General features: G+C 45.4%; 2 protein-coding genes and 2 long non-coding RNA genes across 12 annotated transcripts; 2 read left to right on the top strand and 2 right to left on the bottom strand.

Moving 5' to 3' along the window:
• Positions 1-11,428: 11,428 nt before the first annotated feature.
• SLC22A4 (solute carrier family 22 member 4) lies at positions 11,429-53,989 on the top strand. 8 transcript variants are annotated; one of them, XR_014310319.1, is made up of 11 exons: positions 11,432-12,618; positions 27,493-27,596; positions 28,975-29,129; positions 37,968-38,139; positions 42,412-42,538; positions 45,681-45,781; positions 47,101-47,315; positions 48,332-48,514; positions 50,343-50,461; positions 51,029-51,164; positions 53,565-53,989. XR_014310319.1 is itself a non-coding variant. In XM_082725711.1 (11 exons), the coding sequence occupies exons 1-11, from the start codon at positions 12,226-12,228 to the stop codon at positions 53,624-53,626; spliced, it is 1,830 nt and encodes a 609-aa protein (XP_082581837.1). In that variant the 5' UTR covers positions 11,432-12,225; the 3' UTR covers positions 53,627-53,989. The 8 variants fall into 8 exon arrangements, 6 of the variants coding, with proteins under 6 accessions (XP_082581839.1, XP_082581837.1, XP_082581838.1 ...); XR_014310320.1 differs by having other exon boundaries at positions 48,332-48,684; XM_082725711.1 differs by lacking the exon at positions 50,343-50,461 and adding an exon at positions 52,523-52,704.
• A 15,473-nt stretch (positions 53,990-69,462) lies between these two features.
• SLC22A5 (solute carrier family 22 member 5) lies at positions 69,463-94,041 on the top strand. Of its 2 annotated transcripts, XM_082725742.1 has the most exons (10): positions 69,463-70,087; positions 77,299-77,402; positions 82,226-82,380; positions 83,582-83,753; positions 85,090-85,216; positions 86,861-86,961; positions 88,651-88,865; positions 90,318-90,500; positions 91,724-91,859; positions 92,645-94,041. In XM_082725742.1, exons 1-10 carry the CDS (start codon positions 69,695-69,697, stop codon positions 92,730-92,732), a joined length of 1,674 nt encoding a protein of 557 aa, XP_082581868.1. In that variant the 5' UTR covers positions 69,463-69,694; the 3' UTR covers positions 92,733-94,041. The 2 variants fall into 2 exon arrangements, with proteins under 2 accessions (XP_082581868.1, XP_082581869.1); XM_082725743.1 differs by lacking the exons at positions 69,463-70,087; positions 77,299-77,402; positions 82,226-82,380; ... (1 more) ...; positions 85,090-85,216; positions 86,861-86,961 and adding an exon at positions 86,976-87,943.
• Positions 81,095-85,163, bottom strand: LOC309862186. The gene is made up of 4 exons (XR_014310340.1): positions 85,022-85,163; positions 84,008-84,273; positions 83,218-83,834; positions 81,095-83,009 (listed from the first exon to the last, which is right to left on the bottom strand). It is a non-coding gene; the product is annotated as an uncharacterized lncRNA (long non-coding RNA).
• Positions 92,172-111,767, bottom strand: LOC309862173. The gene is made up of 2 exons (XR_014310326.1): positions 111,279-111,767; positions 92,172-93,010 (listed from the first exon to the last, which is right to left on the bottom strand). It is a non-coding gene; the product is annotated as an uncharacterized lncRNA (long non-coding RNA).
• Between the last annotated feature and the right edge of the window lie 2,159 nt (positions 111,768-113,926).

Genomic DNA, 113,926 nt, shown 5'->3' with positions numbered 1-113,926 from the left:
TGCCCCTCTCTCAGGTTCTTACCTCAGAGACCTTCAAACGAGATTTGGGTATCATCTGCACCCTACCCATCACTGTGTCTGGGGTACTGCTTCCTAACCATTTCTGGGATCTATTTCAGGGCAGCTGGAGCATTCTCCCACTCCCTTGTTTTGGGGACCTCTTCAAGGCCCCCACAGCCCTCAGGATAGAGTCCCTGATCTATCAGTTGTAGGCCTAGCCTTTCAAGCCTCTCTGACTCATGTTGCTGACTGCTTGGTCTCATTTCCTCTGCTACATCATACCATCCTGCCTTTTCATACCTCTCAGATCTTCCCTCAAACTCAAAATGTCTTTATTCTTTCTCCTCCATCCAGCAAACTTCTACTCACTCTCCAAGGCCCAACTCCACTGCCCCCATCATCCACTTCCTTAGAACAAAGCCTTGGTCCACACACCCCCAGGCATCCACACCCTTCCATACCTACCCCATGCTTCTGGGCACAACCTATTACCTCCTTTGTCAGAGCTTGGATCAGACCTGCGTCTGTCCTACCCGGACCTAGGCTGCGAAGAGCAGCACCCCACACCCTTTCCCCTATACACACACGTTCTAGGCCTCCATGCCTCCCATCATCTTCCTCCTGACTTTGCTGTACTTGTTTCTGCTGGCATACTTCCTAAAACTCGCTGGGAAGGCAAGGTCTAGAGGACAACTATATCCCTCTTATATCCTCAGCCTCCCTCTGGCATCCTTAGTCTCAACTCATTCATTCAACTAATTATTTGCTAAGAATCTACTATGTTTCAGGCATTGTGCTTCATCTGTGGAAAACATTTTGAGCAAATATAAAGTAAGTACAGATTATAAGCACTGCCATAAAAAAAATAAATCAGATATTACAGTAAAGAATTAGTGATCCCTTTGTATAGATAATTGAGAAAGACTGCACAGTTAAGGTGACGTTTAAGCAAAGACCTGAGGTGATAAGGGAGCATCTGTGTGGGTATCCAGGGAAATTGCATTGTAGGCAGAGGGAGCAGGAAATACTGCTGCGTGGGGGCAGGGGGAGGAGGTGTGTGCTTGCCATGTCCTAAGAACAGTGAAGAAATGGCTGGATTAGTGTGAGTGATATGCCTAGGAGGGGTAGATGAGGCCAAACAGATGTAGGGGCAGTAAAACTGACTGTGGTTGACCCTGTAAGCCATAGGAAGGACTTCGGCTCTTACTCTGAGATGAGAAGCCAGAGGAGTGGCCTGACCTGGACTTTTATGTTTTAACCAGGATCACTCTGGCTACTCTATGAAGAATAGACTGTAAGGGGCAAAGGTGGAAGCAGGGAGACCAGTTAGTAGGCATGACTGCGTTCATCTCTAACTAATCCCTAACTAGCCCATTTCCCTCTGCCTTCATAGCTCCAGCTACTGTCCAGGCCCCCAAATTCTCTTGCCTGGGTGCTGTAATAGCCTCCTGCTTAACCTTTCTGTCTTTTGTCTGGTTCCTCAATCCTTTCTCCACACAACAGCAAAGGGAGCTTTTTTTAAAATACAATTTTGATTACATCACTCTTGTCTATTAAAGCTTCCATAGCTCTCCATTGGTCTTTGGACACAGTCTAAACTCCCAATCCCAGCACACAAGGTCACACGAGGTGCAGCCCCTGCCTATCCCTGCTGACATCCCTGCCTCGTGTCTTGACTGCAGTCATGCTGACCTCTAAGTTTAATTAGAGCTCATCAAGCTCTCCTCCAGCCTCCTACAGCCTTCCTGGACCCTCCAAGGAGCTTGAGATGAAAATGGAGTCCTTCGTTTTAGTTCTCTGTGTAACAAGCTTTGTTTGCCCCACCTTTATCCTTGAGATCCAAAGAAAGGGCTAAGGGCAAGAGAAATGTCACTTCATGCCAGCTCTCCCTTCCAGTCTAAGGACTGAGCCACTCCAGGGGGCACAATAGTCTGACTCTGAGCTCATAGCCAATGAACAACTAAGTTGGGGGATGTTGTGACCAGCACTGTGATGCCCAGATGATTAGGCTGGGGGCCCAGAGTCCCTCTGCCCACCTGGGGAGCACCCTGCTCCCTCCTTGGCCTCTGGGTCTCCCTGCCTAGCTTACCTACACTCTGGATCCATCTTGGGCTGTGCACTCTTACCCAGGGTAACAGCTTCTTGCCATTGGACCCCAGCTATCCCCTGACTTGTCTCCACAACTTTGGATAATTTCCTGATTTATCATTTTCCCACATAATATTCAGTATTTTTTCATACACTATTCTTCGGCACCTCTCAGTGGAGGTGGAAGTCTAAATAGGATTGAGGGTAATAAAGGGGCCTCTCTAACAAGCAAGGGCTATCCTCCTGTGCCTTCTCTATCACGACTGGGAAATTCTATTTGAGTCCCCACAGAAATCAAATTTCTTCTTTGCTCCTATCTAACAAATGATTTGCAACCACTTGTGGAGAGGCTGCTAGAAGCCTCACCTAATTCCTTAGGGTCTGGAGTCGGCCCTAGCCATGCAGGCTCCGAAACCTGACTGACCAGGTTGAGGGGTCTGTGTCTGCAATTGGACCTGGTAGCCAAGCTCAGAGGTTGACGTACTTCTGCCCACACACATCTGCACCAAGAAAGGCAGCAGTAGAGGACACTCAGCGGTTGTCCAGGGCACTGTTGGCCTACAGGCATGTTTTCATGGGCATTTAGAGCACAGCCACAGACTTAGAGAAAGATAAGTGGGCTGGATAATAGCTCTCACAAGAACTGATGTGTCCCAGGCCTTCATCCCGGAGTCCTTGGTGAACTGATATTACTCTTTCTTAATCCATATTCACATCAGTCTGAAAGGAAGTTATTCTCCACATTTTATGGATGAGCTGAGAAATGTTGAGAAACTTGCCAGTGTCACATACTGACTAGTTAATCTTGATGACAAGGGCACATAGGACAACTGCAAGTACTCATCTGCCCTGGAGAACATTGCCTGCCCTACTAATCTCGTGACTCCAACTAGGTTACTTCTGAAGGGTGCTAATCTGTCTCTGCTTGGTAGGTCTCCAGAAGGCCAGAGTGCAGTCTTCAGACTCATCTTCTCCTCACCCAGGGCTAAGCTTCCAACCCTCCATGGAGCATGAAATGATATAAGTTGGGTTGAACCAAGGTGACCCCTGAAGTTTTGGGTCTGAGTGTAGACGAGGCTGGTGTCCACAACATCTCATCATAAATTGTGGCATGCATGAACCCAACCCCATGCCTCTTTCTGGGGTCAGGTCATGATTTATGCTAAACAGCTGTTGGCTACTCACCAGCTCCTCAGTGGTTCTTGGCATTACTGAGAGAGGAGCTGGGAATGGCCCCCTCCAGCTCCCAGGGCTCTTGCTGTGACCGCTGGAGCCACCCTCATCACTCACAGAGATTCCTGGGTGGGGAGAAGTCTCTTGCCCCCAGGCCCTCAGGCCATGCTTCCTCATCCTATGTTCCTGTCCCTCTCCTGACTGTCCCTGAGGCACCCACTACCACAAGGCTCTGGCCCAACTCTACCCGTCCTCTCCAGAAGCTCATTCTCTACAATGGCTTGGGTTGTTTGGGCTGTGTAATAGCTAGACCCCTTCCAAACTGCCCCTGCCATCCTTTTGTAGTCCCACCTCGAGCACAGCGTTTGGTCTGGGATGACAGAGAACAAAGGACAGCCTAGCCCAGGCAAGGGGGAGTTCTTCCTCTAGGATTGATCTGAAAGCGACTATCCTGCTCGGACTCCATTTAGGTTTGTTTACTTCCCAGCACCCAGAGCCACCTCCATGGCAGATTTCCACTTATCCCTGCCAGATGCCCAGCTCTCCCATCAATTCTCTGAGTCTGCTTGCAGCCAGGCACAAGTCCCTTGTGATGGGACCTCTGCCATCATGACCACTCCCAAGTAGGTATCTCCAGCCCAGACCTCTGACTGGCTGTACATGTCTACCCCGACATCCCAAGGACACCTCAAACTCAAAACATCCCAAACCCATCTCACCATCTTCTCTCAATCCTACTTTGACTCCTATGCTTCCATTTTAGACAGAGACAACACCCCAGATCAGGCATGTTCCCTTCCTCCTCTCCCTCCTTATACCCACATCCAGCGGGTCGTCAAGACCTGTCCTGCCACCACCTTCAGAGTTCCAGAATCCATCTCTCCCTTGGCCACCACCCCCATCACCCTCTCCAACCCCTGAAACAGTCTCCCTGGGGTTTTCTGCTTACATCCTAGCTCCCTTCCCTGCATTCTCAATTTGGCCACCAGAGGGAACTTTCTAAAACACAAATCTCATTAGGTTTTCCTTGGACTCTCCTTGGCCTCAGAATTAAATCTAACACCAAGTAACAAGAATGTTTAAGGTCAAGCACAGTGTAGCCTTTGCCAACCTTTCCAAACTCATTCCCCTGCCTTCCTCCACTCCTGGTGAGTGCTCACAGGGGAAGGGTCTGAGCTGGATCGGATTGTTCCGGTGCCCAGAGGTAACCCATGAAGCCACATTTGTCCACTGCAGACCCTCTTGGCCAGAAGGAGCAGAAGCAGGAGTTCATCTTATCAGCGAGGCTGCCGGGGGCCTGCCTCCCTCACACTCCCAAGCAGCACCCAGTGAAGGGCAGCACAGGCTGTGTCCTCCCGGCTCATACACAACTTGGATGATGGAATATGACACCTCCCCCTCGCTGCTTCAGTCTGTCCGGGCCTAACGGCAGCCGCAGATGTCCAGACTGGCCTAGTCTCAATGTGCTGCTCACTTCCCACTTGCTGCTCCTGGGCGTCTCGGAGGCTGAGTCATGGAATACATTCAGAAACCTGCTCAACACTCAAACGTGTGCCATCTGAAAGTGTGGGGAAGTTAACACCCAAAGCAGCACCCCTGAGCCCAGGAGGGATCGAAACCTATGGATAAATGTTGCCTACTTCTGAGGCTGAGATGGATATTTCTGAGACACTGTCCTTCAGTCTCCCACAACTGGGACAACGCTATGCTGCACCCTGTAGCTTTTCTTCTCTGTTTCACTCTCTTCAGTCCCTTACTCTTGTTACCGTATGTCCATTCCCAGATGGAAGACTGATTTTGAAGGGAGGGATTCTACAGCTGGAACACTCTCCTTTCAAACAGGGTTAAGGAGCCCATTACCGTTAGTAAGTAGGCTGGTAGTGATCCCTGGTACTACTGGGTGGCAAAACTCCCATTCATGGAAGATAAGAATGAGAGATAAGTGGAAAGTGAATCATTGACTGGCATCAGTGTTTTTGAACCAGGGGTAATATAACCCTCCCCCCCTCCAGTGGACTTTTCTGATGCCTAGAGATATTTTTTAAAAATATTTTATTTATTTATTTGAGAGACAGAGAAAGAACACAAGCAGAGAGAGGGACAGAGGGAAAAGGAGAAGCAGACTCCTCGCTAAGCAGGGAACCCGACAAAGGGCTCCAACCACAGAGATCATGACCTGAGCAGAGGGCAGACATTTAGGGTGCCTGAGTGACTCAGTTGATTAAGCAACTGCTTTCAGCTCAGGGTCATGATCCTGGAGTCCCAGGATCGAGTCCCACATCAGGCTCCCTGCTCAGCAGGGAGTCTGCTTCTCCCACTGACCTTTCTCCTCTCATGCTCTCTCTCTCTCTCAAATAAATAAATCTTAAAAAAAAAAAAAAAAAAGAAGGCAGACACTTAGCCAACTGAGCCACCCAGTTGCCCCCAAATATCTGCTTTTCAAAAGAAAAATAGCTCTCTGCTACAGAAGACAGGACCTTGCTCTGGAACTCTAGAGATCTATACTGAAATTCTTTTATTACCGCTTATCAGAGACCACCCGGCATTCTTATCACCAGGCACAACTGATTTTGCTGGATCATGTGAACCAAATGGCAGGGAACCTTGTACTATAGTTGAACACAGTGTAAAGCTCTCTCTTGCTCCGGACTTCACCCACAACTGGGAGCCTTCCAAGGCACCCAATAAATGTGTCAGAGTAGTATTCTCATCAAGCCCTATGACTTTATTACTAGTGGAGAGGACAGAGTAAAACGACTTGACTTTCTCTTACAGGGAATCGCGTGGCATACTCCACACTACTGGTCCTCTGGTAACTTGCCATATTATTTAGAAACAAATTGCTAAAGCTATTAGCATGTGTATGTCTTACTAGGACATCTAGAGCACTTGCTTCTTCTTGCTTGTTAAGTCATATTAGCATTATGTCATCAATACAGTGGCTATCATGATGTTTTAGGGCATATCAAGGTAGCCAGTCACTAAGTACTATATTGTGACAGAGAATAGGAGAATTGACATAGCCCAGGGGCAAGAAAGTGAATATGGGAGTGCCTGGGTAGGTCAGTTGGTTAAGCCTCTGCCTTTGGCTCAGGTCATGATCCCAGGGTCCTAAGATTGAGCTCTACATCAGGCTCCCTGCTCAGTGGGGTATCGGCTTCTCCCTCTGCCTCTGCTGCTCCCCCTACTTGTACTCTCTCTCTTTCTCTCTCAAATAAATAAATACATAAATAAATAAATAATTTGGAAAAGTGAATATGTACTGTTATCCATCCCACAGAAAAGCAAATCACTTTTGATTCTCCTTACTAAAGGATTTTGAAGAGAAAATCCATGATGTTGGTGCTACTCTCACAATTCCTCCCAGGATATGGTATTACTTCTCACTTAATAAAATGGTAAAAAATGTGGGCATGTTAGAGGCTTCTATTTGTCCCTACCTACCATAATGGCTCTTATTTAATAGGGCAGAGAGTAAATATTAAGTTCTTGATAGAACCTAGCTATCCCAGCTATTATGGACCAGGTATACACTTAGGGACTGCTACAATATGGATCTTTACATCCATTAGACCTGTTTGAATGAGAACTCCATTAACTACCTGGCTTTCATGAGCCTCCAGTCTAACTGGGGGACCATGATGGGGTTTCCCAAACCCTGGGAGCAAGGCTGGCTCATACTCTGAATCCAACAGCTCCAGAAAGGTCTAGGACTTCCCTTTTTCCAGGCCAGAGTTGTTCTGGTAAAGGATCACCACTATAGACTGAACTGTGTCTCCCCCAAATTCATATGTGGAAGCCCTAACCCTCAATCATATTTGGAGATGAGGTTTTGGGGGACTAATTATGTTTAGAGGAGATCATGAGAGTGGGGCCCTTATGATAAGATTAGTGCCTTTAGAAGAAGACACATGAGGGAGCCTATTAGAAGGTAGCTGTCTATAAACCAGGAAGAAGACTCATGAGAAACTGAATCTGCCAGCCGCTTGATCTCGGACTTTCCAGCCTCCAGACACGAGAAATAAATTTCTGTTGTTTAAGCCTACCAGTCTGTGGTATGTTGTTATGGCAGCTTGAGCAGACTATGATAGCCACAGATCCCTTGTGGGAAGAGATTAGAGAAATAATTGTCGTATATACTTTTGGCAGTATAGGAAACTTGGCCTCCTTTTCAATCAATAGGCTCTGAGCCTATGAACTGGCCTACATCTGGGAAATTAATGAGAAAATACTCCTTCCCATTGTGGTAGTATCCATCAGCCTTCTGCTTCTTAGTTTTCTGCTTTTGGAGGTGAGTTTGTTATACAAGTCAAGTAACACTTGGTCATCTGCCCATTCACTTAACTCCTAGGAACACTGTGGTCGATTAGCCCTCACCATCATATGGCTATAGGACCAACCATGCTGGTTGCTACTTTGGTCTTGTAACAACCTCCACCCTGCCTCTGATGATTGTGTCACCATCTAGCCTCTGCTATTCTAGAATCTTATCCTCACTGACACTAGGAATCCTCACCTGTGTATTTTGTATTGCCTTAGAGAAGGGAGTATCTTCAGGACGTGCCTTGGGAATGCAATATGGTGATATGTTCTCTGGTCTGGCATAATAAATACAATCTAACACTCTCACTCCCCTGAGCCTTCCTACTCCTTTCATAATCGGTCAAGAAAGTTCTGGCATCTCCAGCTTCTTTCAGTAGGCTATAATTGTGTCGAAAGAGCCATCTCGGAAGCAAATGGATATGTTTTTCTGTATTCTTGCTTCAATGTTAAACCAGCATTATGACAGAGTGTTCCTATGTTAATAAAGTCTCATGTTCCTACCAAAACATAGGGCTTGTTTTTTTTTTCTTTTCTTTCCTTTCCTTTCTTTTTCTTTTCTTTTCTTTTTCCCCAATAAGTATGCCACTTCCCTGTGGATCAGGGTCTATATTTCCCCATCTGAGCTGTGCTGAGACTTCACCACAGTTGTTGGTCTGGAGGCAGTGGTGGGGGGTGGGCAGGGGAGGATCTTAAAGAAGATAAGCATCATCTTTGGAGCCCCTTGCCTCTAGAGGAGTCTTAGCAGGGATTCCCATCAAGGAGAGGTTACTTTTATATAGGAAGGAGAAGAGAGCTGCTGCTGCACCTGCTGCTGAACTTGAAGGTTTAAGAGAATCCAGGAATTCAAAATGCCCACATTAATTGACCAAGTGTTTCTGTTCCATGTTTCAGGATTCTATGCATTTCCTATTAGGGGTATGACTTCGTCAGAGAACACCTATCAGGCCTGTGCATGCAGAGGTGTATGGGTGGACTCAGTTGGTTAAGCAACCAACTCCCCCTTTTTTAAAGATTTTATTTACTTATTTGACACAGAGAGAGACAGCGAGAGAGGGAACACAGGCGGGGGTAGTGGGAGAGGGAGAAGCAGGTTTCCCGCTGAGCAAGGAGTCCCACGCAGGGCTCGATCCTCAGGACCCTGAGATCATGACCTGAGGCAAAGGCAGGTGCCCCAGTAACCAACTGAGCAATTTCTGTTCAGATTATGATCTCAGGGTCACGAGATCCAGCAAACCCCCGTGTTGGGCTCCTTGCCAGGTGTGGAGCCTGCTTAAGATTCTCCCTCTCCCTTCCCCTCAGCCTCTCCCACCACCCCCCCAACTCATGCTATCATGCTCTCAAGCTCTCTCTCTTAAAAAAAAAAAAAAAAAAAAAGCTGTGCATGCAGTCTTTTTATGCAGCTGTACTACTCTTACAGTTAAATCAGTTAAATCCTGGATTTGATTTCCAGTACAATCTTCCCTGAGGCCGCAGGGAATTAGGGCCTTGTTAAGAGCAGCCATGGAGGTTTCCAGGCTTAACACAGTTAAGATGGCTGTTTATAGATGGCTGACCTGGGCCTATCATTTTCTGTGTGTGTGTGTGTGCGTGTGTGTGCTATCATTTTCTGTGTGTGTGTGTGTGTTTTAAGCTTTTATTTATTTATTTGAGGGAGAGAGAGAACACATATCTGAGAGAGAAAGAGAGCAGGTGGAGGGGCAGAGAAAGAGAGAGAGAGAATCCTGAGATTACAACCCGAGTTGAAGCCAAGAGTGGGTCACTTAGCCAAATGAGCTCCCCAGGCACCCTGGGACTATCATTTTCTTTCTTCAAGGCTCTAAAACACTTAACAAAAGCCATTCAACTCCATGATCCTTATAATCACCATACATTCTATGTGCCATCATTGGGGTTTCTTGACTTTGGCACTTTTGAAGTTTTGGGCCAAATCATTTTTGTTTGTTGTGGGGGGCTGTCCTGTGCATTTTAGGATGTTTCATAAATTGCTGGCCTCTGCCTACTGAATGCAAGTAACACTTTTCCTTCATTGCTGTAAAAAAAAAAGTATCTCTAGGGGCACCTGGGTGGCTCAGTCAGTTAAAGGTCTGTCTTTGGCTCAGGTCATGATTTCAGGGTCCTAAAAATCTATGAGTCTATATAAAAATCCATGATCAACAATATCAAAATTTGAAGTAAAGATAGGATCAATATTATTAATTTTTTCCTTTGGCTTTAGGATCTAATATATTTCAGCATAACATAATTACTGACCCAGGTTCCAATAACCTGCTCAGTTACACAGTCTTTGCTGGCCTTATCTTCTTCCCTGTTCACTCTTCCTAGCCCCTCACTTCCTTTTCCTGAGATCACTACTCGAAATTAGCTATCTCCGCATAACTTTTTATCTCAGACTTAGCATTTCTTTTGGGGGAAAAGGGAAGGATGAAATTCCAGGTAAGTAAGACAATTATGACATAGATTATTGTTTAAAGGAAAAATTTTTTTAAGATTTTTAATAAATTTATTTGACAGAGATCACAAGTAGGCAGAGAGGCAGGAAGAGAGAGAGGAGGAAGCAGGCTCCCTGCAGAGCAGAGAGCCCGAGATGCGGGACTCGATCCCCAGGACCCTGGGACCATGACCTGAACCGAAGGCAGAGGCGTTAAGCCACTGAGCCACCCAGGCGCCCCTTAAAGGAAATTTTTAAAAAAGATTTCTTTATTTATTTCTGCAGGGGAGTGGGGAGGGCAGGAGGAGAGAGAATCCCAAAACAAACTCCCCACTGAGTGTGAAGCTCTTGGGGGGTGGGGGAGTGTCTCATGCAATCCCAACACCCTGAGATCATTACCTGAGCTAAAATCAAGGGTTGTGTACCCAACCAACTGTGGCACCCAGGTGCCCCAAAAATACTTTTTAAAGTAAAGAGATGTGCTATTAATAATTTCACACAACTAACAGGCATAAATCAGACCTGTCCTGGCGCAGAATGACATATGGTCTTTTTCCTTTTTTTAAAAGATTTTATTTATTTATTTGACAGAGAGAGACAGGGCAAGAGAGGGAGCACATGCGGGGGAGTGGAAGAGGGAGAAGCAGGCATCCCCTTCCCTTCCCACCCTCCAGGAAGCCTGATGGGGTCTGGATCACAGGACCCAGGGATCATGACCCCAGACGCTTAAGGACTGAGCCACCCAGGCACCCCAGACATATGGTCTTATCACAGAAAAGAAAACAGGTTCCAAGGGAGTGAGAAGCCAGCTTAAGTGGAGGGGTCAGACTGCAAGCTATGAAAACCGAGGCAGAAATGTCCCTCAGTCTCCTAACCGGGGCCTGGAGAAGCAAACACCCTTGTACACAATCTCGAAACACCTGCCAATCTCATCTGATTGCCTCATGAACTCCAGGACCCACAGAGTACAGTCTCTGGCTAGCTCACGCAATAGCAGAGGGCCCAAAGCCTGGGCACCGAGCAATATGTGGTCCTGCTTTGGTTTCCCTGCCAGATCTAGCCAAACTGGACCTTCTCCTCCCCGCCACCCCCCTTCCCAGAGAGGGGGTAGTGCCTTTTGCAACCCAGAGGCCTTCCAGTCCAAGAAAACTCTGGCAGTCAGCCCCAGTAAAGAACCCTGGGGCATGGGGACAATGAAGAGATCCAAATCAGACCCCAGACGTGGTGAGAGGACAGCCACCTGACTGTGCTCTAACAGCCAGGCTCCGTGTGCAAGTCCTCTGTAGAGGCCCCGGCGGGAATCACGGGACGACCGGGTGGCCCCTGCCCCCACCTCCCTCCGTCAGAGCCTGTCACCGACGCCGCGTGACCTTGCTCATCCCTTCCGGGCTCTGGGCTTGTTTCCCCCTTTTCTAAAGGTGAGGCTCCTGGCTACCCCGAAGACGTTTTCCCGAGAGGCGCGGCTTGGGTGACTGAGCCCAGCCCTCCTCCAACTGTGCGGAGTGAGCGCCCTGGCGCCTGGCGCCTGGAGCCTGGCGCCGGCCACCTGAGCCGCGTGCGTGCCAGCGCAGAGGTCGCACTCGCGTCACCCCTGCGCCTGCAGAGGCTTCCCAGGAGCACCGACTCCACGGACCCGCCCGCCCGCGCTCCGCCGGAGGCCCCCTGAACTCAAACTTCAGACTGGAAGGGCCAGGGAGAGAACCCTGTCCCAGGCGAGGCCTGGGGCGACGCTCTCTCCTGTGGGACCCAAAAGCGCGGCTTGGGTCTGAGAGCTCAGCATTTGGGGTCGCGGGTGACGCGGGGTGCGCGGGAGCCGAGTTTCCATTGCCTCAGGCAGGCTACACCCCCGGCTGGGTCAGGCCCGGCAAAGGGTTCGCGGGGGCAGAGGGGCGGAGCACGAGGCGAAGCCCGCGGGGAGCCCCACCCCGGCCGCGCTGGCTCCCTCCCCTCCCCTCCCTTCTCTTCCCCGCCCCTGCGGGGATGGGGGTGTGGTCCCGAGAGACTGCTGTGGCTTCCAGCTTTGCGCCTCGCTCCCGGGAGCGTTCGAACGCCCGCAGCCTGTTTCCCCGGGACACTTACCTGGCTGTGCGCCCCAGTCTCCTGCAGGCAGTCTGGCCGCCGGGAACGCTCCGAGCAAGCCCTCGACTGCTCGACTCTGTCCGGGGGCCGCTCTCAGCACCCCTTGTTGCAGCCGCGGACCCGCGGTGGGCAGCATGCGGGACTACGACGAGGTGACCACCTTCCTGGGCGAGTGGGGGCCCTTCCAGCGCCTCATCTTCTTCCTGCTCAGCGCCAGCATCATCCCCAACGGCTTCAATGGAATGTCTGTCGTGTTCCTGGCCGCCGTCCCGGAGCACCGCTGCCGGGTGCCGGACACCGCGAACCTGAGTCGCGCGTGGCGCAACCACAGTATCCCGCTGCGGCTGCTGGACGGCCGCGAGGTGCCTCACAGCTGCCGGCGCTACCGGCTGGCGGCGATCGCCAACTTCTCGGCGCTCGGGCTGGAGCCGGGACGCGATGTGGACCTGGAGCAGCTGGAGCAGGAGAGCTGCGTGGATGGCTGGGAGTTCAGCCAGGACATCTACCTGTCCACCATCGTGACCGAGGTGGGTATGTGAACGACTCTCCATCTGCTTCAGACCCCTGGAGACGCCCTGGCAGTCTCTGGGTGAGCGTTCCCCGCTTTCCCTCAAACCTGAGTGGCTGGAGAGCAACCTGGGTGACCCGTCTAACATGTGTGGGCCACCCACAAGAGCAGGACTTCTGTGAGGCTTATTCATGATCGGTTGGAGGGGATGGCGCAGGGATTGTTGTCACCAACTGTCTTTTCCTTTACGAGTTTCACAACGGAGGAAATTGTTTCCCAAGAGGCCTGTCCCAACTGCTCAGATGTACAGTCCCTGTCAAGTTCCTGCTCCCCACGTGAGGAGGGGTCTAGGGATCTCTGCTGAGCCCAAGTGCAGACACAAAGAGCCTTGCTGCCCGGTGTGCCATAGGCAGGTCTGACCTGTTCCCTGGCCACAGACTTCTCCAAGCAGCAGGGGGTCTACTGTTCTGTCATCTTTTGGTGAGGCTTGAGGTCCTGTCTTGGGGCTCCAATTTCTTTGAAAAGGAGCAGAGGCCCTCCTGATGGTGACTGGGTTCAGGGGACCATAGGAGCCATAAACCCAGCCCCAATGTACTGATAAGCAGACCGACTCACTCAGACCCCTTTGAGCACAGGATCCAGTGGTGAACAGGGGTTTCAGGTTATGCCATTAGCCCCTTGGGATCCTAAGTGGTTTGGTGGGAAGTTTTCTAAGTTTCAGGAGTCAGGCTACACACACACTTCCTCCCCTATACTTCTTGCTTTGCATCTATCTGGTAAGGGCCATGAGATGCTGGGTCCATTTGAGGAGGGGTATACCTAATCTAGTTTCCTGCTTTTCCTTATCAGGAAGGTAGAATTTCCCAGTTTCTTTTCCCCCACTCTATGTTCCTCCCAAGAAAAACTTGAGTGTGGTCCTCTTAGCCCTTACTTCTTTTCCCAATGTGGCAATTGTCAGACACCACAACTGGCCTTGTGTGGGCACCAGGCTGTAGACATCTGGGGTTTGGTGCCTGCTCTCAAAGCTCAGATGCCCATGGGGCACACTGCCATGTTATAGAGGGGGGCTAACTTCCACCCTGCTTGCTAATCAAGTTCTGGAGCCTGAATTCAAATTCTGGCTGACTTGCTGTGTGACCTGGGACAATACATACAATTACTCCTCTCCGTAGGGATAACAGGGTGAGGAAATACTCCAAGAAGAAGAGATAAAATCTGACCTGAATCTTAATGCTGAAATACGAGTAGACCTTGTCCAAGCAAAGAACATGGCAGATTCTGTGGATGGAATTCCATAGATCCAGGTAGCTGGTGTTCAGGGAATGGCTAGAAATGCCTACAGAAATCATTTCACAGTGGGCATTGCAGGAATGTTGAGGAATTGATTTTACTCTGAGGAGAGTGAGGAAATAAGGAAATAATAAGGGTTCTAAGAAAGGGGTAACATGGCCATAGTTGGCAGAGGCTTACTCTAGTTGCTATGAAAAACAACAAGACCAGTGAGGAATCTGCAGGAGTTTCCTTGGCAAGAGCCTGGTGGCCAGCTAGGAGTGGTGACTACAGAGTCTATAGGACCTGTGAAAAGTGGGCTCAGCCTGTGGACCACCTCTGGATCCCCCCAGCATTGGCACCACAGCTACCTTGGGCTGTGAATTGACCCTGATTCTCTGGTGTTGATCCCCTAGCAGGGGCTTCTAGTGCGTGCCCATCCTTTGCCCACAGCCTATACCTCAGGCATCTAAGATTGGGGGCAACTCCCTCCAACTCAATTCCTGGAAGTCTCATCAGAGCTTGAACTGGAGCTAGCCCTAGTAGCCTCACCAACCCCCGACAACTGGTTTGACCTGTCTCTTTTCCCTTCTTTGCTGGTGAAGGGAAGGGTGAAGATTGGGGTAGCTGTTGGTCTCCAAGGCCATAGCTCTCCCTGTTGTGCTCTGCTCATAGTATCCTGTGAGTACCTCTGGGGCCGCGTATCATCACATGTTCACACTAATGCAAAATGGTTTGCTTTTTTCAGCAGCCTTTCCCTTCTTTGCTTCCTTTTTGGGTTGTGGGGTAAAATAAGAGACAAATGGGTGCTGCTGTTTGGGAGGAAGAAGGGGAGAAGCACCAGGGTAAGTAGGGGGAGGTGGCTCTCCCCAGAGAGATGGTGACCCAGGGAGAAGTTCTGGAGTCAGACTGGAGGGCCGGTTCTGACCCCATGCCTAGCCTCTTGGCTCATCACAGCAGGTTACATCACTGCTAAAAGCCTCTTTAAGTTTCCTTAACTGTAAGAGGAGATCCAAGTGTATGAAAATGGGCTCAACATGACTAATCATGAAGGAAATATAAATAAAAAACACAATGAGATGTCCCCTCACATCCATTAGGATGGCTCCTATCAAAAAAAAAAAAAAATACAGAGAATAACAAGTGTTGGCAAGGATGTAGAGAAATGGGACCCCCTGTGCACTACTGGTAGGAGTAAAAAGGTGTAGCCACTGTGAAAAACAGTATGGCAGTTCCTCAAGAATTTAGAAGAAAAATTACATTGAATCCAGCAATATCACTTCTAGGCATAGATACACAAGAATTGAAAGCAAAGTCTCAAATAAATATTTGTACATTTATGTTCATAGCAACATTATACTCAACAACCGAAAGGTAAAATCATCCCAGATGTCCATCAATGGATTAATAGATAAAGAAAATGTGGCATATAGATATATTGGAATATTATTCAGCCTTACAAAGGAGGGAAATTCTGACACGTGCTAAAATACAGATGAACTTTGAGGACATTATGCTAAGTGAAATAAGCCAGTAACAAAAAGACAAAAACTGTGTGATTTCATTTACATGAAATTTCACTTACATGAAATAATGAGAGTAGTCAAACTCATAGAAACAGAAAGAAGTAGTTACTAGGGGCAGGGGGGAATGGGAGTTACATAGGTCAATGATAGAGAGTTTAGATTTGCAAGATGAAAGGAGTTCTGGAGATTGAATAACAATATGGATATATTTAACTCTACTGAACTGTATACTTAAAAACCATTAATATAGTAAATACTGTGTCATGTTGTTTGGGTGGGTTTTTTGTTTTGTTTACTGTGTTATGTTGTTTGGGTGGGCTTTTTGTTTTGTTTTTTACCATTTTAAAAATGAGGATCACAAGCGTGCACAGCTTCTTTGAGTTGTTGGGAGGACTCGGTGAGGCCATGCTATAGTCCCCAGCACCAGCAAATGGGCAGCATCAGCCAGTGGGTGAGGAGAGGTAGGGCAGGACCCCATTACCTCTGGCTGTACACATGGGCATCATGGGAGCTGTGCTAAGGTCAAGTTGCAGCCAGTATCATGGGTGATGAGACTTGCCGCAGGCTGAGCCCCTTTCCCCCTGAGGAAGTTCCAGGGCCCACAGAATAAGACATAGTTCCAACCCCACACTGACCGACCAGTGCCCATGGGAGAAGTGGCCCTAGTTCAACCATAGGTTCAAGCCCAGGGGCCCTGAACAGGTGTCCCACCTGGCAAGACACAGGTAAAGGAACTGTTATCAAATTGTTTCTGCTTTACACCTCTGTGCAGGATCTCCCAGAGGACATACTCTCTGGGACAGCTGAACCAACACCTGACCCCCACAGGGATGGTTGTTTGTGAAGTCCAATTTACTATTCTTGTGTGGTCACTAAGAATTACATTTTTTTGTTGTTGTTTTTGTTTTGTTTTGTTTTTTGTTTTTTTAAGAATTACATTTTTAAAAACTTCATTTTGATTTAATTTTTGACAGAGAAATTTGTAAAAATAGTACAGAGAATTCATATATACCTTTCAACCACCTTCCCTTAATGTTAATAATTATATAACCATAATTCATGTATAAAAATCGGGAAATCAATGTTAGTTGAAGTACAATTAACCAAACTACAGACAGTATTTGAATTTCACTGGTTTTTCTAGTAATGTTCTTTTCCTGTGTTTGGATCCAAGCCAGAAGCCCATGTTGTATTTAGTTGACATGTCTCCTTAGTCTCCCCCAGTCTGTGACAGTGCTCCAGTCTTGCCTTATCTTTCATGACGTTAACAACTTCTGTAAGTCTATCGGTTATTTTGGTGAATGTCCCCTGGCGTGGATTTGCATGATTTCTCTCATGATAAGAGTGAGCTCATATACTGCTTGGTCAGAATATCGTAGAAGCCATATGTCCTCAGGGACATATACCGGTGTATATATGGTGTCAATACAGCTTGTTTGTCTGTTTCTAAGATTTTATTTATTTGTTTGTCAGAGAGCACAAGCAGGGGAAGTGGCACACAGAGGGAGAAGCAGTTTCCCTGCTGAACAAGGAGCCTGTTATGGGACTCAATCCCAGCACCCTGGGATCATGACCTAAGCTGAAGACAGCCACTTAGCCAACTGACGCACCTAGGTATCCCTCAGTACAGTACAGTTTGTTAATGGCAATGTCAACCTTGGTCACTTGGTTAAGATGGTGTCTGCTGGGTTTCTCCACCCTTAAGTCACTATTTTCCCTCTTCATAATTGATAAATATCTTAGGGGAGAGACTTTGAGACTCTTCAGGTATCCTGTTTATCCTCAAACATTTACCCACTGGTGTTAGCATCCATCTGAGAACCTTCACAGAAACAAGTAGCAGGTGGTGTTTGCCTAGTGGTGATTTTACATCTCCCACGTTCCTTCTACATTCCTTCCAATTTATTAATTGGAATTCTTCTCTGCATAAGAGATTCCCTCTCACTCCCACTTATTTATTTACAAAATTATTACTTTATATAAGTACAGACTCATGCACACTTATTTGATTCCATGAGTCACCATCTTATACCATCCTTATTTATCTTGTTGCTCCAGCTGGTCTATCTTGACCCAAATTATTTTTTACTTCAAGGATAGAGACAGTAAGAATCCAAGCAAAGGTCCTTCTTCTGTCTCTGGAGTCAGAGCTGGAGGAACCTGTATTTTCCCTTGCTGGGTGGAGTGCCAGGCACCTCTTTGCTACGTTGTCTGCAGGCTGGCAGCACAGGAATGGGAGCAGGGACTGGTGAGATCTGGCTCCATGGATTGGGACTGAAACTTCTGGTGAGGAAGGAAGGGACCCAAGCATCCCCAGTCTGTCTGATATGGAGTCCTTGTTGCTGAGACCTACTGCAGTGGCAAGACCAGTGTGGCTCTCCATATAGCCCTTCAATGCCACAGACCCCAAAGAGAAAGGGACTTCATGTGAGAAAACTCAAAGGCCTCCTGCCCTAAGGCTGAAGAAATAGAGAGGGCAGCACATGTCCTGCTCTCTAGGGGACCCAGATTTATCAAAAGGGTCACAGGGCAAGCAGTAGGGGTGAGCCTGGCTGGTGGCATGGGCTCTCCTTCCCCTCAAACATGCCCACTTTTCTCTTGGAGCATCATTAGGTAGACCTGACCCCCTTCAGTCCATAGGTGGGGAAAATGAGGCACTCACTTTTGAGCTGAGTACTGCTTCCCCTCAGCCCCATGAAAGCCTTTTTGTTAAGGACCAGCTTTCTGTGACAGGTTCCTAGTGGCGTGAGACAGGCATATTGCTTCATCACATGGATTTCTGTCCTCTCCAACAGGTGGCTGCCTCCTTTAGGAACCCATGGGTGGAGCTCCTGGTGGGTACACCCTTGAGCTTGATAGAGCCTTCAGCAAAGGGGCTGGACCTCTAGAGGCCTTGTACCATCTTTCCTGGGACCTGGGGTCAGGGCATGGACAGAGCAGGACACAATGATTCTCCACCCATAGCCCAAAGGTATGAGGTAGGAAAAAGGGGTTCTCCTCTGTTATCAGGGCACTTATGGGAGGCATTGGGAGTATCAAAGGAGGGATGATGAGACAGACCAAGGCCGGTATCTAGTTGGCCACTACATGGGACTGCATAAGGAAGCTTCCAGGGATGTGAATCCTCTGAGGCCTGGGTGGGCTCTGGCAAAGGTAAAAACTTTGAGTAGTAGGCAGGTTTAGACTGTATTCTTTCTGTCAGGCTTACAAGCTACCAGGAAATACTGCTGGCTGGCATGGGGACTGGCCGCTCAGCTGTCAGGACAGCCTGAATATTAACCACATTCATTCTCAGACTTAGCTCTCTGTCCGATTCCAAAGGGGAGAAGGTGTCGGGCCTCCACTCAGCCAAGAGAAGCAAGATTTTCAGAAAGGTCTTTCTAGAAAACAAGTAAAGGACACTCAAGGGTTTTCCCTAGCTCTGGTATGAATGCACTTCCCTGTTTGTTTATCATCTGCATCACCCCGAACCGTTTGCTTGTTGCCTCCCAGCTGTGTTCCTCTGACAAAGGCCACCAGGATCTGGGTGTGCTTTTGTCTGGAGGCTACTTCACCCACATCTCCTGCCAAGTTCCTGGGTAAACAGACTTTGTCCACCCCTCCTGATGGGCAGCAGAAGCCTCACCCAGAGTGCAAGAGGTAGGATGGTGTACTGACCAAAACAAAACTTTGGCAGTGTTGGTCAGAGGAGCTGAGGGTGCCTCAGGCCTCTGCATGGACAGGAATTTGTGGCAGGCTAAATTCAGTTCATGTTCAAGGCTAGCGCAGGGCTGCTGTCTTATCCAAAAGCTCGGTCTAGTTTTAAGCATGCCTGGGGAGCCCAAAAGAAAAGCAAGGATCCCCATTTGGAGTATAGTGACAGTGGAGAGAGAATGGAAAGGCTTGAGCCACATGCCCCAGCAATGGGCACAGACAGCCAGAGGCTTTTGCCGCGTATTTGCCAGAGGCTTTTGCCGTGTATTTGCAGGACTGGAGGGTGGATTCACAGCTGCACCTTCCGGAATTTCCTCTCCATGCCCTTTATTTATGTTCCCAGAGCGGAGCTCGGAGACCTGTGGCAGATCCAGCACCGAGATGCAAGGGGGAGAGCCCCATCTCTGCCTGCCCCTTCTCCTTACCTCAGGTCCCTTTGCTCCCATCCTCACCATCCCACTCAAACCCTCTGGGTCTTTTGCTTTGGTTCCGCCTCCAGTGACCACAGAGCTCTCCACCGAGGCCTCCCCACCTAGGCTGCTTTTTCTTTATCTCTAATCTGAGAAGAAAGGATATGAAAACATTTTAAGGATTTACCCACCTCTATCCCGTGAGCTCTGAGCAGTAGAGACTGGATTCCTGGCGAGTATAACCAATAGAATCTCTTTGTTCAGCTTGTCCCAGATTGTTTGTAAGGGAGATGTTCCACCCAGGAGAGACGATCCGAAAAGACAGAGGGTATCCACCCTCGTCCAGGATCCAAGCCATAAAGCAGGGTGTCTCTCCAAGGGCTACTTTGCCTACCACCAGCTCTGGGGCAATGGTTCAGAGATTTTGTCCAGGGGGACATGTAGTCCTTAAGAACAGAGAGTTCTGAAGCTGTCCCCACAGGAAATAATTTCCTTTGAAAGAGGTTGAAGAAGAAAAAAACTAATCTGTACAGCTCAGAAACTCAATGAATTTCAAGTAAAAGAAACAAAAAGAGTTCCACACACAGACACTTTATGGTACAACTGCTGAGAGCCAAAGACAAAGGGAAAGTTTCAAAAGCAGCAAGAAAAATATGACTTGTCACATACAAGGGAACCCTAATAAGTTTTACATTTGATTTCTCATTGGAAACAATGGAGGCCAAAAGGCAGTGGAATAATGTATTCAAAGTGCTGAAAGATAAAAAGATGTCAACCAAGAATCTTATTTCTAGCAAAATTATCTTTCACAAATGAAGTAAAGACCTTCCCAGATACAAAAACAAACAAAAAATATGGGGAGAAATTTTGATAGTTGTGCTGTCTTATAAGAAATACTTAAAGAAATTCTTCAGGAGTTAAGTTTTTTTGTTTTTAAAAGATTTTATTTATTTATTTGACAGAGAGAGAGATCACAAGTAGGGACAGAGGCAGGCAGAGAGAGACAGGGAAGCAAGCTCCCCGCTGAGCAGAGAGCCCAATGTGGGGCTCGATCCCAGGACCTGAGACCATGACCTGAGCCAAAGGCAGAGGCTTTAACTCACTGAGCCACCCAGGCACCCTAGGAGTTAAGTATTTTTTTTTTAATGCACAACTTAAGCTCTGAAAACTAAAAAACATCTTTGAAAGAAATTAAAGGAGGGACGCCTGGGTGGCTCAGTCAGTTCAGCATTTGCTTTCCGCTCAGGTCATGATCTCAGGGTCCTGGGATTGAGTTCCACCTTGGGCTCCTTGCTCAGCGGGGAGCCTGCCTCTCTCTCTGCCTGCTGTTCTCTCTACTTGTGCTCTTCCTCTCTCTCTCTGACAAATAAATAAATAAAATCTTTTTAAAAAAGAAATTAAAGGAGACCTAAATAAATGGAAAGACATGTCATGTTCTGTTCATGAAGCAGAAGGCATAATATTGGTAAGATGGCAGCATTCCTCAATTTGACCTGTAAGTTCAACAAAAAGGTGTTCAGCATCATTAGTTGTTAGGTAAATGAAAATTTAAACCACAATGAGATACTTCTTAACACCCGCTGGGTTGGTTAAAATTAAAATGACATACAATAACAAGTATCGGTAGGAATATGGAGAATTGAAACCCTCACTCAGTGCTGTTGGGATTATAAAACAGTGCAGCCACTTAACTGTTTAGAAAATAGTTAGGGAGTTTCTCCAAACTTAGCAGTTCCACTCCTACAGATATACCTCAAGAAAAATGAAAACATATATCCATGCAAAATCTTGTACGCAAAAGTTCATAAGATCATTATGCATAAGAGCTGAAAAGTAGAAACAACCCCATTGTCTAGCAACTGATGACCAGTTAAGTAAGATGTGGTCTACCCATACAATGGTATATTGTTCAACCATAAAAACTGCAAAGAAGCAGTGATACGTGCTAAAACAAGATGAATGAACCTTGAAAATATTATGCCAAATGAAAGAAATCAGTTACAAAAATACTACATATTGTATATGTTCCGCTTCTATTAAATGTCCAAAATAGGCAAATCCTTAGAGAGGGCCTGAAAGCACAGCTCCATGCTAGTGGGGAAGAGAGTAGGGAGGGACTGCTAATGGGTGTGGGGTTTCTTTCAGAGGTACTGAAAATGTTCTAAAATTAGATAGCGCTGATGGTTGCACAACTCCTTGAATATACCAAAAACCACTGAATTGTACACATTACAAGAATGAATTTTATGGCATATAAACTGTATTTCAATGAAGCTATTATAAACAAAAAGAATAAAAATGCTAGGTTCCCTTCCCCATTTGCCCCCTTGCCCGCCCTACCACCACAGTGGCCAGGAAATGTCTTGTTTGGTCACAACAAAGTTATGAAAAAGAGTGGACATGTGTTCTCTTATTAACTACTCCCTAGTGTTGCCCTGGAAAGAGAAAAACAGTGTAAGATGACACCATAGAAACTTATTTTTCATTCTTAAGTGGACTATTGCTAGCTTTTCCTTCACAGTCATCTTTGAGTTTAGTATCCATTTATAAAAGGAGTTTACACTTTGTGTCAAAAGTTTTTTCAGTTTTCAGTCATTGACCGGGAAGTTGTTATTTCTAAGAATTACTGTTTCTTAGTCAGGTTTAAGTGTAACAGGCTTCACTTACTTATTCATGCTGTTTATTCTAAGTCATGGTTTTGCTGTGAGGACAAAGGCAATAGCTCCGTGGAAAGGGAACTACCATTTCATGATGACTGAAATGTGTCAGACGCTGTGTTAAACACTCCTCTTATATTTCCTGTGCTGTGCTCACAACCCCAGAAGGGAGTATTTTTTTCTAAGGTTTTTTTTTAAAGATTTTATTTATTCATTTGTCAGAGAGAGAGAGAGAGAGAGCACGAGCACAGGCAGACAGAGTGGCAGGCAGAGTCAGAGGGAGAAGCAGGCTCCCCGCCGAGCAAGGAGCCCGATGCAGGACTTGATTCCACGATGCTGGGATCATGATCTGAACTGAAGGCAGCTGCTCAACCAACTGAGCCACCCAGGCATCCCTTTTTTTAAGATTTTATTTATGTATTTATTTGACAGAGAGAGAGAGAGCATAAGCAGGGGGAGTGGCAGGCAGAGAGAGAGGGTGAGGGAGAAGCAGGCTCCCCACGGAGCAGGAATTCTGATGTGGGGGCTCAATCCCAGGACCCTAGGATCATGACCTGAGCCACTGAGCCACCAAGGCGCCCCGCCCAGGAGGGAGTATTACTGTCCTGTCTCTGAAGATGAAAAAGGAGGCTGATCCAGGTGAATGAGTGCCTAAATTCACACAGCCAGAAAGAAAGTGCCAGCGCCCAAAAGAACCTGTGCTCTTCGTTCAGCATCAGACTGCCTTCTGGAGTTCTCAGTTCTACAGAGATCACAGGGATGATTTATCATTATGGTCCTTCAATGTCTTTGGTAAAGGCTAAAACCGCAGGACTAGCTAGTTGGAGAGTTCAAGGTTGAGGGTGGTTTCCAAAGGACAGTGTGTGATACCTCGCATTTCCCAAACTCATTTTCCATTACCCCAATCGTTCAGCATTCAGCACTCATGCATCAACAATTTATGAAGAATCCACCACCTGCCTAGCCTTGTGTAAGCATTAGTTATTGAAAATGAGTTCAGGTTTTAGAATTCTGTCCATGTAGAGGAGAATGAGGAGGGGGTGCCTCTTTTCCTGTCTAGCCAGAGAGCAAGGGCACAGTGGCCCAGAACAGAGCCTGCCCACCCAGGACAGCCGGGCTCATGCATGCACATATGCACACCTGATCTGTCCTGTAAAGTATGCTTGACCTTGAGCTTTGTGGAGGTAGCAACCATGTCTGTTTTGTGCCCCACACAGAGTCTGGCCCAGAGCACATGCTCAATGACAGGTGAATAAATAAGCAATTCATTTTACCATCCACTAGAACTTGGGCTAGTTGTTTCATTGCTCTCGGCCTTCATTTCCTCATTTGCAAAATAGGGATAAAGAGAGTACCCATTTCACATGGTGGCCTTGAGACCCCAAGAAATAATACAAGGCACACAGTGAGCACCCAACATACTATAGTTATCATTTCTGTTATTACTGCTAAGCAGCATGAGAGGCATACTCTTCAATGCTGAGAGTGACCTCCTGTCTTCTAGTACCTTGTGACCTGGGTTTTTGTTTCTTAAAGCAAGGCTGAAGGCCAGATGGCCCTTGTGCAATTTTGGTTGCACAAAGAGCTTTCTCTGCTGTGTTAAGGAATTGTTGGTCTAATACCCTGAGGATAAAACAGATACAGTAACCCTAGGAAGGCATATTCAGTGCGCTACCCTGCATAGCTTGGGGCAAGTGAGTTCCCACAATCCACTCTCTGTCCAGTGTGTGTGTGTGGGGGGGGTATTATATTTTAGAAATGTTGGCACTTGGTCTGAAAGCACAGCTCCAGAGCCATGCCAGCCAGCTCCTCCCTAGACTGTCCACCATGAGTCTCTGAGCAGACCACATGTATGTGTTTGTGTGCACATGTGTTTATGCATATATGCAGAGACCCAAGGGACAGCTCTGTCTTATTTAGGAAAAGACTGTCTTCCACTGAGTCTAACACTGTCATTGTTAGCCCCAGGGACTTCTCGGGGCTCTGGCTAGTGGGGCCCCCAAGACACACCCCTCAAATCCCAAGGGACTGGTCACAAGTAGCGCCTGGCCTTCACTAAAATAACCCCATGGAGAAAAGAGCCCTTTTTCAGGCTGGCAGCTGATTTGCCAGACTCCAGTCCCATGAGTTACAGCTGGAATTTGTATGCCACGCCTGTGTCCTATTCCTGTCCTTCGCAGCTTTCCAACAAGATTCTTGGGCATAGTAAGTCCTCAAGAGATGGCCCAACCTTGGAACCAACCATTAGTAGCCATGACATCAGTTGCCTTCCTCTGTTGGGTATGAGCAGGATTTCCAAAATCCAACAGCACCCACCTGGGGCAGGTGGCTGCACATGGCTATCTCCTGTGCCACGTGATGCTGATGGGGGCCTTCTGGGGCCCTTTCCAGGGAGGAAGAGGGACCTAGGGCCATGGTTGCATAGGATCCAGTAGGAGAGTGAGGGGGAGCTGGCCCATATCTCATTCTTCCCAGCACTCCACTTCAGAATTTGCCCTACTCCATTCCCACTCTATTCTCCACACGGGGGCATCTTTATGGGCGTGCAAACCATGCAGTCACAAGGACCTCACACTTGGTTGTAATGCCCTGCTACTGATGTCTTGAAATTCTTCATGATTTTTGAGCAAAGGGTCTTGCACTTTCACATGGCAGTGGGCCTGCAAATTAAGTAACCAGTCCCGCTCACTACCCAGGCCATCTAATCCCTGCTTCCCCATCTGACAGTTTTCTTTCCTTTCTGTCTTCAAGTCTTATTTATCCTACCCTAAGGCAAAATCCTGACAGAATAAATATTCAAAAAGCCTACAAAGGAAAACACATTCTCTTTGGAAGAGTTTTTCTGCTTGACTGCAGATGGAATGGTGACAGTGGATAATAGACGCATGGATACCCCTACCACATGTGAGATTTTCTCAGCTCTGCCCAGAGCTAAAGGCTGTGATAAAGGTTTTTCACCCCAGTCCTAGTATCTCCCTTGTAGTAGATAGTATTTAATAAGCTCATTTGTCTGTCCTTTGGAGATCTCACTCAAAGTATAACATGGATAAAGATTGAGTTCTGAGGGCTGATTTGGTACTTAGCAAGCCTATGTACTTGCTATGACATCAGAGCAACATTAGTCTCAGAGCCTGAGTTTACTCTTTTTTTTTTTTTTAAGTTATTTACTTATTTGAGAGAGAGAGAGCGCGTGAGCGCGGGGGCGGGGGGGAACAGAGGGGGAGAGAGAGAGAGAATCCCCAAGCAGGCTCCATGCCCAGCGCAGAGCCTGATGCAGGGCTCGATCCCACAACCCTGAGATCATGACTGAGCCGAAACCAAGAGTCCAGTGCTCAACCAACTGGGCCACCCAGGTGCCCGAGCCTGTTTACTCCAATATAAAACAGACAAAACAACATATTATGAAGCTTTGGAGTCTCAGTCCCTAATCTATCTGTTGGGGCAGATTCCAAGCTCTTTTCTGACACTTCGGCCTGTGATTTTTTGGAAGGGTGTGGCCATTACTTTAGGTGCATGTCCTGCCTATACCTTCTGACCCATGGTGCAGCAGGGTACCTGAATCCGGGCATACAGTTTTGGAGGGTTTGTGCCCTTTCCCCCGAGGCCCATTCAGGAACCTCAATTGAAGCAACCATACACCGGGCATGGTCTCAGGTGCGTCCTCCGGTTGTGCCTGTGGATTAGAGAGACAAGCGCCTGGCCCGCTGTGTTTTTCCCCTGCAGAGCTGTGCTTAGGCCTTCTGCCTGGAGCCAGCATTGTGGGTGCCAGGAGAGGTGGCCTCATGAATCTTGTTATTGTCTTTAGGACGGGGGTGTTCTCAAGGACATTATCCTCAATGTCATGACATGACCTCTTAGTGGAAGGAAGTATACAGGGGGAGACTTCTTTCAGGTCTGAGTACTTAGAAAAACTAGCTTTTGCAGAATGAGTTTAACACTTTGCATAAAATGGGGATCATGTGAGCTGAATGACTAGAGACTTCGGAGCCTGGCAAGCAGGCAGGCCCCTGGGCAGGACAACTGATTGTCAGTCTCACCCTTGGCTTGCTTATTTTACAGTCCCTCCTCCCCTGTGCTGCTTGCCCTCATTTCTTAACGTTTTGTTTTACACTTTTCTCTGGTCTGTGTCCTTCTAAACACCTCTCTCTGCTACAGAGTGAAGTGTGATATAAACATGCGAATTCATTTTTGAATCTATTATTTCAGGGGAGCTGTGAGGATTAAGAACTGAATTGCTTCACGAATGTCAGGGAAGCTGCACCCACCACCGAGGGCAGGTGGGACTGGGCAGGAGGAAGGGGCTTTTTCCACTAGAGGGAATCATCTTGCAACATACAGCAATCTCCTGATCCACAGCCCCAAGAATATTTCTTGGTACCTGTATGTATGTATGTATGTTTGTATGTGTATGTCTATGTATGTATGGATGGATGGACATATGGATATATGTATAATATAATGAAATATATATATATATAGAGAGAGAGAGAGAGTTCACTGAACACACTTGGAAATGTTTGCAGCCTCCCTTGAGATTCTGCTGACTTGGCTTAACTGAAGAGCTGAGAACTGAAGTTTGTGTTGAAGCCCTCATTTTACAGATCCACCAGCAGGGACTTATTAGGGCTACAACAGCCCACAGGCCCTGGGGAACGGAAGGAACCACCCTTCTAGGAAGGCTGGGTGGGAAGGAGTGTGGAGGAGTGTCGGGGGAGATAAAGAGCGCTGGAGAGGTGTAGCTACCCACCCTGATCCCCGCCACCTAGTGGGCCCTGAAGTCAGGTCCCAGGCTTGGCGTATGGTGTGAATGGAGCAGGGAGGAGCGGGTTTTCTACAGGAGTCAGCTCAGAAGATATCATCACAGACCACTTGCCCTTTTCACCAAGGCAGAGGAACTTCTCTGCCTGCACCAAGCGACCAGGCCTTCTGCCCTGCCCCTGGGGAGTTTCCAACACCTTCCGTCCAGGTTCAGATGCCTTCTGAGGCAGAAATACTACCTTGCTTCACACTGCTTCACAACTCAGGGGTCACCAGTCACAGCCATGGCCTCGCTAGCTTCTCGATATGGGAAGCAAGCAGAGATCTGAGGTATCACTCTCCCTTACCCTCAGAAGAGGAAGGTAGGTCCAAGAGAGGACAGTGACTTGCCCCAGTAAGTGGCAGAGTGAGGCGTCAAGGCCAGAGCCGTGAGGTCTCTGCTCTCAGCACAAAGTCAACAGCCTGTCTCAGGGAGGAGAGAGCCCGTTCCAGCGGGCCATGCAAATTCTCCCTCAGTTCTGGGCTGGGGCTGGACCGGCTGGACGGCTGGGCTCACACTTCATGTTGTCTTCCCTGGCAGTGGAGTCTAGTGTGTGAGGATGATTGGAAGACACCCCTCACCTCCTCCCTGTTCTTCGTGGGCGTGCTCCTTGGCTCCTTCGTGTCCGGGCAGCTATCTGACAGGTAAGGAGCCTGGGAGGGAGGAAAGGTGCAATAGGGCCCCTTGTCAATTCACTGCCTATCTTGGGGTTGGAATGAATTGATGGTATTTCTCCCCAGAGAAAGAGAGGACCCCAACAAGTCAGTAAAAGGAAGAGCCATGACGTCTCATGGTTTCCTGTCTCCCCGTCCCTTGCTTGAACCTCTTTTGTCTCTTTTTCCCAGACTCGCCCTGCCAGGGCTTTGGCCAATGGTCAGGAGAAGGCAACGGCCCCACTGCAAGCCAGTCCTTTTTGCACCAAACCTCTAAATAAATACAGTGCTGCCATCACCACTGCCTCCCCATCCCACCCCTAACTTTTTTAGATCACAAGGGATTTGTTCATTACAGAGTAAGGGCCAGATAGTGGGTACCCACATTGCTGCTGGGGGTCAGGCCCCTTCCAGGGCCCCAAGGCTGCAGAGCTGACCCAAGCTGGTTGTGGGCCTCCTGGAATGTGGAGTCTAGAGGAGACAGCACCACAGCTCCAAGAGAAGTACCCTGCTCGCCCCTGAATGTTCTAAGGGGACCAGAGCAGGAAGGTGGGAGTGCTAAATAGCCGTGTTGGGAAGGCTTCCCAGAGGACTGCCTGTCCCTTCTCCTGTTACAAAGTCCCAAGGGAACGCAAACCCAGCAGTCCGAGACCTGATTTTGGAAAATGAGGTAGGAGACTGTTCTGCTCACACCTGTGCTCCATTCTACCCACTGGTCACTATCTGAAAGTGAAATGAAGACTCAGGCCAACTCCCATATCATGAGTATAGTGTAGAGCTACACTCCCTGTAGAGTGTACATCTGGTTGTACATTAGACTCCCCTGAGTAAACTGTAAATCCCAATACCCAAATGGCATCCCAGAAAATGAGAATCTCGGGGGAGGGGTGCTGGCCCCAGCATTTTTTGGCACCAGGGAATTTTAAGTGCAGCTAAGATTGAATCCTACTGCCATAGAGGGGATCTTCATTCTGGATGGGCGGAATTCCCATATTGCTGATATTAGATGTCTCTGCAATCTGTACTTAGCCATTTTCTAGAATGGGCTGGCAGCTTCTACCTGTGGTTTGCTCTGAGGACCAGATTTCTATGGGGACTTTGCATGAGCTGCTTTGTGCTTTTGAGATACGGGGCATCTACAGAAGTTTTAGAATCTCTAAAGGCACCTCCTGGGCAGATGGATGCCTGAGACATCACCAGGGAAGAGCTCAGGAGGATGAGACAAGGAGAGAAGTCTGTCACAGCCCTGAAAACAAGACAGAATAAAAGGAACAAAGTCTGCTGCAATGTGTGACTCGGGGCTTGCCACGTGCGCAGAGTTACAGCTGCTGTGGGCTACGTGTGCCATGTGCTGTACTATGTTCTACAGGTTTGGCAGGAAGAGCATCCTCTTCGCAACCATGGCTGTGCAGACTGGCTTCAGCTTCCTGCAGATTTTCTCCATCAACTGGGAGATGTTCACTGTGTTATTTGTCATCGTCGGCATGGGCCAGATCTCCAACTATGTGGTGGCCTTCATTCTAGGTAGGAATGTTCTCTGACCCTCAGAGCTTCTCCTTCCAACCCTCTGAGAGGCCCAGAAAGAGGGGGGGCCCTGAAGAGGGCCTAGGGAGCACCTTAACTCGTGGGCTGTGTTTCTACAACAGGATTGGCCTTGGATATACATGTGTTGGGCAGGGGGCTGTGGTCTCAGGATCTTTGATCTGGTCACAGGCATGGCAGGCGCTCACAGGGAGCCTGCTCTGTGCTGCCCCTGAAATGTGGTGGTGAAGAGAAGCTGGAGCTGACCGGAACCACCCACACAATAATGGAGACACATTTCAGGAGCACAGGGCTTGGGAAAGACACAAAGTTGGGGTGCTGGGGGAGGAACCACCTAAAGAGGTCTTTGATCTGAGTTGTGAAAGCCTGGAACTTCTGCCTGGGCCAGGGCAAAAGTGTTTCTGACAGCTGTGCACAGCCCATCGAGGGACTTAGAGCAGCTGGTATGGCTGGTACACAGGTGGAGGAGGCAGGTGTGGACAGAAGTTCAGAGCCAGGTCCGCCATCACCGGGCAGGGCTAGTCTCCCCCTGAGTCACTGCGCACCCCAGAGCCCATCAGCTGTGTGCAGGATGACATGTTCTGTGGATAGGAGTCCTGTCTCCTCACTAATGCTTTGGTTCTGGAGTGTAAGGCAGCATGAAGGGGACGCACAAGCTCAAGGACATGAGGAGGCCCCCAGGGCCCTCACCAGAGCTTCCTGAGAGAAAGTGAGGTGCGCTCCAAGCAGCCTGACCAGGATCAGTCATAGGAGCAGGTGTCCCCCAACATGCTGTCTGTGCCGACCTGCTCTCTGACCAGCTGAGGGTGGGGGAAATGAGGGCCACCTCTGGGACAGCAGACACCTGTTCCCATAATCTCTTGTGTGATGGTATACCCCTGTTGGCTCAGTGGTGGCCCAGTTTGTCCTTACTGTCACAGTGTAATTATTAATAATGTCCTTTTATTGTCAGTCTAACAATTCTTCCTGTCTCAAAAGTCTAAATCTGTTAAGATGGATTCTGATTGCTTTTAGGATTCTGAAGGACTCATTAGCTTTGGAGATGCTGTGTCCTCTTAGTTGAGGAGGTGTACACTCTCCACGAGGTTGCCAATACGGGATTGCTCACATTCCGCTCCTGTAATCATTTGTGAAGAGCTCGTTGCCACAGCCAAGGTGTCTGAACAGGGGGAGGGGGAGGGGAGAACATGCTGAAACCACATGGGCCCAGCAGCTAACACCCTCTCTAGCAAGCCCCAGCAGGAAGAGGGCCTCTCTCTTCCCTGCGGGGAAGGAGGGGAACCAGATGTTCTTAAAGAAGGTCCTTTGTGTAGACGACACAGAACTTCAGGCCAGTGGCACTAGAAATTAGGGACTAGAGGAATTTGGGATGGAAACTCTAAGTTCCTCATGCCTGATGGCCCCGAGGACACAGGGCTCTTGAGTAAAGCCTATTTGTTCTCATTGGCAAAATCTCCAGGACTCCATCTTCCTAAATAAATCCAAATTTATTTTGCACAGTTAACTGCCTTCCTGTCTTGACCGATCCACTAATTCAGTATTTTCCTAATAATCCTCCCTAAACCCAAAAAGTCCGATTTGTGGCTCTGCCTCTGGACAGAGATATACCAACATACAGACATAGACACATAGGGGACTGTGCAGGCCTCCTCAAAACAGGATTCTGCCTGAGGCCAGCGGACCCCTTTAAGGAGGACCTGAAGGACTGTCTGAAATTCAAGGGCAGAAAAACATAGAGAAGCCTCATCATTAGGACTGGGATACAGAAAGGGTTTGTGCCAGGTATGACATCCCCCAGGTTCTACTGAATGGCCAAGATTGAGTTCTACCTTTGCAGGGGCAGGGGATGCTTGTGGGGGCCTTGGAACCTCCCCTCTGGTAATGGCTGAGGCTGGGAAAGCCCACCCAGGGTCTCCTGCAGGGAAGTCCTGCCCCCGCTGGCACTGGCAACCTGCTCCCCTCCCTGCTCCCTATGCCAAGGGGAAAGTAAGATCTTGTAAGACCCATCGGAGCCCAGATTTACAAGCCAGCCATCAGTGAACTGGATGCTGGGTGGAAGGGGCTCCCCATTAGTCTGCGTCCCGCCCTGGAGGTCGATTTACTCCACTGTGCTCTAGGAAAATTGCTCACTTTTTTGTTCTTGCATGAGACTCTTTGTGTTGGGTTCTCGGGTTTGGGCATTTAAGAATGTCACTGAAAACCTACCCGCCCCCCCCTACCGCCTCCGCTCCCACAGCAACAGACTCTGGAGTCAGGGCCTGGGGCGGGGCGGGGCGGGGCGGGGCGGGGCGAGGTTGGGGTGCGAAGTGCCAGCGCTGGGCGGTGCCCGGCTTCTCCGCAGCGCAGCAGTGCCCTCTGGCGTCCCAGGGCTAAAATAGTGAATTCTGGCTTCTGAGTAAAATAAACGAAACGCTTGGGGTCTGGGCCTTCTCTTTTGTCTTCTGACTCTAGCGCAGGGTTGGCAAGATTCAATGATAATAATCTCAATTTAAGGGACTTCCCATTAAATTGGGAAACTGAATTACTTCCATTCTCAAAACGATGTAGGAATGGATCCTTTCTTTCCTTGTTCTACTTTTTAAAAATTATAAAGCTTGCCAGAGTCATAGGAGACAAGAAAAGGGAGGGAAGAAACAGTACTAGCCAATGAAATATAAAGGGGATTCACCTGGTAGTAAGCACTCTGGCAAAAAGATGCTGATCTAGGAGGAAATGATCCCTCAGGACCAATGACACTGACCTTGCCTGCACTCCAGCTCCCCCTCACCATCTCCTACCGTTTCCCAGAAATAGTGCCTGGAAGCTGTCCACTGCCTTCTGGGTAAAATGCCAGGGGCTCCTCCTCTGGCCCTCGTAACTAGTTGCTCAAATTTATTTTGCACAGTTAACTGCCTTCCGGTCTTGACCGATCCACTAATTCCGTATTTTTCTAGTACTCCTAACATCAACCTCCTGTGCACTATTTGTGCCAGCATGCCGACCTGTTTCGAACTCTGCTTCCTCTGGTGAATAGATGCGTGCTTTCTTTCCAAAAGGATGTAACTGGTGGCATCCTCCTTTACAACTCTCCCCACCAGAAGACTGAGGCAAAATTGAAATTTAACTCTGTCACTTGTGCAGTTTTTCTCAGTCACGTATATATTTTTAAAGTACTTTTAAATTGAGATACAATTTGCATACCATACTATTCACTCTTTTAAAATGTGTAGTTTAGTGGTTATTAGTATATTCCAAAGTTGTACAACCATCAACTCTTTTTTTTTTTAAAGATTTTATTTATTTATTTGACAGAGAGAACTCACAAGTAGATGGAGAGGCAGGCAGAGAGAGAGAGAGAGAGAGAGGGAAGCAGGCTCCCTGCCGAGCAGAGAGAGAGCCCGATGCAGGACTCTCTCCCAGGACCCTGAGATCATGACCTGAGCCGAAGGCAGTGGCCCAACCCACTGAGCCACCCAGGCGCCCCCCATCAACTCTTTCTAACTCCAGAATATTTTCATCACCTCCCCATAAGCCCTGTATCCATTAGCAATGACTCTGCATTCTCCTCTTTTCTTAACCCCTGGCAACCACTAATCTACTTTTTGTCTGTATGGTTTTATCTATTCTGGAAATTTCAGATAAGTGGAAATATACAACCTGTGGCCTTTGTGACTGACTTCCTTCACTTGATGTTCCATGCTGTACTGTAGTGTGAACCACTATTCAATTGAATGTATTTACTTCATCTTCTTCATCCATACATCAGTTGATGGACATCTGGGGTGTCCCTACTTTTTAGCTATCAAAAATAATGTTACTCTCAACTATTGAGGACAGGTGTTTTTTGGATAAGTGTTTTCAGGTCTCTTGGACATGTACGTAGGAGTGGAGTTGCCGGGTCATATGTTAATTTTGTTTAACCATTTAAGGAACTGCCATACTGTTTTTCAAGGGGATCAGTTGCATAAATTTTCTTTCCTCCAAGGCAGAACTTTTGCCTTTCTTTGTATTTTACTTTAATGCTACTGTTACCTTATTGTGTTTGAATTATAAGGTACGTCAAAGACGTCAAGGGAATGAGACGTAATATAAATACATTAAGAGGATGTAGAAATTTCCTGGCACCCCTTGTTTGCACTGTACTGTATGAAGAAAGGCATTTTGGGAAACATGCAAAGACAACAAGGGTCACTTTTAACTAGAATGACCTCTAAGTTCATGAGAGGAGAGAGGAACGCCTGAGGAGAGGAGTGTCTGTTAATTTGGAGAGAGTTCTGAGTATTTCCAGGGAGCAAAGAGAGGTTCTACTGTCTTCCATTGGGTGTTTTGATCAAAAGCACTGTACTTTTTTCATTCCTCTGACATTCAGCACATTTCAGCTGTTGGACCAGGGAGAGAGAATTAGCTATTCCTGAACACCTGCCACATGCCAGATCCTCTACTAGGTTCGTTACACATGGTATCTCAGTCCTCGTAATAAAGACCTCCATGAAGTAGGACTTATCAAAGTCACTCTAGTAGCAAATGACCGTCGAAGAGGCTCTCAACAGATGCCTCTCTGCACATGGCCTTTCTACTCACAACCCATGGGTCCCTGGGTCCTGGCAACTGTACCATCTTCTTATTTCTTGAGCTGGGGTCTGGTGGGGTCTGCTGCAGGACTCTGTTGGTCATTCATGGCGATGCACGTCCTGCCTTGCTGTGGAATGGAACCAGTGGTTCCTGGGATGCCCATCAGAGAAGGGCCTCGATCAATGTTGATATTTTCTACAACATCTCTGTGTAGAGTGACCCTAGCCGTCTCTGAGTCACTCCATCTCAGAGAAAGTACTTGGATTGGGGTGGTAGTGACAGGCAATAGACAAACACTCCTGATCAGGACATGCCTGTCAGGCTTAGATGACAGAGTTCATTCCCAAGAGACACTCTGAGGCCCAGCCAAACCAAGACCTACTAGGAACAAAACCCTACCCTACAAAACCCTACCCATACCTGTCCTGGGGGCAAACAAACCCAGGACAGGTATCCCCATCCAGCAGAACCAGAAGTCACTGCTGTCATCTGTTGGACAGCTGCAGGCCATGGAAGGTTTGCAGGAATCTGGGCTCCTCTCCTAGCGGTCCTCACAGGGAGCTGGTCGGCTATCAGTTGGTTCAAAGACTAGCCCAGGAAATCCTCATTTCTTGAAAGGAGGGCCTGTTGTGCCCCATCTCCCATCAATATCTCCTTTAGGCATCTCAGCTGAAGGACTGCTTGGTAAGGCCCAGTCTTTGCCTCCCACTGATTTTTTTTTTTTCTCTAGATGGTATCCATAGTTCAAACAGATCAGGCTTAAATCCTTACTGCCCCCACCTACTCCCTCTATGTGAGTTGAGGCAATTTGCTTCAACTCTTTAAAGTCTCAGCTGATGATGTATAAAACAGGAGTAATATTAGTTCTTTTTTTTTTTTTCTTTTAAGATTTATTTATTTATTTTGCAGAGAGCTAAAGAGCGAGTAAAGGGGAGGAGCAGAGGGAGAGCGCCCCCAAGTGGGGCTCCATCTCACGACCCTGAGATCATGACCCGAGCTGAAAAACAAGAGTAAGACGCTTAGATGACTGTGCCACCCAGGTGCCCCAGAAGCAATCTTAATTCTTGCATAATTATTGTGAAGTTTCAAAGAGACGATGTATGTCAACAGTCTAGGACCGGCTCAAACACAAATGTTAGCTAGGAAGATGATGCTGGTGACGACGACCACGATCATGTGGCGGGGGGGTAGTTGTCTAAAGGTCAGAGGGCAGGAAGTCGTGTTGACAAGGTGTTCTTTGGGCTCGTGCCATCTGTGTTGCTCCCTGGAATGGCAGAAGGGTCGATTTAAAAGGTTCTGTCCCCCATGGGTACTGTACAAAGTCAGAACAACTCTGTTCTGGCCCGAGACTTGAGCTTAGAGACAGAGGTTATCCAGGAATCCAGTGGTGTCTCTTCTCTCTTCTCTTACCAGGGTCATGGAAGCAGGGGGGAGCTCCCCTGCCCTCACGATTCTACCAGATTCTCACTTGGTTCTGTGCACTTGCTCTTTTCCGCAATCAGATCCTCTGCTGCTTCACTTCTGAAACTCTGCTTAGAAACAAAGTGCCCCCTATTCATTCCCACGTCACGATAATGACAGCCAAAGTGTTTAGAAACGGCATGGCGAGTCCGCCTCTGGAGTGGTAGGAGGGTCATTACCGAGGTAAGAAAAGATCTGGAAATAACTCATGATCCTCAAAGAAGTCAGGCCCTGTCTTTGGAAATTAGCAGAGAGGCTGAAAAGTGCCCTAAGGGTTTAGGCCTATTGCCTCCAGTCCAGAATGGGAGAAGCACACATTGTTGGCCATTTCCGTCAGTCTGGGTTTTAAAGAAATGGGCTGTTCAAGAGGGAACCACTGAGGCACACCTCTCAGTTATGATGAGTGAAGAAGAAATGGGCTGGGGATAAGGAACAAGTAGGCGGTGAGAGTGGGAAACTAGCCGGGTATAATTGATCTGTGAACAATGGGGGGTTGGGGCAATGACCTTCACCCACATAGTCGTAAATCCACATATAACTTTTGACTCCCTCTGAACTTAACTACTAATGTAGCCTACTGTTGATCAGAATTAATCAGAATGATCAGAATTACTGATGATGATGTGGAAACAAAGGCAGAAGGAAAATTATTAAATTTCCTTACAGCCTGCAACCCATGGACAAGTCCCTGAAACAGGCAGAGGGACATTCCTCTAGGGACTCAGCTGACTCGATGTTAATACTTTGCTGAGGGCTAAAGACAATCCCAGCTTGACCGCTTCCTTCCACGCCCAGGATCCCATAAGTCTACTTTAACATATAAAAACTCCTTTAGAAATTTCCTTTATCTTGGGCGCCTGGGTGGCTCAGTGGGTTAAGCTGCTGCCTTCGGCTCAGGTCATGATCTCAGGGTCCTGGGATCGAGTCCCACATCGGGCTCTCTGCTCAGCAGGGAGCCTGCTCCCCTCCCTCTCTCTCTCTGCCAGCCTCTCTACCTACCTGTGATCTCTCTCTGTCAAATAAATAAATAAAATCTTAAAAAAAAAAAAAAAGAAAAAAAGAAATTTCCTTTATCTCTAAACCCCCCATGATACGTGTTGGCAATCACCTCCTTTTCTGACCACTGATATACATCTGAAGGGTCTCATGACTAAGGTTTTATTAGATGATAATAAATGACCTTTTCCCAACAATAGCTAGCCCCTCAATGTCCTAGAAACCTTGTTTCCAAATTCCTTAGAGACTTACACTATCCCCAACCCCCTCACAACTTAAAAGTATACAATGGGCCACTCCTCATGACCCTGGTGCAGCTCTTTCTGCCCACGGGTCCTGTCCCATGCTTTAATAAAACCACCTTTTTGCACCAAAGACATCTCAAGAACTTTTTCTTGTCTGTCGGCTTCGAACCCTAACGTTATTTCCTACATCAATAACATAGAGTCAGTGAACACATATTTTGTACGTTATATATATTATATACTGTATTCTCAAAATAAAATGAGCTAGAGAAAAGAACATGTTATTATAAAAATCATAAGGAAGAGAATCACATTTATAATATTGTGCTGTATTTATTGAAAAAAAAAAAAGTCTTGCATAAGTGGACCCAGGGACTATAGTAATCAAACAGCTCCTCTGGAATTAGCCCTTTGTTCCTTAGCCTGTGCTCAGGGAATATAAACACAACTGAGAAAATACCTCCTGAAAGACAAGACTGAATGGTCTTTTGAATGGTCTGTTCTGTGTTTCCTGGGCTACTTTTCTGTACTGGTGGGCTGATCTCAAACAAAACACAGAGCTATTGCCATTGGCCAGATCTCTCCGGCAGGGGATGGGGGGAGGTGGAAGACCAAGAGTAGGTTCTGGAAAGGGCCTGGAGCTCTGTGCCAACAGAGCAGCTTATTCTTGGGCTCCCCCATTGTAACCAGGAGCTCCAAGATGTGGGCATTATCTTTGGAAGACCCGTGGCACTGAGCAGAGCCAGAGCCAACAGCTACCTGTGTGTCCTGTGCCCAAACAGGACCCAACACTTCCAAGAGTCTTGGGCTTCTGTGGTGTTCTGGGAAAGCTCTGTGAGGTTCTCTGGGTGTGTGGCCAACTCTAGGGCTGCCTGCCACCTGCTGGGCCTGCAAAATAGCTCCTTCTTTCTTTACTTGTTCTGAATAGACTGTGTCTGCCTGGGCCTGATCTCTGGGTACATGTGGCTGCAGGGAATTCAGCTCTGGGTGCGTGCGGAGGGGTTGGGGCGGGGCAGCTGCTCTGTGTACCTCCCAGGTCAGCTGGATCACAGTTATCATTTCTCAGGGCTCAAGGGTTGCTAGTGGTATCCTAACACGATTCTGTTAACTATGAACTGTCCACTGTTTCCCAAGACCCCGTGGCTGTCTGTTTATAGTGGGGAAACCTGGGAAAAGCTACATGCATTGTGACCTCACAAAGCCCTTCAGAAGAGCCCTCACCATCTCCCGGGACACCCTGTCTGCTCCTCACCCTGGGCATTTATTTTGGAAACAGGGCCTCCTCAGAAAAGATGACCTCTCGGGGCTGGGCACGAGACAGCCTGCAAAAGATAATTCTGTGGCTCCTTTAAAATCTCATGAAAACTCACCCTTCTCTGTAGGAGCAAGTCTTGGGTCACCTCCCACTTTCCTTCACCCTGATCTCACCTCCTCTGGGCCCAAAGGCAAACGCCTTTTCCCTTTTCCCAGCAACTGTAGTTTGAACTTTTAACTGCCAGGTAATGATATAAAACGGCAAATATTAAAGTGAGCTAAAATGCTAATACTCCTCCCTTGTTTTGAACAGGAACTGAAATTCTTGGCAAGTCAGTTCGTATTATATTCTCTACGTTAGGAGTGTGCACATTTTTTGCAGTTGGCTACATGCTGCTACCCCTGTTTGCTTACTTCATCAGAGACTGGCGGATGCTGCTGCTGGCGCTGACGGTGCCGGGGGTGCTGTGCCTCCCGCTGTGGTGGTGAGTGTGGCTCTGTCCCAGACAGCCCCCTACCGCGGGCCAGCATGCCCGGAGCCAGCACCTGGTGCTGATGCTCTTGTGGGCTCCGTCATCTCCTTCATCTCCGTGGAGCTGGCCAGGGCCCAGGCTTCCAAGGCCAGGGCGTGTTTGCCTCTCTGCAGGCGGGCCTGCATGCTGCCGTCCTCGGATTCTCCACGGTCCCACCCAGCACCGTTCTCGGGAAGCCCGTCCCTGCCGTCCCTGCCGGGGCCCACCCCACTCTTGTCGGCTGTTGGTTGTTGATGTTGTTTGTGGAGATGGTACTGGTGGGTTTTGTTTGTTGTTTCTAACTCTGCCCCATGCTGCTCTTTGGACACTTTTCTCTCTCTAGGAAATCCCTTTCTCCTTATGGATTCAATTAATGTAATTTCCTCAAGCTTTCCTATCACGGGGTGATTCACATCTAGGATGTGCCTGTTTATCTACTTTGTCTTTTTATAAAATATTTCATTTATTTATTTGTCAGAGAGAGAGAGAGCACTCACAGGCAGGGGGAGTGGCAGACAGAGGGAGAAGCAGGCTCCTGGCTGAGCAAAGAGCCCCATTTGGGACTCTATCCCAGGATCCTGGGATGATGACCTGAGCCCAAAGCACTCAATCAACTGAGCCACCCAGGTGTCCCTCTGCTTGTCCTGAAGGGCGAGAGAATTACTTTCATTTAATGAGAGAAATGTTCTCTCCTTCCTCAATCCAGCCACCCAATTTTGACACATCAGTGTGGGATTAACCAAGTTTGGAGATACTGGCCCCAGTTTCACCCAACAGGATTATGTGGGAATTTTCAGGTGAGAGAAGAGATTAGAGTAATGGAATAAGGTCCCAGCTGCACCTTCTTTGGGGGATTCCCCATTTCTTTGTTTTTGTTTTTGTGTTTTTGTTTTGGGGTTTTTTTTCCTCCCATATTTAAACAAGAGGAAAGGGGGTTTCTTCTATTGGTGGGACTCTCTCTCTCTTGCTCTCTCTCATTAATTCTTCTTGCTTTGGTTTCATCATATCAATATCAAATCTCCCAACAGTGATAAGTTTTACCAAACTGCTTGATCTCCACCTACTTACACACAATGCAAGTTTCTTTGACCATTTTTTAAAAACTCATGGTTTAGATTCGCCTTCACGGTTCCTGTCCTTTGTACACAGCCTAGGAATTTGTCAGAAGGTCATCTTGCCGCAACTGTTAGGCAATCTTAGAGGCTGACAGGTGGCACATTTTGGCCCTGTTGGACCAGTTAGCTCAGGCTGGACCACTCCCAGTTACGGTCTTTTTATCGTATCTAGGACTGCTATCATTATTCAGTGTAAACTCTTGGCATGGATGTGCCTGGGAGGAGAAAGCACTTTTTCCCCTCAGTTGCCTGGAATTTGAGAGACAGTGTGTTAAAGGTTAGATACTGCTCTGGTTTGGAGGTGTCCTCTGCAATCCAGTCTGAGGGGCAGGAAACCTTATGGTAAATAAGGACAGGCCATTAACTCCACAGCTCTGTCTCCAAGGAAGCACCCCCGATTTATAAGAGCAGGGCAATTTTCTGGAATGAAAGTCATTATGATCATCATCATAATCACCAACATCAGCTTCGTCACATCTTCTGACCCTCCTTCCACAATTTTCCTGCTGACTGAATTTGTGGTAAACAAAGTTCGTGAACAGAGGTTCTCTCAAGACACAAGACAAGACTATTCAAAAGTTATTTTCTGCCTCCACAGATGAATGAAGTTAAAAATCTGTGATCCCTGGCTCTAGCTGTCCTTTTGGCCCAAGAGACCAGTACTTCTATAATATGTTGTAACCAACCTTATTACTGTGTGATTCTATCAGAGAGAAAGAGAGAGAGAATAAAAATAAAAGGGCCCTGACTAACTATAAGAGGTTAGTAAAGATTTTAATTTCTAGGGCCTGGACCTTTGCTTTGGGTCCCAATATTGCCACAAGGAACAACTCTGATAGGTCAGCCCCTGTGGTTTACAGCAAAGACAGTCCATCCCATGAGGAGCTGACTTACCCTTGCCCTAAGGAAAGTTCTTTCTGGGCTGGCTAGTGAATGCTCTGGGCTGTGGGCACACTGTACAAGGGACAGAACCACCCCAGACAGAGGGCAGCCTGGGGACAGCACTACAAAGCCGTGTGCTTGTCCTAAAAGTTTAACAGTCTTAGCATTTTCCTATAAAAACAAAATAGCTTTCTTAATGAACACCTTGTTCTTGAGGGTGGGACTTCCTGAAGCCATGCTCATCAGTCTAGGTGGATTGGGGTCATGAGGGGTTGGCTTTGGGCTGCCGTGCTCCCTGCTGCCCACTCAATGTAAGAGACTTTCGAGCAATGTCCTGCCCCTGCTCTATCTGAATTCAGTCTACAGAGAGCCTATAGTGTAAACCTTGTTTGGCGCTCCACTAACTTCTACAATGATCAACTAGACTTGATTCTCCATCCAGCACAAAAGCCATGGCCAAAGTAAAAATCATGGCACCCTGAGCACCATGGGCTGGAAATGGGAGTAAGCCCTGCTGGTGGTTTGGGGATTTTTATATCTCAAGTTCCCTTTAAAAGGTTTGGCAAGAACAGACCATAATCATGAATGGAGTATATGTATAGGGGGTGGGGAAGGAGCCCATAGATGCAGCATGGGGGAGGCTTTGCAATATCTAGCCAACTAAACATTAGGAACTTGAGGTCCATGAGGGCCCTTAGAGCCGGTGGGCAGAAAGTAGGGTATTTCTAAGAACAACCCAGTGGAGGAAAGACATGGCTCAGAATTAGAAGTGTGGTAAACATGGATATAGGCGTGAAGTACACAGTGGCTGGAAAGCAAGATCTCTAATTCTGCACTGAAACAGTAGCCACTACCCACATGGTAAATAAAATTAAAAAATTCCTTTGCTCATTCACACCAGTTACCCCAGCTCAATAGCCACACAAGTTTATTGGCTACGATATAAGGCAATGCAGCTACAGAGCCCTGCAGAAAGCTTTCCTGGATAGAGCAGCTCTAATTACAGAAGGCCAGTGACCTACCATCAACAGAGTTACTACAGGGACCAACTAAGGGCATGTTCCAAAGTGACATAAACTGGGTTCCTTTTTTAACCCATGTGCTAGTAGGCTGGGGAAGGGAGCTAAGGCTTGGCCTTTTGACAAGTTGTGCTTTACTCTGAGGTTAATTCCTGGTGAGGCTTTGGAGAAGCCCCTTTATTTATTTATTTATTTATTTCAAAAAGATTTTATTTATTTATTTGACAGATAGATCACAAGTAGGCAGAGAGGCAGGCAGAGAGAGGAAGGGAAGCAGGCTCCCCGCTGAGCAGAGAGCCCGAGCCAGGACTCCGGGATCTGACCTGAGCTGAAGGCAGAGGCTTTAACCCACTGAGCCACCCAGGCACCCCTGGAGGAGCCCCTTTAATGAGAGGAGGTCTCTGTGTCTGCTACATGTGATGTATTTTCTCAGATCACTGAGTATTGACCTATAGGTAAGAAAAACAAGAGCTGGCAGAGGAATGGCTAAGAGATACTGAGAAGCAAAAAGTAAGAATAGAAAATATATAAATAAATATAAGTATGAGAAAAAGAAATACTAATAGAAAAATAGAAAAATTAGGAAATAATAGAAGCAAACTCTGTGTAATAAAAAGTTCCTAGACATAAAAAAAAAAAAAAAGAAAGAAAGAAAATTGTCTCCCAAAACCTCGTTTGGTGACTCATTGCCCTGGGGATCTGAGAGTCACAGGGACAGCCCATGGTGGGGCTGTCCACATTTCCACCTTTTCCTGTGACTACAAGAAAAGCCCAAAGAGCACGGCTGCCTTGGCCACCTTTACTTGGTAAATTCCTGACCATTATCAGCTGGGCACCAGGAGTTCTCCAAGGGATGGACGCGCTGAAAAGACACTTTAGTGTGTTTCTTTTGGTTATTACGTTTGAAATGACTTTCTCCCCCTGCCCTGGCTTACAGCACCTATAGTTAATGTTACCCTTTATTGTCTGATCCAGCCCTCCAGTCCAACTGATGATTAGCCTTGTGATTTGATCAGAACTTTGAAACTTGGAGGTGCTTTTATTTATTCCTATTATCAATGGAAATCTTATGAGGCCTCCTTCCTGTTTTTTTTTTGTTTGTTTGTTTTAATAGACAAACTAAAATCTGACAAAATAAAAATTGTTTGGGGGCAACTTACGGTGACTAGTATTATTAGTACTACTATTACTGCTATTGTGAAAAATAAACAATTACAAATTTATTCCAGGTTTATTCCCGAATCTCCCCGGTGGTTGATATCCCAGAGAAGATTTTCAGAGGCTGAAAGTATCATCCAAAAAGCTGCAAAAATGAACAACATAGCTGCCCCAAGGGTGATTTTTGATCCTATGGAGGTAAGCATTTGCAGATGTGTCCTCTTAAAGTCAGCAATGCATTCTTGATTTAATTGAATCTGACGTGTGCCCAGTGTGCACCAGGCTCTCTGTGAGTCCTTGAGACCCTATGATGACGAAGTGCTGATGTGAAACCTACCTCAGAGGGCTGCGAGGGAATGAGATGCAATCATATATGCAAACTGCTTAGTTTACAACATGTGTTGATTAAATACTAGTCCCCCTTCCCTTTGGCAAGTTTTATCTCCAACTTTATGTTGGTATTGCTCCATACCACTGGTGCAGTTACATACCAGTGATTTCTCAATGTCCAGATAAAGTGGAAAAAATGTGGTTGAAGGGTATGCCATCCATGATGTCCCCACCGTACTCTGAATCATGCTGCAGCTGCTGAGGAAGCCGTGTTTGCCTTTGGTTTGCTGGGTTGTGTCTACACCCTAAAGGCGTGAAGGCATAGGCTCAAGGGGTCACCCGTGAAAACAGGAGGCCACAAGGGAAAGATGATATTCTGTGGTAGCAGCCATATTCACTGACAGTCAGTGGGGAATTGCAGTGTCCCTGTCCACGCCCTCTGCTGGGTCCTAGAGAAAATAAGAAAAGTTAGATACAGTTTCTATGCTTAAGGAGCACAGCGTGTAGCTAAGGTGGTCAAGAGGATTAGATGTAAACATAAAACAGGAGGAAGTGCTAAGTATCCAAGGTAGGGATGCTGTGTAGCAGCAGAGAAAGGCAGCAGATGGACTCCAGGCTGAAGAGGCAGGTCCAAACCAGGGTCTGGAGGCTTAGATGAGTGGAGAGGAGGGGGGCAGGGCATTCCTCGCTACGAGAAGGGCAGGGGACTATTCAGAATACCCCAAGAAGATGGGGACAGCTACAGCGACAGTATGCCTGCTCCACACTCAAGTCTATAGACTCAAGTCTGGCCTCCCCGGAAAGCAGGACTCTGTAGAGGTTGGGAGGCACGTGGAGCCTGAACTGGACGAGCCCACTGAAGGAAAGGGAGGTTGTGCTCCTCTCCGCTGCTCACCTCTTGGCAAAGGTGTATATGCCAGCACATACAGCCTGCTCGGAATGACAATGGAGAGTCTACCAGATGTCAGGCATGGTGTTAGTTTCTTTGATGTTCATGCAAGCCAGAGCTAGTGGGTACTACTCCAGGCCCTTTTTCCAGGAGTGGACACTGAGGTACAGGGAAGCTAAGGAATTTGCCCACAACCACAGAGCTAGGTCTCTTGGTACCAGAGTACATGTACTAAACAGCATGTCATTTCCTAACTCATGTTAGAGGCAGTGGATAGAAAAAAATACAGAATAGTGTCGTGTTGGAAAGCTATCTTGGGCTTCCCTGGCTTTCTTTCTGAAGTACCTTCAGCCTGCTCATGGTATCAGGTCCAAAGATATTTTGGTGACTCCATATAGGCACAAGCCCTGGATATAAGACTATTCTTGTCCCAAAATACAGAGTTGTAGGCTTCAGGGCCCCAGGGAGGATTCAGAGTCAGCATGCCCTGGGTGGAACCTGGCAAGCTGCATTTTCATAAAGGTCCTGTGGAAGCAGCAAGTGTGAGCACGGGCCTGATGCACAGGTCCTATCCATGCATGGCACCACTTCCAGAACCCTCCATGAAGACTTCTAGTTCCTACTAGTTTATGCAGGGGCTTTACTTTGGTTGTGATAATAGGGTTTTGCTCTGCCAGGGGCATGTTCTAGGGATGTTCACTCCAAACTGTGTAGAAGAAAAAAAGTAAAATGTCGGAGAGCAGCAGGTGGGAGTGTCTGGTTATTCTTGGAAAGAAGGATGCTCATATCTGGGGAGCACCTGCTACAAAGGCAGCTCTGGCAGTCTTACTCCTTCACAGCATACACTCCTTCCTAAGCCTCTTACTGCATATACCTCATGTCCTAAAGAGATTCCACACCTCAGAGCCCTGTAACTTTTTTTACAAGCTCCAATAAACTTAGTTATCTAGATTTCTACAACATGGCAAGTTAACTTTAGTAAATTAAAAGTAGAGGAAGGAAGCCCATTGACAACAATGAGAAACTACCACCAACCAGATTGTTAGCATCTTTTTCTCAATGGTGCAGTCATAGTAATAATTATAGTTAAAAAAAAAAGTTGGGCATCTATCATGGTTCAAGTACTATGCTAAGCTTCATATGTGTGTGTGTGTGTGTGTGTGTGTGTGTGTGTGTATGTATATATGATCTCATTTAATCTTCTCAACTCCCAATTATTATATCCTTTTTTTAAAAGATTTTATTTATTTATTTTACAGACAGAGATCACAAGTAGGCAGAGCAGTAGGCAGAGAGAGAGGAGGAAGCAGGCTCTCCACTGAGCAGAGAGCCCAATGCGGATCTCGATCCCAGGATCCTGGATCATGACCCGAGCCGAAGGCAGAGGCTTTAACCCACTGAGCCACCCAGGCGCCCCTATTATATCTTTTTTTAAAAAAATATTTTATTTATTAACTTGACAGAGAGAGACACAGCGAGTGAGGGAACACAAGCTAGGGGAGTGGGAGAGGGAGAAGCATGCTTCCCGCGGAGCAGGGAGCCTGACGGGGGGCTCGATTTCAGGACCCTGGGATCATGACCCGAGCCGAAGGCAGATGCTTAACAACTGAGTCCAGGTGCCCCTATTTATACCCTTTTAAAGGAGAAGTGAACTGATGCTCAGACCTTTTGTCCAAGGCCCTCCGTGAATCCAAATCTCTTCTGACCCTGAGACAACAACAAGAAAAATACAAAAAGCAGACATGGACCTCAAGGGGATTGGGGCTGTTTGGCCCTATCCACTCAACAGGTCCTAAGGATCACAGCTCAGTGTGATTCGAGTCACCACAGTGGTGACCATGAGTCAAGAAAAGGCTTATCAGCAGTCAGGGTTTATATAAAGAGGCAGTGAAGCCAATGTTACATATTTCAAAGGCTCTGTCTAAAATGGGCTACGAGTATTTTGAAGAGTTCGGATAAGCATTTTATAGTAGATGCCCTTATTCCCCTCAAATTCCAGACTTCTGAGCATATTCCAGGTGAAGGAGCGTTATAGGCATAACAGGTCTTTCCCACAATGCCAATGGTTGAAGATACCTCCTCATTACCTTGTAATCTTACAGTTTATTTACATTATTTTAGCTACAGGAACTAAAACTCCCTGGTCAGCAGAAAGTTCTCATTCTGGACCTGTTTAGGACTCGGAATATTGCCACAATAACCATTATGTCCTTGCTCCTGTGGTAAGTAATAAGTGATCTATGGATATGACACACAACACCTAAGGATACAACTGATTTTCTCTAATTCACAGCAATGTCAGGGCAAGGGTTGAGTCTTCCTGAGACAACAGAAATTCTAGAATTCTAAGTTATTTGGAAATGGCTCCATTCAACTCATGGAACTGGATGCTGAAAAAAAGTCACAGGGAACGTAAAAAAGTAACATGACATTTAAGCCTGCTTACTGTGGGCCACAGGGAAAGGGTCTCTCCCCTCCTAAAGTCATTGGGATTCATACTAATTACATTGCTGGTTCCTGAAAGTGAGAGGCTAATTCAGCTCCTGCTTCCTGAAGCTATACTGTCAACAGAACAGTAACATCAGAGTAACAATGTTCCTGAAAACATTTTTCAGATATCCTCTGCTTTTCAGTCATGTTAGTAGTAAGCAAACTTCTGCACAGAGGAGTCTGCAAGGTGCAGTTGTTTTTGCACAGAAGAGCTTTACAGTTCTGCAGAAGTCAACTGTAATGACAGGGTGTGCGGTGTGTACTATGTTCAATGGGACTTTCATTCTCTTCCCTAAAGTGAGTTTGTTTTTTTTTTAAAGATTTTATTTATTTATTTATTTGACACAGAGAGAGATCACAAGCAGGCAGAGAGGCAGGCAGAGAGAGAGGAGGAAGCAGGCTCCCTGCTGAGCAGAGAGCCCAGTGAGGGGCTCGATCCCAGGACCCTGGGATCATGACCTGAGCCAAAGGCAAGTGGCTTTAACCCACTGAGCCACCCAGGCGCCCCATCCTAAAGTGAGTTTTAATAAACCGATTGGAATTCACCGAAAGAGAATCCCACAGCATTACCTATGTGTCCTCATTTTTCTTTAGGGTAAAAATAAATCTGGATTTTGTGTTCACTGACGTGACTGACAGTCTTTCTTCAGATAATAGTTGTAAGGGAACAAGGATGTACGAACTGTTCAGGAAATACTGAAATCTGAAATTAACTAGACCAGGGTAGGTGTTGTTAAATGTTGGCAGATCTAGACTAGTGCTGTCCAAGAGAACTTGCCACAACAATGAAAATGTTTCATGTCTGAGTTGTCCATTGTCGTAACCACTAGGCACAGGTGGCTCTGAAGCAGGTGAAGTGTGGCCAGTGTGACTAAAGAACTGAATTTTTAATTTAGTTTAATTTTAATTGACATACTTTTTAAATAGCCATATGTGGCTAGTGGCTACTTGTAGGACAGAAAGACCAGGACAATTTCTTGACCATCATGGAATCATTGAGTGGTTCAGGCTATCCTCTTGGCATCTTTGCCTTTTTTCTTTTGTCTTTCAGGATGCTAACCTCAGTGGGTTACTTTGCTCTGTCTCTCAACGCTCCTAATTTACATGGAGATGCCTACCTGAACTGTTTCCTTTCTGCCTTGATTGAGGTTCCAGCTTACATTACAGCCTGGCTGCTGCTTCGAAAGCTGCCTCGGCGTTACATCATCGCCGGCGTACTGTTCTTGGGAGGAGGTGTGCTTCTCTTAATTCAGTTCGTACCCGCAGGTAAGAAGTTAACCAATATTAACCGCTTACTGGAAAAGAGCTGCACCTTCACTAGACTAATCATTAGTCACTGTGCCCTGTTTGTGTCGCCTTTACATCATAAGCTCCTCTTAAGTCAACCGGACAAGCGATAGCTAACTACGGCACTTCCTGTATTCACAACTCCCCTGACATGGGAGTCAGCCTTAAGGGATCAGACATCACTGCCTGAGAGGAAGCCTGATGCCGTCCATCATTCCCTTGGTACTTTCAGACCTCTTCTCTGATGAGCATTTTCCAGCGTTGCAGTGCATAGGACTGCCAGTTCCCATACAAGGCAGTGATTTTTAGGGCCTGTAATCCTTAAGCAGTTGAAGAGCACACGAAGACATTTGCTTCTTTCTTCTCCTTATGCCTAACTTTCTCATATTAAAATGTTGTCAATAGATCATTGATAACCTAGTATTATACATAAAACATATATCTCTTTGATAATTATAAACAGGTTAGAAAGGATAGGTCTTTCTCTTTGAAGATTAAACTTAATGATATTAACATGCTAACAACTTACCATGAAACTGCTGTAACAAATAAAAGTGGGCAAAGGTCACTGAATGCATAAATGATCTAGAAAAACAGTAGAGCAGAATAGAAAGCAACCCGTCACTCTCCATCTTTGTTTGTGTCCAATTATTAAGATATTTGAAGACAAAGTGTTACTTGGGGAATATCTCCTTTTTTTTTTTTAAGAGAGAGACGTGGGGAAAGAGAGGGGCAGAGAGAGAGAGAGAGAGAATCTTAATCTTAAGCACACTCGCTACAGAACCCAGGATAGGGCTGGATCTCATGATCTTGAGAATATGAGTTGAGCTGAAATCAAAGTTGGAAGCTTACCTGACTGAATCACCTAGGTGCTCTGGCAACATCTTTACATTATAAAAACATTGCTGTACAAGCAAAGAGGACAATGAAAGCAACTCAGTTAACAAAGTCTTACTTCTAGAAGCACCTCTTTTTACACGGGGTCTCTTTTCCAGATTACAACTTCTTGTCCATTGGTCTGGTGATGTTAGGAAAGTTCGGGATCACCTCTGCTTTCTCCATGCTGTATGTCTTCACCGCAGAGCTTTACCCCACCCCGGTCAGGAACATGGCCGTGGGGGTCACATCCATGGCCTCCAGAGTGGGCAGCATCATTGCTCCCTACTTTGTTTACCTCGGTGAGATGCATCTTGTCAATTTGTTCTTTTTTTTTAAATATAAAGGAATAGATTTTTCATTGTGAAAAAATGCAAACAGCACAGAAAGTACTGGAAAAAAGTACAACTTCACTTCTTCTCTCTCGGCTCCCCAGACTGCAGCCCTAGAAGTAGCTAATATTAACACTTTGGTGAGTAACCCTTCAGACATTTTGTTTTGCAAAATATATATATATATATATATATATATATATATACACACACAATAAAATTAAACATACAAACAAAATTATATATATTGTTTCACAACTTTTTAAATACAACATTGTATCACAATATCTTTCCTTATTAGTGTATATAGCTTTTACCTTCTTTTTAGTTAGTATATATTCTTCCAATGTATGTATATACATATTCGTTTAACTAGGCTCAATGGATAGACATTTATGCTATTTCCTGTTTTTTGTTATTACACATAACACTACAATAAACATTCCTCTATCCCCCTAAGATCCTTTGTTCACTTAATTACATACACTTGGATTCGTGGATTGTTGGAGCAAATTAAAATTTTCATAGATATTGCCAAACTGGCCTCTAAATATTGTACTAATTTACAATCCAACTATCAATATATGAGAGGGCCTATTTCTCCATATCCTCACTAACAATGGGGATGACCCAATTTTTTAATCATTGGTAATCTGTTACCTGAAAAATGGATATCATTATTGCTTTCATTTCTAATTCAATTATAAATAAGGTTGAATTTTTTTTAAAGATTTCTTTATTTATTTGAGAGACAGCACAGGAGAACATGCTCACATGTGTTGGGGGGAAGGGGCAGAGGGAGAGAATCTTCAAGCAGAAGCCCCACTGAGCACAAAGTCCGATGCAGGGCTCTATCTCAAAACCCATGAGATCGTGAGCTGAGATGAAATCAAGAGTCAGACATTTAACCGAGGGCTGAGCCACCCAGGCGCCCCTGATTTGTGAGAGCTCTTTGTAATTGAAAGAAACTAGCCCTTTGCATATATGTGGTAAATATTTTTCTTAGTTCATCGTATACTTTGACTTTATGATATTTTAGGGAATTTTAGTTTTTATACAGTCAGATTTTGCAATCTGGATTAACACCACAGGGGGGCTTTGGTGGGTTGTTCAATGAATGTAGGATTTTGTACTCCAAGCCTAAGCCTCATTAAGGACTCTGACAGTGAGAGATGCTGATACACCTCCTATTCTTCCTAGTCATCCATTGGTTACCTACTGGTTCAAACACTCATGCAAACAAATACTAGATCTGAATTCTCATGAAAGGTACACCCTAATTTTTGCAGAGAAAGTGAAACATTTTCTTATCTTAAACATACTCTGCATTGCTGCCCTGAACAAGCCCTAAGAAAGCACATTATAATATTGAATGGTGTCAGGGCATCTGGGTGGCTCAGTGGGTTAAAGCCTCTGCCTTTGGCTCGGGTCAGATCTAAGGGTTCTGGGATTGAGCCCCTACATCAGGCTCTCTCCTCAGCAGGGAGCCTGCTTCCTCCTCTCTCCCTGCCTGCCTCTCTGCCTACTTGTGATCTCTGTCTGTCAAATGAATAAATAAAATCTTTTTTAAAAATATTGAATGGTGTCATTTTCCCTTCGTTCCTTCTTCTTTCAGGCCATGCTCACTTGGTCTAAGGGCAGACCACTGGTACAGATGAAAGGGAGGAGTCTGAAACAGCTTTCTGTTCTGCAACGACTACTCCCGTTAGTGACATAGACACCTCAGAGGAGCTTCCAGATTAAGATCTGTCTAATAAAATTCTAGGGTGTGTTGTTCCTCTATAATCTCTGTTTGCAGAAAAGAGGCAAGATGAGGATCTGTTATTCTCCTGTCCAAGTAATGCCACATAAGGAAGAGGTGGAACGGTTCTTATAAAACCAAGACACATAGATGTTGCAAAATGAAACCAAATCCAGGTATATAGTGCATTCACTATGCCTGACATTGAGTGATTGAAATTGGATTAAACATATTACTTAGGTTTTTTTTTTTTTTTTTTTTTTTTTTTTAAGAGATTCATGGCTCTTTGGACCTTGCTGTCCACTGCAGCCTACTTCATAGTTCAGGCAAAAGCAAAGTTCACACCAGTCATCATGGCCTGTCCCTGCCCCTGTGATGTCCTTTCTCCTCCTTGATGTCCTCTCATCCCCATCTCCAATGACTTCCACCTTGAGAGGGAAAACTTGGTTGGCAAAGACTTTCATCAATGGAACATCTGTCACTCATGGTTCAATAGTGGCTTAGAGAATGCCAAATGGCATGAAAGACTTTACGATATTACAAAAGCACATAGGGAAATGATTATGGAAATCACAGAGGCAATGGCTTCTGCCAAAAAGAAACTGTGATCTTTTGCATACCTTTTTCCTTCTGAAAATGTTCAGATTTGCATACTCTCAAATACTGTTTGCCACCATGACAAAACAATTCCCAGGAGTATCTGGAGAATCCCTGTATCCAATTGATGTTTTTGTGCCTTCCAGGTGCTTACAACAGAGTTCTGCCCTACATTGTCATGGGTAGCCTGACTGTCTTCATTGGAATCATCACCCTTTTCTTCCCTGAAAGTTTTGGAATGACTCTACCTGAGACCTTAGAGCAGATGGAGGAAGTGAAAGGGTAAGTGGAACTTTAAAAACTGGTAGCAATGGGGCGCCTGGGTGGCTCAGTGGGTTAAAGCCTCTGCCTTCAGCTCAGGACATGATCTCAGGGTCCTGGGATCAAGCCGTGAGTCGGGCTCTCTGCTCAGCAGGGAGTCTGCTTCCTCCTCTCTCTCTGCCTGCTTCTCTGCCTGTTTGTGATCTCTGCCTGTCAAATAAATAAATAAAAATAAAATAAAAATAAAAACTGGTAGCAAAATCCCTCAGAAGGAATAAACATTCAATAATAGCCAGGACATTTCTGAAAAAGCAGAGTAGAAAGTAGAGAGTAGCTCTATCAGATAATAAAGCATATTACTAAGCAAAGATAATTAAAACGATATGATAAGGGTATAGGAATAGAACTCACTGGAATAATATAGAGTTCAGAATTAAATCCAAGAAACTATGAGAACTCAGTCTGTGCTAAAAAGTAGCAATTTGAAATCAGTAAGGAAAATTAGATTATTCAGTAAAGGGTGTTAGAGAATTCAGCTAGCCATGCTGGATAAATTAAAAAATTACATCCTACTCCAGAATAATACATCAATAAATTGCAGAGTGTTTAAAAAGTGAGGCCTAAAAATGTAAAATCATAAGTGTATCAGGAGAAAACACATATTTTTGTTGTGTTTTGTTCAGAGAAGGCCTTTCTGAACATGGTATGAAAAGCAAAGAGACGTAAAGGAAAAGATTGCTACCACTGATTATGAAACTTTAGAAATTGTTGGCACAGCAAGAAAGGAAACTGTAAATAAAAACAAAGGTCAAAAAGCCAAGCTGGGGTGGGGGGGGAATATTTGCAACACACAATATACACATGGGGCTTATACAGCTAACATACATGAAACTCTCAGCAGTCAGTGGGAAAAAGACAAACAACACAGCAGGAAAACTGGCAAAGGTCACCAACAATCAGTTGACAGAAAAACAATCTCATTGGCAGGTATATACATGGAAAACAATACTTGTCCACATTAATAAAGAAATACGAAATGAAACAATTTAATATCTTTTGGGGGGGCCTATGAGATTTAGGAGAGTTTTCCCTCCTGATACCCACCATTTCTGACACCAACTAGGTGTCCTACAGTATCATTCAATTCCAACACTAACCACCAGTTTGCATCAGAATCCACAGGTTTTAGAGCTTAGTCCCACAAGACTGCCCTCCCTTCAGATGCCAGTGGTAAACATCAGGTCCCCAGGTTATTCACACTTCTATCCAACTTGGTTGCAAAGTCTGGTGTTTCCACAACCTCCCCTCTCTCCACTCAAGTTCAGTAATTTGCCAGAATGACTCACAGAACTCAGCTAACAGTTTCCTTACCATTTCAGGTTTATTATAAAGAATGCACATGAACAGCCAAATGAAGAGTTACAAAGGGTGCAGTCCAGAAGGGTCCAGAGTGCAAGAGCTTCTGTCCCCATGCATTTGGGGAACACCACCGTCCTCACACATGGATGTGTTCACCAATTCATAAGCTCTCTGAACCTCAATGTTCGGGGGTTTTATGGAGGTTTTATCATCTTGGCATGATCCATAACTAATCCAACTTCTAGCCCCTCACCCCTCCTTGGAGGTTGGAAGGTGGAGCTGAAAGTTCCAGGCTTCTAATCAAGGCCTGATCTTTCTGGCAACCAGCCTCCATCCTGAAGCTATCAAGGGGCCCTCCAAGAGTTGCCTAATTAGAACAAAACACAAGATGCTCCTATGCCCCCTATCAACCAGGAATTGACAAAGGATTTAGGAGCTTTGTGTCAGGAACAGGGGACAAAAATCAAATATCTTTCTACAGTATCATAGATTGGCAAACAATTAAAGATGAGTGGATTTATAGAAGTTGAGATTCTAGAGTGAAACTGCCTGGCTTCAAATCCCAAATCTAGAGCGTGAATTTGGGGAAATTACTTAATTTTCACTAAACCTTGGGATTCACATCTATTATATGGAAATAGTTCATATGACTATCTTGAAGTTCTATAAGATAACACGTCTTTAGTGCCTGGCCATGAAGAACATAAATCTATGTATGAGTGGATGATTCTGATCTCTGACAGAACATGTATAACAAAGTGTGCCCCCAAAATTGTTTTCTTCTAATGATATAACTATTTCAGCATTAACTTTAAAATGCTGAGAAGTCATGTTTACCATTCCATCCTTTCCTTGGGGAAACTGTAGAATTAGAGAATACAAGCTCTAGACTCCTGAGCTATTATTAGAGTTATATTCATTGACTGGATAAATGTTTTTCTTTTTTCTTTATTTCTTTTTTTTTTTTTCAGTGTTGGACAAAAGTTTTTCAATGTCAGTCTGGCATTATGAAGAGGGGAATCTTGAATATTAAATTTTCTTTAACCCTTATTTTATTTTCAGGTTCAGGTTTAGGAAAAAAACAAGAGATTCGGTGCAGAAGGAACAAAATCCCAAAGTTCTAATAACTTCGTTCTAATACGATCTCCACCACCATTTGGTGACCTGAAAACTAAATGCATCAAACTCTGTGAGAAAACCAAAGCCTTTCCTAAGGAACTGGACCAAGCCTAAAGATGAACACTAAGATGACTCTGCTTTTCAAATACTTGTCATAGTGCACACGCTGGGCCACTCTTCAGATGATCTTCTTGTTTTAAAAACCATTTCCAGAGAGTCTACCATCCTAATAAATTCGATGAAATGGGTTCATAAGATTTTTTGAAAATCTTATGGTCAAGGACTGGTAAATCCATACAAATATTGACACTCATTTTCAAACATACAAATACTATTCAAATAAAAAGAATGTCATTGTATTAATGCAACTATCAGGTGACAACAGTATGTGTGTGTTTATATGTATCACTGAAACAGCACATTCAAAATTATAGTCGTGTTTGAGGCAAACTCATATACTGCTCTAACTAAATGATTAGATGTGGTATTCCCAACCAGAAAATTTTGTACCATCCTTTGAAGGGAATTGATGGCAGATAACAGTAGTGTTTTGCAAGTGAAATGCCACAGGAGATCCAGTAGCTTGGGTTGTATGACCCACTGGCCTTTAGGAAGGGAACCCAGACAGTTCCCTGCTACAGTTTCATCGGCTATAACTCACCGGTCTGCGTTCACTGTGATCTTTTTGAGCATGTGTTTAAACCATCTGTTTCTTTAGAGCGGCTGAAGAGGTATTTTGCTAAACAGAGAATCAGGAGAGCCACAAACCAGTTAGGTCGGTAAAGACTGCTCGTATGCCCTGCAGCCAAGAGCTGTTTCAAGCCAACTATCTGGAGAGACTTTTAAAACAGTTCTTTCCATTAATAGATTCCTTCCAAAGTGTCGTCTACAGCTGCTAGTCTCTCCAGCCGGGGCTGCATCTGGTTTCAGTTCCATAAGTGAGTGGGGGAGAAGAAAGCTGGGGTCCTGTATTATGATAAGCTCAGGAGAGACACATCCAGTCGCTGTCTTAGCTTGTTTTAGGCACACTGAGATGACAACACAGCAGGACATTACTCCTGGACACCTGGGCAACATGCTTTCATTGAAAGTGGCCTCTGTGACCGCAGCACAGTGGTAAGCTCCCCTTTCCTATACCCAGCACTATGCTGTGTGTGTAGAAACAGGTAGCCACTGCTTTTAAGATGATGCTTGATGGCATCAGCTCTGAAAAACAATTATCCTCAAAAGTAAATTTTCACGAACTATTTTTTAGAGGAAACTTGGATGTAATATTTTTGATAAATAGTCCTTATTATTTCAGGTTCCTTATCTTGAACTTTTCTGATTAACCCCTAATTCTTTTTCTCTCTATTGCCATATTTCTAACACATATTTTATATTCTACTGACACACTAATCCTACCTTTTGGCTGTTTCTTTAAAATCCACCAGAATATCCTAGAATAATTGATGTTTCTCATTGGAGACAGAAGCATAGCTTCATCCACCCAGTGCTTTCATCTCCCTCAGGGATGCAGCCTATCTGGATCAGCTTGCCACCTACCTTGCTGAGCACTGGGCAGCCTGTCCCACAGAGAGCAGGCCATGCTGCCTCCCAAGAAGCTCTTCTCGAACTTTCTTCCCACCCCACCGGCAGTGGCTGTTCCCTCTTCTGAGCTCTTCAGGTACTTGTTAACCCTCACTGAGCTGAACACAGCCTCTTAGCCTCTGGCGGGCTAGGAACCTTACCTTGTTTCTCTTTTCATCCTCTATATATCTGTTTAACACAGTGCTTTCCTGCATTTAACAAGCACTGATAAATATTTTTTAGTTAAGAAACTCTGTAACTCCAGTTTGGTGGAAGTGTTTGTTTGATATATAGACATTAAAATTTTTAAATGCCTATTTACAAAATGCTCTTAAAGCTTTTTCTAAATATAAGACGTAAGGATGTGATAATTAACTTTTACTGTTGTTTGTACATTAAGATAGTAAGAGATGACTTTTTCAAATGTTTGTATAAAGGCAACAAGTACATAGATGACTATCTCTTTGATAGCTCAAAGACCAAGTAGATCAACAGATGTCAAAAGATCGTTTGATTAAATTCAAGATACATTCCTGATTTTTATTTATTTTTATTTTTTTAAAGATTTTATTTATTTATTTGACAGAGAGAAATCACAAGTAGATGGAGAGGCAGGCAGAGAGAGAGAGAGAGAGGGAAGCAGGCTCTCCGCTGAGCAGGGAGCCCGACGCGGGACTCGATCCCAGGACCCTGAGATCATGACCTGAACCGAAGGCAGCGGCTTAACCCACTGAGCCACCCAGGCGCCCCTACATTCCTGATTTTTAAAAACTGCCTTTAAAGTTAGATCTACAAGGTAACATCCCACACTGGCTTATGAATAGCAGTCAGACTGGCAGCCAATCTCATATTGCATGTTCTAGAATCTAGTGTCCTGCCTAGGTTCTGTTAGCTTCTGTACCAGACCTTCCTCCTTTATTCTGCTCCTGCCCGCCCTGAGTCTGTCCTCAGCACAGCAGCCTGAGTTATCTAAATGAGACCATGTCAATTTTCCACTCAAAACCTTCCAAGAGCTTCCCATCTCAGGTACTCTTCTTCCCCACTTTATGGTCTCATGGCACATGCTTTTATTTACGTGAGTTTCATCCTACTTCCGTCAGGTTTTTGAAAAGTTAAAGTCTTTTTGATAGTCTATACATAGGAGGTTCATATGTCCCAATATGAGCATGAGCAGGGCACAGCAGACAGAGGGAGAGAGAATGGGAGAAGCAGACTCCTTGCTGAGCAGGGAGCCTGATGCGGGACTGGATCCCAGGACCCTGAAATCATGACCTGAGTTGAAGGCAGATGCTTAGTGACTGAACCCCCTAGGTATGCCTATTTATTCATTTTTAAACAAATATTTATCAAGTATCAAATATGTATATGTACCAAACACACTTCTAACTGCTGGGGATGGAATGTTAAGCTCCATGAGGAAGAAGGACATTAAAAAAAAAAAATGAAGAGGTAAATTAGGATGTTAGAGGGTAATAAAAACTATGGTGAAAAATGAACCAGGTACAGGTGAGTTTGGGACAGAAAGAACAAGATACAATTTAAAATTGGGTAGTCAGGTAAGTATTTATCAAGCAGGTGACATTTGAGCAAAGACATAGGTTAAGGACACACAGAGCAGGACCCTGTAATTGGTGAGCATATATAACTGGTCATCCAAACTGGGACATTTTTTTAGAGTGAAAGGTTTTGGGGGGTATTAATAATCACCCTGGGCCCATAGATAGATACTATCACAGATGCAGGCAGAGAGAGAGGGAGAAGAAGACTCCCCGCTGAGCAGAGAGCCCAATGTGGGGCTCGATCCCAGAACCCCGGGATCATGACCTGAGCCGAAGCAGAGGCTTTAACCCACTGAACCACCCAGGTGCCCCGAGAGAGAGATTCTTAAGTAGGGTCCATGCCCAGCACAGAACCTGATGCAGGGCTCAGTCTCACAATTCTGAGAACATGACCTGATCTGAAATCAAGAGTTAAGACGCTTAACCGACTGAGTCACCCAGGCACTCCACAAATAGTCTGATTTAAAAATGGACAAAAGATTTTAATAAGAAGTTCTCCAAAGAAGATACACAAATGGCCAGCAAGCATATGAAATGATGCTAAACATCACTAATCATGGGAATCTCAAACCAAAAGCACAAGACACCACCTCATACCCATTAGGATGGCTGCTATAAGAAAAGCAGAAAACAAGTGTTGACAAGGATGTGGAGAAATTGGAATACTTATGCACTCTTGGTGGGTATGTGAAATGGTGTAGAAACTCTGGAAAACAGCATGGAGTTCCCTCAAAAAAATTAAAAATAGAACTACAGTATGATTCAGCAGTCCCACTTCTGGGTGTATTTCCAAAATAGTTCAAAGCAGTATCTCAAAGAGCTGTTTGCACACTCATGTTCATCACAGCATTACTAACAATAACTAAGAGCTGCAAGCAACCCAAATGTTCATCAACAGATGAATGGATAAAGAAAACGCGGTGTCCATGTACAATGCACCATTATGGAGCCTTAAAAAAGAAGGAAATCCTGTGGCATGCTCTAACATGGATGTCTCAAGAATGCTGTGCTGAGTTCAATAAGCCAGTCACAGAAGGACAAATACTATATGATTCCACCTACATGAAGTATTTCAAATTAGTGTGGTTCATGGGTTTCAGTTTTACAAGATGAAGAAGTTCTAGAGATCTGTGCATAGCAATGTGAATACTACCGAATGAGATGTCATACTGTTGAACTCTACGCTTACAAGTGAGTAAGATGGCAGATTTGAATGTTATGTATTTTTTTTTTACCACAATAAAAACAAAGCTGTGTGGAAATAGTTAAATAAATAAATAATAGTGTGCTTTTCTGAAAGAATACAATTCAGCCTTTAAAAATGGTATGTAAGAATTTCTTTTTAAGTTTTGTTTTTTTAAGTAATCTCTAAATGCACTGTGGGGCTTGAACTCATGATGCCGAGATCAAGAGTCACATGTTCTCCCAACTGAGCTAGCCAGGTGCTCCTAAGAATTATTTTTCATAACATGATAAAATATTTATGATATAATACAAGTATTAAAAACAGTATATAATAGTATTAACTGAATAAGGAGCATATGCTTGAATAAACTATGTTTAAAACATCTGAAAAAGGGGCGCCTGGGTGGCTCAGTGGGTTAAGGCCTCTGCCTTCAGCTCGGGTCATGATCCCGGGGTCCTGGGATCAAGCCCTGCATTGGGCTCTCTGCTCAGTGGGGAGCCTGCTTCCTCCTCTCTCTGCCTGCCTCTCTGCCTACTTGTGATTTCTGTCAAATAAATAAAATCTTTAAAAAAAAAAATAAAACATCTGGGGCGCCTGGGTGGCTCAGTGGGTTAAGCCACTGCCTTCGGCTCAGGTCATGATCTCAGGGTCCTGGGATCGAGCCCCGCATCGGGCTCTCTGCTCAGCAGGGAGCCTGCTTCCTCCTCTCTCTCTGCCTGCCTCTCTGCCTGCTTGTGATCGCTCTGTCAAATAAATAAATAAATTTAAAAAAATAAATAAATAAAACATCTGAAAAAACAACTAGAAGAAAATATCTCAAGGTATTAACAGTAGGTATGTTTGGATGGGGGATGATGGATAACTTCTGTTCCAGGTTCCTTTTTGTAGTTTTCCATATTTCACAAATGTTCCACAAAATGCATTACTTTTATAATCATAAAGAAGCTAAAACATAAAAACTTTTATTAAGTGTCAACTAAGCATGAGGGCTCGGGAAGCAAAGATGAAGAACATGAAGAATGCAAAACTCTTGCTTGCAGTGGGCTTGGTGTAGCCAGACGATAAATTCCTGTCTGTGTGGCCTCGGCAACTAGCCCAGTGCCCCGGCTTTGGGCTGAGCTCTGTGGAGCGGAAACCCCGGTCAAAGTCATTTTTTCCCATCCAGACCTGGGCATTTTTAGATCTCTCCTCTCTGCTTGAACAGTAGTCACATCTCCCGTGATTGGGTTTTACCAAGCCACACTCATTCTTTGGAAGCTAATCACCTTATCACGGGGGTTATATTTAACAGATTATAAAAATGGATCATAAAAAATTATGAGGCTTTGCCAAAAAAAAAAGATTATGAGGATTTGAACTACCGATGCCTCTATGTTGGCACAGAAAAGTCTTAAACCTGAATGTGAGAAACTTGAGAACTCCTTTCTCAAACACTGCAAATTTGACTCTCCTTGTCACTCTGATTCTAACTTCCTTCTGTGCTCCCTGTCCCTGCAAAGCCTACCACCTCACCCTCCCACTGTTGCCTTCCCCACTGCTGTGTTCCACTGTGGACAAACGCCTGTGGCCCTTCACGTAGATCCCTGGGTGCTTTTTACCACATCTCTCCTGACAGAGATCTGGCTGCCCCCTGAGTTCCCCCACTTCCCTCCTGGTCCTGTCCCAAAGGGAGGCTGTTTATTTTCCCCTTCCTGAGAACTTCAGAGCCACTAAATACCAGCATTGTCCTAGTTGCTCACTGCAGTTCCAAACCACAACTCCTTCATCTTTATATATTAGAAATACTTCCCTCAAGGTTTGGGCTGTACCCTTCCTGTTGCTGTTTCCAACAATCATCTATCTGCCTGGTTGCCTATCTACATTCTATGAGCCCTCTGGAATCCAGCCACAGGTACTGATGACTTTTGTGCTCAGGAGCATGAGTAATCCTATACCTCAGTCTCAGAGTACTTGACCTTTACCTGTACTTCAGTTCCTCCCTGCCAACGACACACCCTGGACCCTGTCAACCTCATTCCAGTCCTTTTGTGTTCCTCACAACCCTTCAGCTCTGACATAGACCAGTTGGTTCCTTTTTCTTCTAGTTTCTACTTTGTGATCCCCTCAATTCACTCACCCATGACCCTAGTCCATTTGTTTATTTTTCTTGCAATATCTAAACCAAAAGTAAGTCAAACTATGTTCTTCTTAACTCTCAATCCAAGCTGCTGAATTAAGATATAGGAGAGAGGAGGTCATTTATGGCCTGGAGGAACATGTGGATTGAGAAAGGGACGAGTAGGTTGAGGGTCCCGCTGTGACTGGAAATGTCAGTATGCAGAAATACCAATTCCCATGGTTGTATGATTTTTTCTAGAGTCCCAGGGTAGGAATAAAATGCACACGTGGTTGGATTTGGGGGTGGCAGTGCCGGGGAACAGAATGACAAGACAGAGGAGGAACTGAGATTGATGAAAGCAAAGGACCACAGCATTTAGATTGAAGAGGAAAGGGAATGAAATATGACAACCTCTGTTATCCTAGTATGCTGTGCCAATCTACTTTTTTTTTCCTTTATTTGGGGTATATGAGAACCTGGCACATTAAGATCCAGAGTGTTCAAAGGAAGAACTTGCAGAGCAGCCCAAGGTGGTAGAATCTGTCCCATCTCTCTTGGACTATTCACCAAGGATGTGACTGTGTTGATATGAAACCTGAGGAGACTGAAGGCAATTACTCAGTAGGAGCTAAGGGCTAGATTTTATTTTTTAGCATAATGAGATGTAGCATTAATAATTAAGAGTGTAGGTTTGGAGGCAGACAAAGCAGAGTTCTACTTTGGACCTGCCACATAAACAACTGTAGCAACTGGGCAAAGTAACTTCTCCTTGGTTTCTTTGTCTATAAAGTGAGGTCAATAAGAATATATACCTCATAGAGCCGTTGTGAGGACTACATGATGTCCTGGGCTATTGTTAGTATTATTGTTGTAATAATACGATAGCAGAGAGGACGGATGCTGGATCAGGACTAATTTCCACCCTAATCTGGCATCTAGCTCAGAAGATTAAGATCATCAGTAACTTTAGATTATCTAAATCTAACTCAGCCTCCTGATATTTTCCTATGGACTCTTAATCCAATTTGTCACATAGCCCATCTTATCTCATAATGAGACCTACATGTTCCTATGTATCTTTTCTCTTGAGTTGATCTTATCCAGACCTGTGGCTTTATACCAACCATATGCAGATAACTCTCCAATTTATATCTCATTCTGACCTCTCCTATGGACTTCAAATACTTACATGTACAACTGTCTCCAAACTTATATAGAAATATAAGTTTAAAATATTAATATACTTGGGGCGCCTGGGTGGCTCAGTGGGTTAAAGCCTCTGCCTTCGGCTCAGGTCATGATCCCAGGGTTCTGGGATCGAGCCCCACATCGGGCTCACTGCTCAGCGGGGAGCCTGCTTCCTCCTCTCTCTCTGCCTGCCTTTCTTCCTACTTGTGATCTCTGCCTATCAAATAAATAAATAAAATCTTTAAAAAATATATTAATATTCTTAATTTCATTTTTATATTCAAAATAAAACTCTTCTACAAGCAACAAAAGAAAAAATAGATAAATTGGACTACCCCAAAATTTAAAATTCTTGCACATAAATGGACATGATCAACAGAGTGAAAAGACAACCATGGAATGGGAGAAAAGATTTGGAAGTCATGTATCTGATAAGCACTTAACATCCAGTATATAGAAAGAACTCCTACAACTCAACAACAAAAACAAACAGCACAATATAAAAATGGGCAAAGGACTTCATAGACATTTCTCCAAAGACAAGATGCAAATGGCCAATAAACACATAATATGATGCCCAACAACACTAAACATCAAGTAAATACAAATCATAACCACCATAAGATATCATCTCATATGGCTACTATTTTAGGAAAAATAGAAAATAACAAGTGTTGGTGAGGATGTGTCATAACTGGAACTCTTGTGTGCCATTGATGGGAATGTAAAATGCTGTAGTCCCCATCAAAAACAGCACGGCAGCTCCTCAAACAATTAAAAATTGCCCTGCCATATGACCCACGCAATCCCACTTCTTGGTGTAGACATAATGGAATTGAAAGCAGGGACTCGAAGAAATATTTATGTACTTGTGTTCATACAGCAACATAATTCATGAGAGCCGGAAGATGGAAGTGACCCACATGTCTATTGACAGATGAATGAAAGAACAAACTGTGGTATATACTTACAGTGGAATATTATTCATCCCTCAAAAGAAGGAAAATTCTGACACATGCTCTGGCAACACACGTGAACCTTGAGGACACTGTGCTTAATGAAACAAGCTGGTCACAAAAGGACAAATTCTGTAGGATTTCAGTTATATGAGGTACCTAGAGTGAACCAATTCATAGAGACAGACAGTAAAAGCATGGTTGCTGGGGGCTGGGGGTAGGAGGGAAGTGGGGAGTTATTGGTTAACAGGGACAGGGATTCAGTCTTGCAACATCAAAAGAGATAGATGGAAAAAGATGGATGGCGGTGGTGATTGTACAATGGTATGAATGTACTTAAATGCCATTTATCTGTGCTCTTAAAAATGGTTAGGATGGGGGCGCCTGGTTGGCTCAGTGGGTTAAAGCCTCTGCCTTCGGCTCTGGTCATGATCCCAGGGTCCTGAGATCGAGCCCTGCATCAGGCTCTCTGCTCTGTGGGGAGCCTGCTTCCACCTCTTTCTCTGCCTGCCTCTCTGCCTACTTGTGATCTCTGTCTGCAAATAAATAAATAAAATCTTCAAAAAAAATGGTTAGGATGATAAATTTTAGGTTAGGATGATAAATTTTATTAGGATAAAATTTTAAAATAATAAATAATTTCAAATTGTTTTTAATTTAAAATAAAAAATTTTAGGGGCGCCTGGGTGGCTCAGTGGATCAGGCCGCTGCCTTCGGCTCAGGTCATGATCTCAGGGTCCTGGGATCGAGTCCCGTATAGGGCTCTCTGCTCAGCAGGGAGCCTGCTTCCTCCTCTCTCTCTCTGCCTGCCTCTCTGCCTACTTGTAATCTCTGTCTGTCAAATAAAATAAATAAAATCTTTAAAAAAAATAATAAAATAAAAATAAAAAATTTTAAATTAAAATGAAGTAGAACTCTTAATTTTCTATGCCCACCACCCCACCCAATTTCTTCATTCTAAAAACTGGCACCAAGTTGGTTAGGCCAAAAACCTAGGATTCATCCTTCATTTCCTTCCCTGTCGCCTATATCCAATAATAAGTTATATCACCTTTTGCTTCTGAAATATATTCTGAATTCATCCATTCATCTCTTCTACAGATACTGCTGTCCTTCAGGCTCTGGTCCGTGATGTTGTAATGGCTTGCTAACCAATTGGCTTGTTTTCATTCTTGTCCTCTCCAGTCAATTCACAGAGCAGCCAGAGCACTGTTTAGGGTAGAAATCACACCTTAATCTTTCTCTTTTTAAAAATACTCTGATAGCTTCTCACCACACCTAGAATAAAATTCAGACTCCTCACCAATGTTTACAGAGCGCTAGATGATCTGGTGCCCATACACACTGGTCTCCTGCCAACATCTCCGACCTTATGTCTATCACCATTCACTTTGATCACTATGTTCCAGTCACGCTGGTCTTTCCTCTGTTCTTCCAACACCCCAAGCATATGCCCTTTCCTTGAAGCCTTTGCATTTGCTGCTCCTCTGTTTGGTACACTCTCTTCCCACATCTTCACATGATAGGTTCCTTCTGACTCCTTGTGTCTCAGCTGAGTTATTGCCTTCTCAGAAAAGTACTCATTTACCATCCGATTGAAGGTAGCCACCCACTGGCGATCACACTTGACACCGTCATCCTCTTTTCTCTCTTCTTGGCACTTACCATTATTAGAAATTCGTATTTGTTGTCACAAGTTTATCAACAGCTTCACCATCCCCCAACTGCAGTGTGAGCTCTGTGAGAAGAGATATCTTGTTTGTTTCTTCAATTCCCAGAACCTGTTGGGCGCATAACTTCCTAGTCAAATATTTGCTGACTGAAAGAAGAAGTGAATAATATTAATGATCCAATTTTCCTTCTGTGTCATATATATATGAATATGTATGTATATGTGAATATCTATAGTGTATACGTGTGTATATATATACACACAATATATGTATGTATGTATTTACATATATATGTATGTATGTATATGTGTGTGTGTGTGTGTATCCCTTTTGAGAAGGGGTATCTGGATAGTTTAGTCAGTTAAGCTTCCTCTTGATTTTGGCTCAGGTCATAATCTCAGGGTTGTGTGATCAAGCCCCAGGTAGGCTCTATGATGGGTTAAGATTCTCTGACTCCCTTTGCCTTTCCCCACCACTTGTGGGCCCTCTCTCTCAAAAAACAAAACAAAACAAAACAAAACAAACAAACAAAAAACCCCACCTTTTGTGTAGACATCACTAATGTCTTTTCTATCTATTCTAGAATGTGGTAACCGGTCTTTAAAATGTAAGCAGCATATCTGACATTTCATTTTATGTAGGTATACCCTGAAGAGAACAAGTTTACATTCCTACTCTGGCCCAAAGTGTAGCAAAGTCTAATTACTTATATGGAGTTTCAAAATTGTCCTGTATTTTTAAAACCAAATTGTAAGCTTTCATATTGGAAATTAAACTCATTCAAAGTAGAAGTCTAGACATTGAAGTCTTTAAAAGATTGTTGAAAGTATTTCATCGTATACTTTTTTTTTTTTTTTAAAGATTTTATTTATTTATTTGACAGAGAGAAATTACAAGTACACTGAGAGGCAGGCAGAGAGAGAGAGAGAAGGAAGCAGGCTCCCTGCTGAGCAGAGAGCCCGATGCGGGACTCGATCCCAGGACCCTGAGATCATGACCTGAGCCAAAGGCAGCGGCTTAACCCACTGAGCCACCCAGGCGCCCTCATCGTATACTTTTTCTAGTCTAAAGAATGCTTCAAGGTTAATTCTCTTTATGGTTAGTTATCTAACTTCCCAGGCCAAAATAGACTGGGCTTAAAGGGCAGGACCATATAGCAGCACAAAGGTGACTTCTCTGGTCCTCCAACTATGCAACACCAAATCTCCTTCAAAGTCAAACTTCTAACCACAGCTGGACTCGTGAATATAGACCATTCTGTCATTATTTTTTTTTCTTACTTTTCATAAATAAAGTAAGAGTTTATTAAGAGATTTAAAAAGATAAAGGAATATTTTAATATAACAGTTCACTTATGGATTAGCTTTCCATAAACTGAATGTTCAATCTGACGCTTAAAAGGATCATTCCTATAGGAAAGTGATTTAGCTTCTCTGCTCCATTTATATACTAATAAAAGAAAAGATGAAAAAGTATCACTTAGATAATAATATTAATAATAAAATGGTCTTAATGAGACAATGTTAAGGATTTCATTGCGACCTCCTCATAACAAACACATAGTTCATCGTAAAAATCTCTAAAATTGCAATATTTAATCAGAAATAGATACAGAAGTTTACTCTGTAAACAATTATACTGAATTGAAAAATTAAGGGAAAGGGGAAAGGATTGAGTCTAAATTTTATAATAACTATCCAATATTATTAGGAAATATTCTATCTGGACTCTGTCAATAATATTATAAATCTAGGGGCAGCACAACGATTTTGTGTTGGTTCCATGTTAAAATGATAATATTTTAGACATACAGGGTTAAATAAGACATTATCTGTCACTATTTTGAAGTGTGTTTACAGTGGACAGCAGGAAAATGCCTGCATTTTCCCACTGACAACCGAAGTCCTGTTATGCCAAGTTCAACTACAGTGGCTCTAGTGGCCCCAAACGCTGATATGCATGGGTCATGACATGCCACTTGGGATGTCTGATGAGGTGGACAGACTCCTGTTCTTCCACCCTTGAGTCACACTCTGGTGTTCTGAGGCCAAGGCAAATAAAGTCTCACAGACATCTTGGCAAAAATAGCTATTTCAGATTTTACTCAAAGTGCCCATTCCATAAAAACTGTACATGATCTGTAAAATCAACAGCAGAACATGGGCAGACCCTCCGAATCATCCTTTACTCTGACACTGAAGCCTAGACCTCTTCTCTCTTTTCCCAAAGGAAGAGTCCTTTCTTGGGAGGCTTCCCCTTCTCCGGGCAAGTAAGGGCTGACATCAGCTCACATAACTATAAAATGTCCAAATCTATAGAGAACACATAGTTCCTAAGATGCTTCTTTAGAATTAATAATCAAAATTAAAATAATAACTATAGCTAATATTTCTTTCACACTTAACATGTGCTAGGCACAGAGCTAACCACTACCATCTAGAAAATTGAGGTTTGCAAAGTCTAAAAACTTGCCCAACTTTACAAGCTAGGACTTGAAGGAGTCAGAAACTGAATGTTGACAGCTATGCCCAGAGGCTATGCTCTTAACCAATACACTATATTGTCTCTTATCCTAGAGGTAATTACAAGGTTTGTAAAATTTTATCCTGTTGAATATATGTTGAATATATGTTAAAACAAATCAAGGAGGTATAGATGTTTATTATTTCTTATTTTATTTTTTTATATTTTATTTTTTAAAGATTTTATTCATCTGCCAGAGAGAGAGAGAGAGAACAAGCAGGGGGAACAGCAGGCAGAGGAAAAAGGGCCTGATGCGGGACTCCATCCCAAGACCCTGGGATCATGACCTGAGCCAAAAGCAGAAACCTAACAACTGAGCCACCCAGTCTTCCTTATTTTAATTCAACCTATTGTTTAATAATCTGTGTATTAGTTATTTATTGCTTCATAACAAATCACTCCAAAATGTAGCCACTTAAAACAATAAACATTTATTACCTCTCTCAGTTTCAGAGGGTCAGGAATCTGAGAGCCACTTAGCTGAGTGGTTCCAGTTCAGGTCTCTCATAAGGTTGTGGTCAAGCTGTTGGCTAGGGATGCAATTATCTGAAGGCTCAATTGTGGCCTGGCTGGCTTTGTAGTAGAACATATGACTCTTGATCTCAGGGTTGTGAGTTAGAAGACCCATGGAGGATGTATAAATTACTTAAAAATAAAATCTTAAAAGAGAGAAAGAAACTCAACAGATGCTGAAGTCACTGCTAACAAGCTCTCTCACACAGGTACAGAGGGCAGCAGTTCTGCATTGGTTGTTGACATTAGCCTCATTCCTAGGCCCCACCTGGGCCTCTTTTTTTAAATTTATTTTTTATTTTATTTTTTTAAAGATTTTATTTATTTATTTGACAGAGAGAAATCACAAGTAGATAGAGAGGCAGGCAGAGAGAGAAAGAGAGGGAAGCAGGCTCCCTGCCGAGCAGAGAGCCCGATGCAGGACTCCATCCCGGGAGCCTGAGATCATGACCTGAGCCGAAGGCAGCGGCTTAACCCACTGAGCCACCCAGGCGCCCACTTTAATCCATTTAAACTAGAGTTCTCACCTTGAATCTACTATCTGCCATGTAAATCAGTTTTACTTTATATTATTTATAAAATGGGAACATCCTAAACTCAGAATCTTGAATGTTAGAAGGCCTTAAGTAGCTGATTCTCTCAGAGTCTAAGTTCAAACTCTCTTTTAAAAGAATCAATTTCAATAATAATAACATTCAGATGGTAATCATGGCCCCACCTAGAACTGGAAGATGCTCCTTCGCTTTTTGCAGTGACAAGCAGTTTTTGGCAAAACGTTTCTTTTCTTAATATCTGCAACTTCTCCCATAACCTATTGAATTGTTTTCAGACCCCTTCAGGAGTTTTTTCTGATGTCCAACTGATGTTTCTTTTTTCTTTTTTTTCAACTGATGTTTCTTAAAGTAAGACTTTTTCACATTGTTTGGTCTGGACACAGGTCAGCATTCTTCTCATAGAAGCTTTCATTTATTTTGAAATATTGAAACAATTTTGAGAATTGATACAAGAAACAAGTTTATTTTCAAGACGCTTGGTTTTCCTTTTCAGTTAGTTCCAGAAAAGGACTGTTACTTGAGATAAGATGTTAGAAAGGATTAAGTGTATTTCTGAAGCCAAAGTCAGCCATCTTCTGAGGGCAGGAATATTGAACAGTAAGTATAAACAAAATGACTAAAACCTGTGTTAAGATTTTAATCTTCATTTTTAAAAAATTCTATTATGCTTTAAGGAAATTTTTATATTTCCCTGCATAAAACATGCTGGCTTGCTCTTCTTTATTTTTATTTTCAATTTAGAATATAATCACTATTAACTAGTGTTTATCCAATAGATCACATTTAAAACTGTACATTTAGTTCTCCATCACTAAGCCACTGTAATTACAAAAAGTAATATGCTGCAGTGTTAAATTTACAGCCCTCATTCTTAAAGGCTTTAGAATAGTGTTGTCCAATAATGGCCACTAAATAGCCATTGAAGTTACATGTGGCTAAAGAGCACTTAAAATGTGGTTAACACAAACTGAAATGTACTGTAAAATACAAGGTGGATTCTTAAGATTAGTGGAAATGAAAAGGATGTAAGACTGTAAACTATCTCAATAACTTCTATATTGATTACATGATGAAATGGTAATGTTGGATATAAAGGATTAAGTATTTTAACATTAATTTCATCCATTCCTGTTTACTTTTAATATGCAGGGTTGCCAGATAAAAATACAGAACACCCAGTTACATCTGAATTTCCTATGTCCCTGCTCATATATTAATATTATGAAATTATTCCTTGTTTAACTGAAATTCACATTTTAACTGGGTTTTTGTATTTTTATATTTTTATTTGCTAAATCTGGTAACTTTTTTAATATGACTACTAGAAAAGTTAAATTACACATGTGTTCTATCAGACAGTGAGGCTTTAGAATTATCTAGTTTTTTGTTTTGTTTTTGTTCTACCGACTGAGTTAACTGTGCAGAAATGCCTAATCTAAACATTTAATCCTAGACTGGGATCGACAATATGCTCGAAGTTAAATTTTTACACTTGTTTTAACAAGTTAAAGGCCAACGAAGGGGATATGTCGTAGACCAAAGTATAGAAAGGGCATTTGGATTAGAATTAAAAGGCAATGCTTCCAGCCTCCCCATCGGGGTACTTAACGGTTCCGGTTTCAAAATAATCCCTGCCACTCTCACACGAATGGGCGGTGTCAAGGGCAGCGACCTGACTCTAGGCTGACTCAAGACTCCAGGCTAGTCACAGTCCCTCAGGAAAAAGTTGGCGGGGGTGGAGGAGGCAGTATTTTTAATACTTGAGCCTCGTACCCTGCTCGTCTACATATCTCCTCCTCGGACTCTCAGGTGCTGGGCCAGCGACCTGGGCCTCGGACGCCGGGGCTTCGACCCTTACTGCCTTCCTTTGCCGAGGCCTGCAAGCTGGAGGGGATAGGCCACCGCCAGCCAGACCCCTCGGCTGCTGCCCCGCGCGAGACCCAAGTCCGCGCGGCGGCTCGGGCCCGCCCCTCCGCCGTCACGCACAGCCCCAGCCCCGCCCCCCCGTCCGAGCCGCACAGCCCAGTCCCAGAGCCCGCCCCGGCCTTCAGCTCTATGTAAGGCGGGCGTCTGGGGCCGCGGGAGCTCCCCAGACCGCTCAGAAGGAGAGCCGTCTTTCGGCCGGTCCTGCGTTCGGTCGCGTACCGAAGGCCCGGCGCGCACGCGCACGCGCACGCCCCGCCTCTGTCCCCGCCCCCGCGCGGCGCCGAGTCCTTCGACCCCGGGCAGCGCACCGCGGGCCGCTGGCGGCGGCATGCGGGACTACGAGGAGGTGACCACCTTCCTGGGCGAGTGGGGGCCCTTCCAGCGCCTCATCTTCTTCCTGCTCAGCGCCAGCATCATCCCCAACGGCTTCAATGGAATGTCTATTGTGTTCCTGGCCGCCGTCCCGGAGCACCGCTGCCGGGTGCCGGACACCGCGAACCTGAGCCGCGCGTGGCGCAACCACAGTATCCCGCTGCGGCTGCTGGACGGCCGCGAGGTGCCTCACAGCTGCCGGCGCTACCGGCTGGCGGCGATCGCCAACTTCTCGGCGCTCGGGCTGGAGCCGGGACGCGATGTGGACCTGGAGCAGCTGGAGCAGGAGAGCTGCGTGGATGGCTGGGAGTTCAGCCAGGACATCTACCTGTCCACCATCGTGACCGAGGTGGGTATCAGTCCTCGCGCCGAGGCCGAGGACCACAACGTGGGGAGGACCTTTGCATTCCACCCCACATGGTGCGTTCTGGATGCTGTCCTTCTGTCTCCCAACACATTACACACCTCCAAGTGGGCATCCTCCAGGCACCACTTAGCGAAGTGACTTCTAACCAGACCGTGCCCCTCATAGCACGGGTGTCCTGCTGGCCACCAGTCTTGATGGGCACCTCGAAGAGGGAGCCAAGAAGGCCATCATAGCCCCTGGTAGATACTCTAAGACCCTGAATAACCAAAGACTTTTTCTAGATGGAGGTGGGAGTGTTGAATGGAACAGAGCCAGAGCAAGCCAGAGCTTGGGCCACGGGCTGTCACAGTTTTTCCTCTGGTCTTTTGGCATCTGTTCAGAGAGAGAGAGAGAAAAACACCCCTCTTCTTTCTTGAAGAACTTTTAAAGCTAAAGGAAGCATGTGTATAAAATTGTCACGGCCTCCCTTCTCAGTTACTTTCCTCACCCACCCTCACCCCAAAATGATAGTCTGGTCATACCCTATCAGGAATTGTTTACCTTGTGCTTTGGATTAGTTATCAGAATTTTATGCATCGGAAGATCCATTTGGGGTGACTTGTTGGTCTGGGATGTTTTGGAGTATTTGAAGGTAGTGTTGTTGGTTAGATTGACTTAAAGCATACAGGGGGGTTTTTTGGTAGGAATTGTGGGGGGAGGGGGGTGGGAAATTCTCATTCCCCAACCCCTTGGATTTTCCTTTTTGGGTGGCTTTGTCTGTCCCCTGGTGACCCTGCAGCCATTAGAGCTACATGTATGGCTGGTGTACATGTGCTTTGCGTCTTACCCAGATGCTGGAACTCTAACTCTGTAGAGTCTCAGTAGAAGTGATCTAGCAGAACAGTATAAAGAGTCCTCAACAGGCAGTTTCTCTGAGTTCAGGATCAGAGATTCACAGACTGGGAAAGCTTCCTGGAAGTGGCAGCCTCTCTGAGTCTGGGGTGTTCAGCTCTTCAGATGCCAAGACGGGAACAGCAAGCAACAACCTAGAAGGAGGGCAGGGTTCACAGGGAAAGGGCTAATGAGGAGGGTGCTCAGGTCCTGGTATGGCCTCAAACCCTCCGGGAGACTCAGAAGTCTTACAGGAGTTTTGAGGCCCTCTCTTATGTTTGTTCTGTGGGTGTCACCCTTCAGGGGAACCTAATCACTGCTCCGAGACACATGTGTGCATCTACATGCTTGCACATGTGCGCTTGCTCTGTCTCTGTCAGTATGTTTCGACGTTTGATGTCCTTAGCATCTGTGCCTCCTTAACTCCCCCAAATATGTAGTGGGAGTGTGATCTGAGTCCCACTAGGATCTCTCAGCTAGTGACATCATTCCAGCGTCCTGAGGCGTTGTTATGCCTCACAAGCAAGTTTCTCACACTCCTGGAAGCCAATGAGGGTTGTGGAAACAGAGGCTGTCTCTCAGGTTGCTGACAGAGGCCTCCAAGAAGTCATACTTTGCAACACAGGAGTCCCTACAAATTCTGCTTCTGGCTGCCCATGGAAGGGGAAGGCATTGAAGTCAGAAGAAGCACCTTCCATGTTTTTGGATTTTGCCCTGACTTTTAGGTTCCCTCAGCTTACTCTACTCATTTGTTCTTGCTTCACCGCCCCTATTCTGTCTTGGGCTGAGGCTGGTGTTGGCACTACTGAGCTCCCAGTGGTCGGCTCTAATGGAAGGGTCCTTGAGCAGTGGCTACTTTGCTGCTAATGTCAGTCTTTCCTTTTTTGTATTTAGCCTATTTATTTAGCTGTCTTAGCGGTTTCGTAAGAACTGTGTGCCCTTTTACCTACTTATAGGTTGTCAGCCTTTGCAGGGAGGCAAGGTTAATACATTACTTAGCCTTTTGTTTTGGGATGCTGGAATGCCTAACTCTTAAGTCTGAGGCTGCCTGTTCCTCCCCAGCCACCCTCGGAAGTTACTGCATTAACATTCTGATTTTCTTTCAACCTGGACCTGGCTTGCTGATCACTGCAGCTAGTCCTGTGTGTGCTAAATGTTTCAAGCCTGCCCTCTGCCCCAGATCACAAGTAGAGGTGTTTATAAGTACATTGGTATTAAATTCTTCTTTGTTTTTCAACAGAAGATGAAAACTGTAGGTCTCCTGTTTGATTTTTTTTTTCTTTGTTTAAGTATATATGTGTAGTATTAAACTCCTTGGTAGTTTTACATCTTGGCATCTCCCTGACATCATGCTGGATACAGACAGGGATACCCAGGGAAATTTTTGTTGAATGTGTTAATGAGAAATTTAAGAAAAATTATCTACAGTTTAAGAGCTAAAGAAGGAAAGGACAGTTTATTTCATAGAAGGGAAACTTGGGGCTGGTCAAAAAGCATTGACTGAAATATTTTAAAAGAAAATATAATTGCCTAGCCCTCAAACTGTGGCTTGCCCCTCTATGGATTTGCACAAGTTATTGGGATTGGTGGAGAAGAGGCGAAAGGGAATGTTTTGGGAATAGTTTGGTGGTCGTGCTTCTAGGCTGGCTCCTTCCCCGGCCCGTCATTCATGCATGGAGTACTTGGAGAATCAGCCATTCCACCTGGCAAGGCTGCTCCAATCCCTGAGTGCTTCTTGGCCCAGGACTGCCCCCTGCTCTGAAACCTGGGTGATTTCTCAGGCTGCCTGGGCTGCTTGCTTTTAGGTGTCTCCCTAGCCCAACTTGTAGCCAGAAAGATTCTTTTAAAAACTTACAATTCTTCTGGCACCCATGAGTTGGGGTCCCTTCATCTAAGACCTGGCAGTTGTCTGTGTCCCTTTGCTTCTGCCCTTTCTGTACTTCTCTGAAGCCTTCTCCCCCAACCCATAGCAATATTCTTACTTACTCCTTGTCCTGAAAAGCCTCTTTCTCTGGACTGTGTTTTCTGTCGGTGTTATCTCATGTACAGATCATCTTGGAAGATAGGAGAGCCCCAGCTATTATCACAAGCCCTCCTGAAGGACAAGCCACATCAACCTGGGAGGCAGGACTGGGCTGACTCCTTGCGGAAATTCCTGGAATGTGTGCCCCACTGTTAAGTCTTTGCTGACTGTCTCATTTAAAGGAAACGCAGATCTTAGTCTTGCCTTTGGAGCTCAGGACAAGACAGAAATGTCACTTGCAGGGCCCCTGGGGCCCCTGTTCACACAGAGTCATAGCAGCTCTAGTCTAGCTAGCTGAGAACCAACACCCTGGGTCAAAGTTCTTAGAGGTGACACAGAGAAGAGGTTGAAGGAGCAAATAAATAAATAAATAAAATCTATTCTAGAGATTGAAGTTCAGGGTTCATCTGGGTTTCGATCAGCCAAGCCTAATGTCCAAGCCCTTTAGTGTTGAAAGTTAACAGCCCTTTTTTTCATCCCTTCCCTCACTCACCTATGTACCAAACAGCCTTTCCTCTGCGGGGCACTGCCAGGCATTATAGAGGATATAGCAGCAAATTCTTTGTCTCCTTGCCCTGACAACCTTGGGGCAAGATCCGCCTTCAACTGCAGCAAGAGGCAGGACAAAATGTGGGTAGGAATACATGGCATTCAGTAACAGGTGCTTATCAGGGTGTTTGACCATTGATGCACTTAGGCCAGGTACATCTCAGCAAAGAGCTTGTGCCCTATGGGCACAGACCCTATCTTATTTCCCTTCCAGCCAATTCACAAGTAAGAACATTTAGTTCTCAGGGACTTTATCATTTCTGTATATCTCATAACTGAGAAGGAGTTCTAATTATATGGTGTGTACGAGATACATAATCCTCTCTCTTTGTAAAATTGGGTTAACAGCTTTATTGAAGTATAACTGACATAAGTGGCACATAAGTAAAGTGTACAATTTGAAAATATTTGAGAGAGAGAGATCCATGAAGTCATCACCACTAGAGAGGCACATTTCTGACCAGGAAGGATGGCAAGTCTAGGCCCCTTGCCAGAGTGGCTCCCAGATTTTTTGTAGGTTGTGCCTACTCTCACAGCTCACCCAGCTGAGGGGTCCCAGTGCTAGACTCATGACCTGAATCCTAAACCCACACATCTAGTTCTAATTCTGAGACTTGTTATCATCAGCCAGTCCAGCCCATCCCACACAGCAAGTGGAAGCATCAGTGAGCTAGTCTGTAGCTGCTTTAGTCCCAACTGGGGAGCCAGGACCTCAGTAGAGGAAAGCTAGATTCCTTTACAAATGCAACAAGCCTTGAGTGCATAGCTTAGACTGTGTGGGCTTCTCATCCTACCCACCAAAGGAGGGTGCAAGCCAAGTCCTAGCTCCACTGCAGTTCATTAGGTGGTTGACAGGTAAGTGAATGGGCTTGGCTGGGTAGGATCTGGTCTGTGCGTGCCCTTATGTTCATATTTTGAGATCTGTTATCTCTCCTGGCCCTACCCTTAGGCTCCCTGTGGCCAGTGGGCAGGAAGTGTTGGCTTTTGGAGTTTGGCTTTTGTCATCTTGGCTTTTGGAGGGCCCAAAACCCGGTCCCAAGGATTGTTAAGAATCATCAGTGGTGGGGGTGCCTGGGTGGCACTGGTTGGTTAAGCTTCCGACTCTTGATTTCTGCTCAGGTCATGATCTCAGGGTCTTGAGATTGAGCCCCACGCTGGGCTCCACATTGGGCTCCACTGGCAAGGAGCCAGCTTAAGATTCACTCTTTCCCTCTCCCTCTGCCCCTCCCTGCCTCAAGAATAAACAAACAGGGGCACCTGGGTGGCTCATTGGGTTAAAGCCTCTGCCTTCAGCTCAGGTCATGGTCCTTGGGTCCTGGGATCGAGCCCCACATCGGGCTCTCTGCTCTGCGGGGAGCCTGCTTCCTCCTCTCTCTCTGCCTGCCTCTCTGCCTACTTGTGGTCTCTGTCACATAAATAAATAAAATCTTTAAAAAAAAAAAAAAAGAATAAACAAACAAACAAAAAACAATTGTCAGCAGTGGATGGAGAGCCCAGTTACTCCAGGGGGTTACATGTTTGCCCAGAGCAAGAACAGGCTGGACCCAGTGACAGGGATGAGGCTACGGGCCCTAGAGAGATGCTCAAGAACCTACCCCAAGATGCTTTGTCTGCTGCAGAGTATAGTTTGACCTGGTTTGGGGTAGCACCTGGCCTTCTCAGCCCAGAATTCCCTACCAGCCTGTACTGGGGGACCTGACATTGTTAGGGGAGGAGGCTGTAGAAGACCCTGTCAGTTTGTAGTCTGGCTCAGCTATATGAGTCTCCAGCCGTTGTGAGAGTCCCGATGAGAAGCAGCTCCTGACCCTTTCTGCAGCTTTTCATCTCTGTTGCTACAAAAGTTAATGTGTGCCGGCTGGAAATGGATCCCGTCATAGGAGCCCCAGTAGCTGTAATCTGGCCCCTGGAGCTCTGCCTAACACCCTGCCTTATACCCAGATGCCAGTACACCAACACCACGTCCCCCAGCTCTGACTCCCTGGGCACTCCCATCCCAACTGTATTTATTTATTTATGATTTCATTTATTCATTTGTCAGAGAGAGAGAACGCACAAGCAGGGGAAGCGGCAGGCAGAGGGAGAAGCAGGTTTCCTGCTGCTGAGCAAGGAGCCGGATGCGGGGCTCCATCCCAGGCCCTTGGGATTATGACCTGAGCCCAAGGCAGCTGCCTCACTGCCTGAGCCACCCAGGCGCCCAGCCCATCCTGACTGTAACAGCCATGTCTGTATGGGGGCTGCCCTAGGAGCACTCACCCTTCTAGAAGGCAGTTGGTGTCTGGGTGCTAGCACCCCCGAGGCTGCAGAGGTGGGAGGGCCGCTATATCCTGAGCACTCAGGTATTGGTGCTCTAATACTTTTGCCTCCTGCTAATCTGAATTTTCTTTGGATTTGAGTTTGAGATCTCTGCCTCTTCCTTGAGATCTCAGCCCACCCAAGGTTTATTCCAGAGTGAAGAGCTGACTGTGTGGCTAAGTGATCCTTATCGTTAGCTGCAGGGGTTCTTTGTGTCCACCCTGGGGACTGCTTCCTACCCCTCTGAGGTGCCCTGAGGCTTTGTGCACACACTGCCTATCAGGGAAGCAGACTTGTTTCTCCCTCTGTCGCTGGTCTGGAAGAAATGCTCTCTTGGAAGCTGTACATGCCCCTTGCCTCTGTGACTGGAGAGCCAGTGGGCTGCACCGAGTGAAGGCCAGCAGCCTGGCACCAGCTGGGCCAGGGTCTGAATTCTCTGGAGGGCAGGGTTCTTGGTGATTACTGAGCGCCATCTCTCTGCTGTGGGAAATATTTTTCCGGGAATCACCAAGGTTCTTGTTTTGGCTTTTCCCTTTTTTCAGCTCCTTGTTAGGCTTGGGCGACCCAGTGTCTGAATGTTCAGCTGCTTCCCTCTGCCTGCAGGCCTCTTTTCCTGGGAACTGTAGATGGAACTGCCCATTACTAGCTGGGAAACTCGAGCAGTGCAGCCTCTTCATGCCCCCATCCCTGTTTCATACTTGGGGAAAAAGGCAAAATGGTGGTGGGGGGGGGACATCTTGTCTGACATTCGATAACCAATAAACAGGGGAGTGGAAGCTAAACCCAGTTTCTTGACTCCCAGCTCAGAGCTCTTGGCTGTAACTGGGCCTAGTGTTGTGGGCACAGCGTGAGGGATCCCAGCTGTTAATGTCACCTGAATGTCCCAGGGCTTATTGACTCAGAGTGGCACCTGAACAGAACTGCAAGAACAGATCCGGGTGGTGTGTCCTAGGCCCTCTGGCTCTAGTCCCTTGCTGGGTGCTTGGACTCTTATAGCCCTAGAGCCCTGCTCTAGAACCACTCCTGTGCCATTCGAGTCCATGACCTGAAGCCCACTGAAAGGGTACCCTGCCCCATCCACAGCCCTGGGCTCCTCCTCCCCACCCTTCCAGGTTCCCAGAAGCAGCCATGAAAGGCCTCACCTTCTCCTGGATTGACAGATGAGCACTGTACTTGCTTCCTCCCTACCCTCCCTCCTCTAATTAGTAGCAAAACAATGGAGCTGAAAACTATGAAAATCAGGGCATGGAGGGGGCCCACTCTCCATGTGAGGGAGGAGCTTCTCTGCTTTGCTGCCCACAGAAGCCTTTGCCTGCCTGCAAGAGCTCAGGTACTGGTGCAATAATGCAAACAGGGCCTGCAGGGGTAGAAGATATTCTCATTTCATTTTCCAAAGGGCCATAAATGTAAAACATTTAACAAAAGAAGTGAGTGATACATCTCTTTACTCCCCTTACAGTGGAACCTGGTGTGTGAGGACGACTGGAAGGCCCCGCTCACAGTCTCCTTGTTTTTCGTGGGTGTGCTGGTGGGCTCCTTCATTTCGGGGCAGCTCTCAGACAGGTAAGGTGGGTGTCTGTCTGCTGCAGCTGCAGGGACCACGGCACCAGACGAGGAGCATGTATGTGCCTGGCTCTTGACTTCAGATGGTGGTGTTCTCTCGGCCCAGGGTCTTGTGTTTTATAAAAGGAGAGAAAGCTCTGTCTAGAGTATAGACTTCATACCAAGCAAAGAGCCTACAACCTCTTCCCCCTCGTTCTTCCTGAGCAGAACAATCTGAGCTAAGTGTATACATAATCAAGTAGACCAGGAAATATGCCGTGATTCACTGCTTGTACCAGCCTGGCTGGCCTTTCCTAGGTTACTCTTTCATGTCTCCAAGCATGGGAGAGGTAGACACCACATACACATGCAGGTGAACTTTGTCGACAATCCTAAGGCATCCAGTGAATGGCCACCTCTGTATTCCCCAGCCTGTCATTCTATCTGTGTGATGAGAGGAGGGCTCACTGGCCAGTAGTGCTGTAATAAGCAGAACTCTTGTGTTCACAGGGCTGATGCCCCTTAGCTTAGAGCTTTTAGCACCTACTTGACAGCAAGCAGGACATGTACTGTTTTGACCCATAAGAAGGTTATTTATATAATTCCAAGGCTTTTACCTCAAATTCCATTTATGGCTTAAGGAGTTCATCTACTCTTGAAATTATGTGCAAAATTTTAGAGATTGTATATGAACATTTTTTCTGGAGAAAGGTCCACAGTTTCCCTGAAGTTCTCAGAGGGGTCCATTATGTGGTATCTCTCTACCCCAGGGCTCCAGGGTCTATTGGAGAAGCCTGCGGTGAGAAGAGTAGCCTTCACTAAGGTCCTTGGCCATCCTGGCTCACTCAGTGGAGTCCCAGCATCCTCCTAGCTGGTTGAGTACTAATAGAGAAGTTCAGGATAAGAATGTTATCCTACTTTAAGAGCAAAGTTATATTATCCCAGAGCACAAACTCAGGTGATGTCCTGGCATGTTTACCTCTATAGATTATTGTCTTTACCTGAGAATTCACTCCTCATAAGAAATATGTGCATTTCTCACTAGATTTATGTTTCTCAAGTGTCATCTAGCCATTAGAAAAGGGATAAATTATTGCAATCTCCAGGGAGCACTAAAGAGTCACATAGGCCACGACCACTCATTGACAATTCTAGACAGGCCTGAGCCATGTGCCCTTTCAGGGAAAAGATCTTTGCTTCCTGAGATCCTTAATCTAGCAGCAAGTATCAGTTGATTATTTATATTTATCTAACAAACGCACTGCACCTAATATGTGCCAGCCACTCTTAGAAGCACTATACAAATTTAAAAGAACGAAAAGCAAATAATCCCATCATAACCCTTTGAAGTAGGAATTATTATTATTATTTTTTAAAGATTTTTATTTATTTATTTGACAGACAGAGATCACAAGTAGGCAGAGAGGCAGGCAGAGAAAGAGAGATTGGAGGAAGCAGGCTCGCCGCTGAGCAGAGAGCCCGATGCAGGGCTCGATCCCAGAACCCTGGGACCATGACCCAAGCCGAAGGCAGAGGCCCTAACCCACTGAGCCACCCAGGCGCCCCATGAAGTAGGAATTATTATTACTCTCATTTTACAGGTGGGGAAAATGAAACCCAATGGAGTTAAATGACTTGCACAGTCCCAAAACCGGCAGGTGGCAGAGCTAGGATTTGGGCCCAAAGAGTCTTGACCCCCTGTTCTCGGGCCATGCTCTTCTAGAACTTGCCTTCTAGCAAGGCAGAATGTACTAAACAATTAATTGAGAGGTATACTTGTCCTTCATGGTGTAAATGATACAGAGAAGTACAAGATGCTAAGAGAAGGTCTGATGGAGGAGGCCTGGAGAGGCTGCCCTGAGAAGGTGAAGAATGCCCTGGGAGTGGAAAGAGGAATAGAAATCAAGCAGCTATAAAGGAGTGGAGAGAAGAAGGAGCATTGGAAACAGTAGAAGCAAAATTAATGAGTATGTTGAGGACCACCTTAGTCCTCTGAAGGGCAAGTACAGTGTTTTACAAACCCTCTAGAATCTCATCAGCAGACTTCTTTTAAGGGCATCTAAGTCGAGTAGATGAAGTAGCTAAAAGTGTGGCTGTTCTGACTGGGGCCCTCCCTTCAACTCCCAGCATCACCCTACAAACTTGGCGACATCCCCATGGAAGATGCCAGACCATATGGGATGGACAGTTTCTGATCTCATTACTTCTAAGTAAGCTGGCTCAAAAACCTAGGCCAAACAAATGACCTCAGAGCAGTAGATTCATGCCTCAACTTGTCTGGGATAACCACACTTTTCCTTTAGGGCAAAGATCAGTAATCCTGAAATTCAAGAGCAATGAAAATAATCCTGGATGGTCACCATGTTTTATCTGACCTTCTTGAGTTACCTTTGTGTGCATGAATTACAAGAGGGGCACAGCCCTGGGAAGAGGTAGACCAATGCTTACTGTTTTTGTAAGCACATTCATGGTTGACGTCTTGTTGACAAACTTTAAATCTGAGCCCAACCCCAGACTGGTTGCTGAGGATTGGTGCTATGTAAGGATTCGCTGGGTCTTTCTCTTCCCTACCATCCATCCCAGGGAGCCCGTGGGAGGGGAAGCCATGGGTAGAGGTTACACCTGTCTCCCTGTCTCCCTGTAGGAGGGGCCCTTCCCTTGGTTGTCGTGTTTCATGCTCTTGTTATAGAATCATGCAGGGGGACTTAGTCTCCTTCTAGACTGGGTTTCTCAACCTTGGCACTATTGACAGTTTGAGCCAGAGAATTCTGTGTGATGGGATACTATCCTGGGCATTTTAGGATGTTTAGAATATCTCTGGCCCCTACCTGCTAGATGCCAGTAGCACAAAAAAACAAGCAAAAAAACCTGTTTCAGTGGAGAGAAGTGCCAGACTCTTTAACGTGGCAATAAGGGTTTTGCAACATGGTCCCCAGCCAATTCCTGTGGTCTTCTGTTGAACAGCTGACGCCAGGCCCATTGTCTGCTGTCTGCTCATGTCTTTGTGCCCCCTCCAGCCACGACTGTGTATGCTCTTCTCAAAATTCCCCAATCACCCCCATGACCTTCCTTGACCATCAAGCCTAACCCAGGGTCCCCAGTTTATATTACCCTGCTTTCTTGTGCCTTTTCTTCATAGCACGCATCAGAAATTGGTAAATAAGAGGTGTTATCATATGTAATGTTGGTCCCCTCCACTATACAATGAATATCATCAAAAGCTTGGTCCCTATCGTCTACTCCCCCTCATCAATAATAACTTCTTTGGGCCTCATCTCGGTGTCCCGTCATCAGGGAGAACTTTCCTGAATCCCTGCGTCCCCAGCCCCTACTCCCAGGCCAGGGTAGGGTCCTTGGTTGTGTCTCTTGTGAACCTGGATGCTGGTCCTTCAGCACACTTGTGTCGTGTAATTGCATGTTCGATAGTATGAGTTGTTTGATGAGACTATGATTCCTGTCTGTCTTAACCACCTATAGGCCACAAGCCCCTTGAGGGTAGAAACAAGAGTTTTTTTGTCTGTGTTTTATAATTCCCCTGTGTCCCTAGCACCTAGTATATATATAATTGAGGTTCAAATATATATTCTTTGAATGAAAATGGGTGTCTGGCCAGAGTCAGGTGGAACCTGCTAGGTTGAATGAAGGACATTGACTTGTTCCTCCCTAACAATGACACTGTCTTTAAAACAGATCAAACCCACAAAAAACCAACATTAAAAAGGAATTTTTTTAATGAACACAGATACAGAAAACCATGCAGAAAAAATGTGTGGGTTGATGAATTATTCCAGGTAAATAACCTTGTAACTACCACCAAGTCAAGAAATAGGACCTTGCTGGCCACCAAAGAGCCCCCCCCCCATGCACATGTCCCATCCCAGGAACCACAGCCTCCCCCCACCATAAATAACCACCAGCGTGGCTATTACAGTAATCCCTTCCTTGTGGGGTTTTTGCAGCTTTATCAGCCAGATGTGTATCCTTAAACACAAGTTTAGTCTTGTCCACTTAAAAATTTTTGATAAGTTTTTGCAGGATTGATTAAGGGATTCTTCCTCCATCCTTTTCTTTGCCAGATGTTTTATCTTTTGCACTCAGGGCTGTTCCACTATAGAAATTTCCAGTCTGCATTTTGCTGATTGCATTATCATGTGCAGTTCAGCACACTCCTCCTTTCTTGGCGTTTCTGCAAATTGGTGGTGGATCTGGAGACTTCATCAGATCCAGGCTCATACCCTTTAGCGAGAGTAGGAATTATGCTAATTCAGTTATTTCTTCAGGGAAAGACTGTTAGTTGTTAATGAAACACAGTGCCCCATCATAATGCCCATTTGTTGAGGAATATAAAATGGTGATATTCTAATTTTATCACTTCTTTTTCATTTAATAGTTGGAATACTTCTATAAATGATATTTTCTTTCATCTGTTATTGGTTCCTATTCATATACTTTATAGTAATTTCAGGACAAGTGTTTCTTTCCCCCTGTTTGCCAGTCTTCTTTTAAAATGACTTGTTTCTCTATCATCCTCCAAAGTAAATCAGTTCTTTTTAAAAAAAAAAATAAAAGCCATATGAATGTATGGATTTAAGCATAGTGAATGTATTTTGATTTCTTGCAATCATTATCGTAATTCTGGCACTGCCTTGAGGGCAGTCCTGGTGCCTGGGGGAGAGGGGTGAGTAAGAGCCCTGGGACCAGAGACAGGGACTGTCCATGTCCTGTACCCTGGCAGCCTCATCCATGACGCCTCCCTGAATGGCTCTGGAGAAAGTCCCTCTTGGTGGGCCCACTTCTGCTGCCTTCTCCCAGCTGGAACTCTGTTACTGTCTTTTCCTTTCCAGGTTTGGTCGGAAGAACGTGCTCTTTGTGACCATGGGCATGCAGACGGGCTTCAGCTTCCTGCAGATCTTCTCAAAGAACTTTGAGATGTTTGCTGTGCTGTTTGTCTTTGTGGGCATGGGCCAGATCTCCAACTACGTGGCAGCATTTGTCCTGGGTATGACCATCAAGTTGGAGTGGAGTACTTGATCCTGTGTTTCACTGTCACTCTACCACCCACTCTCTAGAGACAGCTGTGGTGCTCCTCAAGGGGAAGTGGTCTCTAGCAACACCAACCAGCGCTGTGTGGTGAACTCAGTTTGCCCAGCCTTGAGTCCTCAGGAGCATGACAGCCTGAATGCTGAGTTCCAGATCTTTTCTGGTCTTGGAGATGTGCACCTTAGTCCCCTTAGTATTCCATAGCCATTTTACTAGAATTCACCCAAGACCATCTGTGGAAAAATGGGACCTTCCCAGATCTGAGGTTGCTGAGAAAAGATAAGAGACATGATATAAGGAGCAAGGGCCACGAATGGCAGGCCCGCCAAGAAAGAAGGCTGCCTCTTCTGCATAGCATTATGTCCAGAGAAACTGACTGACAAGAACGAATTAATGTGAATACACTTGAGTTTCAAGGCCTTCAGAGTTTTAAGTCCGAGTATACACTGTGGAGCTTTGGCTTGTTCTCACTGAAGAGTCACCAGTCTCACTCTCTGGAGGAATCTAACTCTAGTTTATTGATCTTTGGATTCCTTGGGTTGTATGTTGAAAGGATTGTTTCTTTCTCTTCACATTCAGTAGAATAGCCTTTATTTTTTTTTTAAAGATTTTATTTATTTATTTGACAGAGAGGGATCACAAGTAGGCAGAGAGGCAGGCAGAGAGAGAGGAGGAAGCAGGCTCCCTGCTGAGCAGAGAGCCCGATGCGGGACTCGATCCCAGGACCCTGAGATCACGACCTGAGCCAAAGGCAGCGGCTTAACCCACTGAGCCACCCAGGCGCCCGTAGAATAGCCTTTAAAAAAAAAAATACTTCCTTGAGTCCGCATGTGTGTCCTTCATGATGACTTCCCCTTTCATAAATTCTTCCTCATGTGAGGATTACACGTTGAGACCTCACGTGGCATCTTTAGCACATGGCATGAGGAAGTGATGAAATTTGCAAGACAGAACCGTTCCTGGGAAGCCTAAAAGGTCATGGTGGCAGTGGGGCTGGGGGCACCCCAGCAGGTGGTCAAACTACAGCAGGTTCAGAATCCCATCCCTCCCTAGGGCGCGGCTGCTCTCTTTCCTGTATGTTGAGAATTATACAAGAGAAGATGAATAAGGAAATGACCTAAATGAAAGGACTAACATGCCTCCTCCCTTGTTTCACACAGGAACAGAAATTCTTGGCAAGTCGGTTCGTATTATCTTCTCCACGTTAGGAGTGTGCATATTTTATGCATTTGGCTACATGATGCTACCACTGTTTGCCTACTTCATCAGAGACTGGCGGATGTTGCTGCTGGCGCTGACGGTGCCTGGGGTGCTGTGTGCGGCTCTCTGGTGGTGAGTGTCGCCTGCACCCAGTGGTGCCCACCAGCAGATGTCTTCTGTCCAGCATTCACTAGGGGGCAGCAGCAAGGCTCTCTGGTGGTGAGTGTCGCCTGCACCCAGTGGTGCCCACCAGCAGATGTCTTCTGTCCAGCATTCACTAGGGGGCAGCAGCAAGGCTCTCTGGTGGTGAGTGTCGCCTGCACCCAGTGGTGCCCACCAGCAGATGTCTTCTGTCCAGCATTCACTAGGGGGCAGCAGCAAGTCACAAATCCCTATTAAGGCTCCCAGAGACCGGAAGTAGCAATTCTTTGTAAGTCATTTCAGAATGTTTTTTCCATACTCAGAAGAGCCAAAAAGAAAACAAGACGAAATTCCCAGACATCAACAGGCTTGTTCTCAGTCCTGTGCTGCACTGATCGAAGTGCAGGGAGAAGAAGTAGTAGTAGCTGAGAGATGATGGGGTCTAGTATGACCTTCAGGAAGCCTAGGCCCTAGTTCTGGCTTGTGTTCCTGAGGCTTCACAGTGCAGGTGCTGGAAGAAGAGGGAGAGCACTAGAAGTGAGAGTCCTCAGGGTGGCCACACAGAGGAAGCCAGACTCCATATGGGCCTCCAAGATAGAGGAGTTAGGCTACCAGAGAGGAGGCCCTCCTTACCCAGAGAGGGAACACAGCAGAGAGGCTGAGGTGGGAGTCGCACCTTTTAGGTGGGGTTGTTGAGATCACGGCTCCCCTCAGAGCTGAGAGCATTTCAGAGCATAATGGAAGAGAACATAGAGCATAGCATGGGTCCTGGTCATGACCAAAGGGCAGGGGCCATCGAATGACATAGAAAATAAGATCCACAAAGTCTCAAAGTCCCAGTTCTTTGATAAACTTATGTAGGGGGTCTGACAAGTCACTTGTGTGGATCCCGTATGGGGAGTGAGGAAAAACTGTAGGCGAAGAGGTCAGTGCAGAAGCTTCTGTGGATGCTAGAGCCAAGCCAAAGAGTACAGTGGGGCAAGGGGCTGGGCCAGCCTGCACCCACAACAGAAGCCAGGCTTCCGGAGCCCATCTTGTGCCTGTCTCCTCACTGTCCAGCAGGTGGCACCACCGCTCTTCAGAAATGGAGGTGGCTAGCCTGAAGAGCAACAGGCCCCTCTAAATTTTATGCACTCCGGGATACTCAGAAGCTCACACTTTGGATCATTAGTGGGTATGGTGTGAACCATCTCTGCTTGGTCTGGAAACACCAGACATTCCCCAAATGCATGTCTGGTTCTAAAAGCCCGTTTTCCTGCCTCCACATATGTTCCACCTGGTCTGTTGGGCAGGATGGTCTCCGCAAGATGGCTCCTTGTACTTCCAGGTTCATCCCTGAGTCCCCCCGGTGGCTCATCTCTCAGGGACGACTTAAAGAAGCAGAGTTGATCATCCGCAAGGCTGCCAAAATGAATGGGATTGTTGCACCCTCAACTATCTTCGAGTCAAGTGAGGTAAGCCCTGCAAGGGAGCTGGTGAGAGGGTCTCGGTGACCATGATTTTAGGGCAACACCATGCAGGAGCCCAAGCAGCCCCCAAGCAGGCCTTGTTAAAATTCACAAGTTGGGGAGAAGGCACCAGCTGTTAAATCTCTTCACCTTTCCTGTGGGTTTTAAGTTGACATACTCTGTAATTCTTTTCTAGGCAATCATATAGTCAAACCATTAAGTAACACTTTGAGTAATAGGCGTTTCATGAAGTTGGCATTGTGGGAAATCATTGCTTCTTAATGCCTTATAGTTTCTCATTTTAAAAGAAATATAGTACATAAAATATGAAGCAGAAGTAGGTTTGGAGTTAGAAATGTTTGGTCTCCTTCCACTCACCAGTCATTAGTTGCTGCATATCCCCTTGCAGCCAGGTTCTTGATATCAGCCCCTTCCCCCTACCCCACCCCTGTTCTCATGCACCATGAGTAATTTCCTGGCTCTGCCTGATTCCTGGGTCTTGCTTCTCCTTCCTGTTCCCTCCCTCCGCCCTCTGCAGCAGGCAGTTTTTCTTAGTCTCATGACTACCAGAAGAGGTTAGAAGTTGTAATTGCTGGCTGATGAGCTTCTGGAATGTGTCTCTGATCTGATGGGAAGATAAGGGACCTGCTGTGAGAACAGCCACCAGGAGTCGTTACTCAAGTGTGTTCAGAAGGAACATGAGAGACGCTTGGGACTCGGGATGCAGACCCAGGGCTTAGGAGAGGGAGACCAGCTACCATGGGCTCAGAGAAGCTGCTGGATTGGGCCTCACAGTTAAGTGCTGGCTCAACACCAGTTCCCACTCAGCATGTTCTGGAAGGGGCTCGAAGCTCAGACGTCAGGATAGGAGGAGGTGGCAGGGAGGGCTTTTAAGTGTGGGAGCCTTGGTGGCTTTTCATTGAGGGGTCTGTCTGGGGGAACCCAGAACCCCACTGGCATTGTTGAGGAAATGAGGCTATTTCAGGGGATCCATTAAGTCAGAAGTTGACCTTTTGTTGAACTGCTAACTCGAGAAAAACAAACTCCAAAGCTGGGTTTGCTTAAGAAAGCAACATCAGTGTGTTTAGACGTGTGGTTTATTAATGTTTGTGGCTGTGCCAAATTTCATAGGAAGTAACTCTGGGTGAAGCTGAGGTCAATTTTCCTGTTTTTCTATCTGAAATTTTTTTCCTTGGAAATAGACCAGTAACTACATGGTATGAGGACTCAAAACATTAATTCTTTTAAAATATCAGATCAATAAACTACATAGTCAGTTTCTCTCTCTGACCAGAGGGCAGGGAGCCAGCCTTGGGAAGGAATGCTCAGAGGCCTCCTTGGAATGCGGTCACTGATGGAGGCCGGAGGTAGGGCCAAGAGGCTTGGGCCTGTGCCTTGGCTGCCTCTGCTGAGGGGCTGGTCACCACTTTTTCTCCTTATTCTCGTTCACTAATGGGTCATTGACAAGGCCTGGGGACGCCTTCCGCATCTCAAGGTGCACCCACTAAACTTACTCTTCTTTCAAAGAAACATAAAACCCTGGCCAACTCAGAGACACAGAAAGCTAAGGCGCTAGGGTTTGGGGTTTATTATTGGATCCCTGAGTCTCCAGCCTCTCCCTCCCATGCCCTTGTCATATCGTTCGTGCAGCTGCAAGACCTGAGTTCTGAGAAGCAGCAGTCCCACAGCATCCTGAATCTGCTTCGAACCCGGAATATCCGAATGGTCACTGTCATGTCCATAATCCTGTGGTGCGTAAGTGAGACCTACCTGAAGCTTCCAGACAAAGCGTCTGGCAGTGGCTGCCAGGTTTCTCATTGGCAAATGTGTCTCAGACAAAAACTGAAGATCTGTGTCATCGAAAGTGGAAAGGAGCTGCCATGCAGTGAGAAAAGTGGGCATATCATAATTCTGAGCTCGATGGAATCTCAGAAAAGGAGTATGAAATCTGTTGGATTTTTGGGAAGCTGTGGAGTCTTCAGGGAATCCTTCTAGGTCATGAGACAGATCCTTGGTCACTGTGGGCCCTAGTTTGTTTCTGTCCCCTGTGCTTTAGACAGTGACTGAAGATCCTTTAAGAAGGATCTAAGTGAAATCATGATGTCCTTTCCATTACAGAGACTGCTGAATACTGTCTGGAAATGTGGAAGCAGGACATCCTCACTCTGGGATGTTCAGAGACTGTCCTGGAGGCAGGGCTGTGGCTCCTTCTAAGGAGGCATTTTGCCAAGTGTGTCAGAAGGGCATTGTGAGTTACCAGAGAGAGGGGACACAACCTAGTGCCTCAGTAGCATTTGCTCAAGGATTCTAGCATTTGTTAGAATTCTAGCAAATTCTAGAATTTGCTGGAATCCTTGGGATTCTAGGAGAATACCTGAGCCTGCTAGATGACAAAGGCAGACTTCATCCCTGAGTCCTTATTACTAGAGTCATCTAGCTTTGGGCCAGCCAGCTCTTTGGCTCACTGAAGGGGTTACTGTGAGTCACTTATTTCTAAGGAATGGCCCAGGATCCCTCAGGGTAGTGCACCACCCTTGCGTTGGCCTCAGACGGGACCAGCATTCAGCCTGCCCAGCAGACCGGCAAGCCTGCGATGAGTCATCTGTTCTGTGGTTCACCCAGGTGCTCCTCCAGCCCTGGATTCCCCAGGGACTCCTGGACATTTACTTTCCCCAGGTGGCACCAACTGTGGTTTCAACGTGCAGATGAGTTAAAAACCTCTAATCCATAAAGGTCTGGTGTGCCAAAGAGTGCTTATCATCAGCAGACAGAGTGCCTGCTAGAGATGGGGTCCGGGCCTGGGATGCCAGGAAGCATGTGGATGAGAAGTGATGTGGCCCTGCCACTGGGGGCCCCTCCCCTTCTCCACGAGTACAGTGGGGTTGGGGTCTGCTGCCTCTATTCTACCTCCTGGCTGGTTGCCACAGAAAGAAGGTCTGCTGGGGGGTCTTTCTCCCAGTGTTTGACCTAATGATTGTTCCTCCTTTTATCTGATCCCTCCAGTCCTGTCACACCCCACTCCATACCGTCCTCCGTGCTCCCTCCCTCCCTCCTCCTGCAGTTGCTAGATTTGGGGAGGTTAGAGGGTAGGGAAGTAGCTATTGTAGGTACTTCAGCTTAGGGGTTTTAAAGCCAAAAGGCAGGTTAGAGGGTGTTACTGGGTTTTGGGTGTTTTGTTTTGTTTTGTTTTTTAAGAAAGTAAATCTGTCTGAACTCTATACGCCTTTCTGCTGGGACACTTTCTGTTTGAAATGTCCTGATACTGCTCTGGCTCAGAGTTAGCATGGGGATGGGAGGATATTATTTTCTGTTCTAAGAAGACTTGGGGTTAAGTCTGCTCTCCTCCTGGTAAGGATAGTTTTGAATTTCCTGCGGTAATTGTATTTTTAAAAGTTGTTCCGGTTGCTGCTTCTCCAGCTTCTCCCTGCACTCTGTTTCAGGATGACCATATCAGTGGGCTATTTCGGGCTCTCCCTCGACACTCCGAACTTGCATGGGGACGTCTATTTGAACTGCTTCCTTTCAGCAGTGGTTGAAGTCCCCGCGTATGTGCTGGCCTGGCTGCTGCTGCAGCACGTGCCCCGACGCTATTCCATGGCCACAGCCCTCTTCCTGGGCGGCAGCGTTCTCCTCTTCGTGCAGCTGGTGCCCCCAGGTAGGGACGCTGTGCATCTGCAGTCTGGGGTTTTCGCTGAGTCACTCACCTCTACTGGGCTGTCTTCCCCAATTCATAAAGAAAATAAAATAGTGCTATGGCATCTCACTTGCATATCTGCAGCCTTCACCAAAAAATCAAGAGGAAGTGTCTCCTGGGACCAGACACTGGCCATGGCGGGGGCTTTTGGGGAGTGGTGAGAGCAGCCATATGGGCTGTGGTTAATGGTACTCTCTGCCCCAAGTTAATGAGTGCGTATGTGTTTTTCTCTGAAGAGTAAGGAGTAGGAAAGGGAGCCAAACCCATGGCTTTTTAACCTGGCCTACCTTAGTCATTTATTTATTCAGCAAGTGGCTCTGGAGTGCCTCCCTGAGCTAGGCACTGTTTGGGGCATGAAGTAATGATGCAGAAGCAAACAGGTCGGGCAGAACACCAGTCCTGGAGCTCACACTCTAGTTGAGAAGACAAGAGACAAGTAAATAATATGCTTAATATGGTACAGACTGGGTTACCTTTTATCATAACAAGAAAGGAAATGGAGAACTAGTTTATATAGAGTGAACACGGACAAGGGCCCTGAAGAGGGGTCAGTGGAGCAGAAACATAGATGAAGTGAGAAGAAGAGAGTCTGGGGAGGAAGAGGGAGCTGAGCTGGAAGAGGTGAAGGGAGGGGCCGGGAACAGCATGGGTCTCACAGGCCATTAGCTGGATTTGCTTTTCCAAACTATCTTGTATCCCACAGATGGGTGGGAGGGAGCCCTTTTCTGCAGTTTATAGAACACTTTGTGGACCCTTGTCTTCCATTGTGGTGCCCAGAGTTGTCAGTGTATGTATGGATTTGGGGGTCTCTGGTGATCTCTATGTGCTGGTCCCTGAGCCCCACAGCACTCTGCACAGGAACAGTGTCCCCAGCCTGGCAGGGGAGTCCATCAGGGTACACACAGAGGGGTTCACCCCAGAGCCCAGGGCAACCCACAGGCCAGAGTCTCATCATCGGCACAGCAAGCAGGGTGGTTCGGGGGAATCATTCCTGGGGGTCTGCTGCCCTCTGAATTGTTGAGGTCTGAGTAGAGGGAAACTTCCATCATCCACAAGTCCTTCAGTAACTCCAGTTCATGCAGAGTACCCTTCTGTGGTGCCACCTGATCCCTTGACTGGCGCATCTTTAGTGACTTGTGGCCTGGAGCAACTTTACTTGGGCTGTTGAGGGGCTCATCACAGTGGTATGTAGGCTGAGGAGAAGAGTGCATCCTCACACAGTGGCATGTCCCGGGCTCCTCTCAGTAATCAACTGGGAGGGACAGCTTGGCTACATTCACTTATCCCACAGTAGGACATCAGAGAAACTGTCCCCCATATCCCCAAAAGCAGAAAGTATGTTTGCTTTGGGCACGCCCTGTAGCAGCACAGCATGAGTTGGTGCCTTCTACTCTCTTCCCTTTTCCTCTCCAGGTTGGTACTACTTGGCCACCATCCTGGTGATGGTGGGCAAGTTTGGAGTCACTGCTGCCTTTTCCATGGTGTATGTGTACACTGCTGAGCTGTACCCCACCGTGGTCAGAAACATGGGCGTGGGGGTCAGCTCCACAGCATCTCGCCTAGGCAGTATCCTGTCTCCCTACTTCGTTTACCTCGGTGAGTGCCATGGGCTGAGGGCACGTAGGAGGTGGGTTGGAAGCACTGAAGGCCCTTGATGTGAGCCATTGGGGGTCATTAACGGCAAAGCTGGCACCCACAGCAAGTGGGGTCCGTCCAGGACGGCATCTGTGCCTGCACCCAGGCACCCTGGGGAGGACACATTCACTGATACGTGGAAAACAACTTAAAAGACTAGCTGGAAATCAGTGAGATGAGCAAGCAGAGTTTTTCTGTTTTAGCCCTCCTAGGCCTTTCATCAGAGGATAGGTTTCTTTATCCTAGGAAACTGCATGGTGGTATCAGGAACCCATGTACTTAACTGGAGAAATTTCTTCTTGGAATCAAAGTATAAAAGGAGCACAGAGGGAAAGATGGCCATTTAAGAGGTCTGATGTGCTGAGAATTATTGTCATTTGGAGCAGTTTGGTTTTATACTGTGTATAGATCTGCCTTGTACCATTTTTTTTAAAAGATTTTATTTATTTATTTATTTGAGAGAGAGCAAGAGTGCAGAGCAGGGGGAGTGGCAGGCAGAGGGAGAGGAAGAAGCAGGCTCCCAATTGAGTAGGGAGCACAACATGGAGCTTGATTCTAGGACACCGAGATCATGATCTGAGCCGAAGGCAGGTGCTTATCCGACTAAGCCACCCAGGCATCCCTGGCTTGTGCCATTTCTGTGTAACGGGGAACCGATTTATTCTTCCTTGAAATTGTTCCCTCATGGCAGCTGCTGTTCCCTGGCACAGCCCTTGCCAGCACATCTTTGGGGTGTGTTGGCAACCATCTTGAGAGTACCCAGGATGTGTTGTGAACATATTACATGGATCTGACAAGCAGAAACACCTTATCAGGCCTCAAGGCAAATCAAGCAAGTTGTGGCCCATCTGGAGAGGTGGAGGAGTTATTCCTGTCCCTGGATGAGAATCTGGAGTTCTGTGGAAACCCAGCATTGAGAAATAGGAATAGTAATCACAGCTCAGTTCCCCTCCTCCCTCCTCCTGGTCTGCTCCCTTTCCCTGCACCATGGGGCGCTGCGGGACATCTGGGAACCTCTGTGCCGGCTCAGTTCTGAGAACTGTTCGGACTGTGAGAGATGCAGAAGCCTAGGAGGCATGTGGTCCCCTATGGAGTCCTGGGAGCACAGAAGGAGGGAGGGAGGGAGGGAGGGAGACCGAGTCTGACCACATCCTTGGCGTGGGGTTCTGTCTACTCTGCCGTAGGTGCCTATGACCGCTTCCTGCCCTACATTCTCATGGGAAGTCTGACCATCCTGACAGCCATTCTCACCTTGTTCCTCCCAGAGAGCTTTGGCACTCCCCTCCCGGACACCATTGACCAGATGCTAAGGGTCAAAGGGTAAGGTTGCTCTCAGTTGTAGTATTGATGCCCTGGGTCCAGGCCTGGCTGAGAATTCCTGCACAGACTCTCATATACACCATGGACTAGTTTAGCCATCAGAGGGGCAGAAATGACGTGTTTACAGACTGTCCTGTCTGGTCTGACCCAGACCACCGTGTTGCCATGTACCTCTTGAGTACCATAGCAACTCTGGGACAGCAGAGACTAGGAGAAACCTTTCAGAATCTGCTCTAAGACTTTTTTCCCCCTTAGTGAGATAACCTAAAGTTATCTGGGTTTTGTTTGTCTGTTTAGAGACTGGTAGACATCTTTTTTTTTTTTTTTAAGATTTTATTTATTTATTTGGCACAGAAAGAGAGAGACAGTGAAAGAGGGAACATAAGCAAGGGGAGCGCGAGAGGAAGAAGCAGGCTTTCTGCTGTGCAGGGAGCCCAATGCGGGCCTGATCTCAGGACCCTGGGATCATGACTGGAGCCAAGGGCAGATGCTTAACGACTGAGCCACCCAGGCGACCCAAGACTTGTGGACATCTTTTTTTTTTTTTTTTTTTTAAGATTTTATTTATTTATTTGACAGAGAGAGATCACAAGTAGGCAGAGAGAGAGAGAGGAGGAAGCAGGCTCCCTGCTGAGCAGAGAGCCCGATGTGGGACTCGATCCCAGGACCCTGAGATCATGACCTGAGCTGAAGGCAGCGGCTTAACCCACTGAGCCACCCAGGTGCCCCTTGTGGATATCTTTTTAAAGATTTGTTACTAACATTGGTTTTGCTTGTTTTTATAGAATAAAATACAGGCAGACTCCAGGCCACACAAGGATGTTAAAAGATGGTGAAGAAAGCTCCACAGTCCTTAAAAGCACAGCCTTATAACACAACCTCCAATACGTGAGGTGAGGAGGGAAGACTGTGTCTTGTCAGAAGCAGCTTGTGTAGACACGGAGTCCTTCAGCAGGGGAGCTCTTCGCTGTTCATCCTCTTAGCCCTGGGTCTGACTTGCTCCTGGCTGGACAGCTGGACTCGGGCTGCCTGTGGTTTAGGCATACCACCTTCCCTCCAGACCAACTTGAGATACGTCCGAATGTGCAGACTTGCCAGATGATGGATGGGTGCTTCCTAAGAAGTTAACTATTCACCAGGACCTATGGGACCTGGAAAAATAGGAGAGGCACGTGCTAAATTTACATATTAATTTCAGACCTCCTGGAAAGACTGGAGGTCCCATCTCCCCACCTAATCTTACCCCCGTTTCCCTCTCATGGTGCACTTTAAAGGAAAAGAAAGAATCGCACAGGGAGTTTGATTTCTCACACTTTCTTAGTCACAGGCCACATTAACTGGGATTGTTGGCTTCCCCAGGCACGGGAGCACAGATCTGGGGAAGTCTAAAAGTAATTACTTTGGAAGGAACTGAACAGGTTTAGAACAAGGGCAAGTACATTGATTTGTGAGCTCTTGTACCCCTCAAGTGTGACTCCTGGGTAGACTTGTTTACATCTGATCCAAGCACTGGGCTTGTCCAGGCCCATACGAGATGCATCAGCAAATCTCTTCTCGTTTTCCACTGCAGTGTAAATCACATCTCCTAGCTACTGTGGTTTCTGATGTGTGGTTTGAAGGAAGTCTATCAGTGAGAAAGAGAGACAAGCAAACTCATCTCTTCTCTCAAAACTATAAGGTAGAATTTATTTGTGTTTTGTTTGTTTGTTGTTTGCTGTAATGTCTTTCTCTGCTTAAGTTATTTGCCCTTCAGAATAGACTTAGAAGGAAGGGCTGGTTCCCAGCCTCCTGATCTGTGTCTTTGTTTGTGTTTTTGTGTTTTTCAACCCAGAATCCCTCTGGCGAAGGTGTGCAGTTGCCGTTTGTGCAAGGCCTTATCAGCCTTCGCCACTAGCACCTTCTCTGTGTGCCAACAATTCCGTCATTGTCTGTGTTCCTTTTGTGATACCTAATCATGGGGAAAAAATTACAAAGAAGAAAGTCAAATTGTGTTCACAGTCTTTCAGCATTGCTCACTTGAGAGATATTTTGTGTTTGGTGTAACTGTCTTCTATGATTATGTTACCATGGTACTCCTAAAGCATTAGCCTCACCTGGATAAAAACCGTATTTTTGTGAAAGCTCCTGAAGTGCCTTGGGAAATGAAGATGTTTTAATAAAGAAAATGATTTTTTAAATAACAGCAACTGCCTACCACCTTTATTTCCACCATTTGGTGAGTCAGGCTGTACCATCACCTGACTTTGGTCTGTGTCTGCTTGTGCTCATTCTAGCCATGATTGGTACTTAGTGCCTGAGGCTCGGATTTCATCCCTTTCACCCTAGTAAGTGACTATGGGCAGAGCAGCCTTCTTACACAAGTGTCTTGGACTCAGTTCCCCTGAAAGCAGGGGCTCAGACCAGCACTTCTATGTGGCTAGGTAGTGTATTTGGGAACAGGATTCCAGGGAGCAGGACTAAGGATGGGGAGGAAACAAGGAGAGGGGGAGACCCGGCATGAGGATGTTAGAGCCAGACAGAGCTTCTAAGGAGCCTTAGGGAATAGGTCTCAAAACCATCTGATCTGCCTCATGGACAGAAGGGCATTTATTTTTTGGCCCCCCCCCCTTCCCATCCATCAAAAGCAGCCCTGCGGGAGTCCCCTCCCCACATTTCCAGGTTGCGCCTGTGTGAGTTCTGAGCAGGGTCTTCCTTCGGGGTAGAAAGCAAGAGGAAATCTATCGCAGCCTCCAGGGTGAGGCACTGTCAGGTTGCGTGTCAGGGAACACGGTCAAAGCTTGTGTGAACTGGTCAGTGCAACAGTGGCTGGAGTAGGTGGTGGGGCTGGGAAGACAAGTGGTTTGGACACAGTCCACAACACATGTATATATAAAATGTGCCACAGGGTGATTTGAGCTGGAACGTACAGAGAGACCTGGGTAAAAAACTCCAGTGTTAGGTAAGTCAAAGGCCTGTTGCATAATATAATACGCAGCATCAAATTCAGGTGGGAAGGAAGGAAGCTCATCTTCTGTAACCCTGTTGGCTTCTCCACGCTCCTCAAACTTGATTCTGTGCCATGTTTCTAATTAACTGCCTTCACGGTGACTCCAGAATATAAATTATGGTCCCTCCTGCCCTTTCTCCTTTTGCATGAATGAACAGTTTCTGAGTTTTCTCTCTTATTTTCAGTGCTACTGATGTCAATCATTTGTGGCTTTTTGGGGGCCAAAATCACAATTACCTGAAAGCTGAGAACTCTTCCTTTGCCAAGGCAATAGCCCATGTTACTGCTTCTGGGGATGAGCCAAGCATCTGAAAATCTAAGCCCTCTGTCTGGTCCTGCTGGACCTGTTTCTGTCAGAGCCATGGCTTGATAACCAAGTTATCCTGACCAGGGAGTCTCCTCTCAGGGAGAGAGGGGTGCATAGCCTTTAGTCACAGGGGGAGTTTGTGCTCAAGTTAATACCCATTAGAGTTAGAAACCAGGATACCCACAGAAATACAAAGGGCAAAGCAAATGAAGTGAAGGAACAATTCAGATTCAAAAACTATTAAGGGTTCTGCCACAGATAAAGACAAAAGCAAGAGTATCCCCTAATTATCTTTTTTCTTTCCTGGCAACTAGTTCCTCTCTCCCTCAGAGTTCCCTAAACAGTCTCATGAATTCCAGAAGGGGTAGTGTTGGCCAAAGAGAATTATTCTATGTAACACCTAGTGTAAGTGATGGTGAATGAGTTGGGCAGAGAGCCCTGTTCTCTATCAAGTAGTAAGTAGCCCAACAAATCTTTCCCCTGGTTGTTTATCATATAATTGCTTTTCTTATAGGGCTTTGAGGTCAACAGAGCCTGGATTCAACACAGTATTAGCAATACCTTATGTTTTGTGTGCCATTGCTATACAAGCAATTTGGAAAAACAGAGGCCAATCTTGTTTTATTTATTTATCTTCACTTTGTTGTGCTTTTTACAAATAGAATGTTCAACATATTAGCGGACAAAGTCACAGCAGTGGTGGTGGAAAGAGCAAGAGAACTAGAATTAAATTAGGTGTGGAACCCAAAGTTGTGACTCACTTGCTCCCATCTCATGGTAGAACTTGAATGGATGAGGAGTTGCTTCCTGTGGCTGAGAAGAGAACATGGTTTCTTGAGACTGAATCTACTGGTGGAGAGGCTGTGAAGATTGTTGAAATGACCACAAAAGGATATAAGATATGATTTAAACTTAGCTGATCAAGCAGCAGCAGGGTTTGAGAGGATAGACTTCAATTTCAAAAGAAGTTCTACTGTGGGTGAAATTATATCAAACAGCATCACATGCTACAGAGAGACAGAACAGAAAGGAAGAAGCATTCAACGTGGCAGATTTCATTGTCCTATTTTAAGAAATGGCCATAGCCTGCCCGCCTACAGCAACCTCCACACTGATCATCAACATCGGTCATCAACAGCAAAAAGATTGCTACTGGCTGAAAGCTCAAATGATGTTTAGCACTTTTTTTAGCGTCAAAGTATTTTTAAATTAAGGTGTATATGTTGTTTTTTTTTTTTATATATAATTCTATTACACATCTAATAGACAATAGTGTAAATATAATTTTAAAATTTTTTACTTATTTATTTAACAGAGATAATGAAGAGAGAGAAAACAATCAGGGGAAGCAGCAGGCAGGGAGAAGCAAGCTCCCCACAGAGCAAGGAGCCCGATGTGGAGCTCTATCCCAGGACCCTGGGATCATGACCTGAGTCGAAGGCAGACATTTAACTGACTGAGCCACCCAGGTGCCCCTAAACATAACTTTTATATGCACTAAGAAACCAAAAAGTTCATTTGACTTTCTTTCTTGTGATATTTGCTTTATTCCAGGGGGCTGGACCAAACCTTCAGTATCTCCAACATATGCCTATTCCTCTATTTGCTCATTTGATCCTTACACAAATTCTATAGGATTGACAGAGGCTGCCTAGGAAGAAAAAGTCAGAGGTTCCTCAGCAGAAGGCACATGTCTTCCTGGAGTCTCAGATGGACCCACCCTAGAAGGTCTAACTTTGGGAGGAAGGGGCTTGACTCAACAACAGTTGTGCTGGAAGTTGCCAGAAGACACTGGAACATTATCTTTCTGCTGGGTCAGCCAGAGGGCAGCAGTCAGGCACCTGACTAGCTCTTTTTACCTTAGAAGAAGTTTCACATGAGACACTCTAATCATGAATGTGTAGAGTTGTGGGTATAGACTGTACACATCAAGGACACAGTGCTAAGTGCATGCAGTGGTATGAGTTTTTCACAGAGCCAATCTTCTGAGGAGATCTGAAATATTTAATTATCAAGTAACCTTCAACCAGTTTTGAAAATTCTAAAAACCCTCATAGAACTATGCTCCCTTACACCCGTCAAATGAGTATAAAAAGGTACAAACCTATGAAATGTTTTCAACAACATCAAACAAGCATGCAGCATGATGTAAAATATACTCTTTAAAAATTGGTGAAAGGGGGGCGCCTGGGTGGCTCAATGGGTTAAGCCGCTGCCTTCGGCTCAGGTCATGATCTTGGGGTCCTGGGATCGAGTCCCGCATCGGGCTCTCTGCTCGGCAGGGAGCCTGCTTCCCTCTCTCTCTCTGCCTGCCTCTCTGCCTACTTGTGATTTCTCTCTGTCAAATAAATAAATAAAATCTTTAAAAAAAATGGTGAAAGGAAAGAAGATTCTAACACTGTTTCTAGAACATTCTGTGTACATCCTATCAATGTAATACCTAATAACCCCTACACTCTTTAGCGATAGTAAAAAGTCATCAACATCTGGAACAATCTCCCTAATATTCTCAAATCTGGGTGACAGCAAACTAGATGAAGCCCTCTATTTACTTGCCTCTTCAAAGATTTTTGGAAACTATTATAGAAAACAAATGCATGAGATGGAGAAAATGGACAGTGGGGCTAATTGCTGAAAGGAGTGTGACCTGCCTTGTGAGAAATGTTCAAGAGAATCCTTCAGGATGAAATGAAAGGGTACTAGATAGCAGCTAAACTCCACATGAAGGAATAAAGCACATAGATAAAGGGAACAACCTAAATAGATACAAAAGACAGTTAATTAATCAAAGTGAGGAAATTACTGCTAACTTTCCAGAAATAATAAGGATTGTAAGAGAACCCTATAAACAATTGTGTGCCAACAAATTAGACAACCTAGAGGAACTGGACGAATTCCTAGAAACACAAAAATTACCAAAACTGACTCAGGAAAAAACAGAAAATTGGAACAGACTTAAGGAGAGAGATTGAATTAATAATCAAAAACCTCCCAAAAAGAAAAGCCCAGAACCAGATGACTACACTGGTGAATTCTACCAAACATTTAAAGAAGAATTAATACCAGTCCTAAATTATTTGCACACATAAAAGAGGAGAAAACACTTCCTGACTCATTCTGTGAGACCTACCCTGAGACCAAATCCAGACAAAGACATCAAAAGGGAACTTTAGATCAATATCCCTTATGAACATAGATGTGAAATATTCCATAAAGTACTAGCAACCCAAATACAGTAGCATACTAAGAGGAGTATATATTGCAACCTAGCAGGTTTATCCCAGGAACACAAATGTAGATCAATTTGAAAATATTAATGATGTAATACAACACATGAATGAGCTTAAATAAAAATTCTATCAATTGATGCAGCAAATCATTTGACAATATTCAACATAATTTCATGATTTAAAAAAAACCCTCAATAAACTAGAAGTAGAAGGGAACTTCCTCAACATGATAAATGACATCTACGAAAACACCACAGCTAACATTTTACTCAAGGTTGAAACTGAAACTCACACCCTAAGATCAGTAACAAGAGAAGGATGCCACTTGCCACTTCTGGAACTATGCTGGAAGTTCTGGTCGTAACAATTAGGCAAGAAAAAAATAAAAGCTATCGAAGTTGAGAAGAAGTAAAGCTGCAGTAATCAAAACAGTGTAATACTGGCAGAATGACAAATACAGAGATTAATGAAAGAGAATAGAATCCAGAAGTAAACCCTCACAGATATAGTCAAAAAGGGTGAATTTCAAAAAAAAAAATCGCCAAGACCATTCAAGGGGAAAGAACAGTCTTTTCATGAAAAGATGCTTATAAAACTGGATGTTGTCCACAAGCAAAATAATAAAGTTGGACCCTTGTACCATATGCAAAAATTAACTCTAAATAGATTAAAAAACTAAACATAAGAACTAAAATCCTAACACTTTTTAGAAGACAACAGAGGGGAAAAAGTTTCTTTGGATTTAGCAGTCATTTCTTGGATATGACACCAAAAGCACAAGCAACAAAAGAAAAAAATAAACTGGACTTAATTAAAAACTTTTGTTATATGTCAATTACATCTCAATAAAGCTAGGGAAAGATGAAAAAATTTTGTGTATCAAAAGACACTATCAAGAGTGAAAAGGCAACCCAGAAAATGGAAGAAATTATGTATCTACTAAGGTGTTAATATCCAAAATATATATAAAGAATTCCTACAGCCCAACAATGTAAAAAAAAAAAAAAAATGGGCAAAGGGCTTAAGTAGACATTATCTCCAAACAAGATATACAGATGGTGAATAAGCACATGAAAAGAAGTGCTATTCATTAGGGAGATATTTTATTTGTAATCAAAACCACAATAAAAAATCACTTTAGGGGTGCCTGGGTGGCTCAGTGGGTTAAAGCCTCTGCCTTCAGCTGAGGTCATGATCCCGGGATTGAGACCCACATCAGGCTCTCTGCTCAGAGGGGAGCCTGCTTCCTCCTCTCTCTCTTCCTGCCTCTCTGCCTACTTGTGATCTCTCTCTCTGTCAAATAAATAAATAAAATCTTAAAAAAAAAAAAGAAATCACTTTATACTCACTAGGATGGCTGTTGTTAAAAAGAAAAGCAGAAAATAAGTATTAGTGAGGACATGGAGAGATTCAAACACCTGTACATTGCTGGTGGGAATGTAAAATGGTGCAGCTATATTATGGAAAACTGTATATTTCCTAAAAAAAAAAATTAAACATAGAATTACCATATGATCCAGCAATTCCACTCCTAGGTAAATAACCAAAGGAATTGAAAGCAGGGACTCAAACATTTGTACACCTGTGTTATAGCATAGATAGCAGAATTTTCTACTGTAGATAAAAGGTGGAAACAATGCAAGTGTCCGTCAGTGAATGGGTGGTTAAACAAACTTCAGTATATACATACAATGGAATACTATTCAGCCTTAAAAAGGAAGGGAACTCTGATATTTGTTAAGCACTGAAGAATAATGGTTACCAGAGCCTGAGAGGAAGGGGTAATAGGAGTGATTGTTTCATGGGTACAGAGATTAGTTTGAGATGATGAAAAATTCTAGAGATGGATGCTGGTGTTGCCCACTCAACAATGTGAATGTACTTAATGCCACTGAGTTGTACCCCCAAAAGTAGTAAAAATAGGAAATTTTATGTCACATATATTTTACCACAATAATTAACTTTTTATTTATTTTGTTGTTGTTGTTGGACGACTATTTTTTAATGGATTTGAATGGAGTTAGTAAGGTTTTATTTTGAAATTCAGGTTTTATTTATTTTGAGTGTTTTAAAAATTATTTTATTTTTATTTTTCAGTGTTCCAAGAGTCATTGTTTATGCACCACACCCAGTGCTCCATGCAATTTGTGCCTTCCATAATACCCACCACCAGGCTCACCCAACCCCCCACCCTCCTCCCCTCCAAAACCCTCAATTTGTTTCTCAGAGTCCATAGTCTCTTATGCTTTGTCTCCCCCTCTGATTTCCCCCATTCACTTTACCTTTCTGTCTCCTAATGTTCTCTATGTTATTCTTTATGCTCCACAAGTAAGTGAAACCATAGGATAATTGACTCTCTCTTCTTGATTTATTTCATTCAGCATAATCTCCTCCGTCCTGTCCATGTTGATACAGAAGTTGGGTATTCATCCTTTCTGATGGAGGTGTAATATTCCATTTTATATATGGACCATATCTTTTTTATCCATTCATCTGTTGAAGGGCATCTTGCCTCTTTCCACAGTTTGGCAGTTGTGGACATTGCTGCTATGAACATTGGGGTACATATGGCCCTTCTTTTCACTACATCTGTATCTTTGGGGTAAATACCCATTAGTGCAATTGCAGGGTCATAGGGTAGCTCTATTTTTATTTATTTTTATTTTTTAAAAATATTTTATTTATTTATTGGACAGAGAGAGAGAGAGATCACAAGTAGGCAGAGAGGCAGGCAGAGAGAGAGGGGAAGGGAAGCAGGCCCCCTGCTGAGCAGAGAGCCCGATGCGGGGCTCGACCCCAGACTGTAAGACCATGACCCGAGCTGAAGACAGAGGCCCAACCCACTGAGCCACCCAGGCGCCTCAGGGTAGCTCTATTTTTAATTTCTTAAGGAATCTCCACACTGTTTTCCAAAGTAGCTGCACCAACTTGCATTCCCACCAACAATGTAAGAGGGTTCCCCTTTCTCCACACCCTCTCCAACACTTGTTTCCTGTCCTGATAATTTTGGCCATTCTAACTGGTGGAAGGTGGTATCTCAATGAGGTTTTGATTTGAATCTACCTGATAGCTAATGATGATAAACATTTTTTCATGTGTCTGTTTGCCCTTTGTATGTCTTCTTTGGAGAAGTGTCTGTTCATGTCTTCTGCCCATTTTTTGATATGATTATCTGTTTTTTTTTTGAGTGTTGAGTTTGAGAAGTTCTTTATAGACCTTGGATATCAGCCCTTTGTCTATAGTGCCACTGCGAATATCTTCTCCCATTCCGTAGGTTGTCTCTTTGTTTTGTTGACTGTTTCCTTTGCTGTACTGAAGCTTTTTATCTTGACGAAGTCCCAAAAGTTCATTTTTGCTTTTTGTTTCCTTTGCCTTGGAGACATATCTTGATGGAAGTTACTGTGGCTGATGTCAAAGAGGTTACTGCCCATGTTCTCCTCTAGGATTTTGATGGACTCCTGCCTCATTGTGAGGTCTTTTATCCATTGCGAGTTTATCTTTGTGTATGGTGTAAGAGAATGGTCGAGTTTCATTCTTCTATACATAGCTGTCCAATTTTCCCAGTACTGTTTATTGAAGCAACTGTCTTTTTTCCACTGGATATTTTTTCCTGCTTTGTTGAAGATAATTTGCAGCACCAAGCACCATAAGATACCATACATAAGATAGACCATAGAACCAAGAACCATAAGATACCTTGGAATAAACCTAACCAAAGAAGTAAAGGATCTGTACCCAAGGAACTACAGAAAACTCATGAAAGAAATTGAAGAAGACACAAAAAGATCAAAAAGCATTCCATGCTCGTGGATTGGAAAAATAAGGCCTGGAGCAATCTATACTTTCAATGCTATCCTGATCAAAATTCCACCTGCATTTTTCAAAGTGCTGGAACAAACAACCCTAAAATTTATATAGGACCAGAAAAGACACTGAATAGCTAAGAAAATGTTGAAAAAGAAAAACAAAACTAGGGGCATCACATTGCCTGATTTCAAGCTTTACTACAAAGCTGTGATCACCAAGACTGCATGGTACTGGCACAAAAACAGACACCACATAGACCAATAATTAACTTTTAAAAAGAATTGTTTGTGGATAATGGCAATAAAAATTCTCAAGTATCCTATTCAAATAGTAAGGTGACCATGAATTCTTTTTGAGAGAAACTATTTAAAAATTATGCCTAGGGATGCCTGGGTGGCTCACTTGGTTGAATGTCTGCCTTCAGCTTGGGTTGTGATCTCAGGGTCCTGGGATCGAGTCCGACATTGGGCTCCCTGCTTGGGAAGGGGGTCTGCTTCTCGCTCTCCCTCTGTCCCCATGCTCCTGCTTTCTCTCTCTCTCTCTCTCTCAAATAAATAAATAAATAAATACAAGTGAAAAATTTAAGAAATGAAGTCTAAGCTCATAATTAATCCATTTGGAATTCATATAACAAAGAGCTGACTTACCTAATATATAAAGATTTATACAAATAAACAGGAAAAAAACCAACCCCAATTTAAAAATGGCTAAGAGGAATAAACAATATACCGAGGTGGAAATTGAGATGTCTTTTAAACCTATGAAAAGATCATATACTTTACTCCTAATAAGAGAAATACAAATGAAAACAATACTGAGATATTTTCACCTATTCATCCATCCTCTTCTCTGTATAAATGTGAAGAAAAATGTATAGAATATTTTTCTAATAATATATAGCAATACCTTTTAGATGGTACCAACATTTGGAGAAGCTTTTAAGGCATTTATTGTACTTTCTATAGTGTTTGTATTCCTTACAAGGAGCGCATACATGTTTCAAAGTGGTTTTAGTTTAAAAAACAAAGCTGGAAGTAGATACGCAAGATGACAGTAAAGATGAATTTTTTTCTGCATATTTTTTAGTATTTTTATTTTATTTTTTTTTAAGATTTTATTTATTTATTTGACAGAGAGAGATCACAAGTAGGCAGAGAGGCAGGCAGAGAGAGAGAGGAGGAAGCAGGCTCCCTGCTGAGCAGAGAGCCCGATGGGGACTCGATCCCGGGATGCGAGATCATGACCTGAGCCGAAGGCAGCGGCTTAACCCACTGAGCCACCCAGGTGCCCTATTTTTTAGTATTTTTAAAAACGTCCCCAACCTTCTCCCAAACCTTCACATATTTTTAATTTTGATCCCTGATATAATCCTCTCCCAATTCTACATTTTTCCTAGACATGCCTGTCGCCATCCTTCTTCTTTGATTTCCCAATTCTACCCACGTTCAAAGTTCAGGCAATTCACTCAATCTTTCTGAGACTCAGTTTCCTTACTTATAAAATAAATGACCTGTCTCATTGGGGTATCAAATATTTTATTTATTTATTAAAGATTTTATTTATTTATTTGACAGACGGAGATCACAAGTAGGCAGAGAAGCTGGCAGGGAGAGAGAAGGAAGCAGGCTCCCTGTTGAGCAGAGAGCCCTATGTGGGGCTAGATCCCAGGACCTTGGATTGATCATGACCCGAGCCAAAGGCAGAGGCTTTAACCCACTGAGCCACCCAGGTGCCCCAAAGATTTTATTTTTTCCTTTTTTTTTTTTTAAGATTTTATTTATTTATTTGACAGACAGAGATCACAAGTAGGCGGAGAAGCAAGCAGAGAGAGAGAGGAAGAAGCAGGCTCCCTGCCGAGCAGAGAGCCCGATGCGGGGCTCGATTCCAGGACCTGGGATCAATCATGACCCGAGCCGAAGGCAGAGGCTTTAAACCACTGAGCCACCCAGGCACCCCCCAAAGATTTTATTTTTTAAGGAATATCTACACCCAATGTGGAGCTCAAACACACAACCCTGAGATCAAGAGTCACACACTCCACTGACTGAAACAGCCAGACACCCCTCTTTGGGGTTTTAAATGGATTAAATTAGCATGTAAAATCTCTAACCATACTAAATATGTGTTGACAATAATATTGCTATCCCTCCGGGGCTCCCTAAGGCAATTATTAACTCTACAAATAATTATCCTTGTTACGATCTGTTTGGTCCATCAGGAAAATTATAACTACCTTTGGGAGAAGTCTTTTTACTCATTCATCCCTTAATGAAAGCCAGAGCCCTCAGGAAAAACTTCATGATGCCCACACTCCTTTCTCTTTTTAGTCCAAACAGGCTAATGGTATCTAGGCTTCTTTTTTTTTTTTTCCAAAGATTTTATTTTATTCATTTGACAGAGAGAGATCACAAGTAGGCAGAGAGGCAGGCAGAGAGAGAGAGAGAGGAGGAAGCAGGCTCCCCGCTGAGCAGAGAGCCAGATGCGGGACTCAATCCCAGGACCCTGAGATCATGACCTGAGCCGAAGTCAGCGGCTTAACCTACTGAGCCACCCAGGTGCCCTGGTATCTAGGCTTCTTGTAAACTCCCCTACTGTCAGCCTCCACACTTGACAGTGAGATGGATATGGGCTGTCTGGGGTCTATAACTAGTCAAAGACATGTTGTTTGACTTATGAGAGAGGTTAGTGCTCAAATCATAGTCATGATGTGTGTCCAAGCCTGATTTAGGAGGATGAACCAATGTTGGACTTGAACATAACCTGCCATCTCACAGGGATTCACTCAGACCAGATGATGCGGACTGCTGTCTTCATGACAGGGCTATCCTCTGCCAGCCTCTCAAAGGACGCCTTGCTCAGGCAGACAAACATCAAAGCAAGAATGCCTTTGGGAGTACTGGCTTCTTTTCCCCACAGAGAGACAGATTTCCTTCTGTACTGGAAATAGGTAAGTGTTTTCCTTTCGGAATACTTATGAGAGACTACTCCTTTTATCAGGAAACCAAGGCCACCCAAAGCAAAATTACTTCTCTTTGTTCAAGAACAATTGTTCACTCATTTTCTATTTGTTTACTTTTCCCTCCTGCTTAAGAAAGTTATAGGATATTTTTGCTATTGGTAGATTGTATTTTTCTAGATGCTGTTTTAGTTTTGAGTTCTAAACTGAGGTTTGGAGGTTGTCCATGGAACAAACACTTCAAGAGAAGACCAGACCCTAGCTCACACAGAGGACATAGTTGATAGTTGATAGTAGCAAAGCACAAACATAACTTATGAGTGGGGAAGTGGACATGAGATTCTCTGCCCACCTGACACCTCACCCAAGATGGACAGAATCAAAGCCCCACAAATTGTGATCCTTTCCCAAAATTCTCCAGTTCAAAGAAGGGCAGTATTGTGGGACGCCTGGGTGGCTCAGTTGGTTAAGAAGGGCAGTATTGTGTTAGTTCAGGTCCTCTTGAAGCATATGCCAAGATGGAATTAAACATACAAGAACTCTGGGGCACCTGGGTGACCAGTGGGTTGAGCCTCTGCCTTTGGCTCAGGGCATGATCTTGGGGTCCTGGGATCGAGCCCAGCATCGGGATTTCTGATCAGCGGGGAGCCTGCTTCCCCCTCCCCCTCTGCCTGCCTCTCTGTCTACTTGTGATCTCTCTCTCTGTGTCAAATAAATAAATAAAATCTTTAAACACACACACACACACACAAGCACTTTTCGAGGAAAATTCTCATGAAGGGTAAAGGGGAGAAGGAATGAGAATAGGCAGAGAGAGACTCAGATCATGACACAGGTCTATTCCCTCTGGAAAGGGACAGTGAAGGGAAAAGAATCGGGCAGGAAGAGCTTCAGTCTGCAGATTAGTTCTGAGAAATTATTGACTACATTGATAGGAAGCTGCACAGCACCGATCGCCTGTTAGAGGAGTCCCAGCTTGGGCAGAAATGGCCTGCCTCCTGTACCCCCACTGAGTTCATTCATTGTCTGAGAGCAGCCAAAGAGTGTGTAGCCTGGTGTGTGTGCTGCAACAAATCAAAAGGGGAGGCAGCTAGTGGCTCTCAGCTCTGTTCTTTGTAGAAGGTTCTCTTGAAGGGTAGTGTGAGTAGCTACATGTCCACCACAATCATTCATTCAATTATGCAACCTGCCTGATATTTTCTCCTTTAAGACCCAGTCCACTGGCAAGATGCTAACCATTTCACCTCCTAAATATCTCTCACATCTGTCTGTTTCTATCTCCTCCACCACTACCACCATCATCTTGTTCCCAGCTGATGACCATCTTTCCATCTATTCACCCTACAGCATGTAGAGCAGGCTTTTTATCTTAAAAAAAAAAATTTCTTTTTGGTAAGATTTGTTTTTAAGTAATCTCTACACCTGACATGGGGCTCAAACTTATCACCCTCAGATCAAGAGTTGCAGGTTCTACCGACTGAGCCAGTCACTTGCCCCAGAGCCATCTTTTTAAAACATAATCAGATCAGTTTAAACAACATCGGAGCTCACAGGATAAGGATCTAGGTCCTTAGTATGACCTTCAAGGCCCTGCCTATTATGGCTTTTGCCTTATTCTCCAGTCTCCTGAGGACTTGGGCTGTCCTTACTCTCTCTGCTCCATTGATCCTTTGAGCATCAGTTAGATAATAGTTCAAATCTAGCCTCCTTCGTTACCCAAATGCTCCAAGTTCTTTCCTGCCTCAGGACCCTTGCTCATATTGTTCCCTCTACCAATTATCTTTTCTCCAATCCTATTCCTCTTTACCCAGTTAATTAATCCTTATTCCTTAGCTACCAATTCAAATATCATTTCTTGAGGGAAGCCTTCTCCGACCATCACACAAGTTCGAATCCTTTGTAATTTTGTCTTATAGTAAATTAAATGCACTTTGTAGCATTTAGGATGGTATTCTGTATTTGATTAATTATCCGATTGACTACCTCACTATAACGTGTGTTTCCTGATGATAGAGACCATATTTTTTTTCCATTTTCATTCACTATGGCATCTCTAATATTAGCAGAGTGGCTGCATTTTGTAGTTGCAACAAAACATTTGTTGAATAAAGGAAGCCTCTAAAGGAATTATTTGGTATTTTTTTCTTTTTATTTGAGTCACATTCCAAGTGTTTTCTAACCAGTGAATTTTCTTTCTTTCTATTTATATTGTTCTCCAGTGGCATGATCTCCCCCTACCACGTCTACTCCCACCCTTCACCCATGGTAAAATCTGTGAGGGCTGGCCTTAGACTTTGGGATTTTTCAAGGCTTCCTTGATGAGCACTGCAGGCCTGGATAAAGTGCATGTAGTGGCACAAGATTTTATTCTAGAGCTAGAAGGTCAGGGAGTCAGGGAGATAGGAAGGAGAAAAAAGTGAGTTGCCTCCAAAGAGCTGGGATACAAAGTTGCTCTTTGAAAGTTAAATTAGAAAGCAGACCAATAGGAGCAAAGATATACAACATGCCTCCTTTAAGACCAATAAGGACTCCAGGATCTACAAGGCCTAAAAGTAATGTTACTCACTATGGCCTTGCTCTATCTAAAAAAGAAATGTGTTCATCTAAGGAGGGACAGCCCTGGTACATTAATAAGGAGAACAGAGAGTGTCCACTGGGCACTGCCCCCGCCCCCAGGAGAAGGGCTGGCCAGGATAGCAGGAATGAGTGGCCCATCCTCCCAGAAGCTTGTTTGACTCCTGGTGTGGAGAAAGATACACCAAGCTCCCCAGGGCTGATTTCAGTCACATAATTTACCCTTCTGATTTTGGCTTTGAGCTCATCAAGCCACCTTCTGACAAGTAGGTTCCAAATTGTTTAAGAAGAGAGTGCACTCATCAGCTAACCTCAAAAGTCTTTTGTTCCTGACCGTTTTGCTTCTAACAGAAATGGTTAAGCTCCAGGCCTTCATATGAACCCTGACTCTACCACTTACATACTGTACATACTAACCGTGGGAATTCCCTTCATCCTTTTTACCCCCGCTGAAAAAACGATCACAACATACCACACGATTGCAGGGAGAATTAAAGAAAGCAATGCATAAGCAATGTCCACAATAGCCAAACTATGGAAAGAACCTAGATGTTCATCAACAGATGAATGGATAAAGAAGATGTGGTATATATACACAATGGAATACTATGCAGCCATCAAAAGAAGTGAAAGCTTGCCATTTGTGACGGTGTGGATAGAACTAGAGGGTATTTTGCTGAGCGAAATAAGTCAATCAGAGAAAGACAATTATCACAAGATCTCTCTGATATGAGGAAGTTGAGCGGTAACATGGGGGAGGGGGTTGGGGGGTAGGAAAGGAATAAATGAGACAAGATGGGATTGGGAGGGAGACAACCATAAGAGACTCTAATCTCACAAAACAAAACATGAAGGTTGCGGGGGGTGGGGGGGGGAGGGTGGTTGGGTTATGGACATTGGGGAAGGTATGTGCTATGGTGAGTGCTGTGAAGTGTGTAAACCTGGCAACTCACAGACCTGTGCCCCTGGGGCTAATAATACATTATATGTTAATTAAAAAATTAAAAAAATTTTAAAAAGAAAGCAATGTATGTGCTGTACTTAGTGTAGAGTTTAGCAAATAGTAAACGAAATCACTAAATTCACCTTCTGATTTTATACAATGTGGATTTTTAATCAACACTGCAACATTGAAAAGATGGAATTTTGGGTCCCACAAGATCAAGGACCAAATCTAGACTGTGGGAAATCACCAAGATGATAGACTACAGGCGAGTCTTTTACTCCTGGCACCTCTCCTGTCACATGGATTAACATCTATAAAAGGTAACCAGGACATGGCTTTAAAATCTTGCATCTCTACCTCTCTTTTCTTAACCTTCATCTCCCACACATACTTTTTATGCAGAAACAGATTTTCAGATTTACCTCTACTTCACTCTCATGGAATTAAGAATGATTGTCCTATCACAAGGAAGAGCTCCAAGGAGTCCCTTGATTTTTTTTTTTTTTTTTTTTTTTACTTTTTCCTTCATGCTACAGACCAAAAGTGTCATCTCCTGGAGGGGGAAACACAGGCTTGTTTTTCTAAGGTCACCATTTGGCCTGCCCCACTTCCCCACATGCTCTTGAGGGAAATACTGCAATTATATTTAGAAAGCCACAACACCAGTCACAGATCAAGGCTTCCATCATGCAGGGAACATGCCTGAATTTCAAACAGGCAAACCAAAGTGACTCTGCCAGATTAGACAGTTAATTTTGTTTCTCTGTTCCAGTTATTAGACTGTTCCATGACAAAAATGAACAAACACACACATTGTAAATTTGGTTTGGAGTACGGAGTCTTATCAATGTTTTCCAAGTAGAAACGCTTACTTACAAAAGTATTTTCAGATCTCAGTGACTGATGCTGGGAAGAGCTGTAGGGAGTTTTCTCAAACTTCAGTTGTAGCAGGACTCTACTTTAACAGAACTGGTCGATCCAGTGGCATAATTATAGGGGATAATTTTCAGGTGAGGTGTGAGGTGCCTTCCAAAACTACAGGGCCTCTTCAGTCCTTCAGAGTCAAGATAACACAATCTAAACTCTGAAAACGATTTTATTGTCATGGAGATCTTCAATTTTATCTGCTGACATTAGAGAATGTCTATAGGCATCCAGAAAAACAATGACTCGGTTGTTGCCCTCAAAGAACCCACCTACAGCCTAGTAGAAAATGCCAACTGTTTTCTCCCTCATATTGTTTCATTGAATTCCTACAACCTTGAGGTAGGTATGGTTACCATCCTCGTCCCACCAGGAAAGAAATGAAGGCTAAGGGATTCCACCCCAAATCACACAGCCAACAAACAACAGGCCACCAAACCTGATGGGCACCAGTTAGAGTAGGGAGTCCAAATCCTAAGCATGCTGTTCAGTATTTCCTATCAAATGACGAGTCCCCCACTTCACGGGTACCCTTGACTTCTATATCTCCTTGGACCCAGGATGAAGAGCCTGGCACCTCGTGGTCACAACCAGGCTGTTCGAAGCCAGGGCACCGCCAGCTGGGCAGAGGGTCCAGTGCGCATGCCTGGGCCTGGGGGACCGGCCGAGCCCTGAGGGTCTGAGAACGGAACCTGCCGGAGGTGGCTCAGCGTCCCAACCCAGGACCCCTCAGAGACTCGCTCCCGGCCGCCCAGGCCAGACCCGTCTCCTGAGGGCAGAAACCCACGAAGCGCGGCCGTCAGCCCAGGCCCAAGCAGGCGCTGACTGAGGGGCGGCAGGGGAAGCGGCCCTCATGGGCCGAGCGAGGCGCGGTGGGCCGCGGGGCCGAACGAAGGCGCGCGGCGGGGCCTCTCCCCTTGCTGCCGGGCTGCCCGCCTTCCTGCCCGGCACCGGCCCGCCGAGGCGTGCGCATCGGGCCCGCTTACGGCCCCTCGGAGGCATGGGGCTCCGTCCGGCCTGCCGCCCGCGTGCAGGCCTGAGGCCCGAGCCCCCGCCTCTGGCTGCCAGCCCGCGCTCGGCGTTTCACCGCGCTCGGCCGAGGCCCGCCTCTAAGCCGTTTTCGCTTTCGCTTTCCTGCCGCCGTCGTTGAAGAAAATGAAAGTGACCGTGGCGGGGGCCCGGACTAGCGCAGCAGCTCGTCGGAGCGAGGGGCGCGGAGAGCCGCCGCAGTCGGCGTGGAGCCTGCGAGCTGGAGCCGCGGCCCGCACCAGACTAGGTAAGCGCGGCCCCTTGGCGGCCGCCTCGCGGGCTCCGCCTTGCGGACCGGGCGGGCGAGACGCCAGGAGGAGCTGTGACGCTGGACGGGCCGGGCGGGTGGGCTCATGCCGCGGGGCTGCGGGCGCTGAGCCGCGGCGCCGCTGGGGCCTGGGTGGCTCGGGTCCGCCAGGCCCGACTCCCAGGCTGGGGGAGCGCAGACTAGCGTGCCAAGGGTCTGGCAGCCTGGGGCCGAGGTCGCACAGCGGCACGGCAGGCCGTGAACGGTTCCCATCACACGTTTCCTTTTTGGACAACGCCACCGGTCCCCTACCTCCGCTGGCTTTCAGTAACAATCCAAGTGGGAGTAAAATGCCGAGCAGAGTGCCTCCCCTGAGCTCAGCAGGGAGGAACTCATCATTTGCCCCTGCTTACCGTTCAGACTCCGCTTCCTTCCCCATTTGGCTCCACTCCTCGTGTAGTTTGCCTTTCTGCATTTTACAGATAGGGTGCACTTGGGTGCCCCTGGGGTGCCTTCCAAGGGTTCGCTGAGCTGGCAAGCTTGCAGCTCGCCACTCTTGGCCATGGGCATGGACATCAGCTAGTCCAGGATGTCACCCCTTCCCCCAGGCCCCGCCCATGAGAAGACAGGGGCTTTACTCCGCAAAGACTCCAGCACCAGCCCCCCTTCCAGGCTGGTTGACAATGGTCAGAGATGGGACCTCTCAGGGACCGAGTCCTTCCCAGACCAGGAAACTTCCTGTGGGCTGCATCTGTCAGCAGAAGGGTGAAAGAGAAGTGCTCTGGTCTTTGCCGTTCATCACATATACACTAACTTCATCGTGGTATGGAGAACTGCGCTCCACCTCAAGGCTGTGGAAACAACCCCTGGCAAGGAAAAAAAAAAAAAAAATTCTATCTCTACCTCTACCTCTACCCCTACCCCTACATGTACTGTATCTATGTATCTACACATACGAGTTGCCCACGTGGCCAGTTGTGTGAGATGAGCATACAGGGTAGAAGGCACTAAATGTTGAAAGTAAAGGGCCTAAATTTGCAGGCACTTGACTTCTATTTGAGTGATGACACTGTTTGTAGCCAATACCAAGAACCCCCTTTCAGTCAACTTTTGTCTCAATAAAAATGAATTCAGCCTAATCACATGGATCTGATCATACAGCCCATTACTGAAGCACAACTCCAATGATCTTAACTTTGAAAATAGCCATTTGAGGGCGCCTGGGTGGCTCAGTGGGTTAATGCTGCTGCCTTTGGCTCAGGTCATGATCTCAGGGTCCTGGGATTGAGTCCCACATCGGGCTCTCTGCTCAGCAGGGAGCCTGCTTCCTCATCTCTCTCTCTCTCTCTCTACCTGCCTCTCTGCCTACTTGTGATCTCTCTCTGTCAAATAAATAAATAAAAATCTTTAAAAAATAAAAATAAAAAAAAAGAAAATAGCCATTTGAATTTAACAAACGATGACATAAGATCTTAATTTTTAAAACATGGAATCCCTCCTCTGTCCTGCTTCAGGGCTATGTTGAGTATTTATTGCTTTTAGAAAATGACTTTATCATGAACCAGAAAACCGGAGTCTTGATTCAATGAGCTATTCCCTTTCTGCTGAATTCCCTGATGTCCTCTTTTCTCTTCCTCCTGTTAACTAAATTTGAACCGTTGTGGATGGTTCTCTCCTTTTGCTCCCCTAGCTTTGTCTGCAGGGGTAAGAGGTGGTGTGCTGGAGGTACTATGCCTGGCATTTCTACCACCCTGTGTTCTTGCTTCCATGTTCCAGAAAACGGAATTACTCAGCAGAAGACCAAGCAAGCCCCTGTCTTTCCTCCTACCTTCTTTTCTCCATAGCTTTGTGATTCACCAGCAGCCACCAGCATGTGATGGACCCTCTTATATTTTTCACTAAAAAGTAATGCGTGGGATTTTGTGTGCTTTCCTAAGTATCTAAGGTCTACCAAATTTAATTGCTCATGCACCTTAGTTCATGACACACTAATCCTTGCTCTATTTAGAGTCTCTCATGTACTTTACTTTGTTATTTCCTCCCTTTATACTCCAGTTCTCTGTCAGTACCCTCCTCCCCGAGCACACAGGAACAGACAGCCCTGCGGGTGTATTTGTTTGTTCTTTTAAACTCCCTTTCATTATATTTTCTTAAAATATGTGTCATCTTTGAAACCTATGTCATGTTTTGCTTTTGTTGCACTTACCTAAATAAATATTTTTAGGCTAGAGATGGCTGGGTGGCTCAGTCAGTTAAGGGTCGGTTAAATGTCCGACTTTGGCTTAGGTCATAATCTCAGGGTCCTTGGTTGGAGTCTCCGTACTAAGTGGGGAGTCTGCTTCTCCCTCTCCCTCTCCCTGCCACTCCCCTTGCTCATGCTCTCTCTCTCAAAATAAATAAAATCTTAAAAAAATAAAAATAGTGACACCTGAGTAGCTCAGTCAGTTAAGGGTCTGCTGCTCAGGTCTGGGATCAAGGCCCTCATTGGGCTCCCTGCTCAGCGGGGAATCTGCTTCTCTCTCTCTACCGCTGGCCCTAATCCCACTCATGTTCTCTCACACTCTCTCTCAAATAAACAAATAAAATCTTTAAAAAATGCTTTCATGTCTAAATCTCTTACTATTTCTTTTCCCCCCTACATTATGTTTTTGAGTCAAACCGTATTGCTATATGTAAATCTGATTCATTCCTCCTGGTTGTTACAGAATTTCATATGAAAAGTATACACCGCAAGTACTTAATCAGCCTCCTGGGAATAGACGTGAGGTGGCCTGTGACTCCTTGCTTGCATGAACAATGCTGCACCAAACATCCTTTATGGTGTCTCCCTGTGTCTTATGCAAGAATTTTTTTTTTTTTTTGAGACAGATATGAGATTGCCGGTTCTAGAATACTTGTGGGATGTCTTTGATTAAAAACTGCTACTTTGTGCTGCAGAATGGCTTCATCAGTTTCCTCCCACTAGGAGAGCTTCAAGGGTCCCTTTTCCAACATCTGCTGGCACTTAATCTTAGCTCACTTACGAATTTCTATCTTAACTGGTAGGTTAAAGCAGTATCCA

This window comes from Mustela nivalis, assembly GCF_964662115.1.
Source record: "Mustela nivalis genome assembly, chromosome: 3".
Lineage (NCBI taxonomy): Eukaryota > Metazoa > Chordata > Mammalia > Carnivora > Mustelidae > Mustela > Mustela nivalis.
Note: the sequence above shows the minus strand (reverse complement) of the source record. Positions and strands in the feature narration are given on the sequence as shown.

Bases quoted from the DNA above. Each gene is read 5' to 3' on its own strand.
- SLC22A5 (XM_082725742.1), top strand. From the start codon at position 69,695: ATGCGGGACTACGAGGAGGTGACCACCTTCCTGGGCGAGTGGGGGCCC. The intron at 70,088-77,298 runs GTGGGTATCAGT...CTCCCCTTACAG, and splicing joins TGTCCACCATCGTGACCGAG to TGGAACCTGGTGTGTGAGGA. The intron at 88,866-90,317 runs GTAGGGACGCTG...TTTCCTCTCCAG, and splicing joins CGTGCAGCTGGTGCCCCCAG to GTTGGTACTACTTGGCCACC.
- SLC22A4 (XM_082725711.1), top strand. From the start codon at position 12,226: ATGCGGGACTACGACGAGGTGACCACCTTCCTGGGCGAGTGGGGGCCC. The intron at 51,165-52,522 runs GTAAGTGGAACT...TTACCATTTCAG, and splicing joins CAGATGGAGGAAGTGAAAGG to GTTTATTATAAAGAATGCAC. The intron at 52,705-53,564 runs GTTTTATCATCT...TTTTATTTTCAG, and splicing joins TGTTCGGGGGTTTTATGGAG to GTTCAGGTTTAGGAAAAAAA.